At 41.9% G+C, this 144,179-nt stretch overlaps 4 protein-coding genes, 3 non-coding genes and 1 pseudogene across 10 annotated transcripts in view; 3 read left to right on the top strand and 5 right to left on the bottom strand.

The window, feature by feature from the left end:
- Nucleotides 1-47,690: 47,690 nt before the first annotated feature.
- Rps12 (ribosomal protein S12) lies at nucleotides 47,691-49,954 on the bottom strand. Its single transcript, XM_075947618.1, has 6 exons — nucleotides 49,845-49,954; nucleotides 49,680-49,730; nucleotides 49,447-49,563; nucleotides 48,471-48,573; nucleotides 48,103-48,204; nucleotides 47,691-47,779 (listed from the first exon to the last, which is right to left on the bottom strand). Exons 2-6 carry the CDS (start codon nucleotides 49,691-49,693, stop codon nucleotides 47,717-47,719), a joined length of 399 nt encoding a protein of 132 aa, XP_075803733.1. The 5' UTR covers nucleotides 49,694-49,730; nucleotides 49,845-49,954; the 3' UTR covers nucleotides 47,691-47,716.
- LOC142842836 (small nucleolar RNA SNORA33) lies at nucleotides 47,870-48,000 on the bottom strand. Its single transcript, XR_012909497.1, has one exon. It is a non-coding gene; the product is annotated as a small nucleolar RNA SNORA33 (small nucleolar RNA).
- On the bottom strand, nucleotides 48,273-48,345 carry LOC142842851 (small nucleolar RNA SNORD100). Its single transcript, XR_012909508.1, has one exon. It is a non-coding gene; the product is annotated as a small nucleolar RNA SNORD100 (small nucleolar RNA).
- On the bottom strand, nucleotides 49,146-49,218 carry LOC142842819 (small nucleolar RNA SNORD101). Its single transcript, XR_012909480.1, has one exon. It is a non-coding gene; the product is annotated as a small nucleolar RNA SNORD101 (small nucleolar RNA).
- Nucleotides 49,955-62,218: 12,264 nt separating the features above from the next.
- Nucleotides 62,219-92,948, top strand: Slc18b1 (solute carrier family 18 member B1). Of its 3 annotated transcripts, none has more exons than XM_075947595.1 (14): nucleotides 62,219-62,286; nucleotides 63,713-63,852; nucleotides 71,332-71,427; nucleotides 71,758-71,831; nucleotides 73,473-73,620; nucleotides 77,097-77,253; nucleotides 83,866-84,002; nucleotides 85,467-85,568; nucleotides 87,508-87,599; nucleotides 88,979-89,074; nucleotides 90,325-90,399; nucleotides 91,327-91,420; nucleotides 91,524-91,576; nucleotides 91,974-92,948. In XM_075947595.1, exons 2-14 carry the CDS (start codon nucleotides 63,796-63,798, stop codon nucleotides 92,038-92,040), a joined length of 1,248 nt encoding a protein of 415 aa, XP_075803710.1. In that variant the 5' UTR covers nucleotides 62,219-62,286; nucleotides 63,713-63,795; the 3' UTR covers nucleotides 92,041-92,948. The 3 variants fall into 3 exon arrangements, with proteins under 3 accessions (XP_075803710.1, XP_075803720.1, XP_075803704.1); XM_075947605.1 differs by having other exon boundaries at nucleotides 62,233-62,286; nucleotides 71,336-71,427; XM_075947589.1 differs by having other exon boundaries at nucleotides 62,262-62,617.
- An 11,820-nt stretch (nucleotides 92,949-104,768) lies between these two features.
- Nucleotides 104,769-105,910, bottom strand: LOC142842557 (rRNA 2'-O-methyltransferase fibrillarin pseudogene; annotated as a pseudogene).
- A 2,936-nt stretch (nucleotides 105,911-108,846) lies between these two features.
- On the top strand, nucleotides 108,847-110,044 carry LOC142842556 (zymogen granule membrane protein 16-like). The gene is made up of 3 exons (XM_075959277.1): nucleotides 108,847-108,901; nucleotides 109,064-109,196; nucleotides 109,729-110,044. Exons 1-3 carry the CDS (start codon nucleotides 108,847-108,849, stop codon nucleotides 110,042-110,044), a joined length of 504 nt encoding a protein of 167 aa, XP_075815392.1.
- Nucleotides 110,045-137,572: 27,528 nt separating this feature from the next.
- Nucleotides 137,573-144,179, top strand: part of Vnn1 (vanin 1) — a 16,022-nt gene continuing 9,415 nt past the window's right edge. Inside the window, exons 1-2 of one of the 2 annotated variants that reach the window (XM_075947565.1) lie at nucleotides 137,573-138,020; nucleotides 139,927-140,057. In XM_075947565.1, the coding sequence (XP_075803680.1) occupies nucleotides 137,808-138,020; nucleotides 139,927-140,057 (344 nt within the window). In that variant the 5' untranslated portion in view covers nucleotides 137,573-137,807. Of the gene's footprint in view, nucleotides 138,021-139,926; nucleotides 140,087-144,179 lie in introns of those variants that run through there. The other variant, XM_075947575.1, reaches the window with a different exon arrangement.

The raw sequence follows: 144,179 nt of genomic DNA, 5'->3' as shown, positions 1-144,179 counted from the left end.
GTGGAATCTAGAATGCTCTGTAGTCAATATAAACAACTTTCCAGATGTTCTATCCAAGATAAATGCTATAATTTTATTTTTTTTAAAAAAAGCAAGCTGAGGGCTGGAGAGATGGCTCAGCGGTTAAGAGCATTTCCTGCTCTTTCAGAGGTCCTGAGTTCAATTCCCGGCAACCACATGGTGGCTCACAACCATCTGTAATGAGGTCTGGTGCCCTCTTCTAGTCTGCAGGCATATACACAGACAGAGTATTGTATACATAATAAGTAAATAAATAAATATTTTTTTAAAAAAAAGCAAGCTGAGGGGCTGGAGAGATGGCTCAGTGGTTAAGAGCATCATTGCCTGCTCTTCCAAAGGTCCTGAGTTCAATTCCCAGCAACCACATGGTGGCTCACAACCATCTGTAAAGAGGTCTGGCGCCCTCTTCTGGCCTTCAGGCATACAGACAGAATATTGTATACATAATAAATAAATAAATATTTTTTTTTAAAAAGCAAGCTGATTCTGCTTTTTATTTTAGCTCCTTATATATAGAAAATGCCTGTTAAATACCAAAGGAATCTCTAGGTACTGGGATATAGTAATGGGAAAAAAACTGACCTCTAAAGGCATTCACATACAAGGTCCAGTCATCTGGTAACAAATGCATAAAGAAAAAGAAGCATGGATGAGCACAGGATTTATTATATTAAGTAGGCATATCAAGAAAGACACCTAAAAAAAAAGAAAGACACCTATGATTCCCTCAGAATGTTTATGTTGGAACTAAATCTCCAATGTAATAGGAGAGGTGATCAGAGCATGAAGGTCGTACCCTCATTGCACACAATTAGTGTCCTTATAACAGATCTTATTTATCCCTTCTGCCTCGTTAGGGCTCAGAAAGAAGACACCAGCTATGACTGTGATTCTCAACCTACGGGTTGTGACCCCTTTGGAGTCAAACAACCCTGTTACAGGAGTCACCTTTGGAAAACACCGATGTTTTACTCCTCATTCCACCCTTCTTCTTCCCAGTGCCCTTAGTTTGGCTCTCTCCTTAACCTTATCATGTCCAGCTATTGGCCAGTCAGCTTCTTATTAAACAGCAATATATATTCACACAGGGTAAAAGAAAATTCCACATTTCCTACCTTATAATAAATATGACTCTATGCAAATGTGAAGGTTGTGTAGGGTACTCTTTAGAGTACAAAAAACTAATATCTAATATTTTCAGATATATACCAATTGAGTCCCTAAGTTATGGACTAAGACAGTTTATCAGAGACTTTCTTTGCAAAATATATTTTAACAGTAAAGAATTAGATGGATCTAAATTAAAAGAAAGAATCTGACTATTTAAATCCTGGGAACAGGATAGACATAAACAATATAAATGAGTGGGTAGTAGAAAAGTGAGAACTCGATGCAGAACATTGGATGCAGCTTCCTTGACAAGAGAAAGACAAACTTGAATAACAAGAGCAGTTATGGTTTTTGAGTGATGACACCGGTACATCAGCAAGTAATCATCAGGTTTATGATTACTCAAATGGCAACTTCAAATATTCTTTTTGAAAAGTAATTTGACCACATATTTTCAATTAAGCTTTAATTCATGTAAGGTAATGTGATCCAAATCCTTCCCCTCACACGATGGTCTACTAGGAAGCAATAGTATCGACATCAGCTGCTCTAGAAGAAGAAATACCAAGCTTCTGGCTCTATCACCAGTCTACTGAATTCTCCAGGTGTGATATTTGAGGTTATTCTTCTGTTCCAGTGACCATTTGATTAACTCCCTATCATATAACTTCAGGCAAATGTTTCAATCACTAAACCTAAATTACTCATCTCTGATGCCCAGAGAAACTTCTTCAAGTCATTTTATATATTTAATAGTAAGATCGAATAAAATGAACTCTTTGAAAGCATAACTAGTTATCTTCCATAAAATGGATATCTCGATCCAGTGAAAGTTCAGGGAGCCCAGACCAGTGCCAGGGGAGCTAAGGCCCTGCACTCACTGTTGTCCCTGAGAGAATAGCTCACGGAAATGTCTCTTTTGATGACACAATGATCAAGCTTATGAAAGTATCATGGATGTAGGAAGTCTTAGGAAATTCAAAGGTTGGCATCTATTAAACCTATTCTGCTAGTGCATCTGCCTACACTCTACAGTGTTCCTGTTGTAGATGTAATGGAAAACAAAAACAAGGAAGGATGGGAACTAGGGTTCCTTAAGGCCTAACAGCTAGGTGAAGATTTATAGGCTAACTACTTTTCAATAGCAGCGTCCTATAGCGGATCTCTAAGCTTGGTAAGAACCGTCACCTTGGAACTTCCTAGCCCAACAGGCCTCCTTTTAATGAAGTTTCAAAAGTATTTTAAAAATATATCACTTTTTATACATTGTACATATGTATACATACAATTATAATGAAATAAAACAAAACTTTAAAATGTTTAAAGGACATCAGGATGGCTTGGTAGGTAAAGACACGTAAAAATCTGAACACCTGAATTGGATCCTCAGGACCTATTCAAAGTAGAAGCAGAGGACCCCAAAAAGTTACCTCTTGACTTCCTCATTCTCACTATGGCCCATATATATACACACATGCACCACACACACACAAACATACACACACACCATACATATATACACTAATAATAATAATAATCAATAAATAATAAAGCTTTAAAACGGTTAGTATCCCTTTAAAATAAAATTATGTTCCATGGGAGTCTGTGATATATTTAAGGGGAGGGTTCCGAGGTCAAGTAAGTTTGACAGATGCTGAACACAGCCCTTTTCCTGTAGGGTCATGGAGGAAACCCTTCTTGACTTTGCCTAATAAAGCATTTCCAAACTTACTTGACTGCAGGGCACTTCTTTGCATTATTACTTAAACTACAGTTTACATAGAAGATCTAAGACTATATACTTCAAAACTCATAATCTTCTTTATTGCAAGATTTAATATAATCTTAATAAATGCAGCAGAGGATGGCATAGCATGTGTTTGTGGGGCAACACTGCAGCAATACACTGGATGTTTCTTCATTACAGAAACCATATGTTTTACCCTCAACACAGGGCACAAGGCAAGATACCCAATCTGCTCTTAGTAAGTGTTTAACTTTTTAATTGTTTTTAGGCTAACATACAAATTAATGTATTCTACAACAGCATTTGCTACACAGTTGCCATTTTACTTTGCGTTTGTTTAAAACTCAGTTTGCATAGATGTATAATCCAACTGGGTTTTGCATGATGAATATCTTCACTCATCTGAGTTTGTTATATACTATAATAAGCAATACATGGGGAAAGGCAATTCTAAAAGTTAATTTAGAAATAAGAATACTACCGACTCTGGTTTCTTTTCCATCATAGCTTCTCAACATTGGAAAATATCATATTATGATGTACCTAAAGAACCAAAACTCATTTTCCCCTAAAATCCAAAGCCATTGTTGTTTCCTATAAAATCGTGTAGAAGTTGAATTTTGAACCAAAGAGTCTACAGGGAATTAGACTCACTATTCCAAGTTTATAGTCTTTAGTTATCAAACTGCTGGTAAAGTAGAGAAATACACCCAGGGGCCTCAATTACTCTAAATCATGCTGCTTGTTTGGCATCGTGTCCCTGGCCTCTATTATATCCTGAGGGAGGCATTTGGAATCAGCAAAGCTACCAGAAAAACAGGAAGGAGGGGTCAGTGAGGAGGAGCAATGCACATTTCTGAACTAAACATGAAACACAAACACTGATGCTCACAAACACCCCTCCAGGAGCTCTGGGTAAGCATGCACAACTCTGAAGTGACCCACAAACATCACTCTCCAAAGAGCATTCCCCGTCTCAGCCAGACTGCATTTCCCATAACGGGAAATGAAAGCCCTCGAGTTCTTCTCAGTGAGTGATATATACCACACAGCCACAACATCAAGAGTCTATATATTCTTTCCCAAACACTAGACTTTAGGATGGTGGGAGAAATATTACTTAGAAGAAAAGGCCTAGTTTTTCTGAAGCTCAGGAAGGGATTTAAGATAAACTGACCCACTAACAAAATATCCTTTATTGCAGCCCCAAGGGGAAAAGTTGCATGCCACAAAATGATTTTTTAAAATACTGCCCCTAGGTCCTATGGGTTTCTGGATAAATATAGAGACTACCATACCATTTTAATACCTCTCCAAATTCTTGATCTACTATTGTATCATTTTAAAATGTATTTCTGATTCTAGTAATAAATAAAACTATTTTAAGTATTTAATTCAGATTTAGTAATTCTATACTATGTTTATTGCACAGTTTACATGATTCATTTGGGTACTTCCCCATAGGGCATATATTCATATACACACATAGGTACACATTTTCATAAAGTTATTCAAACAATAATGGTTGGCACTGGTTTTGAATTTATGCACATACCACTATGATTTCCAAATGTCAAAGGGGGACGTTCCAAAGAAAACTCATTGAGAGTTATTAAAACCATGTCAGAGCTCTAATGGATGCCGAGTTTCTTGAAACTTCAGTTCCTTGGGTTATCAAATAAAGATATAGAATAATACTAGGACATAAAGCACAGACACATGCATGAATTAGTAAAAGGATGTGTTTAAAATACTTGATTTCATGAATTATGGTAGTTATTATTATTGCTGTTGCTGATATTTTTATTTTTTTAATATTTATTTATTTATTATGTATACAATGTTCTGTCTGTGTGTATGCCTGCAGACCAGAAGAGGGCACCAAACCTCACTACAGATGGTTGTGAGCCACCATGTGGTTGCTGGGAATTGAACTCAGGACCTTCGGAAGAGCAGGCAATGCTCTTAACCACTGAGCCATCTCTCCAGCCCTGATGTTTTTATTTTTTAAAGATTTATTTATTTATTATGTATACAGTGTTCTGCCGGCTTGTGTGCCTACAAGCCAAAAGAGGGCGCCAGATCTCATTATAGATGGTTGTGAGCCACCATGTGGTCGCTGGGAATTGAACTCAGGACCTCTGGAAGAGCAACCAGTGCTCTTAAATTCTGAGCCATCTCTCCAGCCCCAGATATGGTTCATTTGTATTAGTTACCTTTCTCCTTTCTATGTTAAAAACAACATAAAGGAAAACAGGTTTATCTTGGATTGCCATCTAAAAAAAGGATACAATTTCATTATGACATAGAAGGCATAGTGGCCAGACTGTGATGTGACTGGACACATCATGGCATCATTCAGAAAGCAGAGATGGTAGCAAGTTGGGCCAGTCTCTGTAGCCTCAAAGCCCATTTGTAGTGATTGACTTTCTCCACTGAAACTCTACCCCCTAAAGTTCCACAACCTTCCAAAACAGTACCACTCGTTAGAACCAAGAGTTCAAGTACATGAACATATGGGGATGGCCATACTCAAATGACACCACCATAATTATCATTAAGTTTGAGAGGATTTTCAATGTTAAATGTGGACTATAGGTAGTGGCCTAGCATAAATTAGAACTAAGGATATTTTTCGAGGTAAAGCTGAAGTGATAGCTGATTACAGAATGAGAATTAGAAATCTCCAGTTGTCATCCTGAATTTAATCATCAAAGCTGCTCTCTACAATCCATCCAGCCAACATTTCCAAACCAAGAGTCAACCGTGATTACATCAGAACTTCTGATAAAGTCTTTCAGGATGAATGTTTAGGTGAAAATCGTGATCATACAGCACAATACTCCTCTAAGCCCTGTCCAGTGTCTAGTATACATTAGGTACTAAATAAATGGAGAGCATGTGCTAGCTGGTTTTCTGTGAACTTGAACCAAGTTAAGATTATTGGAGAGTGGGAAACAGCAATTGAGAAAAGGCCTTCATTAGACTGGGCTGTAGGCCAGCTTATAAATCATTTTCTTAATTAGTGGTTGATATGGAAGGGTTCAACCCATTGTGGGGGTGCCATCCTCAGGAAGGTGGTTCTGGGTTCTATTTTTTAAAAAAAGCATGAGTAAGCATCACTTCCCCATAGCCTCTACATCAGCTTCTACCTCAGGTTCCTGCCCTGTTTAAGCTTGTAACCGGACTTACACCAATGATGAACAGTGATGTGGATGCATAAGCCAAATAAACCCTTTCCTCCCCAAGCACTAGTGACCCCAATTAAGATAGAGCATTAAGAATGCAATCCAGGGGCTGGAGAGATGGCTCAGGGGTTAAGAGCATTGCCTGCTCTTCCAAAGGTCCTGAGTTCAATTCCCAGCAACCACATGGTGGCTCACAACCATCTGTAATGGGGTCTGGTGCCCTCTTCCGGCCTGCAGGCATACAGACAGAACATTGTATACATAATAAATAAATAAATAAATAAATAAATAAATAAATAAATAAATAAATAAATAAATATTAAAAAATAAAAATAAAAAAAGAATGCAATCCAGGGATTGTATTGCCATATTAAATGAACTCATGGGTGCTGCAAGCATATTTATCAATAGTACATAATTATCATCATCATAGTTGAGAGCTATTAAAAGTCATGAATAGGGACTGGAGAGAGATTTCAACTGTTAGGAGCTCTTGGGTTCGATTCCAAGCACCCACAGGGTGGTTCACAACCATCTACACCTCCATTTCCAGGATACACATGACATAATAGACATATAAATGAGCAAAACATTCATATACGTAAGATAAATCTTTTTTAAAAAATTCAAGGACAGAAATTATGTAATGTTATTTATTCTTGCACACCAAAGCTAAGCAAAGGACTTAGATACTATATCAATATTTATAGGTAAACTAAACTTGGAGAAAGATAATAACTTGTCTCAGAAGTTATAAATTAAAATCTTTATCTTTTGATTTGAACAATACATAAGATCTTTGAGTTAGTGTAGATAATATGAACTAGCATGGTAAAATGTCTTAAGTTTGTGGTTAATAGAGCACCCCGCCCCCACTCACTTAACTCCACAAGTAATATTCATTGAGCATTTTTATAAAGTTAACACCTCTAAAAATGAGTGGCTGCAAATTCAAACTTAGGAAAAGTTACGTCATCTGCCCTCAATCAAGATTACTTTATATGCAGGCCAAGGGCACAGCTCAGACACAGAGTGCTTTCCTAGCATGTGTGCATTAAGCCCTAAGTTTGATCCTTTACTACCACACATATGCAGTTACTTCATTTTCCCCTCTGGTTATCATTTAAATAGGCAATAAAGATTGAAATGTTGTTTAAGTGAATTAATATTATATTTAATCAACTTTAATTTGAGATTTCGGGTGAATTAGAATGATACTGATAAAGGGGTTGAAACCTGGGTAAAGAAGCATGAAAACAGATGAATGTATTAGCACACACCTTTAACCCCAGGCTTTGAAAGAGCCTGGTTTACATAGTGAGTTCTAGGGCAGTTAGGGCTGCACGGAGAGATCTAAGAAGATGAAGAAAAAGAAGAAGGGGAATACGTGGATATAATTTCATAGTTGAGTCTCAAAATCAATTTTAAAAAAAATCATAGCTGTTGGTCAGTAATCAGACAATATGTGTTGAGTGTCCACCTGATTTTTAAAAATGATTATTCTCCAGTATCTTTAGGGAACCACATATAGTATTGATCAGTTTTGAAATGGGCCTTTGGCTGAAGTGACCCAGCTTAAGACAATGATCCTCTGGCACATTTTGGGAGACCTCGCCTTATCTTTGGCAGCAGTCCTACTTTCTCAGCAAGAGGGTCTCAGGTAAACTCTGAATCCATGGGACAGTAGGGACCAGGGTGTGAAGGATCCATTCCCAGGTGATCTTTCATCTAAGGATGCTAATTTCATGTCGTGGGAAGGCCACTGTGGTGCAAATGGCTTTTGCTTCCTATTCTTGGCTTAAAACATTTAAATCCTGACAATTCCCACAAAATAAAAAGACTTGTTCAGACATAAAGTTTGTGTATTAGAAATGGAAATTTCTGACATGAGCAGAAATGTGCAAAGTTAGATTTCTGACTGCGTAATTTGACTCTGATTTAGGCAAGAAAGTACGAATTTTCTTCTCCGAGCTCATAATTTTTGTTGGTCGCTGGTTGTCTCCATGTGACAGTCACTTGAAGAAATAAAAAATTTCAAAGGAAAGAAATTAAAACATCATTATAAAGGAGCAAGGATTGCCCACTGGGGAATGGTTCCAAGAAATTTAGGAAAATAGTTCACTAACTAGCATTCTACCGGCTCATTGGCCAAAATGTTGACATGAGAGGTCCCTGAAAACTGGTTCAAGTTTCCAAAAATTTCAGTGAGGAAATGGCAAAAAGAATAAACAATCAACTCAACTTGCATATAGTGAAGAATACGGTCTACGTCCAATGTATACACTCTGTTTATAGCTAAGAAGAATTGAAATGACTTCCCTAGCGTTCCTTCTTTCTTTTTAAGTATAAACTCACTGAAAAAAATTAACTAAAAATTGATGATCTAGCAGTGTTTCTCTGGCTGCCATACAGTATGGGCAATGATTTCTAGACTCCAATTTATTGGTTTGTCAGAAAGTTTGGTTATTTTCATCAATTTAACTTTACATTTAACATTCCTCTGCTTAATTGAAACCATGTGGACCCATTTGGTTAGCATCCACATTCTTACCAAAGAAAAAAGGGGTACTTTGTTTCAATTGCTTCAGCATTTGCCAGTAATTTGTATTTTTCTTGCAGTAACAATTAAATATATAGTTCCCACTTAATAGCCAGCGCTTCCTAATCCTGATTATCAGTGGGTGCGGCTGAGGCTTGACAAACAGTGGTGAGAGAAGAAGCATTCCTCATAACTTTCTTTTAATAATTAAAGAAATGGTTTTCTGGGAACTAATCCTAGGATTTTAAAATATGACCTTGGAAAATTATGACCAATTTAGAAACTAACTTCATGTTCTTTCTCCGTTTCTTACAGTGAGAGACCCTGTGCCTCAGAACCCCAGAAGGCAGAGCACAACTCAGCAAAGCAGCCGGGCTCTAGGTCATGCCTGCGCCTTGTTCCTCCCAGGCTCACTGAGGAATGTGGCTGTGGATGGTTTTATGATGTGAGTTTTGTGATGAGAAGGCTTTCTTCTTTACTTTGGCAAAGTAATACCAAATAAACCAAGGACAGCAAGATAACTTGTCTAGATAATATGTATTTGAGAATGAGTAACTAGTGGAAAAAATAACTGCACCCTGCCCCGCTCCCCTGTTTGAAAATATTCCAAAAGTAAGTGGAAATGAAAAAAGGAAATAAGATCCAAAGGATGAATAAAAATGACCCCTGAACAATGATGGTTAGAGCATCACCGCAGCTCCTTCTAGTCTCCGTAGAAGCCACATCACACAATTCATGCAGAGGGGTTCCTTGCTGGGGATAAACCACTCATTCTCAGGCAAGTATGTGCTGAGCACATAGTCCACACTGCTCTTCAAGGCAATGCTATTATCACAGTCCTGCCAATTCTGTAGCCATGGAGAGATAAATAGGAGACATGGAGCCTTATGTTTGTTTGCTTATAACTCAGCTCCACCACCTGCTCCTTCCTATTTCTCGGAATCCTGCCTAAACACCATTCCTAACCTGCTAGATCAGAGGCTTCATCAAGGAGGCCACACCAGTGATGGAGGAAGACAAGAACTTGATTGGGTGGATTTATCATGGGCAGGTCAAAAAAGTTTCCCTTAAAGAACCAGAGATCAAGTCAGGCCGTGATGTGCTCGCCTTTAATTCCAGCACTTGGGAGGCAGAGGCAGGCAGGTCTCTGTGAGTTCAAGGCCAGCCAGGTCTGTAGACCAGAGCTAGTTCCAGGACAGGCTCCAAAGCTACACAGAGAAACCCTGTCTCTAAAAAAAAAAAAAAAAAAAAAAAAAAAGAAAGAAAGAAAGAAAGAAAAGAACCAAAGATCTGCTGTATAAATACAACTCTACTGTGCTTCTCCTATAGTACTTTAGGTGGTGGTTCCCTTGTTGTCCTAATAACAGGATGAGATGAAGATGCATACCTTACAGTTCCTACAGTTCCTTTAGATTGGGACCTTTCCCATCTCTTGCTGACTGTCTTCCACTCTAGCTAGGCACATTTCTCCCAGCACTTCTATGGTTATATCCATGCTGTTACCACTCAGGAATATATATATATATATATATATATATATATATATATATATATATGAGCTCTTTACCCATCCTGCTCTTTCCTGCCTTTAAGCAGACTCTTAGCTTAAAAGTTACTTCTCCTGGAGCCCCTAAGTCAACTTGTCTGAAGGCAGACCTATGGTAATGTTTGAAATTATTCTTGAACTATAATCTCAGGAGTTAGGGGCCCAAGAAACCACATTTTTATCAGACATTCCATATATTCTGGGACACACAAATATTTCAGGACTGATTTAAACTCTGGAACGATATAAACAATATTTGATGGACCATACAGCACAGTGACTAATGAATTAAAAGGGACACAGTGATCAGTCTGATCAATTAGAACCAATTGAAATGGACCCCAGCTGTCAGTCTCTGGTGTGTACTAACAACGGTCAGCTGTCCTGTGCTGTGCTGCATTGCACCGAGTCCATTCTCTGGCCTGTAATCCGTTATCTGATATTTATTGATTCCTTCTTTTGTGGCAATTAGTGTTCTAAAATCTTGTCTTACATCGCCTAATTAACTTCCAAGATAATGTTGTTTGGTTGCGTCAGTTTATATAACAGCTAGAAAAGTAACAGAGATAATAAATAGCTTGCTCAGGTCAAACACCAGCGAGTGCACTAGACTCTACAGCCCTCCACCTCATCGCGTTGTTTGTTTGAGGTGCCCCGCATCAGCCTGCCAGCCAGGCTTTTCCTCTTGGCTGTGATCTGCAGGCTGTCAGTAGCAGGAGAACGGAAGAGGTCACACTAATTCAGTTCAGGGAGGCTGACTATTTTCACTGTATCCTGGGGATCTAAAACCACCTCGTAAGGAACGTTAACTTTACAGGGCTTGTGGTGTTCTAAGAATGGAGACATAAGTCATTGCATGGCATACATCTAAAAGGCACCCATTACAAAATTTGCTTTTCGGTTCCAAGTATTTTTATCCAAAGTGATGAAAGCAAACTGACATGGAAAATCATGCCAGTAGGGTTAGACTCAACAGAGTGGGAAATGGCTCCTTAGTCCACAGAATTAATTTCTTAGAAAAACATTTCCAGAAGGCCAGTTAGTGACGCTGGTCATAGCCTACAGCCTCAGTATGGAAATGAGTTGTGTGACACCAGCCTGCCACACAAGAACGAGACATTCAACCTCTTTCAGCACAATATCAAGTTGGTCTCTCCTCTCAGAATGGAGCATGTGATTGTCTTTTACAAAAGCCGCGGCCATCTATAACCACAGGCCGATCTTGAGCTTTTCACAGCAATTGCAACATAGCACTTCCACAATTGTCTGTTTTCCCTTGTCTGTCAGCCCCACAAACATCTTTGCTACCCTCAACTAAGGTATGTATCTCATAGGTAAACAAACCCTTGCTGCCTCAGAGTCAAGTTAGCAGAAGGTAGATCGGCACGAAGCTAACATAAGAAATGCACACATGTGTTGCCTCTGAGATACCAGCCTATTGGGGCGTGGTCTCTCTCCCTTTAAAAAAGTGGCTACTTCCCTTCTCACGCTCTTCACTTCCTGCTCCGTTTCCGGCGACTAGACTCCTTCCTGATTGCGCAGAGGGCTGTTGTCTGGGACGGTTATCTGTAAGATTTTTCCCCTTTAAATAAATATCACCCTATTAATCATAATTCCAAACTGGTGTGGCATTGTTTGCAACTTACGCCTTCACACATGTTTTCTAAATATATGTGGTAGCCCCCTTAAGAAAATGGGCATCTAAGCAAATAGCACAAACCTAACTGATTATATTAAAGATTAAACCAGGAGAAGTGCCTGACAAAAGTAACTATAATATCTGAGATGATTTGTAGAAAATAAAAGGTTTTTGTGTGATTTGGTTTGCTTTATTGATACGGGGTCTCTGTACATAGCCCTGACTGTCCTGGAACTCACTATGCAGACCAGGCTAGCCTCAAGTTCACAAAGATCTCCCTTGAATCTGCCTCCCAAGTGCTGGGATGAAATGACTTTTTAAAATGAAGACAAGAGTTTCCTTCTTGAATCTAATGTTTTTCAACTGTCTTTAGTTAAATGACTATTTATGCCATAACCAAGCATAATGGGATCGGCCCTATTATGTAGGAGAAAGAAGCAAGGACATCTCTTGGAGTTCAAGGTCAGCCTGTAGTGTGGGAGGTCTTTTTGTCTATGTGTTGCTTTTATTGGTTAATGAATAAAGATATTGGCTTGGCCTGATAGGGCTGAACTTAGGTAGGCAGGGAAAACTAATCTAAACGCAGAAAAAAAGGAGGCAGAGGCAGAGAGAGAAGTCATGTAGCCCCGCTGGAGACAGATGCTGGAACTTTAGCCAGTAAGCCACATGATGACACACAGATTAATAGAAATGGGTTAAATTAATATGTAAGACTTAGCCAGTAAGAGGCTAGAGCTAATGGGCCAAACAGTGATTTAATTAATACAGTTTCTGTGTGATTATTTCAGGGCTAAATGGCTGGGAACTAACTAGTGGCCTCCCTCCTTATAACAAGCCTGGTCTACAAACTAAGTTAAAGGGCAACCAGTCCTACATAAGAATCTCTCTCTCTCTCTCTCTCTCTCTCTCTCTCTCTCTCTCTCTTCCCCCCCCCCCCCCACACACACTCACATGGATGTACCAATAGCAAACCCTTATGGTATACTGGAATGTGACATATCTGCTATCTAGCAGCATCTTCACCTCCCTTGTGAGGATGCTGTACTGTAGGGAGCTAAGGACATAACTCAGTGGTAAAGTGCTTTCTTGCCTAGCATGTACATGGCTCTGAGTTCAATTCGCAGTACTGAAAAAAGGATGCCTCAACATAAAGTTTATAATTGTCAGTCTTCTACTATATCTACCTACTCAAATCTACTTCCTGAGATTTTCCAGCATAAGCTTAAGCTCTTCCTTATTTCCCTTAATATAGCTTCCCTGCCATCAGGACAGGGAAGCATCAGGATGCTTCTCCCTCAAAAGCTGGCTAGTGACACCTTCTCTGTGTAGGCTCTGTGGTTGTTCAGGTTCTTTTTTCTGAACTCCCTTAATACTTCTCCTTGAAACCAAGCATGTCAGTACTGGTTATACTCTACAGGAGTAGTAGGTGAGTTGCCCACACTGAACACCAGTCTGGCACTGCTCAAAGGTTATTATCCTTGGTAAGTGGAATAAAAGCTGTAATGAATGCAAAATCTTCCTCTTGGCATGCCCTGTCCCCGACACTATGCATAGCAAAATAAACATTCGTGAAAATCTGAAAAATAAGTGTTTCTTCTCATGGGAATCATCACTTGGAGCCCATCTCAAAGAAAAAGCTAGAAACTGGTTCACAGAATAATGCTCTAGTTAGCCCCTGAGGTTCTAGAACTACAACATGTTCCCTCTAGACAAGATCCAACTATTTTTGATATACTTTCTTCCACCTACCCCAAGAAGCCACATTCTTTCCCAGTCTATCCAAGCGTCCAATGGTACTCATGTTCCTAGGTTTTATGCAAAACATTGTGGTCATACCCCATCCTAATTTTGTTAGTTTTCTAAGGAGACTATCCTGACACTGGCTATGCTCCTTTATCCTAGACAGCTCCAATTCTATTTATTTCTATTATGCTTCAGGTCAGGGCTGGACTTGGACTACATTTATCTTGATCCTATAATTATCTTATCTCTTCTATAGTTGCTTGTCTTCCAGATTGAAGAAGCAATGAGGGGCAAGGGAGTCAGAGAAATGAAAGGTAGAATTCACTTTGACCTGGGGACTGATTCACTTCTGGCTAGACCATTTCTGAAACTCCATGACCCCAGTGCCAGGTGTCCACTTTCAGACAGATCTCATTATTTGCTCCTACCAAACTTTGGAACATCTACCCTCTAAAGCTGTACAATTCAGTACCAGAAAAGGGCACTGCTGATCTTAGTGGAGAAGTGAAAGTAGGAATAAATGAAATGAGTATATTAACCAAATAAGCAAACATTAAAAAAAATGGATTGCCTTGCTTTCAGACCTAGGAAGCGCAAACTGCAAATATACAAGTCAATAACTCAATAGGATGAAGACTGAAGGACGGCTCAGTCAGCAATGCGCCTGCTGTGAAGGATAAGGACCTAAGTTTGAATCCTAAAAACCCACATAAAAAGCCAGCTGGTGGTACATGCCTGTAACCTCAGCACGTGGGATATGTGGAAACAGGAGCCTAACCAGTGAGCTTCCAGTTCAGTGAAACACCCTACCTCAAGAAACAGAAATGGAAAACAATAAAAGAAGACAAAAAATGCCAACCTCAGGCTTCCTGTGGTGTTTTGAAAGAAAATGGGTCGGGCGGCGGTGGCACACACCTTTAATCCTATCATTTGAGAGGCAGAGGCAGGTGAATCTCTGTGAGTTCGAGGCCAGCCTGGTCTACAAGAGCTAGTTCCAGGACAAGCTCCAAAAGCTACAGAGGAAACCCTGTCTTGAAAAACCAAAGAAAGAAAGAAAGAAAGAAAGAAAGAAAGAGAGAGAGAGAGGGAGAGAGGGAGGGAGGGAGGGAGGGAGGGAGGGAGGGAGGGAGGAAGGGAAAGTTGTCTTCCTGTTGCCTGCAATATGTAAGACTCTCATCTATTCCTCCAGCACCACCTTTCTCTGTATGCTGCCATGCTTCCTGCCCTGATGATAATGAACAAACCTCTAAAACTATAAGCAAGCTGCCTCAATTAAATGTTTCTTTTATAAGAGTTGCCATGGTCAAGGTATCTCTTCAGAGCAAAAAAAAAAAACCCTAACTAAAACAAAAGTTGTTACTAGAAAGTGGGGTATTGCTGTTATAGCCTGACCATGTGTTTGTTTGGAGGAATTTGCCTACCTTCCAGTCTTGCTTTGGTCCAGTATCTCCTCACTATGGTCCCTTCCCTGTGTTTTGGAAAGGAAATGTAATGTATATCCTGTGTCATTGTACGTTAGAAGTATGTGACCTGATTTTTTATTTTTTATATTTATAGGTGATTAAGAGATCGCCATGTGTCTCAGAAAAGACTTTGGACTTTGAAATAAGTTTGAGATTGTTGTAGACTGTGGGGCATTTTTGCATTTTGATATGGCTATAAACCTCTGGGACACAGAGAATGGAATATGGTGGTTAGAAAGAAAATGCCCTCCCCCCCAAAGGGAGTGGCACTATTAGGAAGTGTGGCCTTGTTGGAGGAAGTGTGTCACTATAGGGGTGGGCTTTGAAGTCTGCAAGATGTCAGACTCGCAGCTATTCTTCTAGCACCGCATCTGTACGGATGCTACCATGCTCTCTGCCATGAAGATAGTAGACCGAGCCTCTGAAACGGAAAGCAAGTCACCCCTATAAGAGTTGCTGCGGTCCATGGTGTCTCTTCACAGCAGTAAAAACCCTAACTCAGATACCTCCCCATGTATATGTGCACACAACTCCACTTACTCTTGTCATACAAACCACACAACACACATGCCAAATCATCATCACAATCATCATTATCCAATAAGATAAAAGAACAAGAAAAGTCATGGAAATAGTACAATGGTCATAGTGAAAGGTTCATTGAGATGGCTACAAGTTTTTCAGTCTGATTCTAAATATACATTTCCACCACAAACAGACTCACTATTTTAGTGAATAATGTTTTCATAAATAGAATAAAAATTAACTAAAATTGAACCATTTTAATTGTCACAAAATTTCTGCAACTTACCTAAATTTTTTTTACCTAAATTTTTTTAAGTTCATTCAATTACCCAGTAAGCAATTAAAAAAAAAAACTGGTTGGAAGGACAGCCAACAGAATCACAAACAATCCGTGTATGAGGTGCATCACTATAATCTTAGCACCTGGGAGGCTGAGGCAGGGAAACAGATGCAGAGTAAGAGTCTATCTTAACCTCCCTTTCTCTAAAAATGAGACAGACTCACAATTACCCTCTCATACATCTTCTGGCATCCAAAGTAGTCATCTCAATATACTTCTACACTCTGTTACTTTGTTATCTCCTTCCAGAAGACAATTCTATTTCATAGATACATTTATTATAGAGATACCTTTTTAAAAAGCAAATTATTATAATGAAAAGCATATATACGCTGAAAGAGTATGCAACTCAAATTTCACTGAGCTCGGGTTTTGCTGACATTGACAAACCACTCAACCCCTGCTCTTTCATTTACAAAGTCATTAGGCAAGCTCAGTAGACTACAGTCTACCTGTGCCATGGGACACACTTGAAGACTCTTAGAATCTATCTGTAAATAATTAGACTATTCCAAACAAATAGTTCATATGTCTTAAAAACTTGACTCCAACATCTCTCCAATTATTTTACTCAGTGAGTGTAAGTGTGAAATCTGGGCAGTTTATCATTGTCAATAGGTTTTCCTAAGAGAGTAATCCTTACAAAAAATAATATCGCCTATTTCTGTTGGTGACTTGGCTCTCTTATCAAGATAACAGATGAACTGGAATTTCTGACTTATCCATGTTAAAGATAGATGCAATCATAAAATTTTTGTCAATATCAAAGTACAAGATAGAGAGAAGGGGCTAAAATAAAAGACAGACCATATGAAGAACAAAATAAATGTTGGTTATAAAAAATTCTGTATACCTTATTGTCACAGCTAGTGATGATTCTTAGGCACCAATCTCTCCAAAACATTATATTCTGTATTCTTATGTTTTTGACTACTTACTCTTTATAGTCAGAGGGCAATTGTTAACATTTAAAGGCTCACACATAGCACATTTCAAAGTTTACTAGCATGAAAATGTAACTCCCTTTGAGAGCTTTAACATGACTTTCTTGGATCCCTGCCTACACTGATATTTCATAAGGGTTCTATCCAGGAGTGAGGTCTAGAAAAAAATCTGATGACTGACCAATTTTTCTTAAAACAATGTAGCTAACTCCCTTAGCAATACGGTGTTAAGATTGGGAACGTAAAATTTCCCCTTTTGTTTCCTTTCAAAGAGACCACAAAGCAGGACCCAACCAGTTTAACAATCCCAACAGAAACCAAGTGAGAAAGAATTATGAGCATACCTGGGGAAACCAGACGGTAGAGAAGAAAGCTGACACACCGTCACCAGCCTCACCAAGTCTACAAACCAAGATGTTGGGGAAAGAGAGAGGGACAGGAGCTAGAGAAAAGGTTGTTTGTGATATAGTGGTTTTCCTTTGGGTTTTTCCTTTTAGTCCTGGAGTGCTGAAAGCCAAGCCTTCTCACAGACAATCTGACCTATGGCCAACATTATAAATCACTCTCGTAACCTCATAAGATGAAGGTCTGCCATGAAGATCTATAATCAACCCTGTAACCCATCCCAACCACATCAATTTTAGAAGAAATAAACCACTCCAGCATGTTTATGTTCAACCCTACAAAACAAGTTCCAAGATATGCTTTTCTTCCCTCAGGAAACTTTACATACAAAAATGCTACTTGAAGACATTATTTGATAACTTTTAAACATAAATCACCATTGATAGTTTTCTAAAATGACTAAAGTGGAAAGCAAAACCATGAAAATACTGATACAGCAGAGGTAGCATTTGAGTTAACACCTCAGAATTTAAAACCATGAAAATCCTTCTTTTAATTTTTGAATTAATGTAAGAGTTTTTCCAGGTATCTCAAACTATTCCTAGAATGGCCTTTACATCATCCTACCCGTTGCTAGCAAACAGGCTGGCTCACACATTTCTCTTGTTCAAGATGAAAAGCCAAGACGTAAAAAGTTAAAGTCCAGAATAGCTCAAATGGGTGCCAGGAAAGTGTCAGAAAAACAATAGCTCTACGAAAGAATAAAGTAAAACCATATATAACAGGACTGCAAAAAATGACAGAATGACTCCAAACTTAGAAAATATTTTTGGTTCTATATTGGCAAGAATACTGCTAGATTATTACAATGATTTGGCTGCCATTTTTTTTTTTTACTATGACAGTAAAATAGCACAGTATTTAATGGCAGAGTATTTGGGTCAGCAATCATGAACTGTGAGAAAAAAATTGCAAAAATTAATTCTTGAAACAATTGGAGGAAGCAAATGTAACAGCAGGATATGATAATAAGTATCAAAGACTAAATGAGTAAGAATAGCTGGTGGAGCTTGAGAAAACACAACCACGGGGTTTATACTTACTCTCCATAGAGAAAACTGGTATAACACAGAAGTAGAGGTGGCCAGGTGTTATTTTGAATCTCCAGGCAGTACGGTGTGATCCAGTGCCAAAGGGTCAGTGGCCCAACACCATGATGTAATAAATTGAGAGCAACACACAGCTGTCAATTTAACTTTTTATTTTCAATTTCAGAATTTACTAAAAAAAATTAAAGATTTAAATTTACCACACAACAAAGATGCGCATCCATTCTTCATTAGCCACGACCAAGTACATCCTGAGTTTCTGAGAGTTCGGTGCGGAAATAAGTCGAGTACTGAAGTTAAAATTAGATGTATGTTACCAAATATGTATATGATTGTTTAATAATAGTATTTCTTAGAGTAAAACAAGAAAATTTAAAAAACAAACAGTAACACCAGAATTGAATTTGACAAGGCTAATGCTTTCATTAAAATTTTTCAGATTTCCGTATACTATTTTTACACATAAAAATTGGCCTGTAGTCCAGCCATAGTAGTGCATGCCAATAATCCCAGCACCCAAGAGTTCAAGACCAGCCTGATCTATATAGCCAAGTGCAAGTCAGCATAGGGAAATCCTGTCTCAAAACTAAACCAGGTGAGGTGACACACTCATTTAATACCAAAACCCATGTGGCAGAGGCTTTTGATCTCTACAAGTGGGAGGTCAGTCTGGTCTCTACAGTGAGGTCCAGAACAGCCAGAGCTACATAGAAATGCCATGTGCTGCTTGTATTACACACTTAAAAAGATAGTTCTGGTTCATTGCTTCCCAGAACTCTTGGGGTTGCTAATTTATCCATCTAGCTATCATTTATTTAAATATGTAGTTATGTCCTCAGGTTAGGGCACAATTTCCTCCTTTTAAATGTCTCCATAAGGTCTACAGATTTTAAACGCATTCACACCCTGACAATTAGATACAATATTTTTCATTGTGTCTAAGGCCTTATTTGGTGAGAATTTAGAAAATTAAAGTTAGATTCTTTTGTTTTGTTTTGTTTCATTTAGTAATTAATTTGAAAAGTTCCCTCTTTCTACTGGTAACTATGTTTCATTATGCATAGCTGTTAGATACAAGGGGAGAAGAACCATAACAATCATTCCTGTTCAAGAACTAGATTTCCCATTGTCCCTAACTCTTAAAACTGAAGTAAGACTTGAGAATTTTCCTTTATAAAATATTATTGCATTAGGATTCTCCAGGGATGCAGAACTGAAGAACAATTAAATACATATATCTATATCTATATAGATGGAGGAGGCTGGGGAGGAGGGGAATTGGCTCAGGTGATTATAGATGCATAGAAATTAGACCATCTGGAGCTGGAGAGATGGCTCAGAGGTTAAGAGCACTGCCTGCTCTTCCAAAGGTCCTGAGTTCAATTCCCAGCAACCACATGGTGGCTCACAACCATCTGTGATGGGGACTGGTGCCCTCTTCTGGGCTGCAGGCATACACACAGAATATTGTATACATAATAAATAAATATTAAAAAAAAAAGAAATCAGACCATCTGTAACCCGAGGATCCCAGAACCAATGATGAATAGTTTAAATTATAGTACAAGACGGAAGGCATGAAAGGCTGTAGTGATGTCTCAAAAGTTAGGAGCACTTTATCTTCCTGCAGAAGACCTGGGTTTAATTCCCAGCACCCACATGGTGGCTCACATTGGATCTATAACTCCAGTTCCAGGGAATCCAACACTCTCTTCTAACCTCTGCAAACGCCAGGCATGCACATGGTGCACAAACATATACACAGGCAAAATACTTATATTATACACAATACAAATAATTCTAAAAACTGAAAAAGAACTAGACAGTGGTGGCACATGCCTTTAATCCAGCAATCAGTAGGCAGAGGCAGGCGGATCTCTGTAAACTAGGGATTAGCATGGTCTACAAGAGCTAGTTCCAGGACAGGCACCAAAGCTACACAAAGAAACCTCTTCTCAAAAGACCAAATAAAACAAAAAACAAACAAAAAAAAACTTTAAAAGAATAAAGGCATAAGAAGAGCAATGACCTGTGTTAATTACTCTGCTACTGCTGGGATTGACAAAATCAACTTAGGGAAGAAAGAACTTCTTTGGCGATGGCTCACAAGGAAGGAGTGCCTTGTGGCAGGAAGACACAGCAGCAAGCAGGCAGTAGGGTTGCAAAATATCTTCACAGGAAAAAAAGAAGCAGAGAGAGCAAACTGGATGGAACTCTCAAGGCCCACACCAGTGACATATTCTTCCAGCTAGAAAGGCCACATCTCCTAAACCTCTCCAAAGGGCGCCACCTACTGGGGACCAAGTGTTCAAATAGCTGAGGCTATGGGGGACACTTGTCATTCAAACTGCCACAGATGGTAGTGGTTCTCATACAAAATGAAGGCATGAGAAGACCAATGACCCAAATCAAAAATCATCGGCCAACAGAAACAGCTTCTTCTTGCAATTCAGCCTTCTGGAGTGTTGGAAAATATCCACATTGAGAGGACAACCTGTTGCATCCAGCCTGATTCAAATGTTAATTGTATCCAGTAACATCCTCATAGATGCAGCCAGAATAATGTTTAATCAAGTATCTGGGCACCTCCTCCTCCAGTCAGACACAACTGCATTGCTCCTACTACTCTTGGACTACTCTTTGAGAACCTCTCATCTCCTCCATGAATAATAGTCATGTTTACCATGAGAGCCATTCTTCAAGTGCTGACGCCCTCTCTACATCATTTGAGTTTGTCCACCTGTAAAGATGTGTTAGCACTCCCATCCTCCTCAGTATCCAGCTAACTTTTAATCACACTGCCATTAATGAGAAAACAAAGAATCATTCCCTACTGTGAAGCAGGCCATCATAAAGCTAACTTTCTTTTCAAGGAAATAAAACATACTCGATGTTTTCTCCCAGACACTGAGGGACGGGCCCCAGAGAAGAGAAATGTCAGTCTTCCTGTTTCTTTTGGACTTACTCGCAGCAGCTACTTAGTTTCTGCCAGGCAGAAATTCTTAATTCTGTATGACAGAGTATACGCAATCTAAGTCTAACTGAATTTAATGTTCCAACAAAGCTGCTCACTTCCCTGAAAGCAAATCTCTATACACAGGATAAATTGGATGGCTCTTGCCAGTTCAAGATAAAAATGGCTTGCTTTTTAAGGCTCAGATCAAAATTATTCTCAGAAAATTATTATTAGAAAAGTATTTCAAATATGATATATTTAAAAGAGCAGTCTCAGAAAACCTCTAACTACCAAATAAACAGAATGACTGCTTAATGAATAAATTACACTTCAAAGAAAGTTAAATGCTATTATTCACTGGCAAAAGACAAGAAAATAGGGGCAGAACACTGTAAGTGCTTTGTAGTTCACTGGGAGACTTCTAAGAAAAACATTTTATTACCCAGTGACACCCAGGCAAAGCTACCCACCAGTCTTTTCTCTGGCGGGGAAGGGTGGAGCTACCGATAGCCCGGAGTGGTATTCTCAGCAATTAATCCATGGTGATTATTTACAGCAAGCACATGTGGGTGTGAGGACGCATATGAAAGGCCCTCCAAGGGCACATCTGGGGCACCTGATGCCCTTCTCAAAATGAACAATGGATCCCTGAAGACTGATGCATTCATAGTCGGGGTGGGGGTGTCAGAAGATGGAAAGGAAAGATTAAAAGGTTGACGGCATTCTTTTTTCTTCTCTTGCAGCTAATTTATTTTTCTTTGAGGTGGAAGTGTTCTGCCTTGAGGCTGGGTGGAAAACAGCCATGCCAGGGAGCCACATTCATCACACCCAGGAAAAGTACCACAAAGGAGACAGCATGATAAATACCTTTTCGGAACCCAGTGGAGAGTGTTCAGAAACAACGATAAGAATTTATTTATCTCTCGGAAGCCTGGGATCTAGCTTAGCTGGCTTTTCTTGCAAGCACCTCATCTGTCCCTTGTTTACGACATTAACTCTATTACTTACCTGGTGCTTCATCTCCTTCGAAAGCAGCTGATAGAGTTGCTCATGGCCCCAGGACACACGTGCAAGCTATTGGTTATGGGGACCCTTGCCTTGCAGAGTCCATGGCCTTGACCCAGCCCCATAGATCAATGTCAGGCCGATGGAGATCACCAGCAAGGGACAAGGTTAACCCGCTCCTCTGTGAGGTTCGGTCTTCGAAGCTAATAGCTGACGCTCGGTTCTAGAATTGGACTGACCTGGTTTTGAATTTTATCTCCAAGACAAAGTTATGTGACCCTCCATGACTTAAGCTCTGGAAACCTCAATTTCCTCACATGTAAAATGAAGTTAATTACAAGCTATACCTCAGAGGGTATTTGCCATATGAATGTGAGACACATAGTAAATTGTCACGTGTGCCACATGGCAATTGTTCCAGAACCGTGAGTTATGATTACTGGATTTCCATTTTTGTCATCAAGGGTACCAAAGTGACTTTCAATAAACCGAAATGTCAGATTAATTTGCCTTCTACCCATTCCTTGTATTAAAGCATTTGGACTGACATCTGGAGTCTTCTAATCAGTGTTTCTCAACCTGGGGGTCACTGGGGTCAAATAGCAGATATCCTGCATATCAGATATTTACTTTACGATTCATAACAGTAGCAAAATTACAGTTATGATGTAGCAACAAATATAATTTTATGCTTCAGGGGTTACCACAACATGAAGAACTATATTGAAAGGTTGTATCGTAACATTAGAAAGTTGAGAACCTCTACTTTAAAGGCTCTAAACAACTGTATTTTAGAAGGCTTGGTAGGGCTTTTTTGATAGGGGAGATGTTTTGTTTTTGAAACAGAGTCTCACTATACGGATTAACCTGGCTTTGAACTCACAAAGATCTGCCTGCCTCTGCTCTGAGTGCTGAGATTGAAGTCATAGGCCACCACATAGGGCTGTCTGTTGAGCTTTATGCTTAACTAATAAATTTATTCACTAGTCTACGAACACTGTAATTACCATCAAACTTTAATGAATTAAACTAACATTTAGTAATAATGTGATAAAGAATATACACTTTTATAAAATAAAAGCTAAACCTCACAGTTATTTCTGTGAAATCTACTTTAAATGTTTTAAAAAGACAGCACAAAAGTCATTTCTGCAAAACTAAATTAAACTGTAGCTTGAGGGGGGATATTACACTCCTCTAAAAAATTACTACAGTTAGATCATTTCTCAGGCACTTTAACGCATCCTATTACAAAGAAATTTTGAGTAGAAAGTATAAAGTTGCGTAGTAGACATTGTCTATGAAAAAAGATACTGTAGAACTCACCAACAGGCCAGAATATTGAGAAACCCCAGCCTTGCATCAACAGGTTGATCATGAGATATCTGTACTCTATTTATTTATTTATTAAAAATTTCCACCTCCTCCCCTCCTCCCATTTACTTCCTACTTCCCCTTCCCCTCTTCCTCCTTCTCCAGTCCTAAGAGCAGTCAGGGTTCCCTGCCCTGTGGGAAGTCCAAGGTCTTCCCCCCTCTATCCAGGTCTAGAAAGGTTAGCATCCAAACAGACTAGGCTCCCACAGAGGTTTCCCTGTGTGACTTTGGAGCCTGTCCTGGTACTCACACTATAGACCATGCTGATCTCAAACACACACAGATCCACCACTGCCCAGCTTTTTTCTATCAAAAATAGATTTTTAGACAATATATTCTGATTAGTTTCCCTCCCTCCATCTCCTTCAATATCCTCCTCACCTCCTTTCCCACCCAAATCCAAACAGAGAAATTTCTTAATAGCACATTTTAATTTCTGTTTTTTAAATGCCTAGTCTCCAAAGAGATTGTGACTTAATCAGGAACTTTGTCCTCTTTTTTAAGTTGGGGGAGACTTTTATTATATTTACTTATTTTATTTTATATGTGAGTGTTTTGGCTGCATAGATGTATGTGCACCATATGCATGCTTGGTGCCCCTGAAGATCAGAAAAAAGATATCAGATCTTCTGAAACTGGAGTTACAGATGGTTGTGAGCTACCATGTAGGTACTGGGAGCTGAACCTGTGTCTTCTACAAGATCAGTCAGTGCTCTTAACTGCTGAGCTACCTCTTCAGTCCTAATTTTTTTTTTATTTTTCAAGACAGGGTTTCTCCGTAGCTTTTGGTTCCTGTCCTGGAACTAGCTCTTGTAGACCAGGCTGGCCTCGAACTCACAGAGATCCGCCTGCCTCTGCCTCCCGAGTGCTGGGATTAAAGGCATGCACCCGGCTAGTCCTAATTTCTTAATACTCTATTTTGACCAATAAATTCAAAATACTATTACTTTAGCCCTGTGGTGGTGGTGCACCCCTTTAATCCCAACCTTCAGGAGTCAGAGGCAGGAAAATCTCTTTGAGTTCAAGGTCATCCTGCTCTACAGAACTAGTTCCAGCACAGCCAGAGCTGCACAAAGAAACCCTGTCTCAAAAAACAGATAAACAAACAAAAGCTATTATTTTAACATATAGTCAAAATAAAAATTGTTCACATAAGGTTCTCCATCATTTTATCTTTTGTGTATTTTCAGCACTTCCCATTTTGTGTTTGCCCAAGTACAAATACTCAGCAAACGTATGTCATACTCCGAAAAACAGACAGAATAATGCAAAGGGTTGGCTGTCTTTGTGATATAGGTCTTGGTGATGCAAGCTGTCTTAGTGATGTTAGTTATGGATCTGGTTATGGAACTATCTTTTAAGGTTCAGCACCACTAAGTCTTAAGAGAAAGAGATCATTACAAAGGCCATAAAGGAGACTGGAGGAAATGGAAAACCCAGGATGGATATGGCACTCAGATTCAAAGTCTACAGACCACGAATGGAAGGAAGCACAGATACATTATTAAGGAAGCACAGATAAATATACAAGGGAAAACCGATGAAAGTGGTTTCCATACAATCACAAAGAAAATAAGTTTGAGAGGTCTTACTAGGCAAGAGTAAGAAGTTGCCTGCTATGTTTGTCCAGATTAACTCTAAACTGAACTCCCCAGAATGTTCACGCTCACTTTTGAGAAACCCACAGGACAGAAACACCTGCTCACAGGAAGTGATGCCCAGGTTGGAGCACAGCAGCAGCATCTCCAAACGCTTCCTTCTGTGTAGCCTTTCTGCATTCATCACACTGTTATGTTAGTGAAAACACATTTTGTAGACCGAAATAAATCTGAAAAAAATAGTTTAACAAAGAACTCATTTTCCTTTGCGAATTCCACCAAGGCTTTTTTGAGATGTCAACAGCAAAGTATTCTAACCAGGAATGTCACTGTCCCAAATGCTGTAAATCAAAGCAAGCTTTGTGAAGGAAGGGTCCTTAATGCCTCACCAAACACTTACATCAATGAGAACATAATGAGAGGAGAATGTCAGAGGTTAATGGAGACGTGTGAAGTATCAGATGCCAAACCTTTCTTACACAGTGTATCGGAGCCCAGCTTTTTTTCATCTCAAACCTAAATTTGTACCTAAGTTTACATAGGTATCTATCATATTTCCTAAATGTCCTCATCTTCTCTCTGACCTGATGACCACAGGCACAAAATTAGCTTCTAAAGCAATACAGAGGCACTGATAAAATTCTAATCATTTTATTTAAAAATTAATTCCGTGGGGTGAAGAGACGGCTTGGCAGTTAAGAGCATGCGCTGCTCTTGCAGAGGACCTGGGTTCCGTTGCCAACACCCACATTGGCTGACACATCAATAACTGCCTATATCTCCTACTCCAGGGAGTCCAGTGCTTTTCTCAGGACTCCATAGGTACCTAGACTCACACTTGCACAAACCCCCACACAGGCACAAATATATACACATAAATTTAAAATAAAGTAAGTGTTTTTTAAAAAAAAATTCCTTAGCGTACAAAGATGATGGTAGCTGCCCAGAGTTGATTCTTGTTTGTGTGACAAACACTGCATTTTCACCCATCTGTGTTCAGGGTAAGGTAGCCAAGGAAACTCAGGGTAGAAATCAGAAAAAAAGTAGGAACTCAAACTACCTGGGCATGTCGTTTTTTTATATTCACATAATGGCTATAGACTAATAATTTTAAAATTTATAAATTAGCCAGGCAGAGGTGGCAAATACCTTTAATCCCACCACTCTGGTGACAGAGGCAGGCAGATCTCTAAATTCAAGGTCAACTAATCTAACAGAGTAAAATACAGGACAGCCAGGGCTACACAGAGGAACGCTACACAGAGAAACCCTGTCTTGGAAAAAAAAAACTTATAAATTTGTGCCTCCTTTGGGGATAAATCCAAAAGGTATTTAGAATTCATCAATGAACTTTTAGCAAAGTAAACAGATATTTAATTTGTCTTTGACAGGTTTAATAAATACTGTTATTAATTAATATAGCCAATCAAAACAGTGGCCAGTTAAATAAAATATTACACTAGAACAAAAGAATACATTTATTTATATACTATTAGTGCAAAATTTTCTAGTAGATTTGTATTCATTCTTTCAACTAATTATATCAATTTTCAATATGCAAAGCCTTCTGTTAGTTTGTGGCACTAAGATAAATTAGTACAATAATTTGTTTTTATCTTCAAAATACACATATTTTGCGTATTTGCAAATGCCAACTTAATGATCAATACACAAACATTAAAAATAACAAGTCAGCTTGGTGGTGGTGGCACATGCCTTTAATCCCAACACTCAGGGAGGCAGAGACAGGCAGATCTCAGTGAGTTCAAGGTCAGCTTGGTTTATAGAGCAAGTTCCAGGACATCTAGAACTATACAAAAAAAAAAAAAACCCTGTGTCTTTAAAAACCATAAAAACAACAATAATTACAATAATAGTAAAATAAATAAAAACCATGCCATACCTTAAACTCAGTCCCTGAGTGCCCAACCTGCTCTTTCTGTCACCAGTGAGTCCGGTTTCTTTCTTAGTCTTTTTGTCATTGTAGGGGTATTGTATAAATTACTCCTCAAACCTTGTGACATCTCAGAGTTATTTTCTCTTCTCTTTATTATTATTATCATCATTAATATTATTCTGGGTTTCTCTGGCTGCATAAGTACCCTCTAATTTATTCTCCACAGAGGATTTCTTCTGCAGAGTTATTTCTTTAACAGAGGTGAACTGGTGGTTGCTTGTTTGTTGATCCTATCTCACAAGTGGATGAAAGACAAAAACCACAGGACATGCCAAATTAATGTTACAGTGAGGGAGCTATGGTTCCTGAAAAGTATTGATGCCAATGAAATAGAAACAGTGAGTTACCATCATTACCTTTTTGGTCTTTGACTGGCTAGAGTTTTATATTACAGAAAGGGCATCATCAGTCTGTAAACTTTCCCCAAATGTATGGTAATTCATATTGTCACCTTCAAGATCAGTGTGGATCAATCATGGATGTAGATGATTTGACATCCAGTTACTTTATCCTCTGACTATTTGCAGATGTCCGGTTTCCATAAGCACTCAAGTCCTCTGCTGGTAGTTTGCATTAAAACCTGTCTCCTCAGATGTCTCTTGGTGCCTCTGTGCCACCTCTATAAATGACCTGTAATCTCCCCTGTCTTTGACTTCTCAAACAATACCCAGTTAGGAGGGCCTGGACTCTAGCAGGAAGGGGAGAGTGTGCTAAACTGGGTAACTAAGCAGGGCAGTGGTGGCGCACGCCTTTAATCCCAGCACTCGGGAGGCAGAGGCAGGCGGATCTTGTGAGTTTGAAACCAGCCTAGTCTACAAGAGCTAGCTCCAGGACAGGCTCCAAAACCACAGAGAAACCCTGTCTCGAAAAACCAAAAAAAAAAACAAAAACAAAAAAACAAAACTGGGTAACTAAACAGAGCTTACTAGTAAAACTGTCTACAAATAAATAGCAGTCAGTGTTGAGAGAAACAGCAAAGGATTTCACTGAATTCCAAGGACAAGCAACTCATGAAGATATAACTACATATGTTGTGGGTAAGCTACAGTAGTCTTCCAGAACTGGATTAAAGCAGCAGGAGACCCTGGACTAAACAGCCTACCTTCACCTTCTTCCATGCCCACCGAGATTTCTCATGGGTATAACACAAGAGAGGCTCGTGAGCACCCTTCATTCAAGTGAGTCTCCCCCACAGAGTTGGAGAGCCATGGGAATGGATTTTCTGGAGCAAATAAGGACATACAAGGGACACCTGCGCCTTGTATTGAGCGTTTGGAGATAATAAAGGTAGTGACATTTCACTACTGTCTATAGCCTTCCCCAACCCCTTAGCTTCCTTCCCGCTAATGCCATCCCTGAAAAGCTCCGACTCAGTGGCAACTACCAAAGGGTATCTCCTCCAGTAAGGTAGATCTTATCTATAAATTCTGTCAGGCTACATTAACATAATGTTTTTTCAAAGATCTCTTTATTGTTTTTATGTAAACAGATCTTTTGCTCATGTGCAGGTCTGTGCACCACTTATGTCCCTGGTACCCACTGAGACTAGAAGGTGGCATCAGATCCCCCAGAACTGAACCTACAGACAGTTGTAGGACACCATGCAAGTGCTAGGAAACAAACCCTGGTCCTCTGGGAGAGTGGCATGTGCTCAAAGACATGTCCTCAGAGCTAACATAACCTTCTAAAGCAGCAGAGCTGAAACTGTACAGTGTATTTAGTAGACTCCAAGAAAAACTCCACTATGGCGTCACCTGTCTGGCCAGTCCCTGAGTAGTCCCTGAAGAATATTTTTTCTAACTTAGTGATTCCTGGACTGAAAATTATCTTCAGTGGTTAGAGCAACCTTCTCATCAGCACAGAATCCTTTTCATTGTTCATAGAAGTGACTTTTCCGCCATTTTGGAATGGAATTTGAGTGACAGCTGATGTCTTTTCATATACCCCACCCCCCGCCTCCCTGATCACAGGAATTCAGGATGATGCTAAACAGTAACAAGGAAGACTGACAAACAGAGTAAGGGAAAGGGGAAGAAGCGAGAGCAAAGTACAATGACACATATGTATAAAACGCCAAATGAATCCCATTACTTTGTATATCAACTTAGAACACAAAATGGCTCAGGGAGTAAAGGACTTGCCTTGTAATCTCATGACCAGAGTTGAGTCCCAGGACCTCTAATGTCCACACAAGCACCAATACACAATATACAAATAGTATCAACATACAATAATAATAAGTCATAGTGTTTAACCATTTTACAAAGAAAAGAGTAGAGTAAGTTACCTTACTAAAGATCAGAAATTTGATCCAAACTAACCAAAAGGCAAAGAGAGAATATTCAAATTAAAAATATCATAAGTGAAAAGGGAAACATAACAACAGACACAGAGGAAATCCAGAGCATCATTAAGTCATATTTCAAAAACCTGTACTCCATAAAATTGGAAAACTTAAAGGAAATGGACAATTTTATGGATAAATGTCACTTACAAAATTAAATCAAGACCAGATAAGCAAATTAAATATACCTGTAATTGCTAAAGAAATAGAAACATTTATCAAAAGTCTCCCAACCAAAAACAGCCCAGGAGCAGACCATTTTAGTACAGAATGCTACAAGATTGTCAACGAAGAACTAATACCAATACTCCTCAAATTATTACACACAATAGAAACAGAAGGAACAATGCCAAATTCTTTTTATGAGGCGACAATTACCCTGCTACCCAAATCACAGAAAGACATTACTAAGAAAGAGAATTATAGACCAATTTCACTCATAAACATTGAAGCAAATATATTCAATAAAATACTGGCAAACTGAATCCAAGAACAACACATCATAAAAATCATCTACCATAATCAAGTCAGCTTCATCCCAGAAATGCAGGGATGGTTTAACATATGAAAAACTGTCAATGTAATCCACCATATAAACAAACTGGAAAAAATGCACATGATCATCTCATTAGACGATGAAAAAGCTTTGACAAAATACATGATCCCTTCATGGTAAAGGTTTTGGAGAGAGCAGGGATACAAGGAACAAACCTAAACAAAATAAAGGCAATATACAGCAAGCCAACAGCCAACATTAAACTAAATGGAGAGAAACTCAAAGCGATTCCACAGAAACCAGGAACAAGACAAGGTTGTTCACTCTCTCCATATCTATTCAATATTGAGGTTCTAGCTAGTCCATAAGAAACAAAAGGAGATCAAGGGCATGGAACTCAGAAAAGAAGAAGTAAAACTCTCACTATTTGCTGGTGATGCAATAGTTTACATAAGGGACCCCAAAATTTAATAAACACCTTTTGTAATGTAGCAGGATACAAGATTAACTAAAAAAAAATCAGTAGCCCTCCTTTACACCTATAATAAATGGGCTGAGAAAGAAATCAGAGAAACATCACCCTTCACAGTAGCCACAAATAATGTAAAATATCTCAGAGTAACTCTAACCAAACAAGTGGAAGACTTGTATGACAAGAACTTTAAATTTTTGAAGAAAGAAATTGAAGAAGACACCTGAAAATGCAAAAATCTCCCATTCTCTTGGGTAGGTATAATTAATAGTAAAAATGCCAATCTTACCTAAAGCAATCTACAGATTCAATGCAATGTCCATCAAAATCCCAGCAAAACTCTTCAAAGACATCAGAAGAACGGTACTCAACTTCATATGGAAAAACAAAAAACGCAGGATAGCCAAAACAATCCTGTACAATAAAAGAACTTCTGGAGGCATCACAATCCCTTATTTCAAACTCTACTACAGAGCTACAATACTGAAAACAGCCTGCTATTGGCATAAGAACAGACAGGAGGACCAATGGAACTGAATCAAAAACCCAGATATTAATCCACACACCGACAAACACTTGATTTTTGACAAAGAAGTAAAATAAACAAAATGCAAAAAATAAAGCATAGTCAACAAGTGGTGCTGGCATTACTGGATTTCAACATGTAGAAGAATGAAAATAGATCCATATCTATCACCATACATAAAACTCAAGTTCAAATGGAACAAAGACCTCAACAAAAAGCTAACCACACTGAACCTCATAGAAGAGAAAGTGGGAAGTACACTTGAACGCATTGGCCCAGGAGACCACTTCATAAATATAACGCCAGTAGCACAAACACTGAGAGAACCAACTAATAAATGGGACCTCCTGAAACTGAAAAGCTTCTATAAAGCAAAGGACATGGTCAACAAGACAAAACGACAGCCTACAGAATGGGAAAAGATCTTTACTAACCCCACCTCAGAGAGAGGGTTGATCTCCAAAATATACAAAGAACTCAAGAAATTGGTCATCAAAAGAACAAATAATCCAATAAAAAAAAAAAAACGAGGTACAAACCTAAACAGAGAACTTTCAACAGAGGAATATAAAATGGCTGAAAGACACTTAAGGAAATGCTCAACTTCCTTAGCCATCAGAGAAATGCAAATCAAAACAACTCTGAGGTTCCATATTTTACCTGTAAGAATGGACAAAAGCAAAAAAAAAAGAAAGAAAGAAAGAAAAGAAAACATCTTATTGAGTGAGGTAACCCAGACCTAGAAAGATAAATACCATATGTACTCATTTTTAAGTGGCTTTTAGACATAAAGCAAAGAAAACCAGCCTACAATTCACAGTGCCAGAGAACCTAGACAACAATGAGGATCTTAAGAGAGACATACATAGATCTAATCTACATGGGAAGTAGAAAAAGACAGAATCTCCTGAGTAAGTTGGGAGCATGGAGACCATGGGAGAGAGTAGAAAGGGAGGGGAGAAGTAGGGAGTGGAGAAAAATATATAGTTCAATAAAAAAGGAAAAGAAGATCAGAGATTTGACTAAAGAAGCTAGTAGTCACTCAAGTAGAACTGTCAAATGATTGATGAGGAGACATCCTTGGAGATGAGGGAGGGTTCTAGGATGGAGATAAATTTATATCTGTATCATCTGAAAAAGGCTTCCAATTTTCTATGTACATAGATATATGAGTATGTGCACAGAATAGGTAAAGGGAGTCTTCACAGAGAGGAGATTTGGGGAAGAAAGTCCAAGAACTACAGTATTTAGAAAAGCACAGGAGAATCAGTAATGTGGCCAGGCAGTGGTAATACACACCTTTAATCCCAGGGATTGGAAGACAGATGCAGGCAAATCTCTGAGTTCGAGGCCAGCCTGGTCTACAGGGTGAGTTTTATCCAGGACAGCCATGGCTGCACAGAGACACCTGTCTTGGAAAAAAAAACAAACAAACAAACAAAAAGAATCAGTAATATGACTGAGAAAGAAGAAAACAAAGCAGAAAGATAATAAAGCAACACAATAAATAAACAAAGCAAATCTTGGGAAAAAACAAAAACAAACAAACAAAAGGAATCAGTAATGTGATTGAGAACGAAGACAACAAAGCAGAAAAAATAATAAAGCAACACAATAAACAAACAAAACAAAGATTATAGTGTCCTAAAAGACAACCCAAAACTGTGTTCCACTGAAGTGGAAGCAATCAGTTGTCCGGTGCTTTTGAGGAGTCAAGGAAGTTGAGAAGCAGTGATGGAGCACTCAGTTTTGCAGCATGTAAATAGCCATTGTGGCCGTAGGATAAAGTGCAGAGAACTTCTGAGAATGGCCACTATATTGAAGTAACTTCAGCATCAGCTGGTGTTGAATTATCTCGGGTCATGAAATAACCGGGGTAGCTAAAAGATAAAACAATCATATTTTTATTTATTATAAGGGACAAACTCACGACACAGGAATGAGAAGTCCAAGCTCAGCTGTGCTGCAAGGGAACTTCGCAGAGAGAGCACACAGCTTTTCTCCAAGTCCCAGAAAGCCACACCCTAACTTGATCCCACCTCTTGAGAGCTTGTTTGGAGGTTCTAGCAGGGAGCACAGTTACTTGTTTACCCTTGACCGAAGACCGGTCCTCCTCTATTTGGGGGAAGGTCGTCCTCTTCGACCAAGCATGCATGGACACACGGAGCCGTGAGGGAGGAAAGGGACACCTGCCTAGCCAGCCAGATTAGCTGAATAAACCCTGGGGATCAATGGGGTGACAGATGTCCGCAGCCAGGTTGCCCTCGCATCCTAACTTGGTCCCGCCTCTTAAAGATAATTGGTTGACAAAGATTCCCCATCAAGCTGGAGGTGGATAAAGACAGAGAGCCCAGACCTTAGGCTAGAGGGCTATCAGCGATCCCTATTAACTATGCAGTGTGCAGCGAATGTGAGATGAACAAAAGAGGAGTGAGCAGAGGGAGGGAAGGGCAGAAGGGTAAAACCAGAACCGGACTGGCCTCTTTGCTCAAAGAAATAGTCTAATGGAAACAAAACATAAGAACTGAACACTAAAGAACTCTAGAGAAGTCCTACGCCTCACAAATATTTTAATGAAGTGAACATTGTTTCTTTGTGTTAATCGTTTCCTTGTGGGAGAGCAGGGATGTGTACGTGATGAGGTGCATATGGAAGTTAGAAGACAGCTTGCAAAAGTCAGTTTTCCTCTTCCACCGCATAAGTCCCAGGCATCAAACTCAAGTCCTCATCCGCAGTGGTGGCTCTGAGTCATCTTGCCAGCGTTCATTTTGTTTTTCTAAATAGTTAAAAACAAAACTAAATTAAACCGGGCAGTGGTGGCACACACCTTTAATCCCAGCACTCGGGAGGCAGAGGCAAGTGGATCTCTGTGAGTCTGAGGCCAGCGTGGTCTACAAGAGCTAGTTACACAAGCATAGGACCAAACTAGTCCCTCTGAATGTGGTTGACAGTTGGATGGCTGGGGCAGACTGAGGGGCCACTGGCAGTGGCACTGGGATTTGTCTCTACTGCTTGTACTGGCTTTTTGGGGATCCTATTCTCTTTGAATGTATACCTTGCTCAGCCTAGATGTAGTAGCGAGGGCCTTGGACTTTTCCACAAAGCAAAGTGCCTTACCCTCTCTTAGGATTAGAGGGGGTTGTGATGAGAAGGTGTGTGGAGGGAATGGGAGGGGGGAATGGAAATTTGGATTGTTTTTTTTTAAAAAAAAAATCTAATAAAAAATAAAAATAATAAAGTATGATTGACATTTGAAAAAAAAAAAAAAAGAGCTAGTTCCAGGGCAGGCAACAAAGCAACACAGAAAAACCCAGCTCAAAAAAAAAAAAAAAAAAACAAAACAAAAAGAAAAAAAAAACCCTACAGAAATAAAAAGTAAGGCAACGTGTTGTTACACTAGTATGTATGTGGTGTTCGGTACTACGCTGTGCAGAGTAGCAGAGCCCTCAGTGGTCACAGGCAGTGCTCTTAACAAGCATGCTAGCTCCAGAGGCACCAAGTCATAGTCGAGAGCTGAAGCCAAGAGCAGGAATCTGAACAGGCACAAACTCTCAGGAGGCAGAGCAGTTTTCCATAATCTTTCTAAATAATCTTTAGACTAGCTTCTATGGAGCCCTCAGGACTGGGACCCTAATAAAATCCATGCCTATGAAAGCTATTTATAAACCCTTTCTGAGAAGGTTACACAAATATATTGTCTCAGGCGCTGTTTAAATAAAAGCTGTAACTTATTCCTTTAGGGATATCTGACTTTTAACAGATCTGAAAACTATCTTTACATAGGTTATGCTTTGTCAAATAAAATGTAACACAATGATATTATTTTAAAATATCATATATACATACATATCTGCTATAATATTTCTGTACCATCATGATAACTACCACCAATTATGCTCGAGATGTTACCCCAAACATTTCATACCATCAGCCCAGCTAACTCTCACAGAACATTGTAAAACAACTATTATCATTCCCATCTTAGATAAAACCACTGGGATTCCTTAGAATTAAACACTTCTCTGTTGTCTCTCAATTATAAAATTATAAAACTAAGGTTCATATCTGAGCCCCCTTTGACCGCAAAATCAATGTGTGCCGAAAAGCAGCTAGACAGACAGACAGCTATAGGGAAAGACAGACTACAACACATAAATATTCTAAGCTAATTTTATTCCCCTCTCCAAGTTACCACTTTTCAAAGAGATTTGTGTGGACAACCTAAGAAGTTTTCACTAATCAACCTGAAGCCCCGTCATGAGCCCTACAGATACACTAAGAATCTCTTACACAACAGTCCAATTTAAAGTTCTCATTCCCTCAAAAGACATGAAACATGTTACCAGTACCTTTGTCACAATTAGTTGCTGGGGAGACCTGGCATATGTAAAAAGAACAGTGAAGTAATAGGTTTTAAGATCATATATGCCCTCACACTATTTATGGAGCTCAGAGTAAACCCCTGACTGCATTATTAAACATCCATGGTTTTCATTTATTCAAGCTCACACTCAACTCGTTATTTCTCATATATTAACCCTGACAGTGATATAAGCCCCCAAGTAGCAGACTACATTGCCTGCTCACCTTTAGGACTCTCATGAAGCCGTAAAAGCTGTATTTATGTATGTGATAGCTTCTGCTTTCAATGGAAAATGAGTTAGCATATTAATAAAATGTTCTGTTTAGAACACACAGTCAAATGCATGCTATTATAAAGGGTTGCTTCCTCAAGAGAGAATTTTAAAAAGCAATCATTGCCCAGATTAAATTATAAGTAGACATGAGGAAATTAAAGTCCAAAAATGAGCAATATAAATCCATCTTTTAAGAGTAAAATTTGGAGACACAGCATTGAAACAAGACTTCTAACTGGGGATACAGTTTGGTAGGAAAGGCCTTGCTCAGCATATGAAAGGCAGTCTTCTAAGGGCATAGAGTTCTCTCTGTTTGTTTGTCTGTTTGGGAGAAAAGGCACTTGTAGATGTAAGTTTCTTCTTCTACTGTGTGGGTCCCAGGAATAAAATTCAGGTCTTCAGACATGGTGGCAAGCATCACTATGGAATCTCTCACAAGTCGAAAAACATAGAGTCTTAAATATGAAGATAAAAGTGACTTTCCAATTTAACTCAAAACTTGCCTCTTTTTTAATATAGGCATTAATAAAATATGTGTGGGTCTTTATTTCTTTCTCTTTCTTAGTCAATAAATTTTATTTTCCAGAAACTTCTAACAACTCATTAAACTTAATGACATAAACTAAGAAAGGTTACAAATTATCTACACATAATGCATATGTACTTATTTACACGTGCACTTTAAGAGTTGAGTTTGGATGCATGCATACATGTCGACTCCACAAAAAGATCCACAAGCCAGGCTGCTAATGATCAGGGACCTTGAGGCCAGTTATCCCCTAACCTATTGCTGTTCTCTGGCACAAACCATTGAAACAAATATGTATTAATACTTGCATGTTGGGGCTGGAGAGACGGCTCAGCAGTTAAGAGTGTTGCCTGCTCTTCCAAAGGTCCTGAGTTCAATTCCCAGCAACCACATGGTGGCTCACAACCATCTGTAATGAGGTCTGGTGCCCACTTCTGGCCTTCAGGCATACACGCCAACAGAATATTGTATACATAATAAATAAATATTTTAAAAAAAATACTTGCATGTTGCCGGGCGGTGGTGGTGCACGTCTTTAATCCCAGCACTAGGGAGGCAGAGGCAGGCGGATCTCTGTGAGTTCGAGGCCAGTCTGAGCCAGTTCCAGGACAGGAACCAAAAGCTACAGAGAAACCCTGTCTCGAAAATCAAAAAAAGAAAAAAAAATACTTGCATTTCTACTCACCTGAGATCCAAGTCCTTACTCATCACTAACATCTCCTTAATGTTTTGAGAATAAAGACAAACATCTATTATTCTTAGAAAATTACCAGTCCATAAAAACAGAGACTAAGCCCCCACAGCTGTAGAGCCAAGCTCTTGGTTACCCGTGCACAGCTTTTTAAAATCTCATTAAGAACCTCAGCATCTGACCCATTTCATTTCTACAGGGAAGATCCTCTTACCCTGGAAAAAGTACGCTAATGTGTGCAGGTTTTAGAGGCATTGAACAGACTGACTTCGTGTTTTCTTTCTACACACCTCATGCAGGAAACAGGAGCATTGCTGTGCTCTGTGCACACAATAACACCTGCTGCTGTGACTCAGCCAGTCCACTCCCATCCCTTCTCAGGATCCAGATGTTTTTAACTGCTGAAGCAATGCTGCCATCTTCTGTTCATTCTGTAGAATGGAATAACACTATCCTCAAAAGAATTACTAAAAACTTTTTTTAACTATTAAATATGACAAAGCCATAGTCAAAATGACCCCTCTCTGAATTGACCTTTCTTTCTCATGTGTTTTAAATTTATAAGCACAAGAATAGTAATCCTGTGTTCATGATAACTTTGCTTTAAGTTTGATGTTTTAGAACTACAGTTATTCTAGAGATGGTTTAGAATCTTTTCTAAACCCAGCAGAATAGATATTAAACTATGTAGGTCATTGCCTAGCATTCAGGGCTCGCAGTGGTACCATCTCAGGCCCTAACAGGTTTTTGATAAACCCACCCATAATATCCCTGTTCCCTGCTCCATATGTGACTTCTTGCTTGAGCCAGTTTTATTCAGTTTCTTCTGCTTTCCTCTGAAGACATCCTACACTTCTGGCATTTCAAAAGTTCTAAGGTTTGGTTTTACTTTCATAGTATGATGCATAGCCCATAACCCATGCAGAAGCTCTACACATATGACCTGCAACATATTGCATGGTCTCATTGTCCTCCCCCCCCCCGACCCGGGACCTTGATACAAGTCCTGTTGACCCCATAATTTTTGCAATCTGAACTCCTGTAAGAACAGCACTGTTTTTCATGAATATTTTTCTGATCATATTCCAAACAGTTATGCTTCCTAACATGCTGATTGTAACAGCAGCGTTACCACAGAAAGAACCTGTGCCGCCAAGCCTTGACAACCATGATGACCAGGTCCTTTAAAACTGTAAGCCAAAAATAAAACCCTTTTCCCTTAAGTTGCTTCTGTCACATGTCACCATAGTGACGGGATTAAAGGCGTGCACCACTATACCCATCCCATTATAAATAACTTTAAATGTGGAGTGTTGTAGGTGATTGATAGTGGACTCTGATATTTTAAAACGTGTTATTCACTTTGGTATCCATTTGTTTTTGAGACATGGTCAATAGAATGTTCCTAATAATAAATGCATTTAATCCGACTTCAAAAATTCTCATAAGTATCCTCTAAACAGTCCATGCATGCATACGTACGTGTATGAGTTTGCTTGTGGGTGCTGGGAACTGAACTTGGGTTCTCTGTAAGAATAGTATGTGCTCTTAAATGCTGAGGCATTTCTCCAGTCACAGTTTCCATAAACCTTATCAAGCCCCTGCTAAAAAGTCTGGTCAGTCTGGGAATGTATATCTCAACTGGTAGAGTGCCTGCCTTTCTCTGGTTTCATTCCACAGAAGCACACAAAAATGAGACATTATGACACTTAGAAAGGGGAGGCAGGAGGATCAAAAATTTAAGGTTATTCTTGGTCATATAGCAAGTTTGAGGCAGCGTGGGATACAGCAGACTGGGTTTCAAAACAGAAAAAATTTGAAATCTATTCTTTTTAAGTTTCAAGACTTTTTTTTTCTTTTTTGAGACAGGTTTTCTTTGTGTGACAGCCTTGTCGGTCCTGGAACTCACTCTGTAAACCAGACTGGCCTTGAACTTACAGAGATCTGTAGGCCTCGGCCTCCCTGAGTGCTAGGATTAAAAGCATTCACTATCACCGCTCAACTCAAGACAATTTTTATCTCACTATGTAGCCTTGGCTAACCTGGAACTCACTGTGTAGACCAGACTGGCTTACAACTCTTAGAGATCTACCTGCCCCTGTCCGCCGAGTGCTTGGGTTAAAAGTGAGTCACCACACTCCACTCGAGGCAGTGTTTTTAACTGTGAGCCCCTGTAAAATCAGAGTTCCATCAGCAGCACACAATACATAGAGTAAGCATTCCCATTACAAAGCTAAGCAGCAGGAGGATGCCCAGGAGAGAACATGACTCCCACCCAGCAGGCCCACATCAAATTCTGTAGCTCTGTGTTGAACATCCAGGGTTTGCGGTGGCCCCATCAGGGCTCTCTGGAGCCTATACCTCCACACTCACCTCCATTCCTCCTGACACACCCTAATGATCAAGTCAATGTCCATATTTCTCACATCAGTCACCCCACTGCTGCTACCCATTTTTTTGTATTAGTTTCCTTCACTGTGGTGACGTGTGACAGAAGCTACTTAAGGGAAAAGGGTTTTATTTTTGGCTTACAGTTTTAAAGGACCTGGTCATCATGGTTGCCGAGGCTTGGCGGCACAGGATCTCTGAGTTCAAGGCCAGCCTGGTCTACAGAATGATTTCCAGGATAGCCATGAATGTACAGAGGAATCACGCCTTGAAAAACTAACTAGGCTACGTAGTGGTGGCGCATGCCTTTAGCTCCAGCACTTGGGAGGCAGAGGCAGGAGGATCTCTGTGAGTTCAAGGCCAGCCTGGTCTACAAGAGCTACCTCCAGGACAGGCTCCAAAGCTACAGAGAGACCCTGTCTCAAAAAAAAAAAACCAACTAAAGGTTATTTATAATGCCTCATGAAAATTGGAACTAATTTAGTTAAAGGACAAGGCAAAGTCTTACTTAATTACTATACAACTATAACCAACCATTTTATATGGTTTTCATTCTCAATCAGTTTTGGAGACACCTACTCAACCCTTTTTCTTTTACCAACCTTAGTTAATTTGATGTAGTGCCTTCACCAACTTGACATACATGGAGACATCACCATTAGATGGAAGAACACCCAATATATAGCCTTGGCTCTGTGTAAAGTATTGGCAACTTCTAAAATTCCACCTCCTAGGCTATTGTGGCTGAGTGAGGTCTTCAGTTGTTCCTGTGTATCGTTTGTGACTGTATGTGAATGTGTGTAGGATGCTACATGGAGACCAGAGGTCACCCTTCGGATCATCCTTGGTACTGCCACATTGGTTTTTGAGACAGGGTCTCTCATTTGGCCTGAACTCACTGACTAGGCTACTGTGGCCACAGGGAGCCACAGGGATTCTCCTGTCTTTGCTTCCCCAGTGCTGAAACTATAGGAATAACCTATATCTTTCTTTTATATGGATTTGCAGAGATCAAATTCAAGCTCCTGATACTAGCTGGCATCTAGCGTAGCAAGCACTTTACCAACTGAGCTACTACCCGGCCCCTTAGCATTTCTTGTAGTGAGTGTTAACATTTACGATAATCCCACCAACAATGCCATGCCTCTGCCTCCACCTCAGTATTACACTGCATAAACAGGGCAAGAACTCGACAGGTTTCCTTCAAATTACTCTTCTGAACAAACAAACTCCCCTCTCTTCTTTTTCCTGAACCTCCTGGATCCCCTACTGAGGGTCCAGCAGGGCTCTCTGCTATGGTCCTATATTTTGAGACTTCACCATTCGTGCCCAGCAGTATTTGCTGGGATATGTATTGAGTACAGTTCAGGAGAGTTTTGCCTGGTATTTCAAACAAATGGCCTGCAGATCGGTATATACACTTTATCTTTGCAAAAATGTTCTCCAAAATTTGTATATGCCTTTTGTGCAAATCAAATAAGTTGACATCATGAGGTATCATGCACACCTCTAAGAGAGGCCACAGTAAAAAGTGGCAACACCGTCTGGCAGTGAGGACGCAAAGAAACTGGATTACTCTTGTGTTCCTGGCCTGAACATTAAAGGAAAGAAAGCAGTTCAGTAAGTTCTTTTAAAACTGAACACAGGGAGGACAAATGGTTCTGCAGGCAAACACACTTTGCAACTGAGCCTGATGGGTTCAACCCCATCATCACATGGTAGAAGCAGAAACCGACTCCCTTAGGTTGTCCTCTGTCCACTATACAAGACATGGAATGGGTACAGTCCCCCCCTACTAAATCAATGGAATTTAAAGGTTTAATAATAAAAAGTGAAAATGGAACACCTGATAACTAGATGAGGTAACATACACCTGAGGTCTGTCTGTACTTAAGAAGCTGAGGCAAGATGCTTGTTAACTCAAGGCCAGATTGGGAAACCACAGTTTGTCTCAAACTAAATGTGTGTGTGTGTGTGTGTGTGTGTGTGTGTGTGTGTGTGTGTGTGTGTGTGTGTATCATTGTGGTCTGAATATTAAATAGAAAGTTGTTTTAAAATGTCAATTTCTAACTGCAGGCAAAGTCTGAAACGGGAAAAGCTTAGACCTGAAGTTTGAAGCAAGAGCAAGCATCTTTTCCAAGAAATAGGAATGTCACAGTTTAGTCAGGCCACAACCGACAAAGGCAACAGAGACAAGGCAGCTATTCTCAAGAAAGTAACTGCCTACAGTTGCCATAGAAGGTTAAAAGGCCCCTGTTCAAATGTCCACAACTTTGTTTACAGCACTTTGTTTTACATCCATGTCACTTATATGTTAAAAGTGTAAGAATAAGATCTGATGGTGCATTTTCAAAGGAACCTCCAGTCAGCTTTGGTCCATTTATGAAAGAACAAAACACACTGCCCCCCCCCCCGCTACTGCCTGCTAGTCTAGCTATTCGACACACACACCAAACTCAGCCACTCCACCCCTCCTACCCAAACCAGAAGTTTAGAGTCAAAAATTACCAAGACTTAACCTTGCCTGCAAGGTCATTAGCAGATAAGCCTTCAAATAAACAGGGCGTAAAACAGAATGTAGGCAAGGTTTCTGCTGTAAAAAGGGACAAATGTAAGTGACAGAGGGGAAGGGAGATCTAGATTTCATGTAAGATTTTCTCTCCTGACTCCTCATTGAGTAGGAGAGGGAGGAAGAGCCAAGTGTTTGGGGTTTGAGACTGTTCTGTGCTAGATTGTCACACCTGCCCTTCTGGGCTGATGCCTGAGTGTGCAAAATTGTAAAATAAACTATCTCTGTTGCTATTAAATAAAGGGAGGGTCTTCACTTCTCACAGAAAGGAATTTTTAAATTAAAGTATTATAAATATTAATATATAATTCTGTTTTCTTTAAAAATTAGCATTTCCCACCCAAACTTGCTTTTGAAACTTTTTTTGTTTTCTGAGACAGGGTTTCCTTGTAGCTTTGGAGCCTGCCCTGGAACTAGGTCTTGTAGACCAGGCTGGCCTTGATCTCACAAAGATCCACTCGCCTCTGCCTCCCAGTTCCCTGAGTGCTGGGATTAAAGACGTGCACCACCACTGCCTGGCTTGAAACTTATTTTTAATAGACAAGTATTACTCATGGATGCTTGAGGTTTAGTGAGGTTTTCATATACGAGGCAAGTAAAGTTCAGTGAGCCAAATCAGTCTATGTATTTCCTTTCCATCTCAGCCCCTAATGTACATCTTCCAGCCTCGTGAGGGTTCGGTCACACATGGAGAATTTGATTTCGCTGCCTGGAGAGAAAGCCTCAGCACTGTAACTGCACATTACATGGGCTGCTGCTGACGAGGAGCCTCTTCACCTCAGTAAGACGATGGGGAAAGCAGCAACTGGGTTCTGGTTCTGCTCGACGCCGCACAAGTGAATCTGTCTGATGATATTCGGTGTACTTGTACTTATTTTCAACTTGTCTTCCAGTAAGGAAGAAAATAATCAGAAAAAGGAGGAAAATCGATCACAATTTTGTCTGGCTGGCAGACCCCAACATGGTGGAATAAATAGCACTCTAAAAAAAAAAAAAAAACTTTGCCATTTATAGTAACATTTTTTCCCTTCTTGCCTTTTTTCTCTTACTAAAATATTTTTAACATTAATTTCTAATTTACTATAAAAATTGTAGAGATGGGGAGATTGCTCAGTAGTTAAGAACACATGTTGCTCTTCCAAAGGACTCAGACTTTTTAGTATCCACAAAGCAACTCACACCATGTGTTACTGGAGTCCCAGGGGATCCAGTGCCTTCTTCTGGACTCAGTGGGCTCCAAGCATGCACACAGTGCACAGACATACATGCAAGCAAAATAGCCATACACACAAAAGTAGATAAACCTAAAATTTTTAATTTTGCAAATAAAAAAATCACACACTATGCAACTCAGTGTTAAGTCTCTACATGACAAAATTTAGAGTATTTTGACTGATGACTTTATTTCAAACTACAGCCATTTGAAAGAGGTCTTAGACATTTTTTCTTAAGAATCATCTGTGTGTTCCTTTGCGAATCAGTGACATAATCCGACACTTTACAGCCATGTGTGGTGCCTCCCAGCAAGCTACATGTACCCATTTAGCAAAATATCCGCCCTGAAATTCCCCAGTTTACCCAGCTTCAAGTCTGGGAGAGAAGGTGGGTTTTCTAACCGGTGCTGTTTTGTATGTTAACAGTTTACTTTCCCCCTAGGGATCTCAGTTATTTATTTTATGCATATTTTGTTCCTTTTAACCTGGTGACAGCAATGTGAAATATCACAGGCCTTTTATTCAGTATTTCTCTAACAAGTCAACCAGGTATAAACAGGGTTTTTACATCCATTTGTAAATTTTAGTGAGGGGCGGTTGAGCTAAGAGATGAAAAATAAAAAGACAAATAATGTGTGTAATGTTTAATTCACACTACTTGCCCAATACTGTTCTGTTGGCATGCCCCAATAAATAGGCTTCAAAAAGAAATTACTGCGATGTAAAAATAGTTTCCCTGAATTCACATGCTTTTTACTATTCCCAGATCTCAAAATAGCTTTTAAATTTTTTTCAGACTCCTAGAGCCATGTACCCCATATTGTGATAGGATATGTTTCTCTGCCCTGCTCCCTAGAGTGGAATTGAAAAGAAGAGAAATTGACTTTTGTTGTCAGAGAGAAAGGAACATGAGAAAATAAAAAGTCCAAAAAGGACTGAGCAATTCAGCCTTAAAATAAAGACCATAAATAAATTAACTATTAAACCTTATTCATCTAACTAACAAAATACCTCAGTGCCTATCATTGTAAGCACTGTTCTGGGCACCAGAGACTGTCTCATAGTAACTGATGCTTGCAGGGAGCTCTGTAGAGATAATCTCCAAGCACATCCCTTGACTGCTCTGGAACCTTTTGTGACTTATGTAGCACACAAAACAGTGAAGAGGAAAATCCTAACTAAAACATATTCCACTTGGAAGCGTTTTTCCTCTAGGAATACATTGTAGTTTCAATGTTCTAGTTGTAGTCGGACTGGGGATGCAGTTTGGTAGCAGAGTCCCTGCTAAGTGTCTTAGCTTCTTTTCCTTTTGCTCTGTAACAACTTTAGAGAAACACAGCTTCTGGGTCACAGTTCATTCCATTGCCATCGCAGCAGTAGAGTCAAGTTGGCAGCAGGACTTTGAAGCAGTTGCTAACATCTCATTTACAGGTGAAAAGTGAACAACAACAAACACATATTTCACTCAGCCCCCTTTATGTCTACAGTACAGAATCCCAGAGGATGACACCACCCACAGTGGACAGGTCTTCCCAACTCGATAAATGCAACCAGATAGGATCCCATGGATGTGCACAGAGGCCCATCTCAAGTCTAGAGTCTGCCAATATGATACCAGCCAAGCATGCCAGTAGACTTGTTCCCCAGTGCCCCCCCAATACACAATTACAGTAATCCCAGTTGACAGTCTACCAAAGCACATGATAAAAATGCTCAGCCCCGAGACTTCATGAGCAACAGAGTGTAAATTCTACAACAAAGACAAAAATATTTAAACTGAGCCTAAGCCCCAGATCAAGTCCTCAAATGCACCTGCTTCTTTAGGACAAAGACAGGGCTGGGGAAATGGCTGAGTGCTCAATGCGCAAGCATGAGAACTTGAATTCAAATCCTCAGTACCCACTTAAAAAGCCGAGTGCTTGCCTGCACAGCTGTGGTGAGTCAGAGACAGGAGGATCACCCAGGACTGCAGGCCACCAGCCTCATTCCAGGCTCAGCAAAAGACCTTGTGACAAGAGTAAACAGAAAGCGACAGGTTAGGATGCAGAGCATCCTACTCTGGCCTCCTAGTGCACTCGCCCATATCCTTAGACCACGCATACATAAAGGTAAACTAGAGAGAATGTAATGGCTGGAGTGAGAATGTGAGGCAGAAATGTCCGTGATGTGACTAAATAATTAAAAACATAAAATCAAGGTAGTACTTTAAGTAGTTTTTCATTTAAACCTTACTGCAGTTACTCTTTAGACGTGTTTACTTGTATGACTGTTTCACCTTCGTGTATGTCTGTGTATAAACCATATGCCTTCGGAAGTCAAGAGGGTGTCAGGTACCCTAGAACCAGAGCCACCATGTGGCTGTTGACACCAAAATCAAGTCTCCCACAATGACAAGTGCTCTTAACCCTTGAGCCAACTCTTCAGCCCCCTTGTAGATTTTTTTTTGGTTTTTTGAGACAGGGTTTCTCTTTGGCTTTGGTTCCTGTCCTGAAACTAGCTCTTGTAGACCAGGCTGGTCTCGAACTCACAGAGATCCGCCTGCCTCTGCCTCCCGAGTGCTGGGATTAAAGGCGTGCGCCACCACCGCCCAGCCCCTTGTAGATTTTAAAAAGCAAAATAAGAAAATTCAATCAGAAAAAAATTAGAACTATATGTTACCCAAAATTTGCTGCTCTCAAGGTATGAATATTGATCTTTAAAAGGAAAACCTTTCAAAGAATTTTAATAACTGGCCAGAGGGATCTGACGAGAGTTACAACCCTATTTACATTTTTTGTGAGGGGAAAACCAAATTGCTTCCACCTCTAAATTTAAATTTCAAGCACTAAAAGTCAGGTGTTTAGGCTGGGTTGTGGTGGTGCACAAGGCAGAGGTAGGTGGATCTCTAAACTGAGATCAGCCTGGTATATGAAGTTGTCCTAGGACAGACCCAGCTGCACCGAGAAACCGTTTCAAAACCAGGATGGTGACACACGCCTTTTAATCCTAGCACTCAGAAGGCAAATGCAAGAGCTCTAGTTAAGATCAACCTTCTCTACACAAGCTTCAAACCAGGTACAGCATGACTCAGGAAACATTTTAAAAAAAGTCAAGTATTTTTAATTTATTTGCATAAGACAGTGCAATTAATCACTAGAAAAATTTCAAACAAAATCTACTAGCTTAATTCTAACTAGCAGTCAATAAATTTAACCTCTGAAATCCTGCTGAACTAAGAATCACAACTGAAACCGACACTAATGGAAATTAAGATAACCTGGTACTTTCAGAGCACTTTCCTCTTGTGCTACAGCTGGAATTTCTGAAATCATGTCCACTGGTGCAATCGTTTTCCCACAGGAATTAGTTTACCCCAGCCTACCCTCTTTTGCACTGATAAGTCTCACCTGATTCCAGCCTAATGCTGCCCTCTGCAGGCCACTTCAACCTAATACTCATCTAAAACAAGTGCCAAGTGCACACCTCAAATACATTTTCCCCCAGACTGGGAAAAGGGGGGAACACAACGGTTCAGGTTAAGGGGCCTTCTGCCAAGTGTGACCTAAGTTTGACTTGTGAACCTCATGAAACCGCCACATGCAAGCCATCTTCAGCCAGTTGTCAGCACACTTGCAATGTCAAGCACTTGCAAGGAGGCGAGAGATGCATCAAGTCCAAGTTTGGGTGACCCCTCATCTAATGTTACTACGAAAATAATTTTGATTAAAGAAGCAGAAAAATCAAAAAGCCACTATTTAGGCAAAAGGCTTCCCAACCTCTTCTGAGAAGCACTTAGCTTCAAAACACTAGTGTACCTCTGTAGGGCGGAAGGACAGCATGAATTTTTAACAAGCCAGGGACTCAAATACAAAGCAAGTCTCTCCAGTCTGTTAGCTCAATCTCAGGAACGTCACTTATTGTTCAGCCTCCATCAGCCAGAAGTACTAATAACTGGTGAGCTGTCATTACAGATATTGGTATCTTCACTGGGAGTTGGCCTAAAGATACACAAGGTCACAAGGAACCACTTTCCTTCCCACACATTTCCTAAAACCTTAGCTTAAAATTGTCAAGTCTCATACAAATAATGCAAAGAACTCTAGAACTGTGGCTGGTTAGAAACCTTTCTAAGCAGTTGCAGTCCAACTTTGAGGACACTATCTAGAATATACCAGGGATGTAAACTACCATTTTGTAGTTTCTGCCCCAGGGGACCTAAGTCCCAAATCTTCTAAGCTCAAGTATTTTTAACTCAAATATCCCTTCATTCCTTTTTCTAATCTGTTTTCCCATGCCATCACAATTTGACCCTTTCAAGCCATTCAGAACTAGATGAACCAGCTTCATCCTTAGAAACCAGTAAATTCCACCCATGTCTGCTCTCACCAAAATTTAACTTAAAGTAAGTCAGGACCTTTATGAAGCCAGGTCCCTACTGTAGTAGCCCTGGCTTCTCAGGGTGTGCTAAGCCTGTGTGCTCCCCCACTGATAAACTCCAATGCCCTGAACACTTTGTCTGTAAGAAATATCATGGCAAACCCAATTTTAGGTTTCTCTTTTGTTGCCCTACATCTCAATCCTAGTTAGTCATTTAATCAAACTAAGATCAAATAGTTTACTTTTTAAAGAATGCTTCTAATTTGCTAACAACCATTTGCAGAGACCCCGTTTTATAGCAGTAAAAAAACAAGGAGAAAAAAATGAGCCAAAATTTTTATTTATTCATTTCTTGCACTTGAAGTACTCTTCGATGACATCCTTGGCCTGAGATTCTTTGCCATAGTCCTTAAAAAAATTAGATGAAAATTATTTATGGGATATTAAGTTCTTTTGACTACAACTATTTCAGTCTGCAAGTGCTTCCCAGCACTATAATACTGTAGCCATTTTCAGGGACCTTAAGGACTTCAGCTGTCCTTAAGGCTCGTAACATGGCATCACTATTGCCCGCCTTTTCTAAATATCTGCAGAAGCACATTGAGATAAGCAGATTAATTGGCTGGCTCAAATTATGGCTTATCTTCAAGTACAGAATTTGTAATTCTGCTGAGTTTTTCTCCCAATAATGGGCTGGTAACATTTCAAAGAAAGATAAAATCCAGACTTACCTTAACCACTACACAACTGCAACCAACTACTTTCCGTGGCTTTCCCTCTCGATCAATCTTACAGAGGCCTACCCATTCCCCGAGTTTCTTGTTGTCATCAACCTACACAAAAACAAAACCTATTAGCAGGGGTTAGGGCTACTGAAAATTAAAATTAAACCCCAAAGGTGGCTGTGTCAGAAGTGACATGGTAATTTCCTCATAGCTGTTCGGTAGAGGGAGCCAGTTGTCATCATGTACAGCTCACCAAATATCAATAACAACCTTTTGTTCCACAGTGAATTGAAAGCTATACAGCTCTAGGTGCACAAGTTACCACTTCAATCAACCCGTGCTCTCACCACGGCACCTCTCTGAAAAGGACTCACCTTAATCAGGTTGATTTGATGCTCAGCACAAAGGGCCTCCACCAACTTGACATACATAGGCTCATCACAGTTGGATGCAAGCACACAGAGATGGGCTTGGCGCCTAAAACGCAAAATTCAAAGGTGAAATCACACTTAAGGCCCAAGTTCAAGGCATCTTCACCGACTCCACTAAGACTTAAAAAGCAGCAGGCGCTAACGCATACCTAACTACTTACAGCAACTACTGAATTTCACCTGCGGCCTAGTTACCTGTACAGTCACTGGCCCGTTTCCCTCAGACACCAATCTCTCTCAGGGGAAGTATTTAAGGCATAAGGAAACCATGACCACTTTCATGCTTTGCTAAATAAAAAGTTGATGCAAGACAGTACCATACAGCAGCGGCTGTACAAGATTCGCAAGCAGTTATCTGAGATGTCCACCTGAATTTACGCTCCAGTTAACACCAACGAATAAACAGCTAAAATTTCCCCGGCTTTTCCTCAGGCCGAGATAAACACGCATGCTTAAGATTAATAACCACTACGGAAGTAGCCCCGCATGTTCAAGCATCCTTGATGATTAACTTCTCAAATGCTGCTGCAGCACTAGTCTATTTAACGTTAATTTGAAAAGCAGCTAATGAAGCTCTTTCTGTCCTTCAGCAAAACCGACCAACCCCACAAACTACAGGTTTGTCAGGCTGTTTTGTCTCACCCATGAATGGGGTGAAGGGGTATCCGACAATCCAAGTCATCATTCAAACACTGTAGTTGTTTCGCCAACTCCTGCTCACCCCCAGTCCACACAGCAACCCACGCATCTTAAGTGGGCTAGAAAAGATCTGAGCTGGTACCTTTTCCTAGGTTTCCTGTCGAACGGATGCCAGTCAGAACTTTTGTGCTAACAGCATGAACTTCACAAGCTTTCTTCCCTTGGCTGCAGTCTTTTTTCCGGCTGCAACAACCCACAGTATTGAGACTGAGACACGTACTTGTCTAAGGCTTTGGCAGCTTCGCGGATGCCACGTGCGAGGCCATCGTGGATGAGGGCGGTCTTCAGCACCTCTTGAAGAGCAGTGTTGACGTCCATTACACCTCCAGCAGCAATGCTGAAAAGCAAAAGACGATGTTAGAATCCTCACGGCAGGGTGCACGGAGATTAGCCAGAGACTTGGGAAAAAACTCCCAACCCGCGCAGCCCGCAGGAGGCCCACGCCCAGCTCACCCTTCCTCGGCCATGGCGGTGGATTACGGGTGAGACCGAATCTTGAACGCACTGAAAGACAAAACCAGCAGTAAAGCGCTTTCGTTAGACCCCGGGCACCTTCTCACGCATTCGAAACTAAAACGCACAGACACTCTTCACCCTCCACGTTTAACTTGGACTCACCCCGTTGCTCCGCCTCCGCGCAACTCGGCGGCGGCAGGGGAAAAGGCTGTTGGTGGCCGCATGACCGTATTTAAGCGCGGCTCGATGCCTTTGCGCATGTGCATCTCCTCCCACTCGCGAGGTGGCTCCCGCGGTGCCGGGCCTTAGGAGTTTCGACTTCCGGCTTTAGAAGCGTCCGCGGTAAGGACCCGGCGGCGCCCGCGCAACAGGCACCACAGCAGACAGCCTTCGCTCAGGGGGCGTGGCCGGCGAAGGCCCTGCGAGCTCCTTCTACGGAATGCCAGACGGGCCAGAAGATACTGCCGGTTCCTTCTCTGTGTTGCGAAATTAGTTTTCCTGTTTATCTTGTTTCCTGCTGGCAGCACCCGAGGATCCCTTTCTGTCCCTTTGTTTCTAAGCCGCTCCGAGTGGCTGTGAACGTGACATTCTGTGGGCTGCTTCACAAATCCCACTTCTCTTGCAACGTGTTTGATGAAGGATCCCTTCCAGCCGGGTCGCCGGTTCTGAGTGCAGCAGGTTCGAATCGATCATTTAGGTGTTGACCCTAGATTGTTCCGGGTCGCAGTTTCACGGAAACTAGGATCCCTAAGGTACAAGTTAGACTCTGTGTGTCTGTCACGTCAGAAGCCCGTATTGTAGAAGGGAAAATCCCGGCATTTGAAAACTCCCACCTTCCACCCAGGACTTGGCCATCAGGAATGGAATTCCGGAACCGTAAAGCCGGTTCTCGCCCTCGTCTACATGTAACACTTTATTTTTGAAGGAATCGCCAATTTTACTACTTTTCAAAGTAAATAGAGCAGACAGCTTCTGTCCCTGACGATATCCCCAAGCCAGTCAGAGCTTCCAGTGGCCAACCACGTGGATACAGTGATCACTGTCAGCCTTCGTAGCCTTTCTAATAAACGTTTGAGTTTCACCTTTAAAGCCTTACGCTTGCTTCCTTACCTCTGTAATTAAAAAAAAAATATTTCAAAGCAGGTGATTAGTTTCTTGGTGCATATTTTCTGTCAGTATTTATTGTGCTTTTTCTTTAAAATGATAGTCCGCCCGCCGATACTTAAAAATGACTGCATTTTTTAAAGATAAAGTAAGTATTTTAGCCAAAGCTTAAAATACCAAAACGCCGTGGTGTCTGGGGTGGAGATGGTGTGGAAACGTGGAGGACTTTCGGTTTATGGCTGCGTTTATTTGAAAGAGGCTTGAACTGAAGCGTTGCGGGCAGGTAAGTGCAGGGAGAGAGGGCCAAGAGGAAAAAGGCTCGCGCGTGCCCTTTGAGTCTTTGGGAAGTGATTTTGAAACATTACAAAGTCGGGAAAGAACGTGGAAAGGAATCTTTAAGTGGTTTCCTTAATGATAAGGTTATTAAAAGTTAATGTGTCAAACCAGGCGTACGGTGCAAGCCTTTAATCTCAGCCCTTGAGGGCAGAGGCAGGTGAGTACCTGTGAGTTCCAGGCCAGCCAGGACTAAATAATGAGAAAAAGTGAATGTGTTCAGCATATTAGATGTCTTTTCCCAGACAAAGTTTCACAGAAGAGACTGAATTGGTAAAGATGGAGAATGAGAATGGAGAAAATAGGACATGGGGAGTGTGTTTATACTAAGAAAAAAAGAGTGGAGAGCTTTTAGCCCAGTGCCTAAATTTTAGTGCTGTACCCAGCACAGTGCAAACAGGTCAGACTTGATTTCCCCCCAAACCTTTGATGTCCACCCCAATAAATGCCTTTCACTCAGCAGTAACCCTTTAACAATGGGAACTCCCCTTTAAATCCTAGTTATATGGTCTTTCTAACACCCCAAAGGAAGTAATTAATGGGCACCCTTGTGATGAATTTTTTTTTGTTTTAAATATAGATTAAATATAGAATATCCTGCTTCACACGCTTTAAAGTTAGAGTCTCCATTTTGGATCTCGGCAGGAACTTTATGCAGAGGCTCTTGCCCAGCACACTGTAGCTTGTACATGAATACATACATAGACTAGAGAGAACGCACAAAAGAACAGAGGGCTGTAGCCCTGTATGTGCAGAGAGCTGCACATGAACTTCCAGCAATGACCTGATATCCCCAAATCCCCAAGATGGTGACCAGGAACAAATTATGCGGGCCTAAGATCAGGAATATATATGTTCACATAGTCAGCCAAATCAACTTCAAAGCATAAAACAAAACCAGTTACCACTAATATTGAGAGGACCGACATGTAAATGAAGAGGAGGCTGCGTAAATAGAGCTTTTTTCTTTTCCTTTTTTTTTTTTTTTTTTTTTTTTTTTTTTTTTTTTTTTTGCTTTTGCTTGTTTTGTTTTTCTGAGACAGGGTTTCTCTGTGTAACAGGCCTGCTTGTCCTGAACTTGCTTTGTAGACCAGGCTGGGTTTAAACTCAGAGATGCACCTCTGTTTCTCCTCCTTCTTGAATGCAGCTTTTCTAAGCATATTAAAGGAGCCTGCATATCAACAGTGCCATGAGAATAGACTCATTACTACTGATGAAGGAAGGTGATTGCAAAACAGTGACAATACACCAACTTCTGCCAAAGTATCAATAAACTTTTTTTTTTTTTTTTGGCTTTTCCAGACTTGGTTTTTCTGTGTAGCTTTGGAGCCTGTCCTGGAACTCACAGAGATGCTCCAGCCTCTTCCTCTCGAGCACTGGAATTAAAGGCATAGGTGGTGGTGCATGCCTTTAATCCTAGCACTTGGGAGGCAGAGGCAGGCGAATATCTTTGAGTTCGAGGCCAGCCTGGTCTACAAAAGCTAGTTTCAGGACAGGAACCAAAAGCTACGGAGAAACCCTGTTTCAAAAATCCTAAAATAAAATAAACGTTTTATTTAAAAAACAAAAACAAAAACAAAAAACAAACAGCATTTGGGGAAGCAGCAGAGGCAGGTGGATCTCTGTGAGTTCCAGGCCAGGCTGGTCTACAAATCGAGTTTCAGGACATCCAGGACTGTTACACAGAGAAACCCTGTATCAAAAAATAATCCTTAAAAGTAAGTGAGGCTGGAGCTGTAATGTAACAGTAGCAGAGTGTGTGCCTCGCCTGGTTCCGGCCCTAGCGCCAGACTCACACAGATTCATGCTGTAATAGGAACAAGAATGAATAACGAGACGAAATTCTGTCTCGCATTTCATGAATACCACCTTTATCCCTTGTCAGAGAGACCTGAGCTGTTTAGTTTTGAATGTCGCGGTACCACAACTTGCAATCACATGAGAAGAAAGCCTCAGTGGAGAAATCGCCGCTGTTTGGTTGACATCTGGGAGACTGTCTTGATGGTTAAATGTGGGCTGCCCCAGCCCACGGTGCAGTAGCACAGTTCTCTGGGCAGGGTTCCTGAACTGCACAGGATGGGAGAAAGTTAGGCGAAGCGAGTACCTTGCATGGCGCAGTTCATTTCTTCCTGCTCGCTCCTGTGAGCTATACTATTTTGCTGACTTTCTGCCTCAGCCCCCTTCAGCGATGCTCCGAACCCTGGAACTGTAAGCCAGATAAGACCCTCTCTCCCCTGAGTCGCTTTTGGTCAAGGCCCATATCACAGCAATAGAAATGAAACTCGAGTGAGGCTCTACGTCATGGCGTCAGTATTAGTTCGCTTACTTTAGTAAGTGAGGTGAGAGCAGCGGGGCACAAACAGCAAAGATTGCTACAGGAGAGTCGTGTTAGCCACAAAAATCTGAGTCCCGTCTGTGCTACCTAATGAGACCCTGTCTCAAAAACGAAAAATAATGAGATGATGATTTTTTGTTTGTTTTGTTTTTTTGATGAAACCAAGGCAGAGAAAGTTTCTCTGTTGTCCAGGTCAGGGGCAGACAGACGGGAAGCGGGCCTTTCACGACAGAGGACTTCATCAGGGCGATTGCTCTGAAGGCCTTAGCCTTTTGAATGTGAGAGGGATTCAAGGAGAGCTCTCCCAATCACAGTTTGACAGCAATACAACTGTTCCCGCTCACTGCGCTAAAGATTTACATAGATGGAAAAATACTGCAATTAGACAGGAAAAGAGCACCAGAAATCTTGATTTCAGAATCATCTAAATATAGATGTGGTTTGCTAGAACAGGCTTAACAGGAAAAAGAAAAGCAAACCCATATAATTAATGTTTGAAACACACAAATGCATAACCTCATACCCTAGCTCGCTGCTAAAGCTGTAGAGTCAGCTGTATGTCCCCTTCCTAACTCCTGGACATGGTTCTTCTGCTTCCTTAGCCATCTTAGCATAGACCCAATCCTCCTCGCGTGACATTCATCCTGTGTGGGTATGTCTATCTTTGTGTCCAAAAGTTTTCTCTTTGCAAGAACACCAGTCAGAGTAGGGGGTCCACCTTGCTCCGGGTGAGCTCATCGTAACTAATTATAAAAACCCTATTCCAAATAAAAGTTTAGCTGAAATGTAGAGGGTTGGGACTTCCCATGTGAATTTGAGGGAACACAGTTCAGTGTTTACCCATTCAAAGAAGGAAGGGTTATAAAACAGATTAAGCAGAAGGAAGGATCTTTGATTTGGACTGATGAAAACAAACATTAGATAACAAACAGGACTTGGAAGATTGGACCTATGAGTAAAAGTGTTTGTTGTGCAAGTATGAGGAACTGAGTTCGAATCCTCGGGACTCTTGTAAAGGCCAGACACATAGCACAGATGTATGTAATCCCAATCTCTTATGGGGAGGTAGGGAATGAGTGATAGAACTGGAAAACCCCCAAAAGCTCAAGGACCACCTAGCCTGGCATATGCAGTGGAAGAACAGGAAAATGACCCTATCTCAAGAAAGATAGAAGACGAGGACCAACAACTGAGGTTGTCCCGTGACTTGCACATCCACACCATAGAGCATGCATGGATGAATGTGCACACACATAGATAACTTAATAACTTTTGAAGTAAAATACAAGTTAAAGAAATAGAAGCGAGGCAAAGTGGTGTGCACCTTTAATCCCAATACTTGAGAAGCAGCAAGAAGTAGATCTCTGAGTTTCAGAACAGCCAGTGCCACATAGAGAGATTCTCTCTAAAAAACAAACAAAAAAACACTCTGTAAAGATTATAAAAAAACTTTAGCCAGGTAGCGATGGTGGACTCCTTTAATCCCAGCACTCGGGTGGCAGAGGCGGGCAGATCTCCGTGAGTTTGAAGCCAACTTGGTCTACAAGGCAACAAAGCTACAGAGAAACCTTGACTCAAAAAATAAAAGGAAGGAAGGAAGGAAGGGAAAGAAAGAAAGAAAGAAAGAAAGAAAGAAAGAAAGAAAGAAAGAAAGAAAGAAAGAAAAAGAAAAAAGGAAAAAAAAACAGAGCTAAGGTACCCAAGCTGTGTTTTATCTTGGGGCTGACTCAGATGAGTTAGAATTCTAGTTCACTTTGTAGCTAGCCTCTGGCAGGTTATTCATATTCCAGCAAAAATGCCGCTAATGCTATAACATTATAAGAGTTAGTTAAATGTGATGGTGGCTTCGTGCGCTTAATTGCCTTGTACAGAACTTTCTATGAAAATGCACGGACAGGAAGTAGTGCGGGTGATAGAATGCCTGCATTGATAGCGTGCATGGGGTCCTTTCTGCTTTCTATTGCGTGGCACCAGATAAAACTGGGAGTCGTGGCCCACTCTAACAACCTCAGTGTTCAGAACGGAGAGGCAGGGACTTCAGAAGTTCAAGGTCATCCTCAGCTGCAGAGCAGTTTGAGGCCAGCTTGAACTACGTGAGACCCTATGTCGAAAACAACAAAAGGATATTAGTGGTCTAAACTGTCTGACAATTTTACTTCTTACTGAAGCAATGGAAAGTAGGCAGTGCCACCGCCAGCGTTAGTCTGGGACTGGCGTGTTGATAGACACCTGCACCTCGGGACCTGGGAAGTAGAGGCAAGACTGCCAGTGATGCAAGGCCAACTCTTGGCTACGTAGCAAGTTTGAAACCAACCCAGGCTACATAAGACCCTGCCTCGAAATCCTGGTCCTTAGTTATCTCAACAGAGTGAAGTAAGGCATTGAATGACACGGCCATAGGGACGCTTTTGGTTTGCTTTTGGTTTGGTCAGTTTTAACTTAGTAAGTGCTGCACACCTATGCTCTTTGCTGTCAGGGTTCTGATTTCTCTTAGCTGTTGCTGGTGCTAGCCTTGGTCTTGTGTGCCCAGATTGCAGATCTCTGTGTTTGTAAATGTCAGGCTTCATCTTTTCAATGCTAGGCAAAGAAGTCCTGGTCACTGTAGTAAATGTGAAACATGCTGGGTGTGGTGGCATTTGTAGTTAATTCCACTACTGAAGAGGAAGAGGCAGGAAGATCTCTATGAATTCTGGGACAGCCTGGTCTGCATAGTGAGTTCTGGGACAGCCAAAACTATAGAGAGAGACCCTGTCTCAAAAAGAAGAAAAAAGAAAGAAGGAAGGAACTGTGAAAATACTATATTGATTATAACTCTTTTCACATATGAGGTTATTCTATGTCTAACAGGAGAAGAAATAAGTAAAAAATAGTTAAGTAGACATATAGATAAATAACATATTAGAAAGCTACTGGGTGGCCCAGAAAAGGTTTGCTGACCAGTCAGGTCTGAGGGACGGTAGCATTGGATCATCTTGGGAATCTTGGGAAGTCTTCAAAAGTTTCAAAAGAATTATCTAGATGGGAACTTATCACCCTATCCCTCATTGATGTTTAGATTATTAAGACACAGTAAATTGTTCTTAATAGAATGTTCTGTGGACCTCCCTGCCCTGAAGATGACAAATACAACCCTGAGCATTGTTCAAACGAAACAAGACAATTGCCTGATTATACTGAGGAGCACGACCAGAAGCTGATAGAATTTGGGGAAAGAATGAGGATGCAAGCAAAATAAATACATAAATGGAAATGATAAATAAATAAATAAATAAATAAATAAAGCAAAGTTAGGAGGCGGTGGTGCATACCTTTAGTCCCAGCCCTTGGGAGGCAAAGGCAGGTGGATCTCTGTGAGTTCAAGGCCAGTCTGGCTTTCAGAGTGAGTTCCAGGACAGGCTCCACAGCTACTGAGAAACCCTGTCTAAATAACTAACTAACTAAATAAATAACTAAATAAATAAATAAATAAATGATAAATAAATGAAAAAATGAATGAGAATGCAAACTGGGAGGGAGGATTGGTTCTTGCTACTTTAATCTTTATGCATAAAGGTGTAAATTTATTGTACATATAGTCTAGGGTCCAGGATCCAAAAGAATGAGGTAACAGTATTTAGCAAATATTGTATAAAAGCATACCAACTTTGATGAGAACCTAAGTTTACAGATTAAAGAAGTATAAATTCCTTCAGAATGATAAATGCGCACACCCATTTCTTATGGCACATAAAAACACACACCTTGTACTTATGCCCCCTAGGCACATAAGTAAGCTATTACAACCCCAAAATAAAGAGAACATGTTAAGAGCAGCTAAACCACGGTGGGAGGGGTGCATTGCATACAAGAGATCAACAATACAAATACAAAATTCCATTAATTTCTTTAAAGAAATGAAAGGGGCCAAATGACAATAGATCCACATTTTGCAAGGACCAAGAGACAGTTTTCTATGTAAATTTCTGTATTCAATAAAGTCCATACAAAAATAAAGTCACATAGAGAGAAACAAAACAAATAAGAATTCACCGCCAGATGACTCACACTTGAAATGCTACAGGGAAAATTGATATTGAAGAGAATTGACATGGGATGGAAAATTCAGATGTTCCAGAGCAACCAGCACCAGAAATGGTAAATACGAGAGTACATGTAAAAACTTCTTTTGGGGGGGGGCGGGGCTTGAGAACTGGCTGACTAATTAAAAGCACTGGCTGCTCTTCCGGAGGACCTGGGTTCAATTCCCAGCATCCACATGGCAGCTCACCACGGTTTGTAACTCCAGTTGCAGGGGATTCAACACCCTCACACAGATAGATGTTCAGGCAAAACACCAACGTACATAGAAAAATTAATAATTTTATTTGAAAAAGAAAATGTGGTCTTTTGAGACAGATAATTTAATACGGCATAATTAACTCTCTGTCTAGGTAGGTATAATACATAGGCCAACTGGAGCCTGAAGGTTAGAGGAAGAGGAGGTGTGTCGTGGGTAAATGACTCATAATGTTGAAAGGTTCATAATGAAGGCAATGTGTAAATCACAGGGTTGTTCAGGAAGTGATGCAATGTTACCACTAAGTAGACCACAAAAATTAAAACTGGGCATTGTGATGCCCAGGCAATCCCTGTCTCTACCAAAAAAAAGCTAATGGGCTAGGGAGATCTCTTAGTAAAATGCCCGTCACACAAGAACTAGGACCTGAGTTCAGTCGCACATAGAAGAAAGCCACCTGTGAGGGAGCAGACTCGAGATCCCAGCGCTGGGAGGCAGAGACAACACACAAGAAAGATTAGAACCGTGTATTTCATTCTGTCATGTCAGTACTAGCTTTAAATATCGCATTAAAAGTCAAGAAAATCAGGATGATTTTTTCTTTTCTTTTTTTTTTAAAGATTTATTTATTTATTATGTATACAGTATTCTCAGTATTCTGTCCGCATGTGTGCCTGCAGGCCAGAAGAGGGCACCAGATCTTACTACAGATGGCTGTGAACCACCATGTGGTTACTGGGAATTGAACTTAGGATCTTTAGGAAGAACAAGTAGTGCTCTTAATCACTGAGCCATCTCTCCAGCCCAGGATGATTTTTTCTAAGTCAATACTATTCTGTCTTTAAGATGATTCATTTTCTTTAAGATGTTTCATTGCATTTATTTATTGTGTGTTTATATATGTGGGCACGGGCTTTTTGGTTTTTGACTAGAGGTCAGAGGATAGCGTGAGGGAGTCAGTTTTCTCCTCCTACTGTGTGGTTCCTGGGGACAGGGCTCCCGTGTATCAGGAGTTCCTTTGTCCATGGTGCCATCTCTCCAGCCCTGGTACACATTAAAGGCGACAGGCTATAGAAGGCCTGCCATATAATCAACAATTTCACGAAAATGCCATGACAGTTATTATTAGATAAATGTAACTCAGGAATATTACTGATGATATGGTGCACAGGCAAAAGTAACTGTGTGGAAAAGTCGGAAGAGTCACGTGTGTTTGTGTGTGTGTGTGTGTAATCCAGAGCTTGAAAATTTGATAGAATTAAATAGTATAATAAACAAATATACAGAGGAGAATGCATCCTGACCAAACGGGATTTATCCCAAACATGCAGCATCATATTAACATTAGAAAATTGACCACTGTCATTTACCATAAAAAATGCAGAAATGCTGTCTAATAAAATTCAATACCAATTCTCCTTAAGGTTTTCAACACACTGAGAATAGAAGGGAGCGTGTTGGCACACAGATTCTGGCTCAGTGAGGCCGAGGGTAGACCTCTGCTCTAGAGGGAATGAGGCTGGTTTGTTTTGTTTTCTGTTTTGTTTTTATTAAAATGTTTGCAGCAGTCGGTTATAGCCACCTTGGAAAACTAACACAATAAGATGGAGATGGACCGCGACTCACCAAGACTCAGCTTATAATTATTTTAGCTTTAAGATGGTATGAAGGGCAGACAAGATGGTTTCAGAGGTAAAGGCACTTGCAAGCCAAGGCTGATGACATACATCATAGAGAGAGGGACCCGCATAGTGGAAGGAAAGTTCCTGAAAGTCCCCCTCTGACCCCCCCACACACACCCGTGCACACCCCGGTATATGCATGCGTGGCCTCGCAATAAATGTTTTCTCTCTCAAAGATGTCATGAGAGCAGTATTCACTCACTAGAAATTGAACTTAGAGTTTGGATCTTTTCTGGGCTAGCAATGTGCTCTCTCGGGGTTCTAGGCAACAGCACAGAGCTGCAGTTCCGGGTAACAGCCACAGGGGAAACAGTGGCCACTACAGTGTGCAGTGTTGGTGAGCTGTGCTGTTCAGCACCCTTCTCCTTGGTGTTCCGGGCCTAGGCTGGATTGTTCCAGATTCTGGATTTCTTATTCAAGAAAGGATCAAAAGCCCACACAGACTGCAAAGCAGTGAGGACATTTAATTTAATCAAAGTGATAGGAGAAGAGAAGCAGGCAGAGGAGTGGAGACACCCAAGGGCCGCGATCATCAACTGGGGCTTCTTCTTATGGAATTAAAGATGAAGATTTTGGCTAGTACATATCCCAGTGAAGGTGGAGTCTCTATCTTGGCTGATAGATTTAGCCATTAAATAAATTTTATGTTTCATATATCCCTCCCCATAATGCATCTAATTTTATTAATTTATTTTTCTTTTGTATGTATAAGTGTTTGCCAGGAGATATGTCTGTATACCACATGCTTGCAGTGCCTGCAGAGACTCGAAGAGGGGGTCAGAGCCCCTGGGACTGGACTTACAGCTGACTGTGAGACACTGGGTAGGTGCTGGGAGTGGAGCCCTGGTCCTCTAGAACAGCCAGAGCTCTTAACTGCCATCTCTCCAGCCCAGTGCGTGTATTTTAGTCAGGTACACCCAACCGTGCAAAGTGGTATGTAGGCAATTTCCCCCTAAAGGTTCTCTGGAGAACATGTTTGCCTTATGCATGTATGCCCAACTAGTTCATCTGTGATCAGCCTTCTGTATAAGTTGAATACAGTAGAATAAACACTGTCTAAATATGATGGATGGGAAGACAGAAGAGACCTATCCCACTGCTGAGAGAGGAGTATGTGTGCAGCTTAATGCACGGGGAGGTCCCAGGTTCCCAAATTAATGCCAGGTACATTATCCAAAGAGAGGTGTCTGCAAAACCCAAGCCAACTCAGATCGCTAAGCTATGTATGCTTTTATTTAATTCTTAAATCAAACAGCAAGAACTTAAAATCATCTGGTCCAGATCCCAAGAAACAGTAATAGGTAGATACAGAACAAAAATCCAACTTTGACAATTTTTATTACATGTATTTTTTCACTTGAGGGGGCTACAAGTGCCATGGGACTCATGTGAGGTCAGAGGACAGTGTGGGGCATTTGGTCCTCTCCTGCCATGTGGTTCCCAGGGATGGAACTTGGTACATAGTGCTAGACAGCAAGTACCCTTACTGTCTCAGCCATCTTGCAGGCCCAAGGATATAATTTTTAAACACACACACACACACACACACACACACTCATACACACACACACACACACACACACACACACACACACACACACCACAGTATATAAGAATGGCTGCTGATGTAAGAGAGAAATAGAAATGAAGAGAGAGAGAAACAAAATGAGTGTCAACAGAAATGAGACAATTGGTTAAAAGGTTGCCAAGTTAAGAACAGTTCTAAGACAAAGTCCAAAAGAGTGTGCAGAGAGAGAGAGAGAGAGAGAGAGAGAGAGAGAGAGAGAGAGAGAGAGAGAGAAGCCTTGTGGTGGTGGCTCACACCTTTAATCCCAGCACTTGGGCCCAAGAGTGGGGTGGATCTCTGTGAGTTCAAGGTCAGCCTGGTCTAAGATTTAGTTCCAGAACAGTTGACGCTGTCTCAAAAAAAAACAAAACAAAACAAAACAAACAAAAAAAACACCAACAACAGGGGGAAAGGGAGAGAGAAAAGAAAAGTAAAGACAGGACCTGTTTGGGTGACCCATCATCTGCAATCTTCTGTGGGCAGAGGTTAGGTCGGAATGAGAGCTCAGTTAAATGGCATTGGTGGGACTGGAGAGATGGCTCAGCAGTTAAGAGCATTTATTGTCCTTCCCAAGGACCCAAGTTCAATTCCTAGCACCCATGTGAGGACCATCTTTAACTCCATTGCCAGCGGGAGGCAATAGCCTCCTTTGGAATATACACACAGACCCACACAATAACCCTCCCTCCAGGAACCATGCAAGGCTCGCGTTGCCTAAGTACAGTTCTGTCCCAACGACTCTATTGTTAGAACTCGTAGAGCTGTAGTAAAATATGAATCATGCCTATCATATCTGCTAGTAGGTCGGCATGCTGTACAAGAGGTACATTCATATTAACATCACATCGCCTGCAGGAGTGTGATTCTTCCCCTTGGCCGAATTCCAAACTTAAGCCCTTCCCCAAAAATAAAAAAGGAAAAGACGAAGTGAAAGCTCGATTTGTGCTGGGACACTTTGAGTGGAGAAGGGGTACACATCCGTGCATCTCTTATCACTAAGGCGCACAACCAGGCTGCTAGCTCATACACAAGCCTTATGATCCCAGTTGTGGAGAGAAAACTAAACAAAAAATAAAATAAATAAATAAATACAAACCAGACCTAGTCATTGAAAGACACAGAAAGTGAGCAAACATTTTCTAAGGCCGAAGCCTGCATCCACAGAACGTCCCCACAGCCAGGCTTCCCGGTGCTCCTTATCTTTCTTGCAAGCGTTTTTTCTGCAGGTGTCACACAACGTTTCCTTCACTTCCGTTTCTGTGGTCTGTCCTTCAGCGATCACACACACGGTCACTCCCACCCTTTAGGTAGGAGCCTAGTTTTCTTTAAAGAACCCAAGATCTGTCTTTCTCCACTTTATTCGGAACCCAGAGGTTGGGCCTGCGACCCGCATGGGCGGGGACCCCAGCTCCGCCCCCACCCGCCCTCTCGCTCCTTAGTGCCCTGCTCCAGGGATTTGGAAGGGTTCCTGCAGCCGGCGCGGATCTCCGCCACTGGACCGGGAATGCGGAGTCCAGGCCCGGTAGAGCGACCGCTGCCTGAGCATCCAGTCCGCGGCGGTTGAAGCCGGTGTCGCCGGCGAACCGAAGCAGCCGCTCATGGCCACAGCGGGGTCCCCTGCTCCCGCGGGGACTGGAGGTGACCGTGATCCGCGCAGTCGCGCGCTGCCACTGGCTTCGGGCCTTTCTCTTTAACTAGGCTCCAGTATGCTTAGCTTTGCTTTTATTTCCCCCTATTCGGAGACCTTCAACCACGGTGGTGCCTGACCTGTCTACGGAGTCCAGGCCAGCATTTCTTTTCTCCGATTTGGGAACTGCATATGCATATATGCCATGCTTTTTAAGTAGGGTGTTTCAGAATGCCTTGAAATCAACACCATATCATCTGGCCTAAACTGTTTTCTTTGGTCTCGGGCTGTTCCCTTGCCTTCTCCTTACGTTTAACGTTCTCTCGTTTCCCTTCTTCAACTCGGGCATTTATAAAGAATTCTAGAGACTTTCTCATCTTGCACGGGAGTTTTCCTCCAGGCCTACAGTGGCTACTTCTGGAAAAACAGCAGATCAAACGCATTTTCTTTTTTTTGGTTACCCCTCAGAATCATTCAATTTAAAAACGGCTAAGGAATCTGCTTGCACATTTGAAACTGAGTGATTGATTGGTTCTTTGTCAGTTTAAATATGGGAGCAAATGCTTAATGAATTGATTAAAAAAAAACCTAGTAATTAGTGTTGGAAATGACTTGATTATGACCTTCTTCACATACTCGTGAATCTTGCCTTTATAGAATGTTAAAGTTCACCAATGATAATGACTGCCGTTTAAACATTTAAATCCTGACTGAGTCTATGTAGCCCGCGAAACCAATACCTTGAGAAAATGAGGCGTCTTTCTTTAGAGCCCTATGCCTCTATTGACAAAGCACCCTGGTGATTATCACTGTAGGGAATTTCTGGAGTAGACTTACAGTCTGTCTCACTGGAAGTCAAGGTAGATCAGGTGGCTTATTTTCTGCACTTGAAATTCTAACAGAAGAGTCTATGCATGAAAACGGTGTTCCAAATTTGTAGTGATGTTCCGGAATTGTTTTGTTGGGTTATAGCGGCTATATTTAGAATAGCCTTTTAGCTCAGCAAGTGTGTTCAGAGTCTATTAACGCCACAGTAAAATGTCACTTGTGTGTTTTACCCAGAATCCCAACTACACCCCTATAATAGCAGTCTGCTTGCCTTCAAGGGGACGGCTTTGGAGGAAGCACACGAGAGATATCCAGGAGACTTTCAAGAGAACAGATTTACGTATTGGTGTCAGCAGCTTCCATGAACTTGGGTTGCATGATGGCCTATTCCATCCTTGGACCGTTTTTCCCCAAGGAGGTAAGACAGTTTTGTATCTGTATAAACTAAATGTTAGAAAGCTCTTTAGTTATCTCATTTTAAAGATATGCATGTAAGATTATGGGGATGGGGTGTGGCTCAGTAGTCAAGAGTGTCCTGCTCTTCTAGATGACCTGAGCTCACCCAGCAGCCGCATCAAGAAGCTCATAACCATCCTTAACTCTAGGTCCAGAGGAATCTGGTGCTCACATGTAAATATCTCCATCTAGACACTTATGCACACACATAATTAAAATTCTTCAAAATAAAATAAAAAAATGTGCCTACAGTATAGGTACTATGTGTGTGTGTTATATGATGATGTGGATGCTGTATGTATGTGTGTGTTGGGGATGGATATTAGCCCATTTATGCACAGAGGTTAGAGGTCAATGTCAGGCATTTTCATTAAGACGGGGTCTCTTACTGAACTTGGAGCTCACCAGTTCACAGCTTGACCGGCCAGCAAGCAAACCTCTGCCTCCATCCCACAGGGCTCCTTTTAGAGATGTGTGCCGCCATTTCCCCGACCCCTTCCAGGCTCCTATTACAGATGTGTGCCAACAAGCTCAGCGTTTTATGTGGGTCTTCCGAGTTACACAATAAGCACATTACCTAGCGTCATCTCCCTTGCTCTCTTCCCCTGCCAAAAAATATTTCTTAATGTTTAATATCAGAAAAAAAGAACATCCTCTTGCTGGGTAATTCCCAAAGTCGACTTGACTTTCTAAAGATTATTTATTTTACCACGAAGTTTGATTAATCTTTTCTTGGCTCCTATCGCTGAAAAATAGATTCACCAGATGCCAATGTTGCCAAAAGACTATACCTCTGTAGGCTGGTTTGGGGAATATATATAGTCCCAAATATAATTAGAATTAGATTGTTTGTATCCAAGTGTGGTGGCTTACACCTTTAATTTGAAAATTCAGAAGGCACAGGCAAGTGGCAGATTCTAGGAATTTTGAGGACAGTCTGGTCTATAAGTGAGTTCCAAGCAGTCATGCTGTTAGAATTTGTCTCTGTGGGTGGGTTAGGCCAGAAGATTCATTCTGAATTTATTATGCACTGCAGAAGTAATATTTACACAAAGGGAGGAATCTGATTTGCCTTGTCAGGCTTCCTCTGATCTTTGCCCTTTACGTGGTATTAGGAACCGTAGCTGATGGTACAGAGGTCCATCAGGAGTATGGCGTCCATGCATGTAAGACGGATTGAAGGGAACTAGTTTGGACAAGTTCAGACAATATGTCCACATGTTTATTTTGTGCATCTTGCCAGCGTTTTGGCCCACAGCACACTGATAACTTCTCAGTTCTCAAACTGCCTTAACAGCACTCCATCTTTCACTCGGTGAGCTACCAGAGAGGCTTTTCTGCTAAAGGAACAACGTGGCTCCATACCCATACAACACTCACGGTTTCTAACACAGGTTGCCACCCATTTGGTGCCCACAGCCATCCCATAAGGAGAGAGAATAGCGCCGATCTCACTGTGTTATGCTAAAATAGCAGTCTCAGAAATGAAGGGTTTTCCCAGTTAGTCCAGTTTCCCTGGAGGGTTAAGTTCCTACTCTGGGTTCATTGAGTTGTAGATATGCCCAGGCAAAGAAAAGCCAGCAAGTGCCCCTGTCTTCTTTGTTCATTAGGAACCAAAAATATGAGAAAAGGATGGGAGGAAAGAAGGACGAGATTCGAGTCAGACATGGGGTATCCTTTAAGATGGCCAGGAGTGATGATGCTGAGGAGGGAGGGATGCTTGCTTCACTATCCTTGGGCAGAATCAAGCCAAGGAGAAAGGCGTGGTACTGACACTTTTTCAGGTGAAATGAGGTGTGGCGTGAGAAAGAGAAGCTTCTGTGGTAAATAGCAGAGAGGAGGGCGTCATTGCAGACGTGCTCAGGGGAAGAGCAGAGCGATTGGCATTTTATTTATTTATTTATTTATTTTTCTTTTTTGTCTTTTAGAGACAGGGTTTTTCTGTGTAACAGCCCTAGCTGTCCTGGAACTTACTTTGTGACCAGGCTGGCCTTGAACTCACAAAGATCCACCTTCTTCTGCCTCCCTGGAAGGTATGCTCAGGACTTGCTCAATGGGAGAGCATCAGAGATTTGGGTTCTGTGAAAAAATAAATGATGGGAGTCACTAAGGCAGGAGTTCTCAACCTCCCTAAGGCTACAACCCCAAAGGCAGCATTCTCAACCCCCCTAAGGCTACGACCCCTAAGGCAGCATTCTCAACCTCCCTAAGGCTACGACCCCAAAGGCAGCATTCTCAACCCCCCTAAGGCTATCACCCTTCAATACAGTTCCTCATGTTGTGGGGAATTCCCCAACCATAAAATTATTTTCGCTGCTGCTTCATAACTGTAGTCATGAATTGTAATGTGAACATCTGATGTGTCAGATATCTGATATGCCTCCCCTGTTAAAGGGGTCGTGACCCACAGGTTGAGAACTACTGCTCTAAGGTTCTAGAGTGTGTCTTAGTTAGGGTTTCTGTTGCTAAGATGAAAGACCATGACCAGGAAGCAAGTTGGGAAGGAAAGGGTTGATTTGGTTTACACTTCCACATCTGTTCATCATTGAAGGAAGTCATGTCAGGAACTCAAATAGTGCAGAAACCGAGAGGCAGGAGCTGATGTAAAGGCCATGGAGTGGTGCTGCTTACTGCCTTGCTTCTAATGGCTTCCTTGGCCTGCTTTCTGATAGAGCCTGCTCAAGGGTGGCTCCATCAACCATGCCCCATCAATCACTAATTAAGAAAATGCCCTACAGGCCTGCCTATAGCCTGATTTTTTTTTAAATTTAATTTATTTATTTTTATTTTGAAACAGGGTTTCAGTCCTGGCTGTCCTGGCACTAGCTCTTGTAGATCAGGCTGGCCTCAAACTCACAGAAATCTGCCTGGCTCTGCCTCCCGAGTGCTGGGATTAAAGGTGTGTGCCACCACCACCAGGTTTATATCCTGATTTTTATTGAGGCATTTTTTTGAGTGCTCTGTCATCATATACACCCACAGGCCAGCAGAGGGCACCAGATCCTATTACAATCTAATAGCTGTGAGCTACTATGTGGTTGCTGTGAATTGAACTCAGGGCTTCTGGAAGAGCAGCCAAGGGCTCTTAACTGCTGAGTCATCTCCCTAGTCCCTGAGGCTTTTGGTTTTTCAAGACAGGGTTTCTCTAGCTTTGGAGCCTGTCCTGGAACTAGCTCTTGTAGACCAGGCTCGTCTCAAACTCAGAGATCCGCTTGCTGAGGCATTTTTTCAATTGTGGCTCCTTCCTTTCCAGTGTCTCTGGCTTGTGTCAATTTGACATAAAACTAGCCAGCACAGAAGGGGAAAACCAACAGAAATTCAGTTTCTCCTGTGGCCTCAAAAAGCATAGTGACGTCTCCCTTTTCTCCAGCAAGCAGTTCTTCCGTGGTAGCCACAGCAGTCACGACTGTCACCTGGAGATATTGCAGTCCCAAGACTGCCCCATGCCTTCAAATGCCAGCGGCAGGGGCCGTGTTGTCTAACCAGGATCTTGTGACTGACTATAAGTTAGGGTGCATGCATACCCTCCTTGGATTCAATTGATTTGCTTAATTGGACACAGAACTCAGGGAAACACTTAAGGGTACGGATTTATTATACATGAGGTAATGCATTGGGTGATGTGTTCTACACTTTCAGCGGTGTAGAAACTCTGAGCCCTGTGTTTTCAGGGCTTTGTGCACACGATAGTTTACGGACTGGGTGTAGACCGTCAGTCACGCATGACAGTCAGGTTCTTTTTGTTCCCTTTATAATATTCCTCCCCTCAGGGTATGAGACAGAACCCAGCAGGCAGAGACAAACAAGGAGATCTTTTTTTTAAAAAAAAGATTTATTTATTATGCATCCTGTGTTCAGTCTACATTTTGCCTGCACACCAGAAGAGGGCTTTGGATGTCATCACAGATGGCTGTGAGCCACCATGTGGGTGCTGGGAATTGAACTCAGCACCTCTGGAATTGCTCTTAACCTCTGAGCCATCTCTTTAGCCCAAGGCAGGGAGATCTTAATGGCTCACTAGCCAGCCTCGTTTAGCCGAATGCCAAGCTAGAGACCCTGTCTGAAGGCCATGAGGAGAGCAGTAGCAGAAGACACCAATGTCCGGCTCTGGCCTCTTAGGTAGGCTCCTATCTGAATGCACCTGTGTAGTCACATGCGTGTGTACTCACACACACACATACACACACACACACAGACTGTGGTTAGAGGAAAAAAGGAAAAGAAACGCAACCATGGCTACTGTAGAGAACACAGTTTTAAAATATGAATATATGCTGGGCGGTGGCGGCGCACGCCTTTAATCCCAGCACTCTGTGATTAACCAGAACCAGGTGGATCTCTGTGATTTCAAGGCCAACCTGGTCTACAGAGTGAGTTCTAGGACAGGCTCCAAAGCTACAGAGAAACCCTGTCTCAATATATACACACACACATTAATTTTTAAAGATTTATTTAGTTTTTGCGTGTATGTATGTGTACCTCATACATGCAGTCCCTCAGAGGTCAGAAGAGGGTAGATTCTGCAGCACAAATTCTAATTGGTCTTGATAAACAAAACTCGGAGTCAGATATTAGGGCGTGAAAGCCGAAGGATCAGAGAAACAGTGCAGCCAGCCACTAGAGATACTTTTACTTCTCCTAAATCCTCATCTGAAAATGCGATCCTGTCGTCAGACTGCACCTCCGGACTGCATCTGTCTCCACCAAACCTCAGACTGCACTGAGCTCCTGTTTCTTCCCGCCATATTCCTATCTCTGCCCAGCCATATCACTCCTGTCTGCACCTCCCTAGTGATGGGTTTGAACGCGATCCCAAGTGCTGGGATCATCTTTGTGTGAGCTCCGTTTCTTTTAGACAGATTCAATCTAGTGTTGCCCAGGGTGGCCGTGGGTGTGTGCCACCACTCCCTGCCTTCTAGTGGCTTAGCTCTGCACTCTAATCATCAGGCAAGCTTTATTGCCTAAGACACAAGCAAAATATCTACAAGGTTCCCTGGAACTGAAGTTATGGATGGTGTGACCCATGCAAGAGCAACAGCTACTCTGAACTGCCCATCCGTCTGCCCATGCCCAAGGATGCATTCTGGAGGGTTTTCAGATACGTGCTCCTGTGGAGAGTTGTTTGACGCTGTGGCAAAAGGATGAATTAAAACCACCCGCCTGCCATAACTCATAGCTAACACAGCCTGACACAGAAAAGTTGTGTAGAAGTGACTGCTGACTCGGAGGAGAGCCACGTGAGGGTCAGGCTTCATCTCTCAGACCAAGTTGCATAGTTCATCCTTAAAAATTGTTCCTTTTTTTTTGATACAGGGTTTCTCTATGTGGCTCTAGATATCCTAGTATTTGCTATGAGAACTGGCTGGCCTCAAACTCACAGAGATTCCCCCTGCCTCACCCTCCTGAGTGTTGGAATTAAAGGTGTGTATCACATGCTCAGCTAAAAGCATATTTTAACCCTTAAATGGATATAGCAATAGCCCAATGTGATGATCTGAGGCTAGACAGGGAAAATTAAGGGAACATTTGCATGGCTATTGTAAAGACAGGTAGAGTGCTCCTCTCCTGAGAAGCACACACCCACATCTGGGTGTGTACAAACCCTTCCTAAGGGCCTCTCTCCATCCCTAAGCTCCACCTCCTCTTTCTCTCGCCACTGTCTATTCTTAAATCTATTAAAATATAATAAACTCCACCTGTACCTCATACTAAGCCCCCACTTTGCTTCATATTGACTTGCCTTTTTTTTAAAAAAAATATTTATTTATTATTTATACAGCATTCAGTCTGCATGCCAAAAAAGGGAACCAGATCAAATTACAGATGGTTGTGAGCCACCATATGGTTCCTGGGAATTGAACTCAGAACCTCTGTAAGAGCAGCCAGCGCTCTGAACCTCTGAGCCATCTCTCCAGCCCTTTGACTTGTCTTGAAATTCTTTCTCTACAGTGAAGTAAAGAATATAGGCTTCAGTCTAGGGACACAGCTCAGTTGGTAGCATGTTTGTCTAGCACACATAAAGCCCTGTCTTTGGACCCACGCATCATATGAACATCACATACAGGCCTATAATCTCAGCACTCAGGAGACAGAGTTCTGCAGGAGAATCAGGAGGAATTCAAAGTCAGCCTCAGCTATGTAGCAAGTCTTAGGCCAACCTGGACTACATTGAACCCTATCTCAAAAAGCCATAAAAAGATAACAAAATAAAAAGAAGCTTGGCTTCAGCTGAGTAGAGGTCTCTGAAAAGAACTGCCGAGGCTCCTAGAGGGGACAGCAGAGAGCTCTGTCTATGGCCACCTCCACACTAGAGCTCACAGGGCAGCCACCTCACTGGGGCTCACAGGGCAGCCATACTTGCACAGTTAGGAGCGGAAGAGATGGCTCAGTGGTTAAGGACAACTTGCTGCTCTTGCAAGGGACATGAGATCAGATCCTGGCACCAACACAGTGGTTCACAACTGCTTGTAACTCCCAGGGACCCCGTGCCTCCATAGCCTCCTGCACACATGCGGCGCACATACCTACACTCAGGCACACACACAGAAATAGATTCAGAATAAGGGCTACGCCATCTGTTGCAAAGTTCAGGGGTCCCTGGTGGAACAGTCTATAACGTTAATAATTCCAGCACATGGAGAGTGAAATACCCTGGGGTGTCAGGAGAGTGTGGACGGTGGGGAGCATCCTCTGTCTGCATTGCTCACAGGAAGGCAAACTCTTCCCAGGTTAAGCACGGCAGAAGTCATGGAGCAGACTGGTTGGGCCCTCACATGATGCGCGTGACTCCATTTGCCATTCATGGGATTTCCTCTTCCTGAGGATTTTTGGTTTTGTTTATTTTCTTCGAGAACTGACAACCGGCATGTGATTATTTTCGCTTCTGTTTTTGGTGGAGATGCAATTCTATAACTAAAAATGACATTAAAAAGGAAGTCGGTCACATCAAGTGTTTCCTGAGTCCCGTGGCTGAAAGAAGAGTCCAGGTTTCCTCATCTGAAGTATTGCGTGTGTGTGTTTAACAATCTTTAATACCGACTTTTATCCAGATAAAGGGAATTCTTTATAGGCATCCTAAGTGAATTATTTCATATCAGTGTCTAGATTTTACTATCTACTTTCCTGTTTTTCCTTACCCTACTTATTTTAAAATAAACCTTTTAAATAACAGAAATTGGAAGGGTTGAGCCGAGAGATAGAGTAGGGGCAGGAGCCACCAAAATTAAGTATGTATGAAAATGTTATAAGGAACCTGCTACTTGGTAAGTTAATATCTACAAAAGGAATGTCCATTCTATGGACATTGTAGTGCCTCCCCAAATCTTGGAAATTACTATACATACACGAAAGTCACAGGGTGCTGTTCTGACCCAATTCTATTGTCTTCCCACCAATGCTGTTTCGCTTTTCCAATTTTATTCCCATTTCTGCTTCTTCTAAGGCAGAAAAGAAGGGGGCCAGCAACACCATGATTGGAGCGATCTTCGGATGCTATGCTTTATTTGAGTTGCTGGCATCTTTAGTGTTCGGAAAATACGTAAGTATTGGTGTTCACATACATATTTTAGCTTTCAAAAATCATGTGGTGTGTTACTGTAATTTGCCAATCTAGAATGCCTATGTATATAGAAATGATAGTATTACATTTTTATGAATTATGCCACAGTTCTATCATGGTGGTTGATTAGTTAGTCCCTTCCATGTTTATATACAGTTTGTATTACAGTTCTTTTAAATAATTAATTTAAAACATTAACTATGCATGCTTTCCTGCAATTTTCTATGTTCTGATCTAGTGGATTTGTTTATGTAAATGTAGACTTGTTGAAGCAATCCATTTATTGCTCTTCTTTGACTTTTATTGTAGCTTGTACAGATTGGAGCCAAATTTATGTTTATAGCAGGGATGTTTATCTCAGGAGGAGTTACAATTCTCTTTGGGTGAGTATCTTTCTAATCCGTTATGAAACATTGGCGGATTTCAAAGTCTATTGGCAAAAATGTTAACGGATTTGAAGTTTTTCTTAAACTTTTATTGTTCCGTGTGTCTGATGGGGGTGCTGACACGTGGGGGACAGAGGACAGCTCTGTGGCGTCGTTCCTTCTGCTCCACCTTTACGTGGATTCCATGTATTGTACTCAGGTTGCCAAGTGTGTGGTGTGAGCACCTTACCCACTGAACCAGTCACTCACCCACTAATGGCTCTCTTTTGTATGTTTTGTTTTTAGAGACAGGGTTTCTCTGTGTAGCCTTTGCTGTCTGTAGACCAGGCTGGACTAGAACTCACAGAGATCCACCTGTCTCTGCCTCCTGAGCACAGGGATTAATGGCGTGTACCACCACCACCCAGCAATCAATGGCTCTTTAGACCCATCAGTACCAAGCACTCTGTTCTCAGATGACTGACCCGTGAGTGGTGCAGGTGGGTGGGCAGCAAACAGAAATGTCATTGACCTTAAGAGAGCTCTCCAATGTGACCTGCTAAGCTGCCTGTTGAACCAGACAAGGTGCAGACAAGGTGCTGCACACCTGGAATCCTAGCACTTGGGAGGCAATGGAGGAGAACTTGAGTTCAAGGCCAGCCTAGACTATGCAGGAATACCCTGTCTTAAAACAACAAGAGAGAGAACAGAACGGTGGCTCCCGAACTCTTCCACCAGGACTCCTGTGAGTGCTCATGATGGGAACTCAATAGTCTTCTGAGTCATGGAGACTCTGTTTCTTACAGGATCAGCTCAGAGACACCTGGCTACAGATGCTGAAACAGCATCTTCAGAAATCTTTCTTAGCTTCCTGCTTTTCTCCTCTTCTGGTGCAATGTTCCTAGACAAGAGCCCTAGATCCCTCCTTTTTTCTTGTTGTTTTTGAGATGTTGTATCACTGTGTAGCCTTGAGTGGCCTGGAACTTGCTCTGTAGACCCGGATGGCATTGAACTCGCAGAAATCTACCTGCCTAGGCCTGTGAATGCTGAGATTAAAGGTGTGGCCTTGCTCTTTCATATTCTCCGATAAGAAGTATACTAACTGTTTGCATAACATTTACATTGTACCAGGTTTCAAAAGTATCCAGGAAGTAACTTAAGGGCTATAAATATTGTCTCTGAACAGAGCACTTGCCTACTACTGTGGGTGATGCCGTGGGTTTAACACAGCACCATAATACACCAGCAAATTTTTAAAAATAAAAATGCGCTTGGTGAGAAGAGCATTGGTTATAGCAAGCAATAATTTTTTTTTATGTCAGGGACTTGAGAATCTTCTGATTGTGATACCTAGGGTGGATCCTTCCATCACAGTCTTCTCTAGGTCCAGGGGATTTCTGATTTCCAAAGAGGTCTACTTAGTCTTATCATCTCAGAAATCTCAAAAGAAGGGGGGCAGCTAAGCTGTCGTTATGACTTGAATTATAGCAAACATAAAAAAAAAACAGCAATTCCCTGTAGAAAGTGTGACAAACCAACTCTTTAGAAGATTTCCAAAGAGACTTTATCTAATAACTTTAGCTAGTACCATCTTCAAGAAGCAGAGTGCATTGAAAAATTAGAACCAGTTTGACACTTGACAATTGTGTTCTTTTTCAGTGTCTTAGACCAACTTCCAGAAGGACCCATATTTATTGTCATGTGTTTTCTGGTGAGAATCGTAGATGCCATAGGGTTTGGAGCAGCGATAACAGCGTCGTCTTCTATCCTGGCAAAGGCTTTCCCAAATAATGTGGCTACTGTCTTGGTATGTAATTTGAACTTTTTCTTACTTTCCTTTTCATGTGGGCAGAACATTTGTTTGATCTGTTTCTACATGCCTTTCCCCACTCTCTTGTGTATTTTCCTCCTTTTATCATGATTTCTATTTCCTGCAGTAAAGTGTGAAAATAAAAAGCACAGCATTTCTGGGTGTGGTGACATATACCTGTGACCCACTACTTGGGAGGTGAAGGCTGGAGCATCAAAAGTTTGAAGCCAGCGTGGGTGACACAGTTAGTCACTTTCTGGAAAACAAAAACAAACAAATGACGACCGTCTGAAATGTTAATCTAATTATTCTTTTTGTTTGTTTGTTTGTTTTTTGGTTTTTCAAGACAGGGTTTCCCTGTAGCTTTGGAGCCTGTGCTGGAACTAGCTCTTGTAGACCACACTGGCCTCAAACTCACAGAGCTCCACCTGGCTTTGCCTTGCAAGTGCTGGGATTAAAGGTGTGTGCCACCACCACCCGGCCTAATTATTCTTTATCAATAAAGTCAGATATCAGGGTAAGAACCTGAATGATCAGAGAAGCGGTTGAGGAGGGACAGGTGACCTGTTTCTTTCGTTCCTCCTTCCAAAAGGTCTGAGACCCCCCCTATAATTCCCACCCTACTACTTCCTGTCTATCTGTCCTCAGTCCTCCAACACCTCTATGGTTAATCTTGGTCTCCTAGTAGCTAGCTTCACTCTCTGATTCAAAGAAAACTTTAATGTCAAAATGCAATCAAGATATCATACGACAACCATCTGTGACAACTCCAGCATGGGAGGAGAGGGTTTAAAAAGATGGTGAAGCCTGGAATGCTGGCTCATGGCTTGACTCCCAGGCCGAGGCCAGGTGGATCTCTGCGACAGAGTTCAGATTGGTCCACAAAGCAAATGCCAGGCCAACCAGGGCTATACAGTGAGACCCCATATCCAAAGCGAGATGTAAAAAGGCAGTGATCTCGAGTGTCTTAGGTGCTCTTCCTGGTCTCTGCATAGGCACCTTGATGAGGAAACATTGGTCCTAACCAGTTTTTAAAATCACCCTTAAAATAATTTTTAAAGGTTTGTTTTCTTTTTTAAGTGTTTGAGCATTTTGCCTGCATGTGTGTATACGTACCACAGGTGTTCCAGGGCTGCAGAAATCAGAAGAGGGAATCAAGCCCCCAGGAACTGGAGATATGATGGCTGTAAGCCACCCTGTGGGTGCTGGAAACAGGCCTCAGGTCCTCAGCAGGGGCTCTTAACTACTGGGCCATCTCTCCAGCACCGTTCCCAATCTCAATTTTTTTTTTTAAGAATCACTTTTCATTCTTCTGAGTAGCATTTCGCTGCCTCCCTGTGATCCTGTGAGTAGGTCCTGGCTGAACTGCCCCTAGCTTTCCTCTCCTCTGGAAGTTTTCCCTCATGACAGGGGCTCGTCTTGTGAGCATCTTTCCTCTACTGTCCCCATATGCATGCAAGAGGTCTCAGAGGTCATCTTGAAAATTGTCAGAGCACTTACGCTTCCTCTAAGGCATGCTGTCTAATTTGACTTCACTGGCTTCTGCATGTGTCAGCTTGGTTGTGGGCCAGCTTTTTCCACATGTGGACCTTTCAAAAAGCTGATGTTCTGTAAAACACCCTGGACAGTGCTGTCCAGGAAATCCCTACAGCGGTGGCCATCACCCACTGATGTTTGAGATTGGCAGGAGAAAGTAGACTTGCCCTCCTGATCTTCCACATAAAGTTGCAGCCAAAGCCAATGCATTCCACACGCTAGTTAATCTTGAGGGCTCTGTGTACTCTGTGGATTTTAAGATTGAATGTATTTAAAGGTTAAAAATGGTACAATGTCCTTAACAGTAATATCTTTTCCATAGGACTGTCTTATTTACCTTAAGTTAATCTTATGTAGAGTAAAAGTAAAAAGTTATAAAATGGAATATATGATATAGTAAATGTTTGACATATCTTTGCTGTTCTGACTTCATATATACATCTGCTGTCCAGGCATCCAGTGCCTGAGCTGCTCCAAGCAGCTCAGTATCGCAGGCTGGTTCCCAAGATTGCGTATCTATGCGCACACACATGTATATATGCATATGGAGTGCAGCATGATCCCCCCACCTCTTTTCATTACACATGTCATGGCTCCTCACACCGGTTAACAACTTCTGATTAAACTGACAAGTTCACAGGCAAGGTCTTCGGTGTCTATGTATAAAAACCATCCTTATTCTTTCTTTCCTGGCTGTGTACAATTCCACTGTACTGATATAATCTTCTTTATTTAAATTGTTAGTGAGTATTTAAATGACTTGCATCTTTTTGTTTGTTTGTTTAGAACAGGGTCTCGCACTCAAGCTGACTAGAACACTCAAAAGTTGACCCCAAACTCCTGGTCTTGCTGCCTGCACCTCTTTCTCCTGGGTGCTAAGATTGCGCCAGGTGCCTGTCACCACACCTAGCTTGACATTGCAAACAGTGTTAACACATCAATGTATAAACAAACATGTGTGCGTATGCGTGTGTGTGTGTGTGTGTGTGTTAAAACCCCCTTTTCAAGTAGTACTCTCGTAGTTCCTTTATTAAATTTTTTAAAATTTCATACATAAGTTCCACCCTGCTCTCCTCTTTAATTTTTGTTTTTGTGTGTGTGCGTGCATGTGTGTATGTGTATGTAGCTGTGTGTATATGTGTGTATGTATGTGTGTGTGTGTGTGTCTTTGTAAATACAGCCTCAACTAACTGAGTCCATTTACTGTTGCTGGGTTGGATAACCCACCTATCAGGGGGCTCTCCCCTGGGGAAACTGAGTCTCGCTTTCTAGGAGCGATTGATTGCCTGTAGCTCTTCATCTGGGGATACAGCTTTGTTAACTATCTCCATCCACTGACATGTCAGACCGGGTAGTCATTGCTTACCTTGTTTAGGCGACAGTATTGTTGAGATTTTACGGATGCAGCTTCCCTGTCTGGCTGCAGCTGGCCTGGGCCTCTGGCTCCTACAGTCTTTCTGCCCCTTATTCCTTGGTGTTCCCTGAGACTCGGTGGTAGGCGTTGTGATGTGAGTGTGTCAGCTGAGCATCCTGCAGTCTGTTGGCTTTGCATTCTGACCACGTGTAGGTCCCTGTAGTGGTCTCTATAGGCTCCAAAAAGAAGCTTCTTTGGTAAAAGGTGGGAACTACACTTACCTAGGAATGTAAGGATAAATATTTTGAATGTGGTTACAAAGTCCACTTGTTTGGGGAAATGGCAAATAGTAGGGTTTCCTCTAGAGTCCATGACCTCACCAACCACAGGTAGGCTAGGTTTACAGTACCAGGCACTTTGAGACAGGCTCTTACTATGTCACCCTGGCTGGTGTGGAACTCACAGAGATCCATCTGCCTCTGCTTCCCAAGTGCTGAAATTGAAGACATGTGCCGCCATACCTGACAGTCATAATTCTTCAACTATAATACAATTTAATTTTCTTTTTTTTTTTCACTTTTAGGGGAGCCTTGAGGTTTTTTCTGGACTGGGGTTGATAGTAGGTCCCCCTTTAGGTGGCTTTTTGTATCAATCCTTTGGCTACGAGATGCCTTTTATTCTTCTGGGGTGCCTAGTTCTGCTCATGATACCACTCAACCTCTGTATTTTGCCTAGTTACGGTAAGTTCAAACTTTAATACTCATTTTAGAATTTTAACGTTACTTTTGCATCCTTGTAAACAATACATTTACCATATATTTTGTTTAACACCTCTTTGTAGGACCCTCAAGAACTGCTTCTGTTTCCTAAAATATGGATAAATTAGTTTATGATAATTTTTGCTTATAAAGGACTAGGAATGCAGCTCAGTTAGTGGAATGCTTTTTTCTTTTCCTTTTTCATTCTTTTCTTATCTTATCTTTTCTTTTTTTTTTGTTTTTTGAGACAGGGTTTCTCTGTGGTTTTGGAGCCTGTCCTAGCCCTTGTAGACCAGGCTGGCCTCGAACTCACAGATATCCACCTGTCTCTGCCTCCCAAGTGCTGGGATTAAAGGCATGCGCTACCACCGCCAAGCTTAGTGAAGCCCTTTTCTAGCATCCATGAAGCCCTAGGTTTGATTCCTAGCTCCACGTAGGCAGAACACAGTGGTGCAGGCCTTCAAAGCATCCTTAACTACATTTTGAGTTTGAGGCCAGCCTGGGCTGCATGAGGCCCTCTCTTAAATAAACAAAACAAAAAGGCTTATCACAAAACTTTCCAGATTTTAGGAGAAACAAATAATCAGTTTCTGCTCACAAGCCATTATCTCATTGGACTGAACTAAATTTTCACCAGAAATTTCTGTGGGCAGCACAGTTTGTCTACAAGGCTGTGAAGGCTAGGGAAGATTCCCACAAGTCCTAGGTCAGCTTTGTTTCCTTCCTTCCTTCCTTCCTTTCTTTTTTTTCTCTTTTCTTTTTTGGTTTTTCTTTTTTTCTTTTTTTTTTTGTGGTTTTTCGAGACAGGGTTTCTCTGTGGTTTTGGAGCCTGTCCTGGAACTAGCTCTTGTAGACCAGGCTGGTCTCGAACTCACAGAGATCCGCCTGCCTCTGCCTCCCGAGTGCTGGGATTAAAGGCATGCACCGTCACCACTGCCCGGCTCTTTCTTTATTTCTTTATTTTTAGTGAGGTCTCTCTCCATAGCCCTGGGTAGGCAGACTTTCCTTTGTGTCTCCAGCACGCAAATAATGATGCGGAGACTTATTATTAATTATGAAAGCTCGACCAATAGCTTAGGCTTGTTTCTCACTAACTCTTATAACTTAAATTAACCCATTTCTATTAATTTACATTTTGCCTCATGGCTTTATTACATCATCTCAGTATTGCCCGTTCTGTTTCCTCTGTGTCTCGGCCCTTCTTTTTCCCAGCATCCTCTGGGCCTGGAAACCCTTTCTAGCTATTGGCTGTTCAGCAACCGTGGTGACACATCTGCATGCAGGAATACTCCACAACAGCGCTGGGAATCCTGGAACTCACTAGCTAGAACAGGCTGGCCTTGAGCTCGCAGAGATCCTCTGCCTCTACCACTCCTAACTCAAGGCCAACTTTGTGTACACAGGGAATTCCAGGCCATCTGGGGCATAGCGTGAGACAGTGTGTCATTCTGTCATAAAACATTCAACACAGGAGGGCAAGGCCAATTCTCCCTTCCCAGTGGGCCTTCACCTGTCCGCGTATCAGTGACAAGGATACAGGTCTCTGGCAACAGTGACGGGAGTCAATCTGGCTTCATACTTTTATCCCTATATAAATCAACCTTCCAGCATATTGTCCCGAGGGTGCCACATGCTGGTAAGAGTTAACCAGTGCAGGGACACAGAACACCTGGCTCCATTAGGTAATACTTGTGGCTCATTTGTAGTTCTCTTTGTCCAGATGAAATTTACCAACCAGGGTTATGTTCACTATAAGCATTGTTTTTTAATAGGGTTGATCAGTAGCGTACACTTACCAGGTTAGTATTTAACAGAGCTAGAGAGTTAGCAGAGAGCTGGGAAACGGGGCACAACAGAGCAGGAGAGAGGCAATACCACAGTGCACCACAAGGGGGAGGTTATCTTCTCTGCACTTTTTATTTTATTTTATTTTATTTTATTTTATTTTATTTTATTTTTATTTTTCGAGACAGGGTTTCTCTGTAGCTTTTGGTTCCTGTCCTGGAACTAGCTCTTGTAGACCAGGCTGGCTTCGAACTCACAGAGATCCGCCTGCCTCTGCCTCCCGAGTGCTGGGATTAAAGGCGTGCGCCACCACCGCCCGGCTTCTTCTCTGCACTTGTAAGGAACCGTTTCTTTTCCTTGATTTAGCATCCAGTCTGTGTCCTGGTTTGATGGATATTGGACTGAGAAATAAGAAGTAGTCAAAAAGAGTCCTGGAGATGGAGATGGCTCAGTGATTAAGAGCCCTGGCTGCTTTTGCAGAGGACCAGGGTTCAAGTCCCAAAACCCAAATGGTGGGTCACAACCACCTGTAGCTCCAGTCCCAAGATAGAACATTTTCTTCTATCTTCCACACCACCACCAACACATAGCAGCCACATGGCATAGGCATACACATAGGCAAAGCACCATACACATAAAATAAATAGATAATATGTAAAAAGAGATCATCAATAATAATAAAGGTATAAAACAGGTAGAACTACTATAATTAAAATTATTTAGAACTTAGAAATTCTTTGTTTCTGGAATTTTCTACTTGCTATATACTTATTTAAGTATTATCATTATTTTGGTTTTTTGAGACAGGGTTTCTCTATGTAGCCTGGTCATTCTAGAACAGGCTGCCCTTGAACTCAGTGATTCATCTGCCTCTGCTGGGACTAAATGCATGTGCCACCACTGCCCAGCTCTGTTTATTATTATTATTATTATTATTTTTGTTTTTTGAGACAGGGTTTCTCTGTGGCTTTGGAGCCTGTCCTGGAACTAGCTCTTGTAGACCAGGCTGGTCTCGAACTCACAGAGATCCGCCTGCCTCTGCCTCCCGAGTGCTGGGATTAAAGGCGTGCGCCACCATCGCCCGGCTCTGTTTATTATTTTATATAGCACTGTTGACAGTATGGAAATACAGCCTCAGAAAGCAAAACCATTGCACTTGGAAAATGCTAAAGGAGTAGATTATAAATGTTCTCATGACAAAAATTGACGAGTGTGTGGGGTAAAGCATAATGTATTTGATAAATACTCGTTCTGTTACACACCCATTCACACATGTGTGCAAACATCAGTGTCATTCACTGCTGATTGACATAATTTTTACTTGTAAATTACTTTTTTTTCTGAGACAGGGTCTTGCTATGGAGCCTCCGGAACTCACTTTGTAGGCCAGGCTGGCCCCCCCCCGTCTCTGCCTGCAGCATGATGGGATTGCGGGCAGACTCAAAATCTAGTCTTTATATCCTGGAAACAAGTGCTGTCTTCTGAAAGCCTTTTGAGCAATTGCTGGGTGGAAGGAGAGCTGTCACGTGGTGTGGACTCTGAACTCTTCCCTCCCTCTGCCCACTCAGCCTGTGCTCTCTGTCATCTTTCCTGAGTGGTTTTCTCAGGCCTCCCCTTTGTAGGACAGGGCATCCAGGACACCACACACGCAGCTCTTTTTAATGGACTCCACACATTCCTGTCTCTGTCACCTTTCGGGGCAGGTGTTTGTAAATCAGGGAGTTCTGTCTCTCCAAGGAGAATAATCCTACCAGGATTTGGAGGAACCTCGGAAACCCCAAGTACCCTTGGAATAGTCTGTAGATTTTTCTATGTTCGACCCAGCAGGTTTCACTTCCACCAGGAAAGTGCTCCTTTTCACAAGTGTTTTTGTACATTCGTTTATTTTAAATGTAACTATTTTTTAAGTTTACTTGTTTTATGTGTTTGAGCGTTTTTGCCTGTGTGTTTGTCTGCACCCCGTGTGCATTGTTGGGGGCCATGGCACTAAGGTCCTGAGCCCACAGATCTCCAGAGAAACCGGGAATGTTAAGCATACAGGATGGCCTTTCCTCTGTCCTGAATGGAGAAGAGACTTGGACATGATCTGGTGATCTGTGTTATCTGTTGGGTCAGGCCATATCCAGTTCTTACAGCCAGGCCGGAGGTGGCTAATACTCTAAATGACCCTTATAAACAGAGGCTCCCCCAGGCTCCTACCACCAGGACCGAAGACAGGCAATAGCCCAAATCACTTCTATGCTATTTGTATGGGCAAGATCAGATCGATCCTTAGGCCTTTAAACTAGTTCAGGCAGTGAGCCTCTAGAACCCATCTTCCTGGAAGAAAGGCCATGTACCCTGAGCTGCATTTCCATGTAATTGCACTTCCTGTGCACCAGGAATTGTATTCCCCCAGGAAACTTTTTTTTTTCTTTTCTTTTTCCCAAATTATCCTGGACTTAAACACTTTGGCAATAAACCACCTATTGTTAGACTCCCCGAGTCTGATCCAGGTTGATGAAGTCAATCTGCGCCGGGTTTTCTTTCTCATCTCTCTGCGGTTACCTGTTTGACACATGCCAGCACCTGCGTGTCTACTGCCAGTGCCGACAGAGGTCAGAACGAGGGCATCATATCCCCCAAACCGGAGATAGAGGTGGATATGAGCGGCCATGTGGCTGCTGGGAACTGAACCCCTGTCTTCTGCAAGAGTTGCCATTGTTCTTAACCACTGAGCAGTAGACTGTTAACAGATGAAGCTTTTTGTATGCCTAAGAAATGTGATAGACTAAAAGAAAAATCTTCTATAGTTAAAAATTATTTTAATTTTTATTATTTGTTAATGTTGCTGTTTTATTTATTTATTTTTTGGTTATTCAAGACAGGTTGTGTGTGTGTGTGTGTGTGTGTGTATGTGTATCCCTGGCTATCCTGGAACTCTCTGTACACCAAGCTTGCCTTGAATTCAAAGATCTGACTGCCTCTATCTTGATTGTGCTGGGATTAAAGGCATGCACCACCATGCCCTGTTATTACTATCATTTTAAATTATGTGTCTGGGTGTTAGTATGAGTGTTTAAGTGCGGATGCCCACAGAGGCCAGAGGCACTGGCTCTCTAGGAGCTGGAGCTACAGGTAATTGTGAGCTACTACATGTGGGTACTGGAAACGGAACTCTGGTTCTCTTGCAGAGACGTGCTCTAAATGGTTGAGCCATCTCTCCAGCCCATCTTTTGTAATTTTCAATTCAAATTCAATACAAAGTCCACACCTGGTTGACTCCCTGCTGGCAATATCTCGTCGTGCCACAAGGTGGCAGTTGTTCCCTCTGAATTGAAACAGGGATTGAATTTAGGTTTGAGAAACAGGCTGATAGTCTTGACTTAATATCTGTATTCTGAAAAGCCTCCTGAGAATATTACTGAAAATAGCAGAAGTTCGTACACTCTTTGAACTTTTGGACTTTGCGTATGCATGGTCGTTGTGAATATGATGAAAGCTGTGGGCACAGTGGGGGTCAGGGAGGGCTGATCCAGACCTTCGGTGAAGTTCTCACGTCCCGTGTTGTCTCTGTCCCGGATCGCAGATACCAATCTAACCATGCTCCTGAAACGAGGGCGACTGAACTCTGCGCCAAGTGTCTGTGCTGTACTTTTTGTGAACTCCGTAGTGATTTCTCGAACTCCTTAGGAGTGTTTTAAGGGTCACACAGTCGCTGCATCATTTTTCAGAGAGATCTTTTCTTAAATAATCTGCCTTGGAGCGAGGGCAGAGAGATGGCTGCATGGTTTAGAGCGCTTGCTGGTCTTCCCAGGACCGGGGATCAGTGTTGAAAATTTCCTAGAGAGAATAAAGCAGTCACTGGGACCGGAGGCTTGCAGGTAGCCACGCCTGCTCTTCAGAACGGCATGAACATGGGGCTGACTATTAGGAGGATGAGAGAACTGGTCTTAAATGACAAAAGTAGTTCACACAAGATTCAGTAATCCCTCCTCTCAGTCTCCCAATGTAGTGTTTATTTTGCCCTCAGAAAATTAATTGAGTTTTGTCTTACAAAATAAAGTTGAATCCTTTCTTTCTTTCTTTCTTTCTTTCTTTCTTTCTTTCTTTCTTTCTTTCTTTCTTTCTTTCTTTCTTTCTTTCTGCCTGTCTGTCTTTGTTTTGGGGCATCCCTAGCAGTCCCGGAACTAGCTCTGTAGACCAGGCTGGTCTCAAACTCACAGAGTTCCTCCTGTCTCTGCCTCCCAAGTGCTAATAAAAATAAAGACTTGTGTCACCACCGCCCCGTGAGTTCCCCCCTTAAGGGCACATACATCCTTGGGGAAGCTCCAATGATGCTTTTTCTGCAGCTGCGAACTGCACGCTGTCCCATCCAGGTGGCCTTCCTTCCAGATTGCACCTTCAAATCCTCCTCATATTCCCTGATTCCAGCTAATTCTCTTTGCATTTGAAAACTTAAGGATTGCTGTTTTAATTTGGGAATTTGCTGACTAGTTGTAGGTAATCCAGGCTGACCTCACACTCACTGTGCGGCCAAGGGTGACCTTGACTTCCTGATCCTCCTCCTCCTATCTGCCAAGTGCTGAGAGGACAGGCGAACTGCCGCCCTGTGAGGAGAAAAGTCAGTCTTACATAAAATCCACTGTGACTTCCAAAGATCTTAGAAGCTAATGACGACGATAATATTTAATTTCAGGCAATTCAGAGGTGCAGTTACTTTTACTTCCAGATAGTCTTATCAGCTTTACCTCTCAAAGCAAGTTAAAAGATGAAGCTGAGCGACATTGGTTGCTATGATGCACTTCTGTTTTTGTTTTTAACCCCAAGAGTCGGATCGAGGGGAACACTCCTTCTGGAAGCTTGTCACCTTACCCAAGGTTGGTCTCATAGCCTGTGTCATCATTGCCCTCAGCTCCTGCTTCGGTTTCCTGGATCCAATCCTCTCTCTCTTCGTCTTGGAGAAGGTGAGCAGCCGGCTGGATCTCTGCTTTGTACCGTGGCCCTGACTGCGTGCCCTTGGGCGCTTTCTTTCGGGAAAGACACAGCTGCGAGAAGGGGGTAGACAGGGAGCTGTGCTCTCAGGACTGTGTCTTCCCTCAGCGAAGTTCCTTTGAGGTAGGGGTGTGACTCTGTGATCTGGGGTCTGATCCACTAGGAAGAAAGGAAGAATCTTCCTCTTGTGTCCCCAGTGCTTTGTCTCCTTCTATTGAAGACCTTGTTCACACCACTCCAGCTCTGCGAGGGCATCCCTTGTGTTTGCTCAGCTACCACACATTTTTCTCTTCTTGTGTGAGTTGTAATGAGGCATTAGGGGTGCTCGTTAGGTCTTTCGATGTGATATATCCTTCCCTCCAAACACCCGCTGAGTCCACTTCCTTTTTAGCTGTTTGTTATAATCAGGTGGCCATGTTCTATAAAACAAGAGTAGGAGAAAGGAACCAGAAGTCTCCATTGCTGAACCATGAGTGTTGAATTCATATGAGTTAATTTGCTTTTCACTGTGACCCATCCCCTCCTGATCCCCTCCCCCCGAGAAACCAAACCTAGACTAGGCTAGCATTCAAGAACATCATTTAAGAATCTTTGTATACGAATCTTTGTATACATAAAATTTGTGAAATACTATATATGAAAATGCAAATTGTAGAAATCAAATTGTATGTTTAATATCAAATGCTATTAAATCAAACTTCTGGGATGTCTAATAAGTGGTTGGAATTTTTTTTCCCTCTTGGAAAAAAGTATTTACCCATTTCTGGTACAAAGTAAGAAAAAGTCAAGAGGAATGCGATAAAAGCTGATCTTTTCGTTTTGCTTTTCATGCTATGTTTTCTCTGTGTAGCCCTGGCTGTCCTGGAACTCCCTTTGTAGACCAGGCTGTCCTCGAACTAACAGAGATTCACCTGCTTCTGCCTCCTGAGTGCTGGGATTAAAGGCATGCATCACACTGCCTGGCAGAAGCTAATCTTGATTGTTAACTTGATAGGATGGAAAAGTGCCTAGGAAATTAGTAAAGCATGTCTCTGGGTATTTCCAGACAGCACTGCCCAAGCAGCCAATGCCCTGACTGTGGGCAGTACTGTCCCAGAGGCTGGAGCAGGGATGAAAAAAGGGACCAACATTAAAAGCCAGTTAACACAGGCATCCCCTCTCTGCTTCCTGGCTGCTTTTGTGTAAGCTCCCTGTTCTCCCACACCCTCCCCACTGCAATGCTCTGAAACCGTGAGCCAAAGTAAATAATCCCTCCTCCCCCCTTACATTGTTCTCTCAGGTGTCCTAGTGACAGCTATGGACAGCGAAACAGCACAGAAACTGGGTGTTACTGATGGACTTCTGTTAATAGAGCTGAGGAAGAGGAGGAGGGAAGAGGGTGTATCTTTTTAAAGAGAGACTTAACACGCTGCCTTAATGTGGTGTTTCTTTTTCAGTTCAATCTGCCAGCTGGATACGTGGGGCTGGTCTTCCTGGGTCTAGCTCTATCCTACACCATTTCGTCGCCACTCTTTGGTCTCCTCAGTGACAGGATGCCTGTAAGTATACTGACATATTTGAGTTGCTCTCACACGTTTAGATCTGTAGTCACTTCTCCCAGAATTCGAAAGGTCTTTTGCTTAATGCTGACACCTTCAGTTGGCCTGGTAGAGAGACTCCGGTGTCTCCCAGCCTCAGTCATTCCTCTGAACATACTCAAGTATAGAATTTCATATGAAGAAAAGTCTGGTGCTAAAACTGCTGGAAACTATTGGATCATGGGACGATGATGATGATGATGATGATGATGATGATGATGATGATGATGTTTAAGACAGAGCCTCATATACAGCCTAGACTGGTCTGGAACTCATTTCCCTTGCTTCAGTCTTCCCAGAGCCAGGATTACTGTCTGTTCTTGACGTGACAAACCTGGCTTGAATTATATCTTCCAGAAGCTTCCTTAATGACCCAGACAAAACAAAATAAAACAAAAACCCTGATCCTAATAACAAGGACAGAGTCTTAGGCTCCTAAAAGTTATTGGACTTGATCAGATTGTAGTACTGATAGGGGGAAATTGTCTTAGAAAGTGGGTGCGAAAGAACGACCCTTGCGAGCGTGCATCAGCCATTCCTCACCCGTCTTGAAGTGAATCCCTTCTGCTCCCTTTCAGTTTGGCCTAACCCAGTCAGTCCGCATGACTGGTATCAGAAGTAGCGCCATTCCTAGACCTCCCATGTCCATGGCGCTTCTGCAGCTATAGTGCTTAGAATTTGTGTTTTTTTCTCTTATTAGCTTTGCATACATAAGACCTACATACTATGGGGAGTCAGTTATACAAGTCACAGAAAGTTAATGTTTTCTCTTTTTGACAGATTCATCTTCATTTTTTTGTTTGTGTGTATGCTTATGTATCTGTGTGCATGTATACCCACATGTATATGGGTGACCTCAGACACCGAAAGAGTGCATTAGATCTCCTGGACATGGACATGTAGCAGTTGTGAGCCACCTGATGCAGGTGTTGGGAACCGAACTTGGGTCTTTGGGATCAAGAGGATTAGTATGGTTTTAGTATTTGTAAGTGTTAATATTTAAATAGTAATCTTGTCTTGGTACTATATTGAGAGAACTCTTAACCACTGAGCTATCTCTCCAGCCCCCCGAAAGCTAACATTTTTTTAAAAAAAATATTTATTTATTATGTATACAATATTCCTTCCATGTATGCTTGCATGCCAGAAGAGGACACCAGATCTCATTATAGATGACTGTGAGCCACCATGTGGTTGCTGGGAATTGAACTCAGGTCCTCTTGAAGAGCAGTCAGTGCTCTTAACTTCTGAGCCATCTCTCCAGCCCTGAAAGCTAACGTCTTAAACAACATTTGGAGCTGAGTGTTAAGAAATAATCCCACACTTCTGTAAGATCCAGGCTTTTGTTTGGTGTTTGGAGGCACTTCCGATTCACAGCAACCCCACTTGGAGGAGTGGGAAATGCTCCCAGAGACTTCTTTTGTAGGGGTGCTCTCCAGTCATGAGGGTTCTTCCTTCCCTGCCAAAGCTGACTTCCGTGTACCATCAGATCAGGCAGTAGACTAGCGTGTGAATCTCGGGGGTGGGAGTGAGGATATACGCTCACTGACTCTGTAGCAGGTACTTTGAAATAATGTCTTTTGCCTCAGTATTGGGACACATTAACAAGTTCCTTGGGGTGACTGCTTTTTGATTTCTTGCATGTTTGGACTGGATTGTGATGTGCAAGGGTTTTGTAATGTACCCCCTTCCTGGGAAACATCTTTGCACATCCCATCATCTTGCAAAATATCCTCCTTGCCTTATGTTTATCGTCTGCCTATTTTATCTTAAATGTATAGTTTTATTTGCTTCAATGTATTTGGATTTTTGGATGTCACCGCTCTAATGATTTTTTTTTAATATTGTTTGATTACAGAGGGTCCTTTGGATTAAACCTTGAACTCTTTCTCTTTATTAGAATCTAAGGAAATGGTTTCTGGTTTTTGGAAACTTAATCACAGCTGTGTGCTACATGCTCTTAGGACCTGTTCCCATTTTTCACATTAAAAGGTAACTTTTCTTGTTCTATGTTTTTGGAGAAGTACTGCTGGTAATTATTACTTTTTAAAGTGGCTTAGTACTGCAAGCATTGCTCTTTAAACAATGGCTTTGACTTAGGATGGTGTTGAAATGTCTGACTGATAGTGCTTTATTTACTAGAAGGTGGCAGTGGCTTAGCAAATCTTAACACATGGAATCTTTATCTAGAATGAGCTTGTTTGTTTTGTTCTATTAGCTGAGGCTAGCTTTGAACTCATGTTCCTCCTGACTCCGCCTCTCTGGTGCTAGGACGATAGGCTTGCACCACATTGCTGGGTTTTCTCCCGTGTTTGAACTGCACAGTTGTTTGGAATCATTTTTACAATGGCATTCATTGCTAACAGCCTTCGCCTGGATACTTGAAAAGAATACAGTTTTGTTTTGTGTGTGTGATTCTTCCTTCTCATTCATTGAGAGGGGAACCAGGACTTTTATTGTTTCTGCATCATCCTCAGCATGTAGTAGTTGCTCATTAAAGCCTATTTGCTATAATTTATTTATTGAAACAAAGCGAGCCTCTTGGCATTTGCACATGCTTCTGACACTACTGGAAGAGAGTGATTGCCGAGTCTTTTGGGTCTGTGTTTGAATTTTGGCTTTGTCACTGGTAGTGACATTGGTAGTGGAACTTGGACAAATCACTTAACTTCCAAGAGCCCAAGCTTTCTTGTCTATGAAAAGGAACCAGGACTAGCAACATGGTCAGCACACCAAGATCCTTGCTGTTGAGCCTGGAAACCTGAGCCAAAGCTCCAGGCTTTAACTCCAGGAGAGAACTGATTTATGTGTATTGTACACACACACACACACAAACACACACACACACACACACTGTGGCATACCTCCCCTTCAAAAATAAATAAATGTATTTTTTAAAAGGAACTAAAGTGAATAAATGCATGACAAGAATTACATGCATTACATGTCTGTCAGGCCCTTAGCTGGAGTCAAACGCAGTTTCTAGTCTCTCCCTTTGTCCTTTCTTCTTTACCATTGTTTACTGGAATTGCAAGGTGGAATGATTAGATAAACAACAGCATTGATGTTGGAAGGATTTTGTTATGGCGGGAGGGCCGGCTGGTTACAAATGTGTAATATGTATGACCAAACACATGTATGTGAAACGTGGGACCAAAAGTGACGTCAAATGATGCAGGAGTTGCTTTTGCTGCCAAGGTGGAAGGTGCTAACATGAGCTCTCACTGAACGGAACGGGACAAGATGGAAACAAGAGCCAATCAAGTCTACTATCTGCCAAGCTAACGTCTCTGCGATCCTGCTCTCCTTGGTTTTTAGTTTGTGTCTCTTAAAATACTAATGGTTTCATTCCCTCCACAATGCCTCTGCAGTCAGCTCTGGCTTCTGGTGCTGGTGTTGGTTGTAAATGGCTTCTCTGCTGGAATGAGTATCATCCCGACCTTCCCGGAGATGCTCAGTTGTGCATAGTAAGTCTCCGGGCTGTTTGACGAGCTCCATCGTGATGGGCGTGGTGGCTGCAGTGGGGTGGAGTAGGTAGCAATCAGTCTCACCTCACTTGTTGTTCAGTCCTATGAATGTTAGATATTTGTCCAGCAGTAAATATTAGTGATTTTGTAGCATATAAACGTGTGACATGAATCGTATAAGTAATAATGAAATCATATTGAAAATAACATAGTGACATTAATATACTAAAAGGAAGAATATGTTAAAGAAATGCTTGGTTTCTTGTATATCTCAGGTGAGGGTTGTGTGTGTGTGCATGTGTGTATGTGTGTATGTGTGCGTGCGTGTGTGTGAATTGTTTTAAAAGTCCAGAACCAAATGGAGAAGTTTCATTCCTGTGGCAGGGAGGAGAATCATACAAGAGATCAGGGTGACCATTCATCTGTCACTTGGCCATTGTTCCTTTGCATGTGGGCATGTTCATGAACTTCTCCAGGTCCCATGTTAGTTCTAGTTTCTCCAGATCATGTGTGGTTTATCTTCATGTTTTTATGGCTATGCTGGGACTTCTCAACAATGCTTAGAGGAAAAAGAACAGCCTTTTCTTAGAGCAACCTTTGTTCTCTTCATCCTATTTTAAGAATTTCCTAGTTCATTATGTATTTCATGAGCATTTAATGCAAGTGAATTATGATTCTTGCTATTATACAAACGTAGTAAAATTAGGTTATTTTGTAAAAATGCCTTCAAATTTGACTTAAGTATTTTGCTTGTACAATTTTTGAGATTATGATATAATTACATTTTGCCCTTCCCTTTACTCTCTCCAAACCCTTCCATATACCTCTCTACACTCTCTAAATTCTTTTACACTCTTTTTCATTATTTTTGCATGCATATATGCATATATATATATATATGTATTTATGTATTCCTAAATATAACCAGCTCAGTCAGTATACTATTACTTGTATGTATGTTTTTAGGGTTTGGCACTGGACAAACAGTTGGTGTGCTCTTCCATAGGGAAGGCCACTGCTCCTGTGCCCAGCTTTCTTCAGTTGCCTATAATCTCCCAAGGCCTTGGGCCTGCTAACCTCTTACTCTATCAATGAGCTTCTTCTCCTGTTCCCATGTTGGTTTCTGTGTTAGGAACGAACTGTTCTTGTTCTCACTCTCTTCAGATTATATGCAGTTTATCTTCATGTGTCAAACACTTTTTCCATGTAAGTTTTGCTTCTCATGATGATATGTCCTCGTCTCTCTGCAGTGAGAACGGGTTTGAAGAGGGAATAAGTACTCTGGGACTCGTATCTGGGCTTGTTGGCGCCATGTGGTCAGTTGGGTAAGTGAAATCATTTGCATCCGAGACGTGGAAAGTGCTCTCTCCACGTTACAGACGGAAAACTGAAACACCGAGGAGGTGCGTGAGGTTATCTAAGGCAAACGCTCATTTAGGGCAGAGCAAGAATTCCAGTTTACAACCCGTGGCTCCAAAATCAAAATCTAGTGTGTCAGCAGACTTCATACCAAACTAAGATACCTTTATGAACCTTGCATTGAGCAATAATTTTTTAAAAAAATCCTTTAACAGAAGCAGAGCTCACACTTTTAAAATGCATCCCTTTATTGATTCAATTGCTTGCCTGTTTGCTTATGTATTTACTGTCTGCTAATCCAGGCAGCGCGCTGTACAGTAGCAATAGCACACATACAGAGTCAATAGCTCTGCACTCCACTGACTCAGATACTGGCAACAGAAAGAGTAGTGGGCCAGTGAGATGCTGAGCAGGTAAGCACTCGCCACACAAACCCAGAGACCTGGGTTCAATCCAGGGGACCCACATAACGATGGGAAGAAAAGAGAACCTATTCTGTAGGGTTGTCCCCTGACTTTCTGCCGGTACTGTTGCATGTATCTCTACCCACAAAACAGAAACATTCTTTTAAGAATGTGCTTCTGTTTTTATTGTTATGTAGCTCATTGACTTCCCAGCAGCAATTCCACTTTAACATTATCTAATAATCATTGTTCTTTCTTTCTCTTCTTCTCTCCCCCATCTCAGCACTGGATCTGGGGATGAAGGCTGACCTTACACACTGGGGGCAAGTGCTCTACTACCGAGTCACACCCAGGCCTAGAAGTCTTACTTATGCCCAGGAATCTCCCTCTTTTTTTAGCCTTTATTGTTTTAGTTTGAGGGTGTCATACATCTTTATAAAGTCATTTTTGCATGGTGAGATATTCATCCATTCTTCTTTCCACCATTAGTGCTTTTATGGGACCAATGCTGGGCGGATTTCTGTATGAGAAGATTGGTTTCGAGTGGGCAGCAGCTGTACAAGGTCTTTGGGCTCTGATAAGTGTGAGTAGCCATGGGTTTGTGTGAGTTTTCTTCCATTTTCTCACACTTTGGAGATGCTTGCCTTGGAGGATCTACTTTAACGGTGTATTTCCTTGTGTTAAAGGGACTTGCGATGGGCGTATTTTATCTCTGGGAGCACTCAAAGACAAGAAGAAGGTATGGTCAACTTCCAGGTTTTTTGCCTCTTAGAAGAAGCTAGCTCATGACAGCAGAAATGAAATTTTATCTTCCAGTCCTTCTTGCTGCTAGATTTCTGGGGATCCTAGGACTCATTGCTTTACAGGTAGGGCCAAGGAGGTGCTTGGGTGGAGATGTAGGTACTCAGTGTTTAGTCTTCTTGGGGCAGGGGGATGGGGTTTGAGAAAGTTTCTTTGTATAGCCCTGGTTGTCCTAGAACTTGCTCTGTGGACCAGGCTGGGCGAACTCAGAGATCCGTTTGCTCCACCCCCTGAGTGCTGGGATTAAATGCCTGGGCCTGGCTTTGTATAGTTTTCTTAAGACGATCAGTACTATTTTTTGTTTTATTTTATTTGTTTGTTTCTCCTCACTATAGGTCTAAAGCTCAGAATCTCACTGGCACAAAGGAGGAACAAGCTGCTCTCTTGCCCAATGAAACCTAGCCTTGCGAACTCTGGATACAGAATGGGAGACAGGTGTCTTGAGCCACGACAGCGGCTGGTGGAGGAGTTTTTTTGTGTTGTGCAGAGGTCCGTGATTCCTGCACTCATACCCTGGAAGTGTCAAGCTGCTTTTACATGAAGCTGTGCCTGCTGCACTTGGTGTAGTTTGGAACATCCACGAGAAAGGGAAAACGGACAAACTTGATGTTTCTAAATGACCCACCTTGCCCCTGAAGGTGCAATTATTGGCTCTCTTCGGCTTTCTTATTCTTGTGTTCGCTTTTCATTCTAAGTTCGTCAGTTTGACACATGCGCCTCTTAAAATTATTACGTGAAGAAATGAAGCTACTTAATACATATTGAACATATACAAAAGAGTGAATAATTTTTATGAAGTCACTATTGAAAGATGTGCTTTCTCTGCACTGAGATTTTTGTACCTATTAAAAAGGCAAAATTCCTGCCTGCTACGTGAAAACTCTAAAGTGTTCTTGACTTTTGAGTTTTCTAAAAATGTATCTGTGGAAGATACAAAAAAGAAAAAAAAAGCAATGATACATGTAGTTTCCATTTTGTGGCATTTCAGTTATGATCTGTATTTATAAATATTACTTGGCATAGCATTATTCATTTCCAATCTCAGTATCTCCTTGCTTTAGTCCCACAGTTTATGTTTGTTTGTTGTTATTACTTTTCATACTCTTGGAAGGTGTGTCCTATCACAAGGCGGGCAGCGCCCCCACCCAACACGAGTGCGTGCTGCACGCTGGAGGAATACTCCCTTTGACCTCAAGCACAATTCTAGCTGCTACTTGAAGTGAGAATATTAACATTGTACCTCCTGATTCATTTTCTTATTGTAGCAGTTACATTTCTTTTCTAAGAGAATAAATGGTTTTTTGTTTGTCTATTCATTGTATTCATTTAAAACACTCTTTTTAAACAAGGTCTCAAGTATCCCAGGTTGATACTTGTATCAGCAGGAGTCACTGTGTAGCTGGGGGGCAACTTTGACCTCCTAATCTTCCTGCCTCTAACCTCCCGAGTGCTAGGATTAATAGCATCCATCACCACATAGGGTACTGAATATTGAACCCAGGGCCCTGAATGTGCTGAACTGTATTCTTGAAGTACTTTGTGAATTTTTTTCCTCAGGATCAACCCTGCATAGACAGGTACCAGGGACATAATCTATGCCTTTAAGCAATATGCATCAAGTGGATAGGGAAAAGAGTACTTGAGTACCAGAATTAATATCTGGTAGTAATGCTCAATAAAAAGCAAATCATGGTATAGCAGAACAACTGCCTGGTATTGGTTATGCAGGGCAACTAACTTGCCCTCTCCATGGAAGTGGTTGCTACCTCTGAACGGAGATCCGAAATGAGAATGAGAGACACTCATGGCAACAGTCCACTGGCTGCATCAGAGATGAGGACGTGGTCCACTCACTGGAGTCTGGTGTGCAGGGGGCTGGGCTGGATGAGATAGCCAGCTTGGCAATGAGGACCACTAGGATGGCTGCCCCACAGTCAGGTTCTCGGAGATTGTGGGTAAGGATGCTGGCAAACGAGGGTGGAGATGAAAGGAAAACTGTGAAAGGAAATAATGGTTTGGGCCACAGAGGTTGCCTTGGCGATCAAGAGGAAAGAAGATTTTGAGAAGTTAGAGATGGCAGGATGGCTGCTGTGGGGGAGGGGAGCAGATTCAAAGATGACGCCCAGGGTTGGTGTTTTAGTGTGATGGATGCGTGCATCTCTTAGTGAGATGGGGAAGGAATGGAGCTAACCATCCTAAGGGGTCCAGCTAAAATCACAATGAGCAGCCACTGGAGGTGGCGCACGCCTTTAATCCCAGCACCCAGGAAGCAGAGGCAGGTTTACCTCTTGAGTTCGAGGCCAGCCTGGTCTACAGAGCGAGTTCCAGGACAGCCGGACTACACATAGAAACCGTCTCAGAAACCAAAAAAGTCAAAACAAATCAAGGAGCATGTTCCAACATAACCAACCAAGGTTTCTTAAATACAATCATCTAAGAAGAGGGAGGTACCTTCATTTGCATACAAAGGGAATAATCTAAGGACTACTCCCATAAAAATTATCTTAACTGAGAGTACTGCCATGTGTCCCAATTTATGAAATAAAAACAAAGCTCAAAAGCAATATATTTTAAGAGAAAATAAAATGTCTGCATTTAACTAACAACACCAAAGTCCCAGCTTTTGGGCTGCTTGAGATGAGCTTGTTAGAAATCACTTGCAACTTCAAAAAAATATTGATTTTTACTTATGTCTCTCTCTCTCTCTCTCACTGTGTGTGTGTGTGTGTGTGTGTGTGTGTGTGTGTGTGTGTGTGTGTGTGTGTGTGTGTGTTAAATGCCTAGATATATAAATACATCCTGCTGAGTCCATTTAGTGTCACTTGTATGTCTGTGACTTCAGGGCTGACCATTGGTACTGGAGAATCAAGGAGAGGGCTCATCCCTGGAGGAGACTGTTTCTCCTGCTCACTGCATTCCTTAGCTTCCCGTAGTTCCCTTTGTCACTTCTCCTTCCTCCTATGCTTCTTTCCCCACAAGTCCTCCATTCCAGCTTCCATGAAGCACCACCTGAAGGAGACAAGACAGATGTTCTCTAGGGGGCAGTAGCTATATTGATGGACAACTAGGAATTGGCATTGATTTAGAACAAGGTTGATCGCCAGACTATTTGTGTGACAGGACCAGAGAGGCTGAGTGGGAACTACACAGGTGCACATATGTACAATCAGGAAGGACATCTGGAAGCAGAATAGGAGCTGAGTTGTCGGCTCCTTCCTGAGGTTGTTAGGAGATGGTCAGTTTTGGAGGCCTACCTGGGTCGGCTCTCACAGTCCATTCTTGGTTGAGGTCCATAGCAGCCTTGGTGTGAATGTGTCATGTTTAAGGCCTGATATACCTGCAACTTTGAACAATTTTTGTGTAATGTCAGCCAAAGCTTTCATGGGTGTGTCCGTACTCTCAGAAGATCTCAGAGTCTTTTGGGAGAAGTGGAGGTGGTGTTAGGAATATTTATTAGACAAACCTCTCTGCTGATGCAAATAATTCTAATCAGACTAAATTAGACCTAATAAAAGATGCCTGTGTTTAATGCCACACTCCCCGGTGGCCCTGGGAAAGCATGGAGAGGGAAAGAGAGGAATGGGGATACCACACAAAACCTGGAGACAACATATTCATTCTCTGGGGGACAGTATACATAGCCTGTGGGAATGATCTTGACCTTCCCCACAGGTTACCGTTTGGGGGGCCTTCCTAACCCTCCCTCGGGAGGGGTCACCATTTGGCGGGCTCTCTCGGAGATGGAGTATGGACTAAGGCAACTCTCAGAGGAGAGGGCTTGAAATGGAGTTAGGATTCCAAAGATGGATGCCAGGGCCTGCATAGGATGAGGCCCCCGACTAAGTATTTCAAACTGGTGAGTAGCCGAACATGATCTCAAAAGGGTACCCACATTTATAGGGAATGCAGTGTACAGCAAGCAGCAAAAGTGGCAGAATTTCTGGCCAAGGGAGATTTGTCTCTTGGCAATGTTTGGCCAGTGCCGTTTAAAAAGTTCTGTTTGTTTTCTAAGCTGGGCCTGTAGATTGGGGTGGTACCACGTGTGTGAGTTCCAAGTTAATTCTCGTGAAGGCTGGGAAGTTCCTACTGAGCCTGAAAAGTGCACACCATAACCAGCAAGGATTGGGAGCCTCTGCTAGGTTGAATGTCGGTAAAGTCTATTGCTAGATGTTTAATTGGCTAGGACCCCTGTTTTTGTGTCGGGATGAGGACCTGGGTTCCTGCTTGAGGTGACTGTACAGCATCAGAGGGCAGATGGAACCCCGACTGTACAGCGTCACATGGCAGATGGAACCCCGACTGTACAGCGTCACAGGGCAGATGGAACCCCGACTGTACAGTGTCGCAGGGCAGATGGAACCCCGACTATACAGTGGAACCCCGACTGTAAAGCGTCACAGGGCAGATGGAACCCCGACTATACAGTGGAACCCCGACTGTAAAGCGTCACAGGGCAGATGGAACCCCGACTATACAGTGGAACCCCGACTGTAAAGCGTCACAGGGCAGATGGAACCCCGACTATACAGTGGAACCCCGACTGTAAAGCGTCACAGGGCAGATGGAACCCCGACTATACAGTGGAACCCCGACTGTACAGCGTCACAGGGCATATGGAACTCCGACTGTACAGCGTCAGGTGGCAGATGGAACCCCGACTGTACAGCGTCAGAGGGCAGATGGAACCCCGACTGTACAGCGTCAGAGGGCAGATGGAACCCCGACTGTACAGCGTCACATGGCAGATGGAACCCCGACTGTACAGCGTCAGAGGGCAGATGGAACCCCGACTGTACAGCGTCAGAGGGCAGATGGAACCCCGACTGTACAGCGTCACAGAGCAGATGGAACCCCGACTGTACAGAGTCACAGAGCAGATGGAACCCCGACTGTACAGCGTCACAGGGCATTTAAGAAGTAAATTTGGGTGTAGACAAAGTTTAGAATCTTGTTTGTGTGAATATCAGAAAGTCGCAGGTTTACAGCTGAGAAAGGACGATAATTAAACTCAACAGTCATATTCACTCTGGCCTTAAGCATGGCTTGTTGTTATTTAACCTTCCTATTTGAAGTCCACCCATAAAAAACAGCATTAGCTTTGTGTAGACAATCGTCATAGGAGAATGAAGTCAGTTGTCTCAGAATTCTCAACGCAGTGGCTGAGAGACTCGAGCCTCAGAGCTGAACAACTGCTTTCTCTCCTTGAGGCCCCTGAGTCACCTAAATCAGGGGAAAAGTAGACACAAAAATATGCTTTTTGTAGAACACATGGTCTCTGTCTCTAAAGTCAGAATATCACTAGGGTAACTTCTTATATTCTCCCCACCTCTTTCTTCCTTCTCCCTGTAAATATTCTACAATGCTTCTTCTCTTCTAATAATAAATATGACAAACTACTCAATAGAACAAAACAAAGTTACAAATTTTAAATGTAATAATTGAAACATTTGACATTTGTTGTGATATAATTTATTTTTTCATATGTGTATAGTTATTATTTTTATTGCTATTATTATTATTTTGGCTTATCAACATAGGGTCTCATTTTGCTAAAGCTAGCAAAAATGACCTTGAACTCATGACCCCCCTCCCAAGCACTGAGATTACAAGTGTGTGCTGCTAGACTCAGCTGTTTCCTATTTTAAAAAAGATAGAGTTGTATTATCATTAGCTTTTCTACACTTTTTCTGTTGGTTTTGTGAGACAGGATCTCACTTTATACCTCAGGCTGGCCCAGAACTCACCATGTGGCTCATTTTGTCCTTAAACTCCACGTAATCCTTTTGTCTCAGGCTCTGGAGTGCTTGGAACACAGAAGTGTTACACCACCAGTCCCAGCTTTGAGCTGTTTTCCCTGAATGATTTTTAGAGATTTATTTATTCTAATTTCATGTGCATTGGTGTTTTGCCTGCATGTATGTCTGTGTGAAGGTGTTAGAGCCCCAAGAACTGAAGCTACAGACGGCGTGAGCTGCCATGTGGGTGCTGGAAACTGAATCTGAGTCCTTTGGAAGAGCACACAGTGCTCTCAACCACTGAGCCATCTCTCCAGACCCTCCTTTTAATTAAAATATAATTACATAAAATTTCCCTTTTCCTTTCTTTCCTCTAGCTTTTCTCTTGTCCCCATCCCATTAATTCTTTTCAAATTCGTGGCTTTTCCCCCTTGGTTTGGGGAAGACCAATTCCCCCTTCTCAACAGTCATTGACTGTAGTTCTTGGTCTCAGAGTGGGGCCCCATGAGATATCCCCCAGCCATCTTAGCATTGGCAATGTCATTATTCATTATTTGAGTGTTTCTGTGTATCTGTATATGTGTATGTGCATATGTGTGTCCACACTCACAGAGGCCTGAAGAAGGCATCGGGTTCCCTGAAGTGGAGTTATTGGCAGCTGCAAACTCTCTGACATGGGTGCTAGGGTCCTAACTCAGGTCCTCTGTAAGAGCAGCAAGCTTTTAACCACCCGTCCTCACCTCAGACCCAGCTTTGAGCATTTCAGTTTGACGTTAAATCTTACCAGGAGTACATGATGTTTAATTCTAGGAATTCTTTTTAAAAATGTATTCATAGTTTGGGCAGTAGCCACCAACCATGCATGACATCAGTGTTCTCTCCTATAGAAACAGATCCTGGATATTGCTTCACTTCCAGAAGTCACCGAGCCTTGGTCATGATCACTTCTTTTCTAACCTCTGAGGTGAGTTTTGCCATAACCACCAGGCACTTCGGTGTTCTGGATGTTTTCACTGAATGACTGCAATTGGAATAATCTGAATAGATCCATACTTATTGCCCTGCACAAAAACTAATTCCAAAGACCTCAACAAAAACCAGATATATTGAACCTGATGGAAGATAAAGTGTGGAATAGCCTTGAGCTCATTTGCACAAGAAAAGACTTTCTGAAGAGAACACAGATAGCACAGGAACTAAGATCCACAATTAATAAATGGGATCTCATGAGACTGAAAGGCCACTGTTATTCAGACAAAGAAGCAGGCCTGTCTGTTTTAGGGAAGAGACCAATTTTTTGAGGGAGGGGAGTTAGAGACAGGGTTTCTCTGTCGTTTTGGAGCCTGTCCTGGAGTTAGCTCTTGTAGACCAGGTTGGCCTCGAATTCACAGAGATTCACCTGCCTCTGCCTCCCGAGTGTTGGGATTAAAGGCATGTGCGACCACCACCTGCTTGCTCTATGACTTTTATCATGAAGGGGTGTTGATTTTTGTCAAAGGCCTTTTCTGCATCTTATGAGATGACCAAGTGGTTTTTGACTTTCAGTTTGTTTATATGGTGGATTACATTGACTGATTTTCGTAAGTTGAACTATCTCTACTTATTCATGGGAGATGAATTTTTTGATATGTTCTTGGATTCAGTTTGCAATCTGAATTTGGCATTATGTTGTAAAAATTTGAATCTATATTCACAAGGAAAATTGGTCTGTAATTCTCTTTGTTAGGTCTTCATGTAGTTTGGGTATCAGGATAACTGTAATCTTACAAAATGAATTGGTTAATGTTCTTTCTGTTTCTGTTTTGTGAAATAATTTGAGGAATATTGACATTAACACTTCTTTGAAACTGATAAAATTCTGCGCTAAAAGCATCTGTTTTTTGGTTGTGAGACTTTTAATGATTGCTTCCATTTCAGTAAAGGTTGTAGGTTTATTTATATTGTTTATCTAATCCTGATTAAATTATCCATTTCTTTTAGATTTTCCAATTTGGTGGAGTACAGGTTTTTGGAGTATGTCTTTCTGATTTCCTCAATGTTTGTTGCCATGCTTTTCATTTCTGATTTTGCTAATTTGGATATTCTCTCTCTGTCATTTAGTTAATTTGGATAAAGGTTTGTCTATGTTATTGATTCTCAACAAACCAAATCTTTGTTTGGTTGATTATTTTTATTGTTTCCTTTGTTTCTATTTTATTGATTTCAGCCCTGAGTTTGATTGTTTCTTGTTGTCTACTCTTTTGGGGTATGATTTCTTTTTTCTGTTCTAGAGTTTTTAGGTATGCTGTTAAATTACTAGTAGGAAATCTCTCCTTGTTATTGATATTGTTGTTTTTAATGTGGCACTTATTGCTGTGCTTTTATTGTGTTCCATAAGTTTGGGTGTGTTATATGTGCATTTTTACTCAATTTTAGAAGGTGTTTAATTTGTCTCTTAATTTCTGTCTTGACCAATTTTTCATTCAGAAGACAGTTATTCAGTTTTCTGTCTCTAACTCCCCTCCCTCAAAAAATTGGTCTCTTCCCCAAAACAGACAGGCCTGCTTCTTTGTCTGAGTAACAGTGGCCTTTCAGTCTCATGAGATCCCATTTATTAATTGTTGATCTTAGTTCCTGTGCTATCTGTGTTCTCTTCAGAAAGTCTTTTCTTGTGCAAATGAGATGAAGGCTATTCCACACTTATTCGTCTATCAGGTTCAATATAGCTGGTTTCTGTTGAGGTCTTAATCCATTTGTAAGCTTTCTGCTGTCTCTGTTGTCGTTGGTATCCGACTTTAATACATGGTGCTTGGAAAGGATGCAGGGTGTTGTTTCTATCTTCTTTTATCTCTTGAGACTTGCTTTATGTTTGACTTTGTGGTCAATTTTGGAGAAAGTTCCATGAGGTGACGAGAAGAGGGTATATTCATTTGTGTTTGGATGAAATGTTTTTTCTAAATATCTATAAATATCCTTTGGGGAACCACCATGTAGGTTCTGGGATTGAACCTGAGTTCTCTGGAAGAGCAGCAAGTGCTCTTAACCACTTCCGTCTTTTCAGCCCCACAAATGCAAAGGCGTAAATCTTTGGAAAGAGGTGTGCACAGATCCTGTCTAGTAGGAGCCCCTGAGGAAGTCAAGGACTAGAAGGGAAGCTTGGCTGCCAGTTCCAGATAATCACGGTTAAACCTCAAGTCGGGAATCTAGTGATAAAAGTTCAGAGGAAGTACAGAGTAGCAGCGGTTCAGAGGAAGCCAGCTTGGCAGGAAAATAGGCAAACTGAAAATCTCTGAGGTCACTGCCAGGAGATGAGAGAAAAAACTATCATGCAGGCAGGCTCAGAAGAACGCAGGGCCTAACCATGAGGGTGCTGCGTCCACTCAGCCCCGTGTCAACAGAGCACATAGCTGGGTGTGCTGAGTATTACTGATGCCATGCACCCAGAAGCCTCTGAGGCGTTTTCCTGGAGTAGGGTTGAGTATTAACCTTATGAAATCACTCGATCCAAGGGAGAAGGACCAAAGTGCACTGGAGTTTTCTAGACCAGATTAAAGTTTTAGAGCCAAAAGCCATTTCAGTATCTCTCGGAATCTAATCAATGTAGTGTTTGAAGTTGAGTGGAGACAGCTGAGGAGGGACCGAGAAGGGTAGAAGTGAGTCCACTCCTCCACCACCGATTGTTTAACATCCTATCTCAGGCTGCTCCGACAGTAGGAAGCGGTTAGAGAATGGTTCGCAAGAGGAAATGCTTAAGTCTTAACTTGAAGTCCTTACAGGGCTAGACTCTGGTCCCAATGGGTCACGGCACGTCAGGTGGTCCCTCATCTCTGACTTCTTGTTCTTGACTGGGAGTGGGGAAAGAAAGAAAAGATAGTGTCTCTCCTTTGAATTAGGCGCTTTCACAGGGTTGGAATTAGGGTCTTGCCTTACCCACGCCAGCTGGTTTTCAGGAAGAGGAAATGAGAGAGGAAATGGTAGGAGAGAGAGAGAGAGAGAGAGAGAGAGAGAGAGAGAGAGAGAGAGAGAGAGAAACGGAGATGGAGAGACACACACACACAGACAGAGACACAGAGAGACAGATGCAGAGAGACAGAGTGGCAAAGACATGCTTCGGTACAGTTTAAATCTTTAGAGGTAGAGGGCGCAAGGCAGCTTAATTTCCCTCCTGTCTCTTGGTGCCTCCTCCCTTAGAGTAACCAAAGTCCACTAGGTAGGGTGTCTGGGAGACAGGAGTGTCTGTCTCCCTCTGTGCTCTCTTGGAAAGTTGATACGGGCGTTTTTCCCTATGGGGGCGGGGAAACCGGAGGCGCTGTGCCAGGATGGGAGGAGTGGGTGGGGAAGCGCTTCGGGTGAGGAGTCGCAACTCTGGCGAGAAGTTGTGAGAAAATTGTGGTCCGGAGACACCCTTTACCAACAAAAACAAATGACTTGGTGGGAATCAGCTGGGCTCCCGCGCAGCTGCGGGAGGGGGTTGCATCTTGGTTGCAGGGGAGGAAGGCGTGTAGCGCACTGGTAGTGTAGTCTGGCTCCCAGACAGACATGCAGAGTTAGAGACACAGAAAAACAGAGAGAGAACTCAGCAGCTATAGAAGGGTCTTTGTAGCGACATCCCGGGGAGAGCACCCAGTCTCTGTAAGCTCCTAGTGCGGTTTTACAAGTCGATTCTAAGTGAAATCACTTCCAGAGAAGCTTATCAAGGTTTCAGCAAACTAAAAAGAGAGATAAAAAGGCACCAAACAACTAAGCCGGGTGGTGGTGGGAGATGCCTTTAATCACAGCACTCTGGAGGCAGAAGCAGGTTGATCTCTGTGAGTTAGAGGCCAGTCTGTTCTACAAGAGCTAGTTTCAGGACAGCTAGGACTGCTACACAGAGATACCCTGTCTCCAAAAACAAACAAAAAACAAATCAAAACAAAAAGACACCAACCTACTTTTGAAAAAAGACTCAGGGACTGGAGAGATGGCTCAGAGGTTAAGAACACTGATTGTTCTTCCAGAGGTCCTGAGCTCAACCCCTGGCAACCATCTGTAAAGAAATCTGGTGCTCTCTTCTGGCCTGCAGGCACACAGGCAGACAGAACACTGTAAACAAAATAAATAAAAAAATCTTTAAAGAAAAGAAAAAGAAAAAAGACTCAGTTATCTAGAGAACAGAAAATTGTCATTTTACCAGGGTTATCCCCTGGAAAATTCTCTTGAGTCCAAAATGTGAATCAGATCATTTGGTTTATGAATACATAATTAAAACAAAGGGGTTTGGGCTTTATGTAAAAGATGTCTAGGGAGGCAAGGAAGCCTGAGGCTTCCCTTAGACCTGATGATGCAGATCATGCAGGCTCAGGGCTTCCTTCCTCCGAAAAGAGCCAAACAGTATCTCATTCTTTAGAGGTGGACTTGCCTAGTCGATTGTTTATTTCAGTTATTTCTCCAGTGGTCTAAAGAGGCAGATCATAATATTTTAGATTACAAATATTTTACTTCAGTAAATATTCCCTCATAATGACTTCCTAAGAATCTCCCAGTGAATGATGAACACTCCCTTTGCAAACACTTACCAGTCACCTTTGAGAATTATGGTGACCGGAATTCAAGAACATTCATTGTGCATTGTGTATCTTCTCCCTTACTCACCAATTTTATAATCAGAGGTTAGAAGGCCATGAAATGTGATCACGGATGTTTAAAAATCCTGCTCAACACATTGTTGAGAAATCTCATCCATCCAGTAACTAGTTATGCTGTTTTGAAATGTCTCTTGGCCTCCGAATTTCATGCTTGCAAGGACAAGGCCTTCCTTGAAGATTTGGCTAGGATCAAGTATGATAATGAACATGAAGGCATGTTTTAAACAGGGAGACAGGACCAAGGCCCTCCCCATTGAGCAAGGTATCCCTCCAAAGAGAATGGACTCAAAAAAGCCAGTCCAAGCAGTAGGGATAAACCCTGGTCCCACGGTCAGTGGCCCCGCAGACTGTCCCAGTCATACAATTGTCACGTACATTCAGAGGGCCTAGTTTGGTCCTATGCAGGTTCCCCTGCTTTGAATCTGGAGTCAGTGAGCTTCCTTAACTCAGGTAAGCTGTTTCAGAGGGATTCTCCATCATGGTCTTGAGCCATTTGCCCATATTACCACTTCTCCCTCTCTTTGAGTGGACTTTGGGAGCTTCGCCTATTGCTTCACTGTGGATCTCTGCATCTGCTTCCATCAGTTACTGGATGAAGTTTCTGTGATGACAGGGTAGTCATTGATCTGATTCCAGGGAAAACAGTTCAGGCACCTCCTCCTCTATTGCTTAGGGTCTTAGCTGGGGTCCTTCTTGAGGATTCCTGGGGATTTCCTTAGCATCAGGTTTCTCCCAGGCCTCTTAATGACTCCTCTCTTTCATTGCTTTCCCACTCCATCCCTCCTCCAACTTGATCATCCTGTTCCCTCATGATCTCATCCTCCATCCCCTCCACTCTACTGCCCCTACCCTCAGTTTACCCAGAAGATCTCATCTATTTCCCCTTCCCAGCATGATCCATGTGTCCCTTTTAGAGTCCTCCTGTTTCCTAGCTTCTCTAGTGCTATGGATTATGGTCTGGTTACCCTTTCCTTTACGTATAGTATCCACTTATGAGTGAGTACATACCTTGTTTATCTTTCTGGGTCAGGATGATTTTTTTTGCTGGCTCCATCAGTTTTCCTGCAAATTTTATGATGTGATAGTTTTTTTTACTGCTGAGGAATAATACATTGTGCAAAAGTACCACATTTTCTCATTCGTTCTTCAGTTGATGGGCATCTAGGTCATTTCCAGGTCCAAGAAAGAATTTTAAAAAACACACAAAACAAAGAAAAATGCTTTATTTTCAACCAAACATCACACCGTGAGAAAATTTTGTGTGTTGGGGGGTATTTGTACAGTATGCTCCAGGTTCCCAGGTTTTCTGAGCTGTTATCCATGCTGGCGTGGACTTTGGTGGTGCAGAGTCATTTCTGCTCCTTGTAAATAGCCCTTCACCTAGATTCCTGTAAGTATTCCCCATTAAAACCAGTGGTTCACCAAGTTGGACTTTGATGGTATCCCTGCTTTGGTCTGTCGTGGGCTCTCTATCTGGAGTGAATAGATGTGCATGTTGTGTCTGCCCAGATAAACATTGTCACACAGCAGCTATGCTTTTAATATTTAATATGTTTGGAATTAAATAGAAAAAACAGTTTGAAAGTCTCATAATCTTATTTATTTACTTATTGTAGATTTATTCATGTTATTTTTTGTGTGTTTTTGCCTGCATATATGTCTATGCTGGGTGCCTACAGAGATCAGAAGTGGGAATCAGAGTTACAGACAGCTGTAAGAGTTACCAGTGCGATTGACCATGAAGCCATCTCTCCAGCCCATCGTTTATTTTTATTTTTATTTTTTTTGACAGATGAGTCTTTTAATAGAAAAAAAATACACGTGCAACAGTAGCAACACACATTTCTTCGAATCCAGACAGCTCGGAGTTTCAGTTCTTCACCTTGGGAGGTGGCCTGTACACACCTACAACCACAGCGTGGTCCCGTTCGTAGGGCTCAAGTGTCAGCTGCTCCTGGGGCTTCATATTCTCCTGTTGCATCTTCTTCACTTCAGATGCAAACACAGCTTCTGCCGAGGCTGTGGAGTCAATGCAGTTCGCCTTAATGGAAATCACAAAGTGTCCTCCATTCCTCAGGAAGGTGTGGGCATTCAGGGCCACAATCCGGGTTTGGTCTGGCTGTGCCACATCGGCAAAGATCACGTCCACCATGGCGATAAGCATGCGGTATTTGTGTGGGTGTCGGGCATCTTCAATCACGGGAATAATGTTGGTCCTCTTCTTGGCCAAGTTGATGAGGTCCTGGCCAGAACGGTGGGAGAACTCAACTGCATAGACCAGACCATCCGGGCCAACAATGTCAGAGACGTGAGAGACGGTGGTGCCTGAGGCTGCCCCGAGGTAGAGCACCTTGGCCCCTGGCTTGATGTGGATCTGGTCTACACTGCCCAGGATTGCTGCTGCCAGCTTGGAACGGAAAGGGTTCCAGGCTCGGTATTCAATTTTGTCATCTCCCTCTGAAATAGAGACTGTCTTCTCCCCATACACAGACTCTCCAGGGACCAGATTCTTTGTGACAAGGGCATCCTCCTTTCCGCGACAGATAAAGACGCCTTCATGACAATGTGGTTCCACCATCACATTCTTCCCTGACTGGTTTCCTCTCTTGCCTCCCTGGCCACCACCTCGACCCTGGCCGCCCCCAGACTGGAAGCCTCCACCTCGTCCACCACCTCCTCCTCCACCTCCTCGTCCCCTGAAGCCTCCACCTCCACCTCCACCTCCACCTCCACCTCCACCTCGACCTCGGCCTCCGCCAAAGCCTCCTCGACCTCCGCCAAAGCCTCCTCGTCCGCCTCGTCCTCCTCTACCACCTCTGCCACCAAAGCCACCCCCACGGGGGCTGAAACCTGGCTTCATCACTGCGTTCTGGTCGCGCGGCTCCGGCAATCAGCGGCGTCCCTCACTCCACGAGTCTCAGGCTTTCGCATGTGGAAAGGCCCATCGTTTATTTTTAATAGAGATTTGGGTACTGGCATAAGAACAGATAGGAGGACCAATGGAACCAAATAGAAGACCACACATCTTTGAACACCTGATATTTGATAAAGAAGCAAAAAATATCAAATGGAAAAAAAAGAAAACATATTTAGCAAGTGGTGCTGGCATAACTGGAAATCAACATGTAGAAAAATGAAAATAGACCCATATCTATCACCATGCACAAAACTCAAGTCCAAATAGATCGAAGACCTCAACATAAAGCCAGCCACACTGAACCTTATAGAAGAGAAAGTGGAAAGTACACTTGAACGCATTGGCACAGGGAACCACTTCCTAAACATAACCCCAACAGCACAGACACTGAGAGAAACAATTAATAAATGAGACCTCCTGAAACTGAAAAGCTTCTGTAAAGCAAAGGACACGGTCAACAAGACGAAACGACAGCCTAAAGAATGGGAAAACATCTTCATTAGCCCCATGTCAGACAGAGGTCTGATCTCCAAAATATACAAAGAACTCAAGAAATTGGACACCAACAGATCACATAATCCAATAAAAAATGGAGTACCGACCTAAACAGAGAACTCTCAACAGAAGAATCTAAAATGGCTGAAAGACACTTAAGGAAATGTCAACATCCTTAGTCATCAGAGAAATGCAAATCAAAACAACTCTGAGATTTCATCTCACACATGTAGAATGGCCAAAATTAAAAACACTGATGGCAACTTATGCTGGAGGAATAATGTGGGGGAAAAGGGAACGCTTCTGCATTGCTGGTGGGAATACAAACTGGTACAGCCCCTTTGAATGTCAGTGTGGCGATTCCTCGGAAAATTAGGAAACAACCTTCCTCAAGCCCCAGTAATACCACTTTTAGGTATCTATCCAAAAGATGTTCAATCGTGCCACAAAGACATGTGCTCAACTATGTTCATAACAGCTTTGTTTGTCATAGCCAGAACCTGGAAACAACCTAAATGCCCCTCAATCAAAGAATGGATGAAAAAAATGTGGTACATTTACCCAATGGAGTATGACACAGCAGAAAAAAATAACAACAGCTTGAATTTTGAAGGAAAATGGATGGAACTAGAAAACATTATTTTGAGTGAGGTAACCCAGACACAGAAAGACAATTATCACATGTACTCACTCATAAGTGGTTTTTAAACATAAAGCAAAGAAAGCCAGCTTACCAACCACAATCCCAGAAAACTTAGACAACAATGAGGACACTAAGAGAGACTTACATAGACTACATGGGAAGTAGAAAGTATAAAAAGACAAGATCTCCTGAGTAAATTGAGAGCAGTGGGGATATTGGGGGATGATTGAAGGGGGAAGGGAGAGGCAGGGAGAGGAGCAGAGAAAAATGTAGAGCTCAATAAATATCAATAAAAAAATAGAGATTCGTTATATAATTCTTTAAACTTTACTACGGTTTGAGTTTTCATAATAGAATATCAGGAAATAGATAAAAAATTGTCAGGAAAATACTAGACTCTGCTTGGAAGTACATTTCCTTTCTGGGGAATTCCAAATGCCCAACGGACAATGTTTATTCCAGCAAAGGGTGGCCTTCAGGCCTACAGACCACTTGAGATAGAGAGAACCTTCTGCCAGGACTCTTGGATTCCATTTCTTTCTTTCTTTTTTTTTTTTTTTTTTTTTTGGTTTTGAGGCAGGTTCTTGCCCCAAAGTCCAGACTGGCCTTGAACTCAAGATCTTCCTGCCTATGTCTCTCAAATGTTGCACTAACATAAGGTACAAGCCATGCCACCTGGCTAGATCTGATTCTTTAGATTATGTGAGCTTTTTGTTCACCCAATTGTTCTTCAGTGAGTTTTAGCTAGTTTTTCTGCCTATCCTGAAATTTGTCACTGTGCCTGGAGTGGACCCCACCTTGCCACCCGTGACTCTTGGGAGGAAGAGTAGATTAAGACGCTTCAGAGTTTGCGAGACACCTGATCCTAAGCGGTTGATCATATTTGTTCTGGGTCTGAAGTTTACATGATAAAGAACAGTGGGAGGGCTTGATGTGATATAAAAAGATCTGGAAATTACTGGAGCATCATTTTGCATCTGAAACTGCCAGGTAAGGAGTGAGTTTGGGGAGAGGGGATACTAAAATCTTTGCCCGAGAGGAGAATGCCTAGATTGTGGCAGAGGAGACTTGAGCATTGGCACCTGGACTTCAGCTAGTTTCACAGGGTCTTTGAGTTCTAGCTAAAAGGATGAGGATGCCATGGATGCTCAGGGCGGGTAAACAGCAAGATCTGACTGCTAGAGGAGGGATTATGACAACTCGAAGCTTTGGATCTAACGTCTTGAGTTTGTCCCCAGTTATGCCACCTCCCAGCCTATCCCAGCTGCACCAGAACTGCTTGGACACTGATGTTGGCACAATCTTTTCTGTCACTCTCTTTGTCCCCCTGGGTGACACAGAGGTACCTCTAAATGCTCTTTCCCCTGACTCAACAGTAGGATAAGGGTAGAGAGTTAACCTCTGTGCCTCACACGCCTTATCAGCCAGGCTAATCTCACACAGGTGAGCTTTGCTCAGATTCTTGGTTTGGTGAACTTCATCATCTCCATGGCTTAGAAATGGCCTCTACCTCCTCTTCTGAGGACTTGCTTGCTGTGTGCCAGGACGGGATGAGGTTCGGCTCAGATAATCCAACAGAAAGTCATGATTGATCTTTTGGATTGGGAAAAGAACATTAGCTACAACCAATTAGAGGAATTAGGGACTCAGGAAACAGCATCAGGAAGGAGCAAGACTATCAGTGGACAGTCTCCTCTGAGCTCAAGGCTGCATCTACTAAATCTACATTGAAAAATTGAAATGCCTAGGTCTACGTGCAAAGCCAGGGAATTGATAAGCTTTCTTCTTTCCCCTTCTTCACATTCCAGCCTCAGAATGTTGGCCATTGCTCTCCTAGCCTTTCTCTGTGTGTCAGCCTCTGCCAATGAAGGTAAGTGAGATGCCTGGTCATCGGATCCCGGGAGGAACGACTCTTGCAATGCTGTTAGTCAGGGCTTTTAGACACTGGCTTGGAGTGGTGAGAAGAATAAAGATGTTAGGGAACAGCTGGGTTCCTGGGTTGTATCTGCCTCCAACTCCTCTTCCCCTCTAGTTCAGGCCAAGTCCTCCTCTTATAATGGAGAATATGGAGGAGTTACAGGAAGGCGATTCTCTCATTCTGGCAACCAGATGGAAGGTCCCATTACCGCCATTCGTATTCGAGCTGACACACACTACATCATAGGGTAAGAGTCTTCAAGTTCCTGTGGTTTGGGGCCAATGGAGGGTCATAGTAAACTGAGTTCTTATTTACCTTGAATCATGCTTCTTTAAATCAACAAGTCACAGGTAACACATGAGCTGGTAAAATGTTGGAGGACCTAGGTTCTGGATCTGTGGGTTTGTTTGTTAACTTCACTTCCTCCAGTGTGCCTGAAGTTGGAAAGTCATGTAATCCTAAGCTCTCAGGGATCTCAAACTGAACACACTGATTTTTCTCTCTTGTCCATCTTTGCTTGTTGTCTCTCCTGAGATAGTTCTTTTTGTCCCTGTTGTTGGCTAAAGTTCTCAGCGTGATCTTCTAGGGTTCTGTTGGCTAAAGCTCTCAGTATGACCTTCTAGGGTTCATTCATCATTCATATCCAGGGTGTCGGTGTTTCAGGGGACTTGTCTTCTCTGTTACCTCTTTAAAAGTCTCAGCATATAGATCAGGATGTCCTGAATTTTGTTAACCCCTTTCAGTGTTTCCCTTCCCTCGCTTCTCACCTCTGCCTCCAGTCTCCAGGTACGCTATGGCAGGACATGGAGTGACAATGTAGGTGGCACAAATGGAGACTTGGAAGAGATCTTTCTGTACCCTGGGGAATCAGTGATTCAGGTGTCCGGCAAATACAAGCACTATCTGAGGAAGCTGGTCTTCATCACAAGCAAGGGCCGCCGCCTGTCTTTCGGAGGAAAAGAAGGCATAAGTTTCAATGCTGTTCCCTTGCATCCTAACACTGTCCTTCGCTACATCAGTGGCAGAGCTACCAACTACATCACTGCCATTGGCCTGCACTGGGGTACCTACCCTAGTAACCAGAACAACTGCTGAACCTTCAGCTTCTTGTTTGCCAGGGACATCGTGTAAGAACTCCCTTACCACCAACCCCTATGCAAGCAACTTAATAAATGAGCATGAGTATCTTGTTTGTCTCCTAATTCCAGTAGAAATACATGGCTCTTATTTCTGGCTCTCTTTGCATGTTAATCTTGGGAAAGTGAGAGGTTGAGGATAGAACCCTGGCTTGCTTTTATAGATATAATTGGAGATAAAATAACGGCTACATGTATGTTCAAGGATGGTTTCTGAGAATGCTCATTCAAAGGAGTTCAGCAGGGAGGGAAAAGTAGTCATGCAATCCTTCCTCAAACCCAGACATCCCACTCTCTAGCTGCCCTCCCCACCTGTCTGTCCATGGAGGAGGTTCCAGAAGAATGTCACCTCACTCTTTTGACCTTAAGACATTTGGTATGCATGGTGGGCCTGAGCCATTATCTATCCTTTGTTCTTTCCCAGAATCCACCTAACTCCTGATATTTAGGTCAATTTTGTGCTTGCGAATTCTGTTCTCTTATGTTAGCTCACTTCCTCCCAACTTTACTCCATCACGTGTACAAAGCAGTCTCTTTGTGTGTGTGTGTGTGTGTGTGTGTGTGTGTGTGTGTGTGTGTGCATGTATCGGGGTGGGGGAGGGGAATAGAGTGTTGCTGGTTTAGTTCTGAGCACGGAACAGTCACTTATTCTCAGCACCTTGACCGGCTCTGAGTTTGCACATGAATAACTGCCCACTGGAGGAACACACAAGAGTCTCTAACTAAAGGTTGAGAGCAGCACCACTCTATGGATATAAACACGAATATTTGGACTGTATTTTAATGACATGTCCACTTAACAAAAAGATCAGTAGGGGGCTCCTTTCTAGAACCTATGACTTCTTCAACCATTGGTTTTTGCCTAGGTTTCACAGTGCCAGGAATGAATTTCCTCTGTAGAGTGGACCTCAAGTCCAAACAGAAAGCGAATGACTACTCGCAAGACATTCATGCCATGATTGAACCAGTAGGCACTTTTGCCTGATGGGTCAGTGCTGTATAGCATGCAGGGTCCACGGATGCTGTGACATCAAACCACAGATGCTTCTTTCCCATGGCACATTTCAGCACTAGCTAGCCGGGAGGAAATTTTCATGTCAGTTCCAACTCGATATCTCTGTGTCCTCCAACTCATGAGTGCGCTGTCCTCAGCAACAAGGTCTTACTCTCTGATTCTGGTTGGAAACCAAGAGCAATGGCAGCCATCTGTGTTGTTTGGGGGGCATCTGGGGCCTCCCTGGCCAACAATTCATAAGGAAATATCGCAAACTTGGCACTGGAAGTTTTAGATACTATACTATGGCTTGTGGGAGAAGCATTATGTATTCATGGAGGATAACTCTCTTTTTTAACACCTTAAACTAATATTTTTTAAAAATATATCTTCATATTATTTTCTCTTACCTAGAGGAATATTGGACTATATTGGGATGTTTTGATGGTAACTGAAAAATCTTTACCCAAGGTATATAAGAAAAAGAGGATGGAAACCAAATGCCTGCCTCTTTCCTAAACCAGTATAATTTCCAAATTCAGGAATTTCCAACTTCTAAATTCTTATCTTTATACCCACGGATAGGTGCAGCTCCCACCCCTCATCATACAAGCTTCTTCCTGTAACAGATGGAGAACACTACAGATATCCACAAATGGACATAATGCAGAGAACCTTGAGCGATGGTCCCTACTGATGCATTTACATCACAACTCCTAGTCAGGAGCCCCAGGGAATGTCACGGAAAAGGGACAGAAAGATTACAAGAACCAGAGGACCAAGATCTCTGCTGTGAGAGGGTGTCTTTTATATAAGCCATGGAAGTTGTACCCATAAAGTCTCAATACTGTGGCCACCTCAATTAGACCTGTAAAATGCTAGCACCAGTTGACATGCCAGCGTGAATGCGACAACCCTCACAAAGCCCAGATGAAGAGCTATAGGTAACTCATGGCTCCTTAGAGGAGAATCGATGTTCCCTATGGTTGAGGCCCATAATTGGTTATTTAAAGCCAAGCAGTTAGGCTTAAACACACATACACATGAGCAACACTAAATGGTCTCATAGATCATACCTGTGTGTGTGTGTCTGTGTGTGTGCACGTGTGTATTAATTGCACACAATACAATGTAATGGTTAAACACTTCTGTATTTCTTCTGGACATTTATCCAAGGGTTACTAGTCTATCTTTTGGCTCCAGGGAGACCTCCCACCCTTGTATTAGAGTTTATGTCAGAGCACAACATCACAGTTTAGTTGATCACCTTTATTAGTGACCACAGAATGGAATTTGATTAGTTCCATTACCAACTCTAGAACGGAACACCACTCCACAAATAGAATTGGTCATTCTGAGAATCAGAAAGATGGGAGCTGGTCTGTGAGTGTAGAAAGATCCTCTAATGGAAGCACTCAGAAGGTAGAGACAATGATCTTTGTGACTTCACCCAGGATATACCAGGGCACATGGTCATTGTTCTCAGCTGGATGTGATGGTTCATGCCTATAGTGCTAACACTTGGGAGGCTAAGGCAGAAGAATTACCATGCACTTAAAGCCAGTTTGGTCTATAGTGTAAGAGTCTGTGTTAACACTTCCCCCTCAATGGATTTCGATCTAATAGCCTCACTTTTTCTAACCCTGTGTCATCAGGTGGCTGTGTCATCAGATGGAGTCAGAATCTTTACACGGTTTCCTCAGCATAGTGATTGATCAGTGTGTTAGATGTGTAACCATGTTGAACAAGACATATTCCACAAATGCTTTAGGGATTAGATGTTGGAGTGGGTAGAATAAACTGGAAACAATCACTACAGTTTCTTTGGATCATGAGCCAGGAGTTCAGGGAAGGGACTAGCAACCAGAACTGGAGAGGTAGGAGCCTTGAGCCAGGATGGCAAGACTTGCTGCAGAATCCTTCCTAGTTCAAAGCGATACTGATAACGCTAAAATACAGCAAAAAGAATGGTTTTACTTGTGTACAGGAAAGATAAAACGGGACCAAGTGGAAGAAGCCTCTGCTTATGTTGGCCTGATAAACACATGGAAAGGATCTTAAATAATGAAAGCTGTGCTGAAGGGGACTTAAATGGCTTACAGAACTGCATGAGGTTAGGGGAGGAGAAAAAGCAATCAGAGATGTTGATGAGACCCTGGAAGAATAAGGGACTTGCACTGGTGCAGTAGTGGCAAGGCTGATATGAGGTCAACCAATGCTTTCTCACTGGAATTGAGGTGGGAATTCCTGTCTGGTACAGTAAATCTGGACAAAGAATAGGCTCTAGTGAAAGAACTACAGTTGATACTAAAGAGAAACGATGTGCGGACCAAATCGCCTCTAAATAACTGTTGATCTGCATAGATTGGTGCTGCTGTCAGCTTTGGTCAGAGAAGCTTCTCTTTAGAGTGGGCAGCAGTAACGGTGGAGCCTCGTGGTTGTTCAGAGTTCTGAGAATAAGTGACTGTTGAATTTTAGCCATAAGTGGGGCATCTATATTACCCCATCTCTAAAGCAGGGCATCTGTATGACCCCATCCACAGCTCAGAGAAGGTGAAGAGGATGTAAAAGTGGGAACATGTCGTGGACTGTTGTGGAATACTGTCTCCAGTTGTGACATGACTGCTATACTCTTCCGTTAGTTTGTTTTTCTGACAGTGGATCTCTGTGTAGCTCTGGCCATCCTGGAACTCATTATATGTAGACCAGGCTGGCCTCGAACTCAAAGAGATCCTCCTGACTCTACCTCCTGAGTACTGGAATTAAAGGAGCATGACTATGCCCTTCTTGAACTCTTACAGTCACAGCAGATATGATTATCTGCACAAGACTAGGCCCATTGAGACTGTCATGGGAGTCTTCCCCATACAGTTAGGGGTTACTGGGAGTGGGCTGGGGGTGGAGGAGAGAAAGGGACATTTTTTCCCCCAGTGGTGTAGATAAGGTGCCCATGCCCCTGAAAAACAATGACATTCACTGGGTCACATAACAAAAGTGGCCGGTAAGTAGGCTCAGTGGGTAAAAGAGCCTGCGCTAAGCTTTACAACCTGAGTTTGATCCCCGGGAGCCCACACAGTAGAAGGGCAGAACAGATGCCACAAAGTTGTCCTCTGACCTTCATGTAAGAACTGTGACATATACGTGCCTGACAAAGATCAAGAAAGTATGTATGTATGTGTTAGCATGTCACAGTAGTGGGTAATGGCAGGCATAATCAAATGATCAAAATACATACATGTATGTGATAGTATGTCATAGTAGTGGCTGATGGGGAGGGTGATCAAATCATCTAAAACATGCATACACACATTAATATGTCACAGTGAGGCTCATTATATGTCATTAATATAACCCAATAAAAGCATAAAATGTACAAAAAGGTATTAGCAAAAAGAATCATGAGAATGAAGAAGATATCTCATAGTGAATCCGAGAAAGGAAGGATTGGAGAGTGCCAGGAAAGATTTTATTCTGAGGTTTCTCATCCCCCTTTAAAATTTCTCTTACACATATACAGAGACACTTATCTTATACTCATATACTCACACAGATACAGAAACTTTTAAACACACACACACACACGTTTGATAATGTTGGGAATCATACCAAATGGTCTCCTGCATACTTAGCAGGCTCTCCACTACTGACCAATGTCTCTAGCTCTTCATTTACATATTTAAAAGAACATTTGCATTTATTTTAGAACAAAACTTAAAACTTTAAATTTCCCAATATTTTAATAATCTAAACTGTCCTTAGGGTTATGCATAAAATGTCCTTTCAAGTAATCTCTATAGACAGTCCTGGTTTCTCATACAGGAGGTGAAATGATTATTGACCTTTCTGAGTAACAAAATATTTGTTTCGAGTATCTGTTGATTTCAAAGTGAAATACTTCCTGGAATGAAAGATGTGAAAAATGCAAGGGAATTCCCACACCTTTTCCTCTAATTTCATTCAGAAAGTCAGGTGAGCTAACACATGTTAGAATTTCAACATGAAATTTAAAAAGTTTTTTTCTTATTAGGAAGTGATCCTTAGATGGGCCTTCTGGTGTGAATTTATGGGTGCAGTTTCAGGGCATAAAGACACGAGGGCCCTACAGAAGACATGCAAGGAGGAAAGGTTTTTAAGATTAAAGGGCTTTGAAACATAGAATCAAAAAAAGAAGGACAAAAAGACACACATTTCCAGAGCATGTACATTTTCTTAAACCAAATGAACGTGTGAAAGAACCCTTAAAGGAATAATCAGTATTAATAATTCTGTAATCAGATTTAAATCTTAAAAGAAAATCTTTCTACTTTAGTTAACTCAATCACAAACTAAGGGATTGAGTTTAAAACAAGGTCAAAACCACACAGTGATGATGGAAGTCACAAAATAATCCCACACCAGTTCAGAATTATGAATAATAAAAGGGTTATTTATTTAAGGGGAAAAGTTACAGACCATTGTCCTAGATAACAGTCCTCTACGGAACAGGAACAGAGTCTAGCCGCTAGAAGCAGGAGCTGGAAGCAAGACAGCAGGCACATGCTTTACAACTGCTTTTAGAGTATCAGAGACCACACCCAAGTCGGCTGCTATCTTAAAGGCTATTGGCTGAAGGAGTAGAGTGTGCTACCACAGCAATGCAGTTAGCAAAGTAGGAATCTGGTCTTTGTGTAGTGCACAATTCCATATGAGCAGTTGGACTGAAAGCTGGCCTCTGTCCCTAAGGGACTTATAAAGATGTTATGGCTAGAAATAACAAAAAACTTGACTGGAAGTGGTAGCATATATCTGTAATCCCAGCACTCAGGGAATAGAGGCAGGAGAGTCAGGAGTTCAAGATCATCCTTGGCTATATAGTGAGCCCATGCTAAACTTTGGAAAATGAGACCCTGTTCTTAACCAACTAACAACAACAACAGCAAAATACCAAAAAGACTATATAATTTTTGAATTATCTAATAATCTGTAATACGGAAACAAGATTGAAGTCTCTTTGGTTTTTGTTTTTAGTTTTTAAAGCATTATTTTGCATGTGTGTGTGAGAGAGAAGAGAGAGGGAGAGAGAGTTCACACATGAAGTTGGGAGGGGAAAGTGGTAGGAAGGATAGAGGGCAGAAGTGGAAGGCAGAGAATAAGGACTGGATTTATACATTTGATCAAACCATGTTATAGTCTTGTATGCAATTATCAAGTGATTAAAAAAGGAAGAAATGAAGAAATGGCTTAATAGTTAGGAGCACTTGTTCTTTCAGAGGACCTGGGTTCGTTTCCCAGTATCCTCATGGTGGCTCACACCACCTGAAATTCCAGTTCCAGGGAGCCATTCTTGGGTTCCAGGCATGGACACAGTGCACTTATACACAAAGAGGCAAAACACTCATATGAGTAAAATAAAAATGTCTAGCAAAAAACCCTGAAGCCGTTCTTAGACTGTTTTAGCCCTGTTACAGCCTAGAGTATAAATCCTCAAGTAATTGTTGATGTGATAACTGTCTTCTAGAACAACCCAATATTGACCCCAATTTTGGAAATATTAGTGTACTAGTAAAATATATTTCATTTAAAAATACACCAAATAACTGGGTTCATCCTTGTGGATTCCTGGGAATTTCATTAGCACCAGGTTTCTCCCTAACCTCACAATGGCTCCCTCTATCAAGATATCTCTTTCATGGCTCTCCCTCTCAGTTTCTCTCCCAAATGGACCATCCCATTCCCTCATGTTCTCATCCCCCATCCCCTTTTCTTTACCATCCTTCCCTGCCCCCAGTTTACCCAGGAAATTTCATCTAATTCCCTTTCCCATGGCAAGTACTGCATCCCTCTTAGGGCCCTCCTGTTACCTAGCTTTTCTGGAACTGTGGACTGTAGGCTGGTTAGCCTTTCCTTTACATCTAGCATTGAGTACATACCATGTTTGTCTTTCTGAGTCTGGGTTACCTCACTCAGGATGGTTTTGTTGTTGTCCTATCCATTTGCCTGGAATTTTCATTGTTTTATTTTATTTTTTTAACAGTTAATACTCCATTGTGTAAATGTACCACATTTTCTTTATCCATTCTTCAGTTAAGGGGCATCTAGGTTGATTCCAGGTTCTGACTATTATGAATAATGCTGCTATGAACATTATTGTGCAAGTGTTCTTTGGGCATCTTTTGGGTATATGCCCAAAAGTGGTAATGCTGGGTCATGAAGTAGGTTGATTTCCAATTTTCTGAGAAACGACCATACTGATTTTCAAAGTGGCTGTACTAGTTTGTACTCCCACGAGCAGTGGAGGAGTGTTCCCCTTACTCCACATCCTCTCTAGTATAAGATGTCCTCAGTCCTTTTGATCTTAGCCATTCTGACAGGCATAAGATGCTAAGACTCGTAGCAATATTAGAGAGGGTACCTGAACTGACCATTCCCTGTAATCAGACTGGTGAATACCCCAACTCTCATCATAGAACCTTCATCCCATAATTGATGGAACCAGATGCAGAGATGCACAACCAAGCACCAGGCTAAGCTCTAGGAATCCAGTCGAAGAGAGGGAGGAGGGAGTATATGAGCAAGGGAGGTCAAGATCATTGAAGGGCAAAACTACAGATACAGCTGAACAAAGCTCGTGGAAACTCATGAACTCCACACCAACAGCTTTGGAGCCCCCATGGGACCAAGCTAGGCTCTCTGCATGTGGGAGACAATTGTGCAGCTTGGTCTATGTGAGAGGCCCCTGCCAGTAGAACCAGGATCTATCTCTTGTGTATGAGCTGGCTTGTCGGAGCCCATTTTCTTTGGTGGGATTCCATCAGTCTTAATGAAGGGGAGGGGCTTGGTCCTGCCTCAACTTAAAGGGCCAAGCTTTGTTGACTTCCCATGGAAGCCCTTACCCTTTGGGAGGAGTGAATGGGAGATGGGAGATGGGTTGACGGAGGGTGGGAGGAGAGATGGGAGGGAGAACTGTGATTGGAATGTAAAATGAAATGAAGATAAATAATAAATACATTAATAAATGTTTACTTAAAATGCACCAAATAAGAATTTGACCAGTGTGTTTTGGGTGTGCTCATCTGGTTGATTCAGTGATATGCCATTGAGAGATGAGTTGGCCTCTAAGCAATGTCAACAGTTGCTGCCGACCCATATCCATGGTTATGTACTTGTGGCTGCCAGTCTTGAGCAAGTCTTTCTCAATGCTGTGTTGCATAATACAGTCACAGGGAGACAAATGCAGCTGGCTGTGGCTAGAGCTTTAGTCTGAACATTTTTCCATTGATAGACCATAGAAGAATCTTTTGCCTTTCAAAGGTCACTATATTTTAACTGTAGTTCTGTTATATTTTCCTAAATGTGTACTGAGTTTTTCCCTCTTTGCCCAGGCTGTGGGTGCACTGAACACTTTTATTGCTGCTGTATATGAGCATGCTGTTATATTGCCAAACAAAACAGAAACACCTGTTTCAGTGGAAAAGGCTTTGTTCCTGATGAACAAGAACATAGACATTTTGGAGAAAGCAATAAAGCTGGCAGCTAAGCAGGTATCACAGTTTTTTTCATGTCTGGGATAGTATATAGATTTGCGACTAGACAAGCATGTGGGTATTTAGAACTATGAGAAACTTTCTTTCAATACTTACTTCTAACAGGGTGCACTTATCATTGTGACCCCAGAAGATGGAATCTATGGTTGGATCTTCACCAGGGAGACCATTTACCCCTACCTGGAGGATATACCAGATCCTGAAGTGAACTGGGTTTCCTGTAGAGATCCCAAGAGGTAAGATCTTGTTAAAGAGTAATGACTCTTGCAACAGAGAGGTTTTGATGAGCTAGAACAGTGAAGTCACTAAGCTTGGCTTGTCATCTTTCTGATGACCAGACAGTCAGTGGCATGGGACTTTAAGGGTTTATATTGTATTTCCTACTCAACGTGTCTTTCATCTGAAGAATGACTTTTGATAAGAAAGCTTGATTTGTTACTCATGGCAGTTGTCTTTAAAACCTAGCCCGTGAACACACTGTTTCCAACAAGTGTGTTCTACTGAGTTTCAGCCAAGTAAGACTGTTTTCTTTGGATCCTGTGATTGCAACTGCAAGTCAGTCAGTTGACGCAGAAATACCTACTGTGTTTCTAAAGCTGTGCTGTCACCACGATTTCATGGTCAATAAGGTTCGTGGAAGTTCCATGGGGCTTCAGATAGGAAGCTCTCTTTCCGAGTCCCCATCTTACTATCTCCCAGCTGAGTGGTACAGGGTACATCGCATCTTTATTTCCCTTATGGAGTACAGAGGAGTGTCAAATGAAATGGCGTGTGTAACATCTTACCCTGCAGCGCCCTCTTCACTGTCCCCTGTCACAAGGATCTCTTTTCAACAGGACAAACTGACTGCAAACTACTCTGAACTCTTGCCCTTAGGGAGGTTTTTAGTACTTATCAATAACTGTGGTTTAGGCACAACTTCCTTGAAAGAAATATGTATGTGTGTGAGTGTGTAATTATGTAAACTATTAAAAGAAAGATGAAATAGATTATTTTAGGTGTGATTATGTACCTTTTAGCATTGTTCATAGGTAATTTCTTTAAGTGAAGAAATCGTAAAAGGGCTTTCTGCTGCTAATTTTATATCTTCATGCACCTGCTGAGACTCATATCTATTGCCTTCAAGGGGGAGCTTTTTTAAAAAAATAAGTTCTTGTCTCATGACATCAGCTGAAAAATAAATCCAGTGCTCCCCTATTTGAGCTCCACTATTTAAGTCTCAACCTGAGACTTCCACCTTCGGGAAAGTGTTTTATAAATGTTATATAACCTGTGTGCAGAAAGCATGGAATAGTGACTCAATATCATCTTGTCAAAAGCTTTTCTTAGGACAGGAAGCAATCATTACTTGCTGTAATTCTAGAGGTTTATATTAAACTATGCTTCATGTGACAATTCTGTTAGAGCTGACTCTCCTAGGAGAAGAGGCTCAAAAGTCTGGTCATTATGCTTACTTGAATTCTGTTAGCTTGGGAAGGCAAAAGGTTCATGAAATTTTGACACTGAATTATTCCAGTGACAAAGATTCAGCTTTGTGAAACAGAAGGGGGAATCAAGCTGGGTCTAGGAGCTCATGCGAATAATCCCAGCACTCAGGAAACTGAGGTGGGAGAAACTGCTTCATGAGCTCCAAGGCTGCTTGGCTTACACAGTAAAACTCGACTTAAAGCAAAGCAAAACAACAACAGTCGCAAAATGGAACAATTGGAGAAATGGCTCATGGGATAAATCACTTGTCAATTAAATATGAGAACTAGAGTTCAGATTTTCAGAACCTATGTGAAATCCAGGCAGGCATGAGGGCTACCTGTCTACCTGCAGGTCAGTGCTTGGGAGGCAGTGACGGGAATGATAAATGAAGTGAGAATGATCAGGGAAGACATAAATACAGACTACTAATAACCATTTTTATAGTGTAGAAGATTTGAATTAAGAACAGTTCATTAAATAGTGCAGCTAGCTGGGCCTGGTGGAGCAGCCCGGAGTCTAAACTACTGAAGAGACTGAGGGAAGATGGTCAGAAGTTCAAGGCCTGCACAGGCTACAAAGTGAGTCCAACCTGAACTGACAACTCTGTGAGACCTAGTCTCAAAATAAGAATATAAAAGTTTAATTCTTGCACTCTGGAGGCAGAGGCAGGTAAATTCTGAGATTGAGGCCAGCCTGGTCTGCAAAGCTAGTTTTAGTACAGTCAGGACTACATAGAGAGATCCTTTCTCAAAAAAACCCCAAAACACACACACATACACACACACGCTCATATATACATACACAAACATAGAGATATATGTACATACACACATATATACACACATGCACACATACACACAGAGATACACATGCATACATATATACAAATACAGAGATATATGTATACACACATATACACACATGCACACATATACTCAGACATACACACATATATATATGTATACGCACATACATACACATATAGACACATGCACACATATACTCAGAGTACACGCATATATATGTATACGCACATACATACACATATACACCTACATACACACAGCTATATATGTACACACACACACACAAACACACACACACACACACACACACACACACACACACACACTGGCTGAAAGGATGGTTCAGCAGTTAAGAGCATTTTCTAGTCTTTCAGAGGACCAGGATTGACCCCCAGCATGCACATGACCAGTCAGTTACAACTGGTTAGTAACCCCTGTTCTAGGGACTCTGGTGCCCTCTTCTGACTTTCTCAGACATTGCATGTACATGGTGCAAATGCAAGCCAAACAATCATATACATAAAGTAAAAATTAAGCTGGAAACATGACTTAGTGGTTTAGAGCACTTGCTGCTCTTGCAGAGAACCCGAGTTTGATTCTTAATACCCATATGGTGGCCCATGCGGATCGGTAACTCCATTTCTAAGGGATCTATGTTGAACACCCTCTTCAGACCTCCCAGGCACCAAACGTGTTCACAGTGAATAGACATAAATGCTGGCCAAACATTCATATACATAAAACCAAAAAGTAAATTAAAAAGTAATGATATGTTTTAAAGAGTTAGGAATACAGATCACAGGTAGAGGCTTTGTCTATCATTCACAATACCCTGAGTTCAGTGCTCAGGATGAGTGGGAAGCACTGCAAAGAGAGCTTATTTCGTGGGAGCGTTGAGAAGTTGCTTTAGTGCTAGCAATAGTTGTGCAGTGGTTTATGAGTTTTAAGACAGATTATTAGCCACATTTTCACCCCTTCCCTCCATAATTAGAGCAAAGTTAGAAAGTTGGGTATTCTACCATCAAATCTTGTGTAATTTATACCACCCAATATTGCTTTGAAAGAAATGTTTCTAGAAGGAGATGTCGCTGGAAACTGAGCTTCGCATTGGAGTTAATCCTTTGCTGTCTTTCATCAGCTTATGAGAGATGGACGTCTCTGGAGCCGAGGTAGAGCCCCTTTGCCTGTTCTGGTAATGGCCCTATATGGAAGAGTGTTTGAGAAGGACCCCCCATGCTTAGGTCAGGGACCTGGGAAGATACAATGAACCCCTTCATTGTGGCCTGTCAGAATTAGCCTGGCAAAGAGATGGGGCATAAATAAAAGAGTATTTATGTAGTTTTTTTTCTAGAAGATACAATGTAAGCTGTTGAAAGGGCAAACCAAATGAAGAAATAAAACAATAAAATAAAAAGCACTTGGTGTGCTATGGCCTGGATATGGTTTGTTTGCTCCAAAAATTTATACTCAAATTTAATTTCCATCATGAAGTATTAAGAGAGTGGACCACTTAATTCAGCCACAATTTTCAGAAATGAGCTTTTAGGAAATGAGGAGGATTGCCTAAATAACCAGGGTGTGTAGTGATATATGTTTAAATACTGTGGCTTTATAGATATGTGTGGGGGTGTGTGTAGCACACAGAAGCACTGTTTCCTAGCATGCGATGCCTTACACCACTTTGGAACTCTGTTAAGAAGAAGAGTATTACCATATGTGAGGCCCTTGTCCTGGAACTAGAACCATGAGCCAATGTCATGGTTCTTTATAAGGTACCCAATATGCAATATTGTGCTGTTAGCAAATGAAAACTGGCTACCATAAGGCATGCACATCCTTGGGATAGTGTATATGTGTTAGCTGGAGCTGCATCCATCTTTTTTTTTCAGCTTTTTTATATGTGCCCAGATATATGTAAGTATGTGATGCAGAAGGTGTACTTTAGTGAGACCAGGGCTTCTTTTCAGGAACTGCTCTGCTGTATCCAAACAATGATTTCACCAGATGAAGATTCATTTCATGTACTAACTCCATTATATACAGATGCTCAGTTGACTGGTTAAACATTTCTGAGTATGTGATGGGGCATTTCTGACAGATTAAAATTGGTGTGCTGACCTTAGTTGAGAAAAGGCCCAGACAGACAGGCGTGGAGAGCAGGAGGGATAGACACTCATGGGCCAAAGGCTATAAGCTCTATGAAGCTGACTCAGGCTTCTGAGAGCCCCACCTTTGGTGTCTGGGAATAGAGCTCATCAGCTGAGAATAAACCTGAAGTTTGATGGTCTGAGCTTGAGGTTGGCATATGGATTAAATTCTGGAGTTGTCTGTCAGTTACTTACCAGAGCCCATTTAATTTTGTCTGTGTATTTTCCCACTATTGGACAATATATAGTCTTGCTTTAGTTCTAGCTATTTTTTTCTTGTTTCTTTCTGTTTCATATCCGTAGATTTAATAGTATCTTGGTTTTATTTTATGGGTTTCTTGCAAGAGACTCTCATAGCTAGGCATGGTGGTAGTCTTAGTTAGGATTTCTATTTCTCTGAAGAGACACCATGACCACACAACTCTTATAACGGAAAACATTGAATTGGGGCTGGCTTATTTCCTTGTCATCATAGTGGGAAGCATGGTGGCATACAGGCATATATGGTTCTAGATACGTGAAAACTAAAAATCAACAAAGAATCCTTAGAGCGAAAGGACACTGCATACCATGGGGATTTAACAGATAGTTACAGAATATTACAGATTATATATGGACTATTTGTTACAGGCTATTTCATTCAATGGATAAAAATCCATGGAGCCTCCCCTAAAAAAAAGAGCATATTTAAGGGACAATCAAAGTCTCAACAGATATGAAGGAATTAAAACTATTCTTGAATCTTGTCAGAATACAGGACAATAAAAATTACTAGTAAAACTACAGAGCTAAAAATTATTAGTAAAACCAAAGAAACTATACCAATACAGAGAGAGCAATCTTTAGAAGATTTCTAAAAGTTTTAATGTGCTTGAATGCTTTTCCTGCATGTGTATGTGTGTGCCCTGTCTATGCCTGGTGCCTTTGAAAGCCATAAGAAGGCATCAGACATTTGGAACTAGAATTAAGGATAGTTGTAAGTCACTGGGTGGATGCTGGTGCCGCGGACTGACTCTCTTGGAGATCGAAGACCAAGGGAGAACAGGGGTGAAGGCTTAGGAGAACCCAGGATTCGGCGAATGACAGACAGACACAACTCTAATGAGATTTGAATCTGCTGCAACTTTACTAAAATTCAAGCATCACTTTTAAGAGATTACAGAAGGAAGTTGGCAGACATAAAAGTTTCCATAGAAAAATGATTACAGATAATTGATTATTCTTAACAAGTCTTGTGATCAGGGCCAGGTGGGCAGAGCTTTTCTTAGAAATTCGTCTCACACCACTAACTAACTGTGCTTTCTCATGGCCCTAAATCATATCTGCCCTCAAGGTAACCCAAACACCATTCTTCAGGATTCCACCCCCAGGGTTTGTTTCAATATTGAATGTCTGACTTCATGTTATCAAGAATATCTTGCCATTCTTTCCTATCTAAAATGCACCAGGGGGTTCTCATTCTGGCTAGCCTTTCCATAAATGGTAATTCATGCCATCCCATACATTTTCCTTCATAATTTGCCTATCTTCTACCAAATCTCCTATCATGAGCTCTTTTTGTTCTAGGGTATCTGTAAATTCCCCCAGAGAGCAAGCCAGAGTCTTAATCATAACATTAATGGCCTGAATCAAGGGAGGGAACTGACACATCAGTTCCTCCATATTCAAGGAGCCGTTAGGAATGTTTCCTGGTTCCCTGAACAGATTAAGTTTTTGTCAAGAGAAAAATAGAACAGAAGAAAGGATAGCAGAGTCAATGCAAGAAACCATCACCAGGAACAAAGTGAACGAGGTCGTTGAGGCTAATCAGGCACCTCAACTCTGAGCAGACTGCCAGGGAACCGCCGGGGGCCAAACTCCAAGAAGCACGAGCCCCTCATTTTGAGACGGCCACTACCTGAGAGGCATTTTGTCACACAGGCGAGACAGCCGAGGATGTGGCATGCTGGGAACTGAACCTGAATCCTCTGCAAGAGCAGCCAGCGTTCTTATCTGCTGAGCCATCTCTCTAGCATGAACAATAAACTCTTGAGTGATCAGTGAGTTACTGAACATATCAGGGATGAAGTTTAAAAGTTTTGAGACTCAAGTAAAATTAAACAAAAGCCCAGCTTACCAGATCTGTTGAAGTGCAGTTGAACAGTGCCAAGAACAGGGGCTATAGCTATAAATGTTCACATTAAAACAGTCACATCAGGTATCTGTGGCACATACCATAAGCACCAGCACTCCAGTAGCAGAGGCAGGTGGATCTCTGTGAGTTTGAGGCCAGCCTGGTCTATAGAGCATGTTCCAGGACAGCCAAGGCTACACAAAGAAATCCTGCCTCAAAAAATAATAAAATAAAAGAAGACAAAACAAAAGTCACAAGAATCTCACATAAATATCAATGGACTCTGTACCGTTGGGGCATCCATCTTCAGCCTTCAGGCCCATGGTATCCAGCAGACATTTCCACAAAGCAGGAAATTTCAAAGGCAGTCACTATCTGCTTGTCCTGAAGAATGTCTTGCAGACTCTTTCATGAATCAGGAACCCCGAAAGATCATCTCACCTTTAGGCAAGTTCAGCAGTCCTCTCTCTGCGCGTTCTCTGTGTCCAGTTTATGCAATAGTCCAGGCAAGAGCAGTTTCTTGCCCAAATGGCTAACCAACTCCATAAGGATCCTCTTCGATGAACTTTGGGTGACTGTCCAGGCAGCGAGATGTCTCTGTCATTTCTAGTGTTTTAAAAGTTGCTTTTTTCTTGTTTGCTTATGTAGTATTGTATCTTTCTGGAGTCTTTGATGGAGTTAAGAATAGTTAGTTATAGTTATAGTTTTCCTTAGTTATGATAAAGATTATTGTAACTTTTATTTGATAACTGTTTTGTTATATGTAATTTTGCTATGTTAAAGTTAAAGCCTTTTTTTTTTTTGTTTAAACCGAAAAAGGGGAAATGATGGAGGAAGGTCATTGGCTAATAAAGGAACTGCCTTGGCCCATGTTATTGGTTAGGACATAGGTAGGTGGAGTAAACAGAACAGAATGCCGGGAGGAAGAGGAAGTGAGCTCAGACTCCACAGCTCTTCTCTCAGGAGCAGACGCCTCAGAGAGACGCCATGCCCCGCTCCCGGGCAGACACACGTGATGAAGCTCCGACCTAGAATCTTCCCGGTAAGACCGGTGCTCACAGATTGTTAGAGATGGGTTGATTGGGATATCAGAATTAGCCAGTAAGGGCTAGAGCTAAGGGCCAAGCAGTGATTAAAAGAAAAAAAAATATCAATGGACTCCAAGGGCTAGTAAAACAAGAACAATCTAAACCTTAAGGCAGAAGAATGGCAAGAAATAATAAAGATAAGTGCAAAGAGTAACAGAATAAAGACTTAAGGAACAATATTGTCTTAGTCAGAGTTTCTATTGCCGTGAAGAGATAACATGGCCATGGCAACTCTTTATAAAGGAAAATATTTAACTGGGGCTGGCTTACAGTTCAGAAGTTTAGTCATTATCATCATGTTTAGAAGTATGGTGGTGTGCAAGCAGACATGGTGTCAGAGAAGGAGCTAAGAGTTCTGCATCTGGATCTGCAGGTATCAGGAAGAGACTGTCACAGTGAGTGTGGCTTGAGCATCTGAGACCTCAAAGCCCACTCCCCCCCACCGCAATGACACTCTTCCTCCAACAAAGCACACTTATTCCATCAAGGCCATACCTCCTCCAATAAGGCCACACCTCCTAATACTGCCACTCCCTATGGGCCAAACATTCAAACACATGGATCTATGGGGACCATTCCTATTCAAATCACCACAAACACTTAATAATGATCAAAGACTGTGTTCTCTGTGAGAACAAAATTAATCAATTCCTGGCAAAACTAACCAAAGGAAACAGAAGATCATAATTAATACAATTAAAGATGAAAAGAGGAGATATTACTACAGAATCCATCGAAATATAGAAAATCATTAGGAAGTACTTAAAAGTATGTCAAAGTGATGGAAAATATATATGAAGTGTATAATTTCCTAGAAACATATGAAAGCATTATTAAAGTAAATAAAGAGATATAAACAATTTTAAACAGTTGCAGAATAATCAATGAGTTTGACGCAGTAATAAAAAACTTCCCAACAAAGAAAAGCCCAGGTCTAGATGGACTCATTGCCAATGCTTCTCAAGGCGTAGAAATAGAAAGACTCAGCTATGGAGCCTGACCTTGATATTTGACAATCAAATCAAATAAGGACATAATAGGAAAGAAAACTGTGAACCAATGTCCCCGATAAATGCAGATATTAATGTTCTCAATAAAATTCTTAGAAGTTGAATTTAAGAACACAGCAAGAAACTCATATTACAATGACTATGTTGATTTCATTCAGGGCAACAATCTTTGTTAAATAGGTACTGAATTACAAGTGTAATTGAGCACATCAATATACTTAGGAGCAAAAATCACACAATCATCTGTCAATCAGTGAGGAAAGGCCCTTGGCAAAGTTCAACATAAATTCATGGTAAAAATCTTAAAGATTTTTATAGGAAGAACATATCTGAACATAATAAAGAGTGTATATGAAAAATCATAGCCAGCATTATAGTAAGTGGGACTAAAGCAGAATTTCTTCTAAAATCTAGAACGATATGAGGGCTTCTTTTCTAATTATTATTCGACATAGTTATCAGCTTATCTCTAGATCTATAATACCAGAGAAAGGGATACAAGTAGCTAAGGAAGAAATTAAATTATATCTATTAGCAGATGGAATGCTCCTCTACATGAATGAACACAAGGACTTCACCAGAAAATCCATAGATCTGATAAATGCTGACAACAAAGTAGTAGGGTACAAAATCAATATACAAAAATAATTGACTTAGGGCTGGAGAGATAGCTCAGTGGACAAAGTGTTTGCTGTGCAATCACAAGAACCCAAGTTCAGATCCCCAACATGAATGAAAAAAATCAAACATGGCAGTGTATGCCTGAAGCCTTAGTATTTTGGAGGTGGGGCAGAGGCAGACAGATTGACAGATCCCAGAAGTTCACTGGCCAGCTAGTCCAGCTATATTGGTATATGAATAAACAAGAATATTCTTAATGAGACACCAATAATAACACAAGAAATTATCCCAATAGTGAACAAACAGGACCATGTGAAGTTATAAGACTTCTACATAACAAAAGAAACCATCACTAGGGTGAATAAAACAACTTACAAAAACAGAAAGAGCTTTGCATTTGACAGGGAATAAATGTCAAGATAAAGAACTACAAAAGTTAAACACCACTCCACCCCCTGCGAAATTATCTAATCAATGAATGGGCTAATGAACTGAAGAGACAGTTCTCAACTGAAGAAAACACAGATAGCCAGTACACACTTGAAATTGTGTTGAACATATTTAGCCATCAGTTTTAGAATCTTTAACACTGGTTTAAAGTGTAGGAATGGTGGTATGTTCTTTTTATCTTGCTGGGGAGGTCAAGATAGCAGGGTTTCTGGAGATTGCTGAGCCGTCAGTCTAGATAAGTAAAGACCCAACTACATTACCTGTAACATGAATAATAAAAACCCAGAGACATATTGGGATCAAGCTAAAATCAGAAAAGCAAGCCAAGTCTCTTACCGCTATGAAATCTTCAGACTGAAAGGAGTGAGTTCTTGTCTCATCCTACCTTATATTCCTCTCTAGGGATGGGATTAAGGGTATGCACCACCACGGCCCAGCTTCTATGGATAACTAGAGTGGCTGCTGGGGTTAAAGGTGTTTACTACTACTCCCTGGCTTGTATGACTGACTAGTGTGGCTTTGCACACAGATCTTCAGACAAGCTTTATTTCTTAGATCACAAACAAAACATCACTATATTTTTCATTTTTGTTTAAAATAAAAAGAAGAATATAATAATTACAAGAAAAACTATATACAATAAGCACAGTAACTATATTCAATATAAACAGGCAATAAGAACATCAACAATGTTTAGTTCATTTACATGTGACAAATTCAGAGAAAACACTCTATTATCTATCCTATCTTGGTGAGTCCAAAGTCTTGTACCTAATTTATTTTTTATTATAACTTAAATGCCATATTCTGTAGGTCTCTGAAATGTTTGTTGACGAGCTGGCTATTTTAAATATATCTCTGTTTGACCTTGAAAACATGATGTAGGTGGGTCTTCTATCTATGTGTTACTTTCATTGGTCAAATAAAGATACTGCCTTGGCCTTTGATAGGACAGCAGCTTAGATAGGTGGAGTAGACAGAACAGAATGCTGGGAAGAAGGGAAGTGAGTCAGACGCCATGATTCTTCGACACGCGATGGATGTAGGCTAGAATCTTTCCTGGTAAGCCACCACCCCGTGGTGCTACACACATTAATAAAAATGAGATTCAATATTGAATGTATCTTGGATCCATTATTCCAAGGGTGAGCAAGTGGCCTCATGGTCCTGCCTCCAGACAGGGGCTGGTTCTATCACCTTGACTTCCCAGCTATGATGGACTGTGGCCTCTGAACAGTGAGTGCGAATTAACCTGCTCACAGTTACAGTAGGATCACCTCATCAGTAGATGTCACACAGCCTCTGGAATGCCAGAACAGAACAAAAAGGCATTGTATTGCAAACAGGATTTCCCGCTTCTGTGAGTTGAGACACAAGATCGTCTACTGTATGGTGCTTGGGCCTTCAGATCTGGACTTAAACCAACATCATGAATATTCCAGTTCTTAGGCCTTCAATCTATGCCTCTCGCCTTCATAGTCTCCAGCTTTTACGTAGCAGATCATGATACTTCTCAGTAGCCATAACTGTGTGAGCCCCTATTTTATAATTAACCCCCTTTCTCTCTTTCTTTCTTCCATATTTCTTTTTTTAATTTATTATTTATCTCTTCATCCATTCTTCCTTCATATCATTAATCCTGACATATAGTCTTTGTAAATGTACAGAGTGAGTTTTGTATATTGATATTCAGAACAAGGGCATATATCAAGTAACTATGAATACTTTGTGGTCATGCAAATGGTTCTGCTGTCTTGTTAGTATAGTCTATAAGGTAGATACTTTATTTCATGAATCTACTGTAGCCTAAATTTACTGAGTCCTCATGAAACCACCTTGTAGTAGTAAGGGATTATTGTGTACTGTGCTTGCCCCAAACTTCCTGAGGGCTACCTCACCTTTCCCCTAAAAACCTTTAGCCCAGTCTTCCTGGCCCTGGGAGTCCTTATCCAGGTTGGTCATTGATTAACTTGGGGAAGAGCTATGGGCTTTTGCTCAACTGAGAGCATGTAAATTATCTGAGTTGAATGATGACAGTTGAGGCTCACTGAGTTCAGAGACATCTCTTATCACTGCATTTATAAACATTTTTGGTATTTATTTCCACCCACTATAACTTACTTCAGTGCCAACAACTGGCACCAGAAAATGCTTTTGGGCTCTCTAGTCCTGTCTTTCTTAGGTTCTTTCTGCAGGAGCTATAGGACTCTACACTCTAAAGACAACAGGAAACCAAGGCTTGGGTTCCTTTGTCCATGTAAATCATGGCCGTTTTCCTTTCTTTTGGACTCATGTGAGTTCCTTCTAGACTACATCTTCAACTCCTAGACAGCTATCAGGAGACTGTCATGGTGACCTCAGCTTTCTCAGTATCCTGAACCCTGTTACATACACAATCATGTAGGCAGACTTCTGCCAGTTTTTTATTAAAAAATATTTCAAATTCAGCTCTTACTATCCCTTCTCAGCTCTTGTGCTTGTTGGGTATTTTAGAAACAGAGTCTTATTATATAGCCCTGGCTATACAGAGATCATCACATAGAACAGCCTGGCCTCGAACTCACAGACATCAGCCTGCCTCTGCCTCCCATGTGCTGGGATTAAAGGTGTGTATTTTATGCCTTGTCTCATTTCTCAGCTCTTGCTCCTCAGCACAAAACAACTGAAATCTCCTTGAAACCACCTTGCTCTTTTTCTTTACTGCCAATGTTTTTAATTTTCTTTTACCTCTACACCCCGCCACCCCAACACACAAACAACAGTCAGGCCTTTCTTTTCTTTACCACGCCTTACAAATGATAAGCTTTGCTGGGACAGGCCCGGTCTATTTGTTTTTCTCTCTCTACTAGGAACTCTTCCAGCTGCCCTGGCGGCTCTCTCCCTTATCTCTACAGTAAAAACTTCCCCCTTAATGACACCTTGGAGGAGTCACGTCCTCAGTTTCTACACAAATGGTGAGCCTCCAAGAGTCTGCTCACACAGTTGTACCTCTCTCATCCAGACACTAAGGAGAGCAAAACTCTTCATGTCTTCAGCTAATATTTCTGATATTGCGGAGTGTAACTTCCTAGTTAGATGATTTTTTTTCCCCTGTGTGAACTAATTCAAGCTGCTGAATAAAAACATGCGGCATGACTGTTTTAAACTAGGGTCCCAATCTGGACTCCTGCAAAATCAGGCTAAAAATCTGAGAAAAATCTTCCACACCAACCAAGCCAAAACTATACTGCTTATCTATCTATCTATTTATTTATTAAAGATTTCTGTCTCTTCCCCGCCACCACCTCCTATTTCCCTCCCCCTCCCCCAATCAAGTCCCCCTCCCTCGCCAGCCCAAAGAGCAATCAGGGTTCCCTGCCCTGTGGGAAGTCCAAGGACCACCCACCTCCATATACTGCTTATCTTATCCACTGAGAAACCAGGATTATTGAGGTGACGGCACAAAGACCCAACAGGCCAGCTTCTGTTAGAATGCTTGGCAATGCCTAGTCCTCCGCTTTAATTCTTATTTCAGGTAGTCACCTGGAACAATCTGATGCAAGCCAAGCCCTTCCTCCAAACTTCGGTGTGCCTCCTGCCCACACCTAATGAGGAAAGTGACTAGCAAAGATCAGCTTTCCATTCTCTCCAACCGTCGTCAGCCTCTCCCTGTTTAGATAAACAGGATTTTACTTCATTCTGACTGCCTTTCTGTCTTAGCCCTCAAGCTTAAATCTATGTTGAAGCGTCTTTCTCAAAGCCAGGCATGGTGGCTCATGCCTTCAGTCCCAGCAGGGAGATCTCTGAGTTCGAGGCCAGCCTGTTCTGTAGGACCAGGACAGCCAGGGCTACACAGAAAAATCCTGCCTTGAAAACATGGAACAAACAAAAACCAAACAACCTCACCCATCTTTCCAAGCCCCAACCCTCAAAAGTGGTTTTTTTTTTTTTTTTAACTCAGTCTGTAGGAAGAGAATTTTCATGGGATGAAGCCTTGGTTGATCCCAGAACTGAAAATAAAATCAACAAAGATCTTTAAAATAAACTGTCATTTTGTCCTTTGACAAGAGCGTAGAAATCTTAGTGACAACACTGAGGTAGCCAGGGGTGTAGTGCAAGGCCAGGCACTTAGTGTGAGTCTCTGAGTGTGGTCCCCAGCACCATTACAAAAATCAAAAATACGTTCTTAAACTATAAAAAAACTTCATGGACCACACTAGACATAATCAGAGAATTGCTTTGAAGTTATGACTAGCATCTTATGATATGCTTATCAGGGACACAGAGGCCTATATCTAATCTCCCATCACAAACACGTACACACCTGTACTTGTTGCTCTGCAAGTTCAGAGTGCAGCTGGCGGTGTTATCCCCACACAGTTCTTGTTCTCAGTTTCTTTTCCCTAGTAAATGGTTCTGCTTGCTCACACGGTGAGGAATAGTTTCCGACCTGCTGACTGGGGTCATGTCTTCACTGCTCTCTCTGCAAAGGCCCGAGGAGTGTGAGCATCTTCCTTCCTTCCTTCCTTCCTTCCTTCCTTCCTTCCTTCCTTCCTTCCTTCCTTCCTTCCTTCCTTCCTTTCCTTTCCCTTTCTTTCTTTCTTTCTCTTTCTTTCTTTCTTTCTTTCTTTCTTTCTTTCTTTCTTTCTTTCTTTCTTTCTTTCTAATGGAGTTTCATCTTGTAGTTTAGTTTGCTCTCAAACTCCCAGTGTTGGACTCTAGCGTCCAAACACTGAGGAGGAGTCGCCCCCAGAGACCACCTCACACACCACAGCCAATGCAATAGCATGAGGATTTTATTAATTCTGTCATGACAGGGTCCCCCAGCATTCGGGAAGCCGAGGGACCTCGAATAGCTGGTACAGTCTACTTTTAAAGGGGCCACAGAAGCAAGGGGGGTTGTTCTTTGACTATTCTGATTGGCTTATTCGAAAGGGCTATTACCAATAATTGACTGCAGAGCTGTTGCCATATCAGATGAGGTAAGAGGTCATTTTGACCCCGTTTCCCAGGGGACCGAACCAAAGCATACGTATATGGGTAATTGTTCAGGAACTGAGTACGTGCGGGTGTAGCTGTTAGGTCCTTGGTTCCCAGGGGAGGAGGGGAAGCACTATGTCACAGAGGCTGAGAGGATTCAGAATTGTCAAAAATGGCTTCAGGATTGTCTTAAAGTCTTACACCAGCCCTTTGTGATCTTGTCCCCATTATCAGGAGTATGTCCATTTTCTCCTGAAGAAGTAATGTGTTGGTGCCAGAGAGCTGGCTCAACCATTAAGAGCTCTGGCTGTTCTTCGAGAGGACCTGGGTTCAGGTCCCATGGGACTCACAACTGTCTGTAACTCCAGTTCCAGGATGTCCGACACCCTTATACACATATATATTCAAGTAAAACACCAATGTACATTTAAAAAAATACTCTTCATCTTTGCAGGTCAGTCTGGTGAAATCTGAAGGTTTCTACCAAAGTTTTTCTCTGCATTTATAGTCTTTTTGTGAGAGATGGTCTCTGTGAGCAGAGAGGCTATGTGTAGCAGCTTACAGGCAACGCAAGAACTGGTTACAGGGGATGTACCAGACACTGGGGAGCTGAAGACCCCACAGAGGAGTTGAATAGAAGCTGCTGGCACAACTCGAATCCAGGTCCAGCTCATGACACCTAAGAGCTTCAGTGTTGCCTTTGACGCCTTGCTCATGTTGGACTGACGCAGTGGGGCCTGCAGGGCTGTGGGAAGCAAGCGTTCGCTATCCTGTGGTGCACTTGCAACCTTTTACTAAGCCTTCCCTCAATCTGCTTTGCTTTGTAAGAGACCCCTTTCATTTCCCTTCTGTTGCTCACTGAGACAAGAACCAGGGAGAGGAGGCAAGAGCTAATGCTTCCTCCTGTCCGAGGTTAGAGGATTAGGATCTAGTGAAACACTTTTCCTTGAAACATTTTGATTTTGATTTGTAGACAGGGTCTTTCTATGTAGTTCTGGCTGTAATGGAACTGACTCTGAAGACCAGGCTGGCATCGAACTCACAGGAATCCACCTGCCTCTGCTTCCTAAGTGCTGGGATTAAAGGTGTGCACCATCATACTAGACCTTGAAGGTTTTGTTAAGGAGGTTAACAATGGAAGGTTCTGGGCCTTTTGAAGGATGAGCTCATTACAGTTTCCTCCTCTCAGCTCCTTATGGCAGGAATTCTGCTCTAGCGGATTTTTGATATGTTTGTCATGAAAACCTGGTAGGTGTCCTGGAGACAGAACTCAACATGACAAAAAGGTGAGACCTCTTCATTCCCTGCAGACTTTTCTCTCAAGGGGGTCCACAGCACAGTTTTGTCTACAGGCAGTGCTGCATCTGAAAGCCTGGCTCTGGCATCAGGCTCGCTCTGCTTTTGTCTCCTTTGCCTTTCTCTCCAACTCAGAGGGCTACAGACTGGTCTGTGACCTAATTCTCAAGGCTCTTAGGGAGTTCCTGACAATCAGGTGTTTTTTTTTCTTTTGGTGAGATCCTTGCCAACCATCATCCATTTTAAACAGAGACCTTAGTGGGAGATCCTTTTTAAAATATTTTGAATCAGGTGTGGCTGTGCACACCTTTGATCACAGCCCTTGGGAGGCAGAGGCAAGTAGAGCTCCATGAATTCCAGGCCAGCCAAGTCTTGCTACATAGTGACTCCCTGCTCAGAAAGAAATTTTTTTTGAACTTTAATGGATCTAGGAATGACTCTTTAGTAACTCATTCTGGCTGAACTTTTACCTCAGAAACCGTGAGGTAACAGCTGTTTGCATACTTGTGCTGTTTTCTGCCTGCTGCTGGCTCTCCGGACCTCTCCTCAGAAGGAGCCATCACAGCCACAGCAGGTGCTTGCCCGTTTTCCTTCTCTCCATGCAAAGTATGTAGTTTCCTGGCCAGGGAAACCCCACAGGTTTCAACACTAGTTGAAGTCACTAGAGGTCAACACTAGTCTGACTGAGCTGAGTCTTAACTGCGTGACCGAAATTCAAGGATCACTAGAAGATGGCTTAATAACTTCAAAATAGTCAAGCTACTGACTCGTATGCTACTTAGACATGTGGAATTCCTGCGGCGTGGAAGTTCTAAAATGTCCGTGTTGGAATCCAGCTCCTCGGGATGTGACCATGTTCCTCTAGTTAGAAATGGGGTGTAACCTGTAAGAATGGCCAAGATCAAAAACACCCATGACAACTTATGCTGGAGAGGTTGAGGGGTAAAGGGAAAATTCCTGCATTGCTGTTGGGAGTGCAAGCTGGTACAGCCTCTTTGGATATCAGTGTGGTGATTTCTCAGAAAATTAGGGAACCACCTTTCGCAAGACCCAATAATACTACTTTTAGGTGTATATCCAAAGGATGCTCATTCGTGCCACAAGGACATGTGCTATGTTCATAGCAACATTGGTTGTCATAGTCAGAACCTGAAAATAACCTAAATGCCCCTCTACCAAAGAATGGATAAGGATAATGTGGTACACTTACATAATGGAGTACTACACAGAAGAAAAAATAATGGCATCTTGAAATTTGCAGGCAAATGGATAGAGCTACAAAACACACACACACACACACACACACACACACACACACACACACACACACACATATTGAGTGAGGTAACCCAGACCCAGAAAGACAATTATCATAGTACTCACTCTTAAGTAGTTTTTAAACATAAAACAAAGAAAACCAGCCTACAAATCACAATCCCAGAGAACCTAGACAACAATGAGGACCTTAAGAGAGACTTACATGGATCTAATCTACATGGGAAGTAGAAAAGGACAAGATCTACTGAGTAAATTGGGACCATGGGGACCATGGGAGAGGGCTGAAGGGGAAGGGAGAGGCAGGGAGGGGAACAGAGAAAAATGTATAGCACAATAAAATAAAATAAAAAAAAGAAATGGGGTGTAAGATGTAACTAGTTAAGATGAGGTCACACTGGAGTGGAAGTAGGCACTGCATCTACCTGGTGCTCTGATGGAAAGAAGACATTTGGACACACACACAGCTACTCTCTGGAGACTCGGGAAGAAGACAGTCATGGTCATGCCAAGGAGAGACAGGAGCAAGTCCCTTCTTGCAGCCTTGAGTAGAGGTCAACCTTGCTACCAGAAAACGATATGCCTGTGTGTTATTTACATTGCTCAGTCTGTGGTATGCTGCCAGGTGACAGTCCTGTGTCCCGTACACATGATCCCTTACTTGTTCCTCACCTGTTGTCTGAGAGAAAAGGTCTTTTGTTCTCTTAGAATAATGTTGAGAGTGCAATGTTTTCTTTCCTTCTTTGTTTTTGTAGACAGGGTCTCCCTACTTAGCTCTGGCTCACTGGCTCTCTCTCTCTCTAGACCAGGCTGTCCTTGAACTCACAGAGAACTGTCTGCCTTCTGCCTACTGTGTTCTGCTGGGATTAAACATGTGTGTCACTACAGATGGCTTGACAATATTTTCTTTACCTTTCCTTTAAAAGTAAAAAGCAAAAAAAAAAAAAAAGCAACAACTTAAAGACCATTTTATTTGAGTTTAAAGAAAACCGCAGGGCAGGCAAACTTTAAATCTCAGAAGCTGCCCAGGGGAAGAAGAGCCAAAGCCAGACCGAGTTAGGCTTGGAAGTTGGCCACAAGTTAAACAAGCAGCCTTGGTTATTGCCAGCGTCTGTGAGAAAACGAAAGAAAGAAAGAAAGAAAGAAAGAAAGAAAGAAAGAAAGAAAGAAAGGAAGGAAGGAAGGAAGGAAGGAAGGAAGGAAGGACGTACGAAAGAAAGAAAGAAAGAAAGAAAGAAAGAAAGAAAGAAAGAAAGAAAGAAACCATATCTTTCTGAGTCAGAAAAACAGTTTCAGCCAACAGCACCTTGAGGTGGTTTTGGAACGACAGCTCTAGGCGACAGGCACTCACCACATTATTTCTTGAAGGGACAGTTATTCTTTCTGTTTCTTTAGCTTGACTTAAAATGAATCCAACTCCCTGAGAGTTTTTTTTTTTTTTCCTTTGGCCTGAAGATTGACACATCCAGCTCGAACAACTCTTTAGTTACTGGATAGCTTGGAATGTTAGGTATCCTTCCAGTCAAAGCAACAGCTTTCCCTAATGGGCTTCCACAGAGCCCCGACCAAAACTGCTGGAATATCCGGCTCCGAAGAAGGGATATTCCTAAAGTCATTTTGGAGATGGGCTGAAATTGGGATATGGACATCATCCACGTTTATCCCTCAACTCTAGAGACACAGCTCCAAAGCTTCCCCCTCCACACACAGGGAGCTCCAGTCCCGCCCTCCAGGCAATGGGTGGGGCTCACTCAAGAGAAGATAAGTAACCACACTTGCCTTCTGGCATTTTTTGACTGGAGAACCAAGGACCTTTCTGCTACTGTTGCTCTCAGGGACAAAGATTTCTTGAAGTTAACCTTTTAAATTTATTTGGAAGTTTACTAACGTCTGGGAACTACGCCACCCGCGCTTTTGTTTATACAAATCGTAAGCCTCACTTGGGTTTTCAGCTCTCTTTGGACTTCAGCATGAGCGCATCCCGCTGGCTGGCTTGTGCGGTGCTGTCTGCCTTCTGTGTTTTACGAGCCAGCTCTCTGGACACCTTTGTGGCAGCTGTTTACGAGCACGCTGTGATCCTGCCTAGTAGCACACTGTTGCCTGTGTCTCACAGCGAGGCTCTGGCATTAATGAATCGCAATCTGGATCTTCTGGAAGGAGCGATCGTAGAAGCAGCAAAGCAGGTATCCTCTCCTATCTCAAGTCCTGAGAGGGATGGGGGTAGGGGAGTGTGTGGGAGTGCGTGGGAGGGGTGGAGGTGGTTCTCAGGGAACTGGGTTACTGTCAGGGTCAGTAATATTTACAATATTAGCATAGCCAACGTTCTTTGTTTTATTAGAACAGTTTACTTCAAAACTATTGTATATACCTAACAAACAGAGCGAACAAAGATGGAAATATTTTGCTCATTATTTAAGTAGGACTTTGGGGAAGTGGCTATATATTGAATATTTTCGTTTCCATTTTCTGCTAACCATGGAGGCTAAAGTATAACCAGGACAACAGGACAACAGGGACCAGTTGCTCTTCTTCTTCTTCTTCGAAAAAAAAATATTTCTTTATGTGTATGAGTGTTTTGCCTATGTGTACCTCTGTGTACCAGGTGTGTGCCTGGTCCCTTCAGAGGGCAGAAGGCATTGGCTCTTTTGGAAATAGAGTCCCAGGCAGTTGTGAGCAACCTTGAGAGTGCTGAGACTTGAACCTGGGTCTTCCGGAAGAGCAGTTAGTGTTCTTAGTCTGAAGCCACGCCCCCTTCATTAATATTTTAAACTATATTAGCATCAGTGTATGTTTGTGCTCTGGTTTGTAGGAATCAGATAAGTTTAAAATCTGACCAGACAAGATCTGGAGTGTTCCAAGGGTGTGGCCACACAGACTTCCCACTTATAGTCCGGAAACAATTAAACCGGTTACAAACTCCTTCCACTAAGTATCATGGTCATCAGTCCATTTTAATTTCACCATCAAAGTATGTGTGTCAATGTTCTTGAATCGGACGAAGTGTAAAGTTTAAAGCAAACTCTAAAGTGTGGTCAAGCTACAGGGGTGTAAGTAAGATTCTCATAGGTCAGTTATAGACCAGGGACATGGAAAGCCAGGTAATAGTAATAAATACAAACACACTGGGTAGCTGGTGTAATGGCACACACTATTAATCCCAGTGATCCAAAAGCAGAGGCAGGTAGATCCCTGTGAGTCTCAGGCTAACCAGGGCTGCATACACAGTGAGATTGAGTCTCCAATAAAAATTTTCTATATATTAAAATGTAAAAGATTGTTCCATATTGATATTGTTTTTCACCCTTAGTCCAAACTGTTTCTTTAAGGAGCACGGCAACCTTCAAGGTGGATCTCCAATTCCAAAGTGCACAAGTTAGCTGAGAGATTACACTAAGCAAGGAATAGCCTAGCTGACCTGTGTACGAGGTCCTTCCTCCCACGGAGTGGGAATCATGTTCATGAGTACTGGGTGGGGGAATCCTGAGGCAGAAACAGGGATTGAGTTATAAATCAGTCCAGGCAGGCACAATTGACCAAAGTTCAAAGAGGGGTTGACTTGGGGGAGAAATAGGCTTATAATTAATGGGAACAGGGGTCTACAGAGCAGCGAATGGTATAGACAGCAGTTAATGTTCATGAAAAATCTCACCAGTGTGAAAATGGCAGGATATTTAATTAAAATAAAGGGGCTTAGCAAAGTCAGATGTATACTTGTAATCTGAGTGCTTGGGAGATGGAGGCAGGAGGCTGAGGAGTTTAAACTTATTCTAAACTATACAGTTTGTTTGAGGACAGCCTGGGCTACATGAGATCCTGTCTCAAAACAAAACAAAGCAAAGCAGCTTGCAAAAAGAAAAATAGAGAAAATAGAATAAGATTAAAATGTGCCCCAATAGCTATTTTCCACTTAATTTCAAACCCCCTCCCCTCTCTCTGAGATGGCATCTCTCTCTCTCTAGTTCTGGCTGGCCTCCACACATGGAGCTCCTCTACCACACTCAGCTTGCCACTTAATTTTCAGCTCTTCCTGCAGCTCTTCTCTGACTGTTTGCCTGTGGGAGAAGTGTTTTAACTCTCTGTTTCTAACAGGGCGCACACATTATTGTGACTCCAGAAGACGGGATATATGGCATGCATTTCACCAGGGATACTATCTACCCCTACTTGGAGGATATCCCGGACCCTCAAGTGAACTGGATCCCCTGTGATAATGCAGACAGGTGAAGAAACAGTTCATGGAGGGGAGTGGGTAGGAGGACATCTAGGGGGGAGTGTGGGGAGCGTAGATATGATCAGATTTTACTGTATACATATGAGAATCTCTCAAATAGAAACAGGAAAAAAATTCAAACCCGGTGTGGTGCACACATTTAATCCCAGCACTCAGGAAGCAGAGGCAGGTAGACCTCTGTGACTTCGAGGCCAGCCTGGACTACAGAGCAAGTTCCATGAACCCCTTTCCCACAAAAAATAAAACATGAAGAATTCAATTACGAACCTCTAGTTTTTTTACTTGGGAAAAAGGCTGTTGAAAACATCGAGCTGGTCCCGTGTTAGTCAGACTGCCACTGCTATCTAAAAAAGGAGACCCAGAGTTTCAGAGGTTTTAATCTACGCTCATCTGTTGTGTTAATAGCGGCGGGCTAGTTTCCCGGCATTCAGCCGCACGGCTAGCTTTACCTGAAATAATTACACGGAAACTACACTGCCTGGCCCATTAGTTTCAGCCTCTTAACTCATTTCTAATAATCTATGTAACACCACGAGGTGCCCTTACCAGGAAAGATCTTAACCTGCATCTGTCTGGAGTGGGAGAACCATGGCGACTCCCTGACTCAGCTTCTTTCTCCCAGCATTCTGTTCTGTTTACTCTGCCTACCTAATTTTATGTCCTATGAAAGGGCCAAGGCAGTCTCTTTACTTAACCAATGAAATTAACACAAGCCAGAAGACTCTCCCCCATCATTTCCCCTTTTTCTGTTTAAACAAAAAAGAAAGGCTTTCATTTTAACAAAGTAAGATTACATATAACAAAACAGTTATCAAGCAAGAATTATAGTTACAATATTTATATCTATTTTATCTTTTATCATAACTAAGGAAAACTGTAACTATAACTAACCATTCTTCCACTCCATCAAAGACTCCAGAAGGATATAATATTACCTAAGCAAACAAGAAATCCAAAGCTCTAGAAATGACAGAGACATCTCGCTGCCTGTACAGTCACCCAAAGTTCCTTTGTACCGTTGGGGCATCCATCTTCGGCCTACAGGCCTATAGTATCCAGCAGACATTTCCATGAAGCAGGAATTTTCAAAGACAGTTCAGTCACTTTCTGCTGTGTCCTGCAGAATATCTTGCAGACTCTCATGAATCAGAAACCCCGAAAGACCATATCACCTTTTGGCAAGTTCAGCAGCCCTCTCTCTGTGTCCAGTTTATGCAACAGTCCAGGCAAGAACAGTTTCTTGCCCAAATGGCTATCAAGCTCCATAAGGATCCTTTTCGATGCCCATCTTCCTCTTTAAGTAGATTGGCGCTGCCAGGAGCAGACGTGTCTCATTGTCATGAAAAACCCTAAGTTATTAAAATATTTTATTTATTTATTTATTTATTTATTTATTTATTTTTTTTGGTTTTTCGAGACAGTGTTTCTCTGTGGCTTTGGAGCCTGTCCTGGAACTAGCTCTGTAGACCAGGCTGGTCTCGAACTCACAGAGATCCGCCTGCCTCTGCCTCCCGAGTGCTGGGATTAAAGGCGTGCGCCACCACCGCCCGGCAAAAATATTTTAAATGCCATATTCTGCAGCCTTTGAGAGATATGAAGAATGCCTATCTGAAATATATCTCTATATATCTAGAAAATCTAACTAACATGACTACAAGCTTTACTATTATTGATGATTATCCATTAACAACCTATATTTCTTAATTATACAGTACATTTTTAAATGAACTACACAATCACAATACCTTAATCAAGATCAAGAAATACATATACATATAACAATAATAAAATCCATACCAGTATAAATTATTCATATCTATATCATATCCTCCTTTAAATGTAAAAGAACATTTATAAACAATATTTTGGGAACATGGGCGCAGTTTTTTTTCTCCAAACTGCTTCCTGCTGAATGGGGGCACTGTTAATCAGATCATTTAGGATGTAACCTGTGTATCAGGTTTAACTCAGTTGGCAGTGGAGTGAAGTAATTTTTTGAGGGTGTTCACAGCAACTTTTCGGGAGGTCATGGTCTATCATACCATATCGGGATAGAATCAATCCACAGGGTCTGGTCCTCTGTGAAAACAAAAGAAGACCCTCTCCAAAGCATCATATCCTTAGACCCAAATTTTGAAATCGTAATACCCTTATATCCATTCTGGTTTAGCTTGGCAGCCCATGTAATGAAATGTCTCTCTGTACTTAGCTCCTTCACAGTCAAAAAATTGTAAAGAAAACACAATGTACGTAATCCAGACTCTCTGTGAATTTTCCATTTTTATGTGGCTTATTTTTTTATTTCTTTTAATCTCTTAACTATCTGTACTCTGTCTCTTTAAAGACTTTACCCTTTTTTTTAAGACATTAACTTTATTCTTTATATTCTTTTTCTTCTCTCTCCCAAGCCTACTTACATTTATCCGATACTGTGACTCATTTAGTGGTCTGAATCTGTCCTATTGTAAATCTGCAATTTTTTACTATCCAGGAGCACTTTTGATTTGCGCCTTTAAATCACTAAGTGCTTAAGAATCTAAGCTATGACATTCCTAGGTCAAAAACAGGTACTGCCTGCTTGCCCTGTCTAGTCCAATGTGGCGGAGCTGCTTGTGCCTCTGAGCTGTGGCACACACTGTTCCAGGCACACAGCAAGTCCACATTGGAGCCACACTCAGCAGTTCAATTCTGAGACTGAGCGTGCGGCACAGAAACTCTTTTCATCCAAGTTACAGCCAAATCTGACACGCAGAGCACTGCGCAGTCTAAAAACACGTCTCTGTATGGCAGCAGGAATCCGCCAAGCTCCTCCGCCTGCCTAAGCCTGATTCTGCCATCTATCCAGGTGCAGGTGGGGAGCTCTGAGCCATCGGCATGGTCTCAGAACCCTCTCCTTTTGATCCCAAGCATGAACACAAACATCCAGTCCCATAAAAGCCACTGAAATGCTTTAAAGCCAGAGTTCACGCTGGCAGCACAGCCCCAAGAAGCTGCGCTTTAAAATGACACAGTGTTTTTTCTGCTGCTGTTGCCGAATCAGGAAATCTCTCTACAGCATGCAACCAACAAACAGCAAAAATCTGTGTTAAACTCTCTCTCCCTTATTTTTAAGCCTTTTAGGTTTTTAAGTGGATTTAGTCCATCACGTCGGGCACCACTCTGTTGAAATAGGACCAGCGGGCTGTGTCCCCAGCACCCGGCTGCCGGCACGGCTAGCTTTACCCGAAATAATTACACGGAAACTGTATTCTTTTAAACATTGCCTGGCCCATTAGTTCCAGCCTCTTATTGGCTAGCTCTTACATATTGACCTAACCCATTTCTAATAATCTGTGTAGCCCACGAGCTGGCTTACCAGGAATGATCTTAACCTGCGTCTGCCTGGAGTGGAAGAATCATGGCGACTCCTTGACTCAGCTTCTTTCTCCCAGCATTCTGTTCTGTTTACTCCACCCACCTAAGGGTGTGCCTATCAAATGGGCCTAGGCAGTTTCTTTATTAATTAGCCAATGAAAGCAACAGATTAGAAAGAAATCACTCCCACATCATTGAGATTCTTACTTTCCTCAGGATTTGCTGTATCTTCTCTTCAAAATAGGGGAAGGAGGTGGTCTCTTATACCCTGGTACTTAAGATCAGGTTTTAAATAATGGAGCATTTGTGCAAAGATTGCTTTTTCTTTGTCTGTATATGTGTGTTCAGAAGCAGGTATTTAGATAAGGACCTTGCTATCAAGAGCCCAGAATCCTTGTTACCCAGTTCGCTTCCCAAGCAGTGTGTACACTTCACCAAAAAAAGGACAGCTTCCTGTTGCAAGGTTAGGGTTGGGAGATGAGTAGCCATGGCTAATTAGAACAGAAATGATGGAATTAGGTTACATTTACTTTTTGGGCCTTTGAACAGACTACCAAATTCCAAAATAGTTAAGACAGATTCTACAGTGCAATAATTGTCTAGGTAGAGAGTCAGATTCCAGAGTGTTCTCTATTCTTCTATCTTTCCAGCATTCTTCTAAGTTTGTTTGTGTTTTATTTTGTTTATTTTTGTTTTTCAGACAGGGTTTCTCTGTACAGCCTTGACTGTCCATCCTGGAACTTGTTCTGTAGACCAG

This window comes from Microtus pennsylvanicus, chromosome 1 (genome assembly GCF_037038515.1).
Source record: "Microtus pennsylvanicus isolate mMicPen1 chromosome 1, mMicPen1.hap1, whole genome shotgun sequence".
Classification (NCBI taxonomy): domain Eukaryota; kingdom Metazoa; phylum Chordata; class Mammalia; order Rodentia; family Cricetidae; genus Microtus; species Microtus pennsylvanicus.
This window is presented reverse-complemented; position numbering and strand designations above follow the sequence as displayed.

What these genes read in the sequence shown, in the direction of transcription:
- Rps12 (XM_075947618.1), bottom strand. An exon ending in GCTGCCAAAGCCTTAGACAA is followed by an intron (nt 48,574 to 49,446) that starts GTACGTGTCTCA and finishes TTTGCGTTTTAG; the next exon opens with GCGCCAAGCCCATCTCTGTG. An exon ending in GCAGTTGTGTAGTGGTTAAG is followed by an intron (nt 47,780 to 48,102) that starts GTAAGTCTGGAT and finishes AATTTTTTTAAG; the next exon opens with GACTATGGCAAAGAATCTCA.
- Slc18b1 (XM_075947589.1), top strand. Translation starts at nt 62,578, where the DNA reads ATGGCCACAGCGGGGTCCCCTGCTCCCGCGGGGACTGGAG. An exon ending in GGAGTTACAATTCTCTTTGG is followed by an intron (nt 71,832 to 73,472) that starts GTGAGTATCTTT and finishes GTTCTTTTTCAG; the next exon opens with TGTCTTAGACCAACTTCCAG. An exon ending in CACTCAAAGACAAGAAGAAG is followed by an intron (nt 91,577 to 91,973) that starts GTATGGTCAACT and finishes TCCTCACTATAG; the next exon opens with GTCTAAAGCTCAGAATCTCA.
- LOC142842556 (XM_075959277.1), top strand. Translation starts at nt 108,847, where the DNA reads ATGTTGGCCATTGCTCTCCTAGCCTTTCTCTGTGTGTCAGCCTCTGCC. An exon ending in GTCAGCCTCTGCCAATGAAG is followed by an intron (nt 108,902 to 109,063) that starts GTAAGTGAGATG and finishes CTTCCCCTCTAG; the next exon opens with TTCAGGCCAAGTCCTCCTCT. An exon ending in GACACACACTACATCATAGG is followed by an intron (nt 109,197 to 109,728) that starts GTAAGAGTCTTC and finishes CTCTGCCTCCAG; the next exon opens with TCTCCAGGTACGCTATGGCA.